General features: G+C 39.1%; 4 protein-coding genes across 25 annotated transcripts in view; all 4 read right to left on the reverse strand.

Moving 5' to 3' along the window:
• Positions 1-24,712: 24,712 nt before the first annotated feature.
• On the reverse strand, positions 24,713-30,498 carry LOC144044595 (zinc finger and BTB domain-containing protein 14-like). Its single transcript, XM_077559106.1, has 2 exons — positions 30,355-30,498; positions 24,713-29,256 (listed from the first exon to the last, which is right to left on the reverse strand). Exon 2 carries the CDS (start codon positions 29,235-29,237, stop codon positions 28,059-28,061), a length of 1,179 nt encoding a protein of 392 aa, XP_077415232.1. The 5' UTR covers positions 29,238-29,256; positions 30,355-30,498; the 3' UTR covers positions 24,713-28,058.
• Positions 30,499-31,517: 1,019 nt separating this feature from the next.
• Positions 31,518-84,453, reverse strand: LOC144042651 (band 4.1-like protein 3). Of its 16 annotated transcripts, none has more exons than XM_077555512.1 (26): positions 84,341-84,453; positions 65,915-66,069; positions 63,520-63,663; positions 59,959-60,063; positions 59,826-59,868; positions 59,623-59,698; positions 59,280-59,498; positions 57,775-57,862; positions 56,664-56,708; positions 56,194-56,346; positions 56,032-56,129; positions 54,801-54,976; positions 52,668-52,852; positions 51,784-52,374; positions 49,568-49,621; positions 47,719-47,784; positions 45,645-45,830; positions 45,218-45,274; positions 43,540-44,040; positions 41,920-41,961; positions 40,667-40,735; positions 40,417-40,500; positions 40,213-40,311; positions 38,612-38,692; positions 37,067-37,182; positions 31,518-32,263 (listed from the first exon to the last, which is right to left on the reverse strand). In XM_077555512.1, the coding sequence occupies exons 3-25, from the start codon at positions 63,571-63,573 to the stop codon at positions 37,072-37,074; spliced, it is 3,183 nt and encodes a 1,060-aa protein (XP_077411638.1). In that variant the 5' UTR covers positions 63,574-63,663; positions 65,915-66,069; positions 84,341-84,453; the 3' UTR covers positions 31,518-32,263; positions 37,067-37,071. The 16 variants fall into 16 exon arrangements, with proteins under 16 accessions (XP_077411638.1, XP_077411631.1, XP_077411633.1 ...); XM_077555505.1 differs by lacking the exon at positions 84,341-84,453 and adding an exon at positions 73,197-73,426 and having other exon boundaries at positions 65,915-66,096; XM_077555507.1 differs by lacking the exons at positions 47,719-47,784; positions 84,341-84,453 and adding exons at positions 48,011-48,046; positions 73,197-73,425 and having other exon boundaries at positions 65,915-66,096.
• A 1,312-nt stretch (positions 84,454-85,765) lies between these two features.
• tmem200cb (transmembrane protein 200C, genome duplicate b) lies at positions 85,766-98,460 on the reverse strand. The gene is made up of 2 exons (XM_077559525.1): positions 97,699-98,460; positions 85,766-89,141 (listed from the first exon to the last, which is right to left on the reverse strand). The coding sequence occupies exon 2, from the start codon at positions 89,106-89,108 to the stop codon at positions 87,750-87,752; it is 1,359 nt and encodes a 452-aa protein (XP_077415651.1). The 5' UTR covers positions 89,109-89,141; positions 97,699-98,460; the 3' UTR covers positions 85,766-87,749.
• A 20,590-nt stretch (positions 98,461-119,050) lies between these two features.
• Positions 119,051-144,179, reverse strand: part of LOC144042751 (receptor-type tyrosine-protein phosphatase mu) — a 245,438-nt gene continuing 220,309 nt past the window's right edge. For 6 of the 7 annotated variants that reach the window (XM_077555673.1, XM_077555680.1, XM_077555677.1 and 3 more), the window contains 11 exons: positions 140,114-140,211; positions 137,509-137,625; positions 135,524-135,678; positions 133,753-133,888; positions 129,750-129,899; positions 128,783-128,956; positions 128,127-128,258; positions 125,088-125,213; positions 122,045-122,208; positions 121,508-121,643; positions 119,051-119,694 (listed from right to left, as the gene is read on the reverse strand). In XM_077555673.1, coding sequence (XP_077411799.1) covers positions 119,641-119,694; positions 121,508-121,643; positions 122,045-122,208; positions 125,088-125,213; positions 128,127-128,258; positions 128,783-128,956; positions 129,750-129,899; positions 133,753-133,888; positions 135,524-135,678; positions 137,509-137,625; positions 140,114-140,211 — 1,442 coding nt within the window. In that variant the 3' untranslated portion in view covers positions 119,051-119,640. The remainder of the gene's footprint in view (positions 119,695-121,507; positions 121,644-122,044; positions 122,209-125,087; positions 125,214-128,126; positions 128,259-128,782; positions 128,957-129,749; positions 129,900-133,752; positions 133,889-135,523; positions 135,679-137,508; positions 137,626-140,113; positions 140,212-144,179) is intronic. The other variant, XM_077555675.1, reaches the window with a different exon arrangement.

A 144,179-nucleotide genomic window follows, 5' to 3' on the forward strand; every position in this document is an offset into this window, starting at 1 on the left:
AAAAAAACTCCCCTGAACCAAAACGCTTGCTCAACTTTGGAGCGTTCGCTGCAGCCAACATAGTTGACATGTTTTTCTAAACACTGGAGCCGATGTTGCGTGTGTTCCTGATGAAAGCCAAGTTGCACCAGCTGTCTGTTTTGTGTTTGCTTCTGCTGACGGCTCCCCGAGGACCTTTGTGTCATCGCGAAAGTCCGACCCAATGGGGAGGGAGGGAGCGGCCCGGCACGCTCAGCAAAAAAAAAAAAAAAAAAAAAAAATCCCACTCAGTCAGGAAGACTATTTAAATATGTTTGTTGCGAAAGGCCCACCAGGCCACAAATGCCAGCGTGGATCTTCAAAACAAATCGTTGAGCTCAACTGCCAGCGCATTTCCCCCAGAAAAAGCGATGGAAATAGAAATGATCCGTCCCTGCAGGGTTCAACTGTGGCCGTCCTAAAACCGACATCAAGTGAACTGCTCAGTTTAAATAGTTATAGTAAGTAGTGTAAGAAGAACCTAATTGCTGTAAAATATATATTTAAAAAAAAAAAACTTTGAGATTTTGAGCTTAACTTGGATAACCAAAGGCGAAAGTTTTTTTTTGATAAAAATAGATTTTATTCTTGTATTATTTTTTTCTTGAAAAGTGTGACTATATGTCTTAAAAATAATTATCTTTATCCTGTAAAATAAAACATTCCCATAAAAATAAACAGCGCATAAAATGACAACCTTTTGTTTAAAAAAAAAACCATGACTTTTTTTCCAACGATGTTAAACTTTCTTCTTGTAAAATTTTCTTTTGGAAGATGCTTGAAAAAAAAAAAAGATTTATTCGCTTAAAATGATGGCATTAAAAATGTCAATATTTTTCTTATTATTAAATTCTAACTTTTTCCCCTTCACATTTCCACCCTTTCTAAGAAATATGACCCTGTTTTAAAAATCAAAACATTTTATTTTTTAAAACAATGACTTATGCTTGTAAAATTTGTATATTTTTATTTAAACAAAATCAACAATCCTTGTAAAATTGCTATTTTATTCTTGTGAAATCACTTTTTTTCTTTGTATTTTTGGAAAATTTTGAATTTTTGGACTATTTTATACTCATAAAATTTGATTGTATTCTTTTATAATATCTTTTCCCTCATAAAATTTCATTTCAACCTGGTCCTTGCAAAATTACATTTATTTTTATTTTTATTCTAGCATATTGAATCAACCCCTTTGTTCCGTAAACACTGAAAAATCTACAAGTTCCTGCGAGTTTTTGTAAACATCAAAGACACTTCAGCGTCTTGAATTAAACTAACCTACGTGTTTTTGTAACATCAAAGACAAGTGGAGCCTTTATTGAACTTCGCATGTACATTTTGTAAACATCAAAACACATTTTAGCTTCTCTAATTAACCGATTTTTCTATTTCGAACCAACCGGACATGATTTTGTGAAGCTAACATGTTTTTTGTAAACAGTCATTGACCTTAACTCTATGACTGCCAAAAACGTTAAATAACGTTTAGTAAAATCCTATGGAGGAGTGCCAAAGACGTTAAAATACGTTTTTTTCAAAACAGAGGTGAAACTAACAATTTTCTATTGTTGATTACTGAAAAACGGAATAAGGTAGAAACAAACTTTTTGTTCTGATGAAAGATGAGAGTCCAATCTTTCATTTGGTAGTATGTGTGTTTCCATAGTCCAAACACATAATTTTCTATGGACCTTGAAAGATCAGTCAAAAATGCTTAAATCGGCTGGCACCCACGGCATCCCTTTTCTGAAAACGCCTGGCAGTCAAAGAGTTAATGTGCAATTTTTGTAAACATCAAAGACACTTTAATGCCCCCCCCCCTTCCCTCCCCACTGGTTTTAATGAAACTTAAATGCTTTTAAAAAACATTTTGAGTCTTCAGTGAACCAAATGTTCACACGTTTTCAAAAACATCAAACAATTTAGATGAACGTTACTGAACCGAATGCTTTTGCATGTTAAAACACACACACACGACTGATGATGGTGTTTTGGTACACCACTTGAACCCCATTTTGTCCAACACAACATCCACATTTGTTTCTTCTTCTTGCGAGGGAAAAGAAAGTCGGCAGCCAAAGCGTGCGAGTCAAACGGCGCGGCCATCTTTCCAAGTCCAACATGGCCGCCATCTGCCGGGGCTAAATCAGATCCAGATCGGGTGAGAGAAGACGGATGGCGTGGCTGCGGCCAAAACGTTTCATGGGGTAAACATGTGTCCCATGTCTAACGAGGGCTCCTCTCGTTCGCCCAATAAAAGCGCCAGCGCGTGGTCACGTGACCAATCGGCTCTGCCAAAAGCGCACAAGTGGGCGGGAATGATGGGACGGAAAAATGGAAGCTGGAAGGAGAGGAAGAAAATGCATGAAGATGACACTCAAGAAACTTTTTTTCCAAGGGTGGGGGCGAGGGGTTGTCATCTGTACTGGGGGGTGGGGGGGGGCAGTTTTTCCATGTTGCTGTTTTGTATTAATGACAATAACACGGATTGGCGGAACGTCGCCGCCTTGGGCAGATCATTTGCTTCAGTCGACCAAATAAAAGCAAATGTTTTGCTACACGTCAAAGATATTTTTCAGCCTTTTCAATTTCATAAGCGAGCACTTTCGAAACAAACAAAAACAAAGTACTGGACATAGATAGAAATCAAAGGTCAGACAAATAAACAAAACTAATTTGAAATACAATCAGCCAGTAACAAAGTTAGCTAATTCATAAAGTTAGCTAAAGGATAAATTCAAGATTATTAGAATTACGAAAGGTAACAAAATAACTACAACTAAAACGATTGAATATTTTGCATTTATAAAACTAAAAAACGAAATAAAAAGTAAGGGAAGGTAAATTTGAGTTGAATTTTACTTTTTTTTTGTAAACAATCCGATCATTTTTTAGTCTTCGAGTGTAAATTAAAGTCAATCATGTCTTTAATGACAAACTTTTGCGTTTTCATGCTGTACTTATTTGTAATCAAAGAAAAATTGGAGTTGTCAGTGAAGCTAACACTTTTTTCAAAAGCGATTAAGAATCTTCAATGAAGCTAACAAACGTTTGTAAACATCAAAGGCAATTTTGATTTCAATTAAGTCTTTATTGACACTTGCATCATTTTTTTCCCACAAACATCAAATACAGTTCAGACTTTTGATGTTTACAAAATATATGTTAGCGCCATCAAAGACAATTTAGATCCTTCCATAAAGCTAACATGGAATCATTTTGCGGTGAGCGTGCGTGAAATAAGCTGCAGACGACAATACGATCATAGTCAACAGTGGCCGCTTTTTTTCTTTTCTTTTCTTTTTTTTTTTTAAACGAGTTGCGAGCGGTCACGGACACGCATTAAAAGATGTCAAGTCCTTCGCATTCATAGAAATCCATGACGCAGCGCAACTCTTTGAGGCGTCTAAAAGCGGACTGCGGCGCCGCAGTCGGGATTCTTGTGGCTTTGGTGGCCTCGGCTCCTTCCGCGTGGAGCCGCTGCAGCTCGGCCAACACGCCAGCTGACGCTGCGCCGTCCTGCAGGCCGACTGCTCAACCTGCTCAGCAGATTGCAGCAGTGGCAAGCTTCCATCTTAGCGACCGTTTACGCTGTTTTCGTTTGACGCCGAACACGCGCGAGAACATGACAACTCAAAGACACGATTCAAAGTCTTCGGTGGTGTTACGTTAACATCAAACAAACCTGCCATATTCTTTTTTTTCTTCAGTGAAGCCAAAATACTTTCATAAACATCAAAGACAATGTAGATTATTCAATGTACCAAACATGGAGCAAACCTAGCATACGTTTTCATCTAAATCAAAGACAATTTGGTGACAATGTCCTTGACAATTTTCTTGTAAATATCAACGATAATTTAAAAGGTTTCACTGGAACTAACATACATTCTTAAATGCAAATGCATGAAAGGCAATTAACAATTATATTAACCTTTTCTTTTTATAAACATCAACGAGAATTTACAGTCTTCAATGAACCTCACATACTTTTTCAAGATCATCAATGAACCTAATGTGCGTTTTCATAGACCTCAAAGACAAGTCAATGAACTTAACATTATCAAAGACAAGCAACGGTCTTCAATGAACCGAACATACGTTTCATAAACATCAAAGACACTTAACATACTTGATCATAAACATCAGACAATTTAGCGTCTTCAGTGAAGCTGCCTTTTTTTAAAAAGACAACCTAGTCTTAAATGAACCCAACATACATTTTTCATAAACCTCAAAGATGATCAAGAGCCTGCAATAAACCTAAACATCAAAGACACTTTAATGTCTTCAATAACCAGATTGATACCAACACTTTATCACAAATATCAAAGACAATTTCATTTCCAGTTAAACACCCTTTTTAAACATCAAAGACAATTTTGTTTACATAAACAATGAAATCAATTTAGTGTTTACTGAAACTAATATGTTTGTAAACATCAAAGACAATTCAAGTCTCCAACGAGCCTACATTACTTTAAAAAAAAAAAAATATATATATATATATATATATATAAAAGACTTTATAAGACTTTTCAGGAATCATCAAATACAATTTAGTGCTCACTTTTTTGTTGACATCAAAGACAATTTAGAGAATTCAATAAACATAAACAATAATTTAGTTTTTGAGCCTAACATACTTTATCGTAAAAATACGGAGGGAAAAACACAATGTCTTCAATGAACGTATCATTTTATAAACATCAAAGACAATTTAGTCTTAGATGAGTCTAACACTTTCTGATAAACATCAAAGACAATTGTGTATTTCCATTACCATCAATTATTCAATGAACCCAATGCACTTTTTGTAAACATCAGTAACGAGCGCCATGACACCAGCTCTCTAGATTTTCTTTGACATTCGCTACAATCTGGTCTTCACTGAAGCTAACATACGTTAACTTCGTAAACATCAAAGACAATTTAGTCTTCACTAACCCGAACATAAACGTCACAGACAATTTAGAGTCCTCCATGAACCTATCATGCTAGTTTTTGGTAAACACTGAATTGCATGAAGTCTTCACTGGAACTAATATTTTGTAAACATCAAAGACAACTTTGACTCATCAGCCTGTTGCATCTTTTTTTTTCTTCCGGAAAGGAGGCGTGTGGAAAAAACAGCCCGTCCTGCAACTGTTTATTGTACCAGGAGGAGAAACGTTTTCTTGGCAGCTTTCGGAAGCGATGAAACATTTGGCCCCACATGGGCCCGCATAGCTTTCATCTGTCCCTAATATAACGAACGAACGGGCGTCCCGGCACAAAACAAAGAGCAGCGCTGCGCGGCAGGTACGCTCACGCGTCATCTCCTTCTCCTCTTTTCGCCTTTTTGTTTTGTTTTTGAAACTTGACAGTTTAATTGCTGGAGGTTCACATTTGAAAACATACCAGCACGCCCACGAAGACATTTTGATCTTGTGATGTTTGCGTGCGCGTCTTCCTCGTGATCCTCACATCTCATTCGTTACCTTCACTCAGGCTTTCGTTTTGCTCTCTGAATACAGTACAGTCACGTTACACACAGTAGATCTGCAAAGTATTTAAAAAATATATATAAATAAATCATAGTCCTCTCCAAAAGTATTGGAAGGGCAAAGCCAATTCCTTTGTTTTCATTGTATACTGAAGACATTTATGTTTCAAATAAAAATTTAGAGCATCATCAGTAACGAGCAAGAACTGAAAGAGGCTGCAGTAAAGGCCTGGAAAAGCAGTCAAGGGAAATCAATCAATATATAATTCTTGTTATTTCTGTATTTATTCACTTTTAATTTTGTCACAGTCAATTTCATTTCACTAATATCATTTGTGTAATTAAGTATTCCTTGTCTACACAAACACTTTTCATTGCCTTTTTTAAAATTTAGATTTTTGATCGATTTAATTATTTATACATTTTTACCATTATTTTTATTTATTTACATTTTTGATCATTTTAATTATTTTATAATTTTTTTACGGTTCCTTTTTGTATTTGTTTTTTAAATTTTTGATCATTTAAATTATTTATACATTTTTACGGTTACTTTTATTTTCATTTATTTATTTAAATTTTTGATCATTTCAATTATTTATACATTTTTTACGTTTACTTTTATTTTTATTTATTTAAATTCGTGATCATTTTAATTATTCATTTTTACGGTTACTTTTATTTTTATTTATTGATTAAAATTTTTGATCATTTTAATTATTTATACATTTTTACAGTTACTTTTATAGTTTTTAAATATTATTTTCATTTAAACACAAATGAATTAAATCATCATTTAAATGTATGTTATAAATGTTTGCTTGTCCAGAATTGTTTATTTTAAAACACACATTTGTAATGTTAACTTCATATTAACTGAATCGAATATATATTTTTTGGAACCATCAAAGACAATCTTAGTGTATTCTGTGAACCTAATGTACCGTTTCGAAAACATCAAAAGCGATTTAGAGTCTTCAAAGAACCATGAACATCAAAGAGGATTTAGAGGGTTAAATGATCCTTTATTGTAATTTTAAAGACATTTTAGTCTTCGCTGACATTCAAACAATCAAACATGTCTATCTACGCCAAGTCCAAACATGGGAGCCATCCTTTCTTCCACACTTTCCACCAATGCAGTGTGTGTGTGTGTGTGTGTGTGTGTGTATATGTGTGTGAGAGGCACCAGAATTTGTCCCAGATTTTTCCCTCCTCCTCTTGGACTTCTTCACGGTCGTCGTCGTCTTCTGCGGGCTCTCTGACAGCCCGCTTTGATGTGGCCTTCTCACTGTTGCGACCGCAGGCGCAAGAGGAACCAGATGGTCTTCAGGCTGCCTTGTGGAAAAGTAAAAAAAATAAAAAAATAAAATACCAACCACCAACACCCCCGACCCAACAAAAAAGAGAGAGAGAAAAGAGGGCAAGAAACGTGATTTAGAAGCAGGTAAACAATCAAGTCATCCGGGAACACGAACGGTTTAGGCGGAAGAAAATGCAAAACAGATGTGTCGTTGATGTCTCTTGATGTTCTTCTTACTATCAACACTTTGAAACGGAAAAAATGCGTTCAGTCATACAATTCCCACCATTCCGAATCTTTACGGCCATCGTGTACACACTGGAAACTTTTTCCGTTGAGGGTTACCCAAAGTTTCGCATGCCCCCAAAATCACACTAGGGGAACGACTTTGATGTCGAGTCGAAAAAACTGATTGAAAAATTCTCATTGATGTTTTATAAAAACTTGTACAGTATATTTGTCAGGTTCAAACTCTAAATTATTGTGTAGGTTTATAAAAAAGTATGTAAGGTTCATTAGATTCTAGGGTGTCTTTGATGTTAGCAAAAAGACATACATTAGCTTAATTTTAGACTCCAAAATGTCTGAGATTTGTGGAAACGTATTTTAGATTGAAATTCACTCACTGAATAGTATAATTGTCTTTGAAATTTGTTAAAATGAATGTATTAGATTCATTGCATTTGATGTTCATGAAACCACGTTTGTCTTTGATGTTTACAAAAAAGTGTATTATGTTCATTGAAGAATCAGAATTGGCCTCAATGTTTACAAAAAGTCGTTTTTTAAACTAAGATGTCTGATGTCTACGAAATTGGGTATGTCAGGTTTACAGAATATTAAATGATCTTTGTTGTTAACAAAAACTCATGTGTCAAAATTGTCTTTGATGTTTATGAAAACAAGTCATTACCGATTGTGAAACTGTCATTGAAGATTCAAAATAGTCCCCATGGTTTGCAGTAACTAATTTAGTAAATGCTAAGTACGTGTCTTTGATGTTTCCCCCAAAAATGCATACATTAGGTTCACATTAAATTGTTCTTGATTTTTTTTCAGAACATGTACAAAAGTTTCTCTTAAGACTGTCCTCAAAGTTGACAAAAAAGTGTGAACTGAACACGATATTGTCATTGATGTTTACGACCATATCAATGCTAATTTGCTAAGTTCTTTTAACAATCAAAATGGTCTTTGATGTTTACAAAAAGGCATATTTTGTTTTCACTGCACAAGTAATTGTCTTAAAAAAAAAGTACATTTGGATCATTGAAGACTACATTGTCTTTGATGTTTCTAAAACCACGTACATGCTAGTCATGCTAGCCATGCATTCATGTCAACTTGAACTACATTTCCCAGCAGGTTTTGCAATGGCAGCGCTCGTCCGGACTTCTTCCTTCTCGCTGTGGCTCCCCCCGCCCCCGCCCCCGCTTAGCCACTGCGGGCTGTTGAAATGGTTTATATATAAATGAAAGAAAAAAAGTTGAGTCTCATTTTGGTTGCGCTCGTAGTGACAGCATGTTTTATTGCCGCACGCTGCTAATTACACACATTTCACACAATGGCAGCAACAATGGAAAGGTCATTACAGTAAACAACAACTATTTAAAACTTCTTGCTTTCATGTCTTTTTTTTTTTTTTGCTGTTGTCTACATTTGGACGGATAAAAATAAAAAATGGCTACTTGAAAAGTTATTTTTTTCCCATCCTGGTTGACCACCGGTGCGCTAACGCTGCACATATTTGCCGACAAAGCAGGTTGGCACAACGCTGCTCTGTCTGACCACCAACATTCCCAACCTCGAATGTTGGGCATCGGGAATCGAGTGGACTTCATAACTCCGGTTCTCCAGAAATCGTTCCGATTTTAACATGTAAAAAATGATGTCTACTAGGATGAAAAAAAAAGAACCAGCAGTAAGTAAGTGCGAGTAATAACCTTTTTATTAGGAATCCTAATCAAATGTAGGAACCAGAAAATGACCCTTATGGGACACCATACATTTATCGGCAAGCCTTGATGCATGTCATCATTGAAGTCGTATACTTTCGACATCATTGAAAAATTACTATTACGTAAATGCTGTATCAATGGCAAAATACTGTGATTAAATCGTATTGGGATTTATGAATCATCGCTATATCGTGATACTATCGATATCACCGGGAAAATAATGGAATGACATTATCATGGTTTATTCACAAAACATCAATTAGCATGAAATTGCTTATTGATGCTATCAGTATCGTTGACAAAATATTGGATCAATTTTTTCTTCGTAATATATCAATTCTTGCTCTATCATGATACTGTCGGTATCTTTGGAATTGTAATTTCTTTCCGTGCCTTTCATTCAATACATTGGTTATTACTGTATCCTGGTACTACCAATATCACCAGAAAATTATTGTTATAATATTTATTTGTAGTTTTTTTCCAACAGGTCGATGAACACACAAAGCATGAGAGTAAGATAGTCTTTCTTTTTTTGTTTTGTTTTTCAATATATCAACTAGCACATAATTGCTGTATCTTGATACTATCGATGTTGTTAGAAATAATACAAATTTAAATACTCACTATTGTGACACTATCGGCATTGCAGGTCCAATATTGCAATAATATTGAATCATATTTTTCTTATACACGGTTATCTCTGTATCATGATATTATTGGCATCTCTGGAAATGTATCCTATTAAAATGCATCGCTTATTGCTGTATCGTGATATATTGTAAATGATGAAATAACAATCTTAAATATATATATATATATATATATATATATATATATATCGACGGTATCGTGATACTACTGATATCACTTGAAAAACATTGTGATAATATTGTATTGTGCTTATCTGCTAATATAAAAATTGGCATGCAATTGCTGTCTTATGATACCTTTGGTATTATTTGCAAAATAAAATCTGTGTATATGAAATCGATGATACTATCGGTATCAATATAAAATATCATAACATTGCAGTGTGTTTTTATTCTAAAACTCATTCACTGCCATTGACGGCTTTAGACGTCAAAAATTCATTTGAACTATTTCTGTTAGTTAATTTTTTTTTCCACTTTTAACAAGAGTAGGAAAACCTAGAAAAAGTTGTTATTGTACATCTACAACAGATATAAAATTTGTGATTAATCGTGAGTTAACTATTGAAGTAATGTGATTAATTACAATTTTAAAAAATTAATCACCTGATGACCTAATTTCTAATAATCTTTTTTTTTTTTTGAAATAATCTTTTTTCAAAAACCTAATTTTTAATAATATTTTCTTTTCGTTTTTAAAATAATCTTTTTTCAAAAAAAGAAAAGATTATTAAAATTTGGGCGTAATTTAAAAAAAAATTAATTAATGGCAGGACTTCAATAGTTTGCTCATGATTAATCACAAATTTTATATCTGGTCTAAATGTACAATATATTTTTTTCTTACTCTTGTTAACAAAAGTGGGAAAAAAAGGATAAACTAATAGAAATAGTTGAAATGAATTTTTGACGTCTATAGCCGTCAATGGCAGTGAATGAGTTAAGTAGCCTACTAATTGCTGTATGCTGGTTACAATTGTTATAAATAGGGAAAATGTAGTGATAAAATTGCATCATGGTCAAAATAATATGACTGAAGTGGGGAAGAAAAAAAGTCTTCCCTTGTGTTTTACTTAACATCCTCTACACGGACCACATACACACACATGCTTCGTCAAGCAGAACACACGCGCGCACACACACAGGAAGACGGTGTGCTTTGTGGAATTAAATCCCCCCCCCCACATGCACACAAACTAGTGGCGGTGAGGATGGTGGGTGGGTGGGCGGGTGCGGTGGGGGGGGGTTGAGGTGTTGTCGGAGGGTCCGCGGCTGCAGAGTGGTGTCATTGTTGATGACAAGGGTCCGTGAAGGACGAAGCTTCCTGTCTGCGATGGAGGTTGTCGTGGCGACGGCAGGCCTCAGTCAAACGGTTGGCTTTGATCACGAGGACGGAAAGGCAAAAGAGGAATCCTTCAATTGGCAGAGGCGGTCCACATCAAATGGACCGCTGGCACGACGCTGCGGCCCGCTCTGGAAAAGTCTTAAAGCAGCACTTTGGATCCACTTACTCCAGCACACTTTTTATTGGACGACATCAGAGCAATAAAAAAAAAGAAAAAGAAAAGGGAATGCTTCCTCCAGACCAGGTGGGGGGCCAGAAAACAAGACAATGATATCGCCATGTTTTCGTACCGAATAAATATCGGGACAGAATATTGATAAAGTAGCCTAATAGACAAAAAAATACAATATCACTGCGATTCTTTTCTAACAATATTGATTGATACAACACTTAACTTATTCACTCCCATCCATTTTCACTGAAGCAACCCCCTTCGCTCCCGGCTGTTTTACTGGATTTTGACGGATTTCGCAAGGCCCGCGGAATATTGTGTTCTATTGCTATAAAAACATGAAACCTACCAAAAGAAAGATTAGAGTCTCTTCTTTTATCATTTGTATCAGTTTCCGTTTTGCAGCAATTAGCGTTAGAATGTAGCTAAGTTTCGTCATTATTCACAAATCTGTTTAAAGCAGTGGGATCTCTTATACTCTGCTACCACCTGCTGGCTACCGTTGCTTCAAGCGACCTCTTCAGGTCAGAGGCTGCATCAAAGCCTTCTAAAAAAAAACACATAAAAAAAAACCCACGTATAAATACGATTTTGGGACCATGGCAATATTTAAAATAGAACGTTTTTATACGTTTTTGGGAGCAAATGAGTTAAGTGATAATCGACCTTGAAAACTACAATACTGTACATTATGAAAATATTTTTTCCTGTGACAGCCATTGTTGATACTATTAACTCATTCACTTAAATTCATTAAAAAAAGGCAAGAGGCGATTAAAATTTTAAATTGTAATTAATCACAAGACTTCACTAGTTAACTCACGATTAATCACACATTTTATATTGGTTCTAAATGTACAATAAAAAAAATTCTAGGTATAATACTCTTGTTAACAAAAGTGGGAAAAATGTTAAACTAATAGAAATAGTTCAAATGAAATTTTGACATTTATAGCTGTCAATGGCAGTGAATGTATAAAAAAAAAAAGATAAAAAATGTGTGGCGTCAGGCGATTAAAGTTTTTAATCGTAATTAATCGCATGACTTCACTAGTTAACTTGCGATTAATCACAAATCTCATATATTTTCTAAATGTACAAAAATTCTAGGTTTTCATACTCTTGCTACAAAAGTGGAAAAAAATGTTAAACTAATCGAAATTGTTAAAATAAAATTTTGACGTTAAAAGCCGTCAATGACAGTGAGTGAATTAACAGGGAAAGGGACTTGGAATTCTGATAAATATTCAATATGTGTAACCACCAGCAAAAAAACTAAACAAAAGTTAATATGTAAATTCAGTTGCCCAACATGATACAATATTATAGCACTTCCCATGATTCTGATAATATCACAATAATAATGAATATAGTGGAAGAAAACAATGACATGATATTGTGATTGTACCTATGATGCTGATCATGACTAAGCAATTGTGCAATAATTGATATATGGAAAGAAAGCCATATCATAAAATTGTTCCCACAAGTATTCAGTCCATTAACGCAAATTCTATACAATTATGAATACAGAAGACAAAGCAAACACATTTCCACATAATAATGAACCAACTGGGTTTAATTTTTTACATAATCAATAAAAAAAATAAAAGAAAAAATTAAAATCTCTCCCCATAGATTTTGGTCTATGAACGACAAAGTGACGTCCGAACCACAGTAGCAATTTTGCCGGCTAAAACAGCACATTTGAGTAAGAACCTTTTTGTTAAAGTGATGAGTAGGAACGACAACCATGTCAGTCTGTCAACATTAAAATGTGCAGTCATTTACGTTGATTAAACTCAACTGGCTTAAAAAGTAAACCGATGTCTCTCGTTGTTAGCCGCTAGCGCTGCCTATTAGCCGCAGCTAAACACTAGCAACAGACGCCGTACAATACAATGTGTTAGCAAAAGTCTCTTTTCAGCACCCTTAATTGGTGATTAAACATGATTTCAGGACGAAGTTGTGTTGTTGACGTCAGTCAGTCGTAATAGTTTGTGATGGCCATTGATCTGTATATATTTCTGGATATCCGACAGGCCAAGACTTTTGAAGCCGTGAGGCCGCCATATTACTCCTCCCAAGAAACGTTTCTCAACATACAATCCTATACATTTACAGCATCGAAATTGGAGAATATTTGAGACAGTACATAGTAGAAAATTGTTAAAGAGGACTTTACAACTTGCCTTAAATATATGTAAAAAATTATATGCTTAACTCTTTTACTGCCAAAGACGTTAAATGACGTTCTGCAAAAACCTACGGAGGAGCGCCAAAGACGTTAAAAGATGTCCACCCATTTTTTTTTTTTTTTTTAAATGGGTGGAGTAAAGCCTTGCCCAGCTGTGGTGAAAGTTTCAAGCAGGTCTAGTGAGCCTAATGACTATTTTTAGCCCCTAGAGGGCAGCGATGACTCTCTTTTGACAAGATTGGGTAGGCGTCAGTAGAAGACGTGAGGCGGAGCTAGAGGGGACAAGGGCTGGGGAAGGGAAGAGAACATGGGTTGCAAGCAGCTCACGCTCGAGCATTTTTTTTCAAAGACGAAAAGCATCGACCAACGCTAAAGAGCACATTGATGACGACGATGATCATCATCGATGATGATGATGGTGACTCCGAGGTTGACGCCGAAGTTGGAAGCACTGACGCGGCGGCTATGACGACGTCATAAAGGTTCACGGGCTAGCGATGCTAACACCGGAAAACGCGGAGCACAACCGAAACCGCTCAGGCGGACGTTCAATCGGACGACGAAGAGTGCCCCGAGTCCAATGCATATTCATCGGAGGAGTGGGTACAGTCTGCTACTTGCTATTCCCTGGAAAAAAAGGCCGTCAAGAAAGTGTAACGTCTGCACGCGAAAGGAGCCATCGCAAGTGAAACTAATCTGTTGTGCAAATCCTGCTGCGTCTCCTTGCACGCAGGGGAGTGTTACAAAAAGAAAAACTGTATTTGAAACATCCACATAATTGTAAGTAGTACCACAGTTGCACACATTTGTAAATAGTTTGCGAAATTGTTTTGTCAAGTTGTTACACTGTTGAATGGAAATAAACGTATTTTGCAATCTAAAAACACTTTTTCATTGTTGGTGAAAGCGTTTTACAGAAGTAAAGCACTATTTAGGTGTTTGTGGCATCATTCATGGACAAAAAGAAGTTTACAATTCACTAGTGCATGAAATAACATCGTTTCACAAAAAGCTCTTTTTCTCCGCTTTTTGTTTCAAAACAGAGCATTTCGGTGAAACTAACCATTTTCTATTGTTGATTACTGAAGAACGGAATAAGGTAGAAAAACTTTTTTTCTGATGAAAGATGAGAGTCCAATCTTTCATTTGGTAGTATGTGTGTTTCCATAGTCCAAACACAACATTTTCTGTCGACCTTGAAAGATCACTCAAAATGCTTAAATCGGCTAACACTGGCGACATCCCGTTTCTGAAAACGTCTGGCAGTCAAAGAGTTAATTATGTTTACAGGAGGAAACGTGTATACTTTTTATTAAAGAATTATAACTAATTCAACAAAAGATGCCTCTGCCAAATCGAATACTGGGGTTTAAGAAACTGCGATAAAAGAAGAAGGGGGTCTTCAAAGCAACACATATCATCACACATCATTTGTTAATTTATTTATTTTTACTCGTTAAAAAATAGTGACCACCCCGGCACAAATTCCCCCACCCCTGCCTCCGGCCTTATACTAACTGCCTACGATCTGTGGAAGGAGTAAGATGGCCGCCCTGTGACTTCAACGGCTTGCTATCTGCTATCCAGTCATATATTCACATCAGTGATGATGCCAATACGAACGGCCGAAACAAGATGAGTCAAGCCAGCCGTTAACGCCACGACACGTTGTCGGGAACAACGGCAAAATAAAAGCCTTCCAAGGCATTGATCTCCACATATTATTTGGTAAGGTAAGTTTTATTTTGAAGTTCTCACTGCGCGTTGGAGGTGTGTTGCCAGATACTGTGTCAAATATCCCCCCACTGGGAACAACGGCAAAATAAAAGCCTTCCAAGGCATTGATCTTCACATATTATTTGGTAAGGTAAGTTTTATTTTGAAGTTCTCACTGCGTTGGCAGTGTGTTGCCAGATACTGTGTCAAATATCCCCCCACTGGGAACAACGGCAAAATAAAAGCATTCCAAGCCATTGATCTTCACATATTATTTGGTAAGATAAGTTTTATTTTGAAGTTCTCACTGCGTTGGCGGTGTGTTGCCAGATACTGTGTCAAATATCCCCACAATGTTTTCTTACTGTAAAATCTGGAGATTAGCCAGAGAAATGAGTGATCGGGACCACATGGAAGAGAGGGGAGAAATCTGGTTCATGTAAAAAAAAAAAAGAAGATAGAGTATTAATTGCGAATGAATAGCAGCCTAGTATGACTTCCTGCTTTTAGTCTCTTTGTTGTCTTCATATATCCTTCAGTTGCACATGTAAGAATGCGAATGATCTCTGCAGCAAATCCGCCTCTGGAAGCGATTCAAACAAGATGGCCACCACAAGAAGGAGAAAAAACATTAGTCGCAAGCTCATCGGATTGGTGGACGTTCACGTGTTAATGAGCTGCAGCCTTCGCTTGTGATGGGAGTGAGAAAAGATGTGCGACACACATGCCTGCAAAATGTTTGTGTGTGTGTGTGTGCGTGCCTGACAGGAAATGAAAGGAAAAAAAAATTTTTCAGACTTTTCTCAAATAGTTTCCCTCAAATGGACGCCATGACCCGATCGTGGTTTCATTCCAATATATCGATTACTCAAATTGGCGTGATTAGTGTGGGAAATTAACGAAAAAGAAGTTGCTACGGACGAGGCACGGGCGCCGTGAAGTCGAAATGATGTAGGTCGCATAAAATATAGATTATAGTACTGGATCGACGTTTTCGTCCAGAATATCGATTACTGCTGTATCATGATACTGTTGCTATCAGAGTAAAAATGTCATGATATAATTGAATTTACGCTTGTCTTCCAATGTCTCAATCATTGCATTATCATGATACTATTATATCATATGCTACATAGGTTGTCACTGTATCGTGATATTTTTGATATCATTGGCGAACATCGGGATAATATTACAGTATAAAAGCATTTTCTTCCAATATATCAATAATTGTATCATGATACTAATGTTAACAATATAATATTCAATCACGGCTTTCTTCCAATTGAAAATAATTGGCGTATCACGATACTATTGATCTTATTGGGAACAATATTGTGACATTGCATCAGGATTTGCTGACAATATATGGATTATCACTGTATCACATCTAATAATACTGTATCATTTTGTTCCTCTAATACATAATCTCTCATTTGTTTCCAGTATATCGATTATGACTGTATTGATAAATCTTTGGTATCATTTAAAAAACATTGCACTGATATGAAAATGTTATTTTTTCAATTGCTGTATCATGCTACTGTTGATATCTTTAAAAAGTTATCACACTAATCTTGTAATACGGCTTTCCAATATATCAAATGTGATACAATGCTCGAGGACTCCCTGTACTGTAGTAGTGATAAAATAATGATTATAGTACTGTATCGACATTTTTGTCTAGCAATATCGATTACTGCTGTATCATGATACTATTGCTATCAGAGTAAAAATGTCATAATACAATTGAATTTACGCTTGTCTTCCAATGTCTCAATCATTGCATTATCATGATACTATTATATCATATGCTACATAGGTTGTCACTGTATCGTGATATTTTTGATATCATTGGCGAACATCGGGATAATATTACAGTATAAAAGCATTTTCTTCCAATATGTCAATAATTGTATCATGATACCAATGTTAACAATATAATATTCAATCATGGCTTTCTTCCAATTAAAAATAATTGGCGTATCACGATACTATTGATCTTATTGGAAACAATATTGTGACATCGCATCATGATTTGCTGACAATATATGGATTATCACTGTATCGCATCTAATAATACTGTAGCATTTTGTTCTTCTAATACATAATCTCAATTTTTTTCCCTTATATCGATTATGACCTTATTGATAAATCTTTGGTATCATTTAAAAAAAACATTGCACTGATATGAAATAATGCTATTTTTCCAATTGCTGTATATTGCTACTGTTGATAATTTTAAAGAATTATCACACTAATCTTGTAATACGGTTTTCCAACATATCAAATGCGATACAATGGCTGTATCAGGATACTATTGGTTGTTGGAAAATATTGCAATAATATTGGATCATCGTTTTCTTCCAATATATTATTACTATATTATTATTATGTCAGTATCAGTGGGAAAGTATAGCTACTAATAAATATCAGTTGTTGCACAATCACTGTATCGTGATACTGTTGATACCGTTGGAGAACTATCTTGCTAATATGTGGGAAGTGATACTATTGGTATCTTGAGTTGAAAATGATTTCACTAATATTGTATTGTACTGATTTTTTCCCAATATAGGGATCAATGGGCAATGATTGTATCAAGATACTATCGATATCATTGGAAAAATCGAAATTATTAAAATTCATACATTGCAATGAACAGGCCAAAATTATCTACTTGGGTGCAAATATTACATAGCGATATTTCAATTTGCCGTCAGAAGAGTCAGTGAGGGGTCAAACGTGACTCGCGTTCGCCGACACTTCATCAGCTTTCCGAACATGTCGGCGATGGCCCCAAGCAACGCGGCCAAGTCGTCGTCAGACACTTGCCTCATCCTCTCACGAGCTCATTCGGAAAGACGCTAATGAACACTCCTGACCTCGCCCCTCATCTTTTTAATGTCGCTTAAAGTCACACACACACATGCGCACGCACGCACACACGCACGTTGCGGTCTTTTAGTCATTTGTCATCCTTTGTTTACTCGTGCGGCCGCCTTTCAACTCTCCGAGATGTGATTCGATGAGACACATGCAGAGAAGGTTCAAGCCTCCCTGGGTGTGTGTGTGTGTACTTTCTAAGGATATAATCGGAGCGACTAACACACACATATGAAGCACATTAATTTGTGGCCAGGAATGACGACAAGATACGAAACTTTCCCATAGGAAAAAAAAAAAGCAAAAGCAATTCATCTGTTCCACAGGCAAGCACTTTCTAAATCTCGTTTACAAGTGTAAAAAATAAGGTACTCAACGTGTAGACAATCAGGTGTGTACTCACCTGTAAGGAAATTGGAATGACTACTGTCTGCCTTACAGTTCCGGGTTTGAATCTGATTATGCTTTTCTGCTAAAAACAAAATACACAAATATTAGATACAATTAAAAAACTATTAAACAAAAATATTGCAAAAGACATTTGGAAATACAATTATGTTAAATGAAAAATAGACAAACAAGAGATTTTCAAAAATAGAAGAATATTGGTTAAAAAATAGGAAAGATTGCAAAATCTTAATATTTTTTTAAAAATTATAATACCAAAATATTTTTGAAAAAATATATACAGTCTTACTTCAAAGAAATATAACCATATTAAGGAATAAATAAATAATAAATAAATAAATATATGTATATATATATATATATGTATATATATATATATATATATATAATGTATTCTTATATTTTTGGTTTTCATTTTCCTATTTCATTTATTTTTCTCCCATATTTTTGTAGTTTATTCCTATTTATTAGATTTTTTTCTAATATATATATATATATATATATATATATATATATATATATATATTAGAAAAAATTTAAGAAGAAATAAAATAGGAAAATGAAAACCAAAAATATAAGAAAAACACCAACACAAACAAATGAAAAAATAAACAAATATAATGAAAACACTGTATGAACAAAAACAGGACAAAAATATCACAAACTATATTTTGAAAAATGACAAAAAATTCTAACATATACCCAGTAATATGAAAAAAAATACTAAAAAAAACAAACAAACAATAATATTTTGATAAATAAACATGGGTAATAAAACAAAATTATGATTATTTTTTAAATAAACAAACCATTAATAATAAAATATCAAAATAATGGAAAAAAATAAAAACATTAGTAATACACCACAAAAAATATTGGGGGGAAAGCAGGGGGAAAAAAACAATATTAGGAAAATATTTTGCCTGTATTTATTTAAATGTTTAAATACCAAAATATTAGAAATACAATATCAACACAATGAAAAATAAGCATTTTATAAAAAAACAACAACACTTTTTTTTAAAACCCACAACCAATTACACATTATATGTGCACGCACACAAACACACATTACCACTTTACTGTTTTATGAGGCTTCAGCTGAGTGAGCATCCCAAAAAGTTCAATGGAACAAATCCTACTTTTTAGCGATGATGATAACCATAGAACAGGAAATTGACCTGCCTGCAACACTTGGGCATTTCAAAGTGAGTCATTTGGTTACACCGGTTACCTTCTTTTTACACTTGCGTATACGTGTGCATGTTCGTCGGAGGACTTTTTAAAAATGGTACTCTCTCCTGGTTCAAGTTGGTAAAAAGATGTCAGAGTCAGGTTGTTCGTCTCTGTCGTGACTTTATTATTATTTTTCTTGCTCTAACCTCCACCCGCCTGAAAAAAGATGTGGACAAGATGTGGCCGCGTTCCCTTCTCATGACTCGCATGACGGATGGCCAACGCTTAAACGTGTTTGCGTTCAAGCGTCGTGCAACACCTACACACATGTTTAACTAACGTGTGTGCGTGTGTGCGGAAGGCGGCCAGGGGTCAGGGGTCAGGGACTTGGCCACTTTTCTTTGACGTGCGTCACAAAGTTTTCAACTGGTGAATTATTGGCCAAGTCTTGTTTACGCATCAGCATGCCTGTGAGACAAGAATCGGGGCATCAGGGCCAGATTGTTTACACAAAACCATGACAAATCATTTCGAGGGTTTTCCCACACTCAAAAATCAAATCCATACTGCTTCTATTCTGTGGGGTACACCCTCGACTGGTCGCCAGCCAATTGCAGGGCACGTATGGTCATTGTCGGACAGAAACCCTGAATGTCCAAATATGGGCAATTCATATTTTCCCCCGAATTAATACTATTGGTCTGTCTTCAACCTCACAACATTTGTTATTTTTATGCATTATTAACCAATTTCAAATGCTGACAATAGCTTGAGAACAAATCTATCAACACCGTTGGAAAATTGAAAAACAAGTAGACCTTTCTTATTTTGTGAAATCCAGATTTTTTTTTTTAATATAAAAATATTTATGATAAGAGTTAAAACTTTATTCTTAAACATTACTGTTCAAATTGCGCTTCCAATAAAGTATTGGCAAAACCATTTGTCTTTTTTTTGTTTAGCGGAGTCATTGGCTTCTGCTGAATTCATCTAATAAAGTAACTTGTAACAATCGAGTAACCAGTAAAGTAACTTAGTTACTTTTAAAATCCAGTAGTCAGTAAAGTAACCGTTACTTTTAAAATTAAGTAATCGGTAAAGTATCTAAGTTACTTCTGAAATCCAGTAATCAGTAAAGTAACTGAATTACTTTTAAAATCCATTAATCAGTAAAGAAACTAAGTTAGTTTTAAAATCCTGTAGTTAGTAAAGTAACTGTTACTTTTAAAATCAAGCAATCAGTAAATAAGTTACTTTTAAAATAAAGTAATCAGTAAAGTAAGTCAGTTAATTTTTAAATAAAGTAATCAGTAAGGTAACCAGGTTACTTTTGAAATTAAGTAATCGGTAAAGTATCTAAGTTATTTTTAAAATCCAGTAATCAGTAAAGTACCTGAGTTACTTTTAATATCAATTAATCAGTTAAGTGACTAAATTACTTTTCAAGGTAACCGTGGCAACACTGAATTGACACATTCCTTTATGACCAAAACGTCGCTAAATGCTCGTTCAAGTTGCACAAAAATACAACGCTAGCAAAAAAACAAACAAACAAACAAACAAAAAAAAAAGAAGCTCTGCTGTATTGTGCTTTCAGTTTGGTTATAATCCAGTCACGACCGAATTGTTTTGTCTCCAATGCTGCAAAATCACTTAAACAAACAAATTGATTGGCTAATTTGGTCACATGATTGAAACAAGCGCTACTGCAATACTGAATGTATACAATATATATATGTGAACTATTAAAAAAAATAAAAAAAATAAAAGATCAGCCTGGAATTGACATCGGGAGTTGTCGTTCTGTCCCGAATTCCCCAATTCCAAATCCGAATGTTGAAAGTGAAAAAGTGGAAGCAGGTGAGCCCATTCAACACGCATTTGAAGTGAGGCACAAAAAACACTCAACACTTTTCAATTTGTGTTGATCATCTCTGTGATGGCGCCTTTTCTCCTTTGGAAAAAGGAAGGTGAGGTCACGGCGGCATCGGCCTGGGGAATTTCATTTCATGAAAGGGCGGGCGGGCGAGTGGCACACCTCCCTCGTCGCACACCTCCCTCGTGGCACGCCTCCCTCGTGGCTGAGAGTGATAACAGCCGCCAGGGAGGACAACGCCGTGCACTGTCTGTAACCTCCCTGAAACTGATCTCGACCGGGTTGATAAATGTGAGTGCAAGCAAAGGGACATTCCATGCCTATACAAATACTTGACTTTACATTTGTAACAATGTTGTTCCCCTCTCGTTTGGCTGCAATAAGTTTCCATTGGATTTTGGTTTTCTGGGGAGTATTTTGCAATATTTGTACATGTTATTGTTTGTATAATTGTTTGTCTTATTTTATTTGTTCCCTTTATTTTTTTAGTTTGATATTCTGATCTTGTATTTCTAATGTAACATATTTGTAGTCTATGCTTTGTTAGATATTTTCTATGTTTTTTTCTAATATTTTCTAATGTTTAGATTTTTAAAATATGTGTCCGTTTTTATCTGTGTCTGAATTTAGATATAATATTTGTGTATTTTACCAAATATTTGTAATACTACAAATATTTTGTATTGCAGTATTGTCTACTATTTATTTTGACTACTTTTGTTGACTTTCGTGTACACGTATATTTTTATTTTGTAATTATTTAGTACAATTTTTCTAATTGTATTCTTCAATCAACATCTATCGATAGTATTTTTTTGTTATTAAATATTTTGTATAATTTTATATTTGGGTCTTGTATTTTGATGTATCATCTAATCATGATATTCATTTATGTGTTTGTTTTCTGGTATTTGTAAATTGTTAGCCAATATTTTTGATTGTATTTTTTTTATCTAATTCGTGTGGATTTTCACAAAATTTCCAAATCCAATGTAATTAAAAAATATATTTTGTATTGCATAATTTTCTCATATTTTTAGTCTATTTTACTTTATTATTTTTCTTTTTTTCTGTTATATATATTTTTCATCAAATACTGTACATTATATTTTCTTGTCTTTTAAAAAATATTTATTTTTGTTTAAATATTTATCATTTGCATTTTGGGATATTTTCCCTCTAAGTATCCCCCCCCCCATAATATTTATGCATTCTGATTCATTTTATGTCTAATTAAAAAAAATTGTGTCTTGATTGACTTTTTGTTGTCATATTTTTAAACATAATAATTTCCCCCAGGTAGTAGACGCTTTTAACACAGGGATCCCACAAAATTGGCACACTGGAGTCGAAAGGAAAATTTCCAAACCACCAAAATTGAAATAATCTTTTTTTTCAATCAATTTTTTCATTTTCAATTTTCTGTTGTCTTCTACAATAAAGCTACAAATGCACCTTGTGCTCCTCGGTCTGAACTACTTTTCCATCTTTGCTGCCTTCACTTTAGCCACAATTCAATTAAGTAGGCCTACAGTGATCACATAAATGCACACACACGCTCATGTTCGCTTCTTTGCGCCATTTTGAGCATTTGCTGCCTTTGTGAATCGCGAATATTTGAAAGGAGGCGGTGGATGATCACAGGAGACGACACTCCACTTAGTGGGGTGAAAAGTGCACTTTAGTGCACACGGAATTGTTTGTATACACTTGTTTATATATATATTTAGATGTACATGTATACATGTGTGTGTGTGTGTGTGTGTGATAGAGGGATGAATGCAATTAAAGTTGTGTGCGTGTTTTTTTTTTTTTAATTAGACGCTGCTTTTCTGGGAAGTCTGTGGCGGAGCTGGGTGGAGCCTCAGTGGAGACAGGAGGCTTGCGGTCGGGCCGAGGGAACCACGCCGGCCCCTGTAATGGAAACCGTGTGCGTGCGCATGCCTGACACACACACACACACACACACACTCACACGTCTGAATGCCACACTAAGATACAAAGACAAGAACAAACTCAGATCCACAGAAGCTAATGTAGAAAAGAATGTGTGTGCGCCAACCCCCAAAATGGCGCACTAAGGTAGAAAGATGAGCTCATGAGAATACACACAAGAGTGTGTAGGCTAAAGGCCTACAAGTTTAGTATACAAGGACGAGGGTGTACCAACCCACACAATGCATTTATATCATTTCATGATCATGCATTGTCACATCACATAAAAAAATATAAAAACAAAACCCAAGACACACTCAGAGAGCCACATAAAAACAAGAATGTTTGTATGTGTGTGTGTACCAATCACTGATCTGTATACAGTATATTACTGGATAGCCGATAGGCCAAGACTTTTGAAGTCGCGAGGCCGCCATATTACTCCTCCGAAGAAACGTTTCTTGGCATACGATCCTTTACATTTACAGTATTAAAATTGGAGAACATTTGAGATAGTACTTAGTAGAAACAGCATGATTTATGATGGTTTCAATTTGTTAAACATAAACAAGAGGACTTCAGACATTTTACAATAACCCCCCCCCCCCCCACCCCCTATACTAAGAGCTGTATATATGTCTAATCTGTACGTATACAGTAGTTATCTGCTTGCGAGATGGGATGGGTAAGATGGCCGCCCTGTGGCTTCAACGGAATGCACAGGCGTGTATGGGCTATCGGCTATCCAGTAATATATTCAGATTAGTGGTACCCAATCCAATGGGAATTTACAGTTGCTAATTGTTGTGAAGCGTCTGCCGCCATCTAGCGGTGGGGGTCTGAAGTGCACTACATTTTGACAGCATGTACCTAGTCGCACCTCCTTGTTGTCGACAAAACTGGTGGAACGATGCACGCGTGCATTTTGTCGTGAACTATTGTGCCACACACACTAAAACAGAAAGCCAAACGTCCAACTGTATGCCGACCCCCACCACCACACACATTGTCAATTCACATGCGCGTCCACACGCGGTGCCTGTCACTCTCACGGCACGTCTCATTAAAGCATGCGCACGCACCAGAGCGTGCTCGTAAACAGGTACGCAAGCACGCACGCCAGCTCGCTCTCATAACGCATGCCTGCGCACGTACACAAGCGTGCGCGCGCATATATCCAGGCACTCGGCTCACGCGACGGTAAGCCCTCGCTGGTCAAATCTCCGTTCAAGTCATCTTTGGGAGCACACACCCGTTCGTTACGCCACTTCCGCACACAAACTGACAGAAATTGATTTAGTAGGAAAGGTTAGCGTTGTTTAGCTCAAAACAAAGCCGGAAGTTTCCACCGTGTCGTCCTTCCCATGCCTCCCGTGAATCAAAATGGACAAAGTGCTCCACCTAGCGTCGCCGCCAGGAACCGACGCTTCCGTGTTTCACTTCCCAAGTGCGTGACCACCGGTTCCCACGCCACGGAGCACGAGCTCGTCCTCGTGATACGTCATGCTGCTTCCACGAAACGGCAGGCGGGCGGAAGTGCGACCAAAATAAAAGTCGTCATTCTGGGAAAAAGAAAAAAAGAAAAACAAGCTACAGCTTTTATTTTTCAATGACAAATATATCATATTCAGGAGACAGTGACAGTTGATCTTTTGTGTTTTACTTCCAAATAAAAACATGACAAGTAATATTTAGATGAGTGTCGCAGTATGTCATTAAATATACAAAAATATACTTGCATCCTGTGGGTTGAGTTTCACCTGTTGGTAATAAAAAATCATATTAGACTATAGTAAAAGCTTTGGTGAAGTGTGATTTTTTTTCACTCCCTGATTTTTTTTTTTTAACAGGAAAAAATGAACCAAATAAAAGTAGTATGAGCGCACTATTAAATGTGAAGGCGTCTAAGGGTCACACTGAAAATGACAAAAAAGTCAGAATGAAACAAGAATAAAATGTTAAACGATAAGAATTGGCGTTTTGAAAAACAGTCATAATAGAGTGGAGGCATAACTATATGAAGTTTTTTTTCTCCAAGAAAAAAGTCATGAGAATAAATATGTTTTACTTGTAAACTTATAAAAATAAAGTTGCATTTTTTAAAGAAAAAAAGTTTTACCACGAGAATAAAGTCGTATTCTTTTTGCAGTCAATTGCAATTTTTTTGTATTTCTGAAAATTAATATATAATATAACAATAAAGTTTGTTTATTTTTTCAACAAAATGTTCCAAATTACAAGAGTACCGGTAAATATTATTGGATGGAAAAAATAATCACATTACCATTACGACTTTATTCTCGTAAAAGTACAACTTGAGTCTCATGTCTTTTACTTTAATTTCGTGTGGCCTTCAACACTCCTCCACCATTTAAAGCTGCGCTCTGAACAACAAAAACAAACAAGTAAACACGTAAAAAAAATGGTGTTTTATTGTCAAAGCGTCTGAGTGGGACAACGTTATTTATATTTTTATATACGTATGTGCATCATTCCTCGTTGTGAACTCTAAATTGTGCCACAGGCTAATTATGGTAAGTAAGCTACAGTATATACAAACGTCCATCACTGACCGTTGACGTGTGTGTGTGTTACTGTATGACAGTAAATTCGTCAACGGCGACCCGACGCTTTGGTATTGTCGCCGAGTGACAAACGCAGGACAACGGTCGCATCGCCCTATTGTACAGTGCGACCAATCAGTACTAACTAAACACATCATCCACATGAATATATGCAACTAAAGTTAAAGGGGACATATTATGAAAATATTGAACTTTTCAAACAAAAATGTTAAAGCGACAATCACCAAAGACAACATGAGCAGCCCACGGGTCTTAAAATAGCTCACCAATGATGGGACACTGTGACTTACTAAGTAAAACAGAAGAATGTTAACATTTATTTTGTGAAACTTAACATGGTACATGTCTCTTCTGTACCAAATATTTTATATTTTGTCCAAAAATAAAATTGTGCTCAACGGGAAATAAAGGCTGTTTTATTCACTTATTTTAGAGCTCTAATTTTAATACGGCAATATTTTTGTTCACGGTCATCACAACCACGATGCAGGAAATCTGGCATGTCGGAATTTTTGTTTGTCTTGCTTCAAAGTGTGGCATGTCCTACGTCAGCCTACGATGACCTGTGCCGTCGGACCGCGATCTTGGCGGAATGATTCCGGTAAAGTGACATGGCGAAAAAAAGTCATGTAGTTGAGCTTGGCATGAGAGAATCTGGAGGAAAAAATAAAATAAAAAATGAGGAATAAATGTATTTTCCTGGCCTTCTTCTAACTTATTTACATTTGTGTTATTATATTATCTGATAATTAAGGATATAAATCTAGATTTGGTTTGGAATGAGAAATCAGCTTTTTTTTTTTATATATAATTTTTTTTTTGAATTTGCATCGTGTTTTTTTTAGACTCGTTTGACAATCTAGAAAAAAAAAGGTTCATTCTGCTGGTCTTATATTTTTCTTTTGATTTTTAAGAATGCAAAAAAACAACTTAATATTCATTCTTTTCTTTTGTTTCTTTACAAAAAACATCGAGCTACTACGGTATGAGAACTAAACAGGGAGTAGATTGCATTGCCCTGTTGGAAATCTAAAAAAAAAAAAAAAAAAAAAAAAACCTGTGGATTTATTCCGATTTTTCCTTTTCTTTTGAATTCATCCACTCATTTCCTTAACCGCTTATTCCTTGCAAGAGTGGCGGGTGTGCTGGAGCCTATCCCAGCTGTCTTTATGGAGTAGGCGGGGTACACCCTGAACCGGTTGCCAGTCAATCCAGGGCTACTTCTGAATTGTTATTATACATTTATTTTTGATAATTCAAAATGTAGATTTTTTTTCCCAAATAAGGATTAAAACTTAATTTACTGTACACATATTGCCAGTATAAAAAGTCTACACACCCTTGTTCAAATGCCATTTTTTGTGTGATATAAAAAAAAAGCATTTCAAAACTTTCCACCATTAACGTGACCTGCACAACTCAGTTACAAAAAAATAAAAAAAATGATGTGGTTGCATAAGTGTGTACACCGTCTTGAGAATTAACCAGTCACAGCCACACTTATGTTAAAGGATCTTTGTGCAGTTTGTCACTTTTTTTTACTCGCTACTGCCACCTCTGGCCCAAAGCGTAACCGCAGCATCTGTGTCAGGCTCGTTGATGGTGCGAGTGCGTGCACGATCTTAAAGTGACAGCCACAGTTGACAAACGAAGACATGGGGGTAAGAACACCCCCTCCTCCCCAAAGAAACTGGGGAGTGTGAGGGTCCGCACACTCTACTATAAAAGGGAAGATAAAAGCTGATAGGTGCAGTCAGAGTAAACCAGTCAGGGCTCTTCATACTCATCTGGGCATTGGTGGCGCATGCATGATGTAGAAAAAGCTTTAACATGACCTTTTTAAACGGCACAATGCACCTTTAAGGTACAGAACATAATTTGTTCAATGAAGTTGCACAAATTCAAGATGATGCAAAAGTTTTGAAAAGATTTTCCCTGCTCTCATTTTTTTATATATATATATATATCATGAAAGCCTGGCAATTGAACAGTGCTGTACAATTTATTATGATCCTTTTTTCACCCTTTTAAATCATAACAAGAAAAGAAAAAATGAAATTTGCATGGTATTATACTTTTTGATTGTTAAACGAACAGTGGGTCTGAGTTGGGGGGGGGGGCATAATATGTCTCCTTTAAGCTCCTCTTGGTCATCGTTCGGGACCATAAAAACAAACAAAAGTAATAATGAGACCATCAATCTAATGAAGCTTTGTGACAAAAACTAAACATTGATTTTACATGTAGAAACGGAAAAATGTTGTTGAAGAAGAAGAAATATAGAAGTAGTCTTTTGCGAATGCCAGTCGTGGGGCTTTTTTTTTTTGTTTGGGTGCGCCTCCGTCTCAGCAGTCCGAGTTGTGCGAGTGCGCGGCGGCGGCGGCCGCCGCCTCCAGCTTCCAGTCCCGCTGGTCGTCGGCAGTGTGCTGCGAGGCGGCGGGCGACAGCGACATCTGGCGGCGCGGGTTGCCGCTGTGCATGGTGTTCCAGTGGCGCTTGAGGTCCGACGCCTTGATGAAGGCCTTGTCGCACGAGCCGCAGTTGAACGGCCGCTCGCCGCGGTGCTGTCGCTCGTGGTCCTTCAGGTGCGACTTGTGCTTGAAGGCCTTCTCGCACAGTTGGCAGGCGAAGGGCCGCTCGTTGCTGTGCACGCGCTCGTGTCGCTTCAAATCGGGCCCGCGGATGAAGGCCTTGCCGCACACCAAGCAGCGGTGCGGCTTGAAACCCGAGTGGATCTTCAGGTGCTCCTTGAGGTGCGCCGCCGTGGTGAAGGCCTTGGGGCAGTGCTCGCAGCCGTACGGCCGGTTGGCGGTGAGCAGCCGCTCCTTCTTGGCGCTGTGCTCCAGCGGCTTGGGCCCGGCGCCGGGCAGCGAGCCGTGGTCGCGGTGGCCGTACAGGAGGTACTCCAGCTTCATGTCGCCGGACGACGACGAGCCCCAGCCGTGCGCGTGCGGGTCCTTGGCCAAGCCCGTGTTGTAGCCGTGCGGCTGGGCCACATGCGAGCCTCCCGCCCCGCCCATGCCGTCCATGGCAGTGTCGTAGAAGCTGTTCTTGCGCACCTCCTCCATGGCCAGTTCCTTGAGGATGGCGTCCTGCGCGCGCAGGCCGTGGTCGCCGGGCGGCGCCTGGTTCTCGCGCGTCTTCATATTCGTCAGCTCGCGCTTCTGCGAGCACAGGTTGTCCAGGAAGTTGATGCCCAGGATCTGGCCCGACGACATCATCATGTTGATATCCTTCTTGCGCACGGCCAGCCGCGCCGTGTACATGTAGTTGAGCACCTCCTCGAAGATGTCCGAGCGGATGAAGTCCAGCTCTACGATGGAGTTGTCCTCGTCTGTCTGCTTCTTGAACAGCTTCTTGAAGTAGTTGCTGCAGGCCGCCAAGACGCAGCGGTGAGCCCGGAACTCGATATTCTCCACCACCACCACCACGTCGCAGTGCTCACCTTCCATGCGCTGCTGGTTGAGCATCTTCAGGAAGGTCGCCTTGTGGTCGTAGTCGATGTAGCGCAACAATTCAGACATGGTGTCGAATGGGAGCAACCTGGAAAGGAGGAAGCGAGTGAACTCAAAAATCTCTTCCCACACTGCCACTAAAATGATTATATTTATTTTTTTACAGTATTGTTTACATACTTACAATTCACTTTTGAGCCATATATTGAACACCAGGAGAACAGTAAAATATACACACTCACAAATAAGCTGCTACCAACCACAGCACTCACCAAGACACCCACACAGGCCCCGCCCCTTACAGGTACATACATACACAGGATCTACTACACTTCCAGTTTGTTCAGTTTATTTAATCTAACGTAAAAAAGCAGCATACCTTTAACTTAATATGAGCTACTCAGATTAGTTGGGCCTCCAAATACGTTTTCAAGTGTGTTTAAAGTGTTTTAATAACCACTAGTCACAGCCACAAATCTTTTCATTTCACTGTTCCTCTTCTGCACGTCCAAACAATCTCAATAAATGTCTCCAGAGTTTTCATTTAGGCAACTTCCAAATTTGTCTCCGGGACCATCTCCAAACCATACTACCTTCTTATGAGACATTTTATTTCACTTTACATGTTGCTTTTCTATCACTTGCTCACCCCTGACACTTTTCCACACCGCACCCGGACTCTCTTTTTCGCCTTCCGTCCACCCTCTCGCATTTCTCCGAACAGTTGAACCCAACTACTTTAAAACTCCCGCATCTACTCCACCTGTACTTCTGATAAAAAAAAAAAAAGGTTAACTCCTTACATTCACACGCAAACAAAAACAAACTAGCTAAATATCCCCAACAGGGAAACGAAAAGCAAGATAAATTCAACAACGACAAGCGCGAGACGCGAACAAAACGCACTTGAATTTAAATGCGGTGGTGCGTTCACGGCTTCGACGGTGCGTTCAAGGCTCGCGTGACAAGCCTGAAGAGAGAGGGAATATTTCACATTTCACTGCGCCCAGCCATTTTGACCAAGCAAGCACAAGCTCCGCTGGCATGTTGTTCACAGAGGAAGGAGGGGGTGGGGGTGGTGGGGGAGCGCGAAACGAGCGCGGAAACACGGTGGAGGTCGTACTCGACACACAAACAAGCTTTCTGTTCCACAAGCACCCGAGGGAGAAACGAAAAAGGTTCCTACCCGTAGTCCGAATGCGATTGCCCGTGTTGTCACGCAAGGCGAGTCGACGACGAATCCACACTGGCTGCTGCTGTCGTTTTTCCTCTTCCTCCTCTTTCTTGTTGTGACTGCCGCGCCGCGCAGGAAAGACTGCGCTGCTCCACCGCCACCCGGCGCATCGGAGACGTTACTGCAGCCGAAGAGCATCACGTGTACGAGGTGCTGGATGGTTGGTTGGATCGATGGACAAACGAGAGCAAGACAGACTGGAGAGTGATAGATACAAACCCAATTCAAATGAAGTAGGGACATTGTGTTAAACATAAATAAAAACATTTGCAAATCATGTTCTATCTATATTTAATTAAATACACTACAAAGACAAGATATTTTTCAAACTGATCAATTTTATTGTTTTATTACCTTAGAATTTTATGTCTGTAAAACGTTCAAATAAACAATAAATGTTGAAGCTTTGTAGGCGGAATTCTTTCCCATTCTTGCTTGTACAGCTTCGGCTGTTCAACAGTCCGGCGTCTTCGTTGTCGTATTTTACGCTTCACAAAAGCTAGGTCTGGACTGCTTTGGGGGATCATGCTTAATACCATAAAATACATTTGTCTTTTCCAGGATACAGATGCTTGCAAAAGTTGCCAAAACATATTGCTTGTTGAAGACTCCAAAAGTTAATTTGTTGGACAGTAGCAGTTTCAATTACTGTCCTCCCCCCTTAAAACAAAACAGAAAAAAAAACCTCTTGAAATGTTAGGTGTCAAAGTACTGGTAGTTTTTTGGTATCAAATAGTTCAACTTAATAAATCGCAATGAAGTTGTTAGTACCTGATTTTTTCCCCCCTTAAGGTTGGATGCAAATTGGCTGAAGAACATCGCTGCTGTTCTAGAGATAAACAGTAACAATGGGATCAGGAAGGTCATCGACAATGCGACTTGATTTAAATCATAAAAAAAATCACTGAAGTGTTAGCATCTTGTGAATTGGAAAAAAACAGTTCTAGATTTTCCAAATAGGTCAATTGACCGTAATATAAGAGTAGAGTTAAATAACAGATCACTTTGAAGTTTTACATTTTTAAAAAATAAGTGGCGGACCAAATTAAAAACTCTTACATAATACAGCCCACATGCCATAGTTTGCCCACCCCAAGAAATAATCCATAACAGTCTTTTGTTGTGATGTATCAACGTTTTATTAACCGGAGAAGGAAACTGCAATTCAAAACAGACACACATCGGCCACTTTTCCCACCCATTGGGAATAAAATGTACTTGGCTATGGAGACAGGTGGCGCTACGAGGGCTGGCGTACAGCGGACACATTCAAAGCCTGCACAGGCACATTCAAATGATTTCCGATGACAAGCCTCGTCATAGCTTCGATGCTAACACACAGAAAAAACAACAACACTGATATGATTGTTAAAAAAAAAATGCAGTTCAAGTACAAATGACAAATAAAAAAATCAACAAAGAGAGATCAAAGAACATGGCCTGGTGTTTATATTTAGTGGCATACCTGACGGGAAATCCATCTACAGGAAGGTTAAATACGCTTAACGTATATGCAGCCTCTTTCTGGAGTGATGGCTTTTAATTCATAAATAAAAAAGCTGGCTACAACAATTAATCTCATAAAAACACTTTAAATTCATAAGGCAGTGAAAGCAACTTGCTTTAATTATTATTACTTCTTTTTAAATCGTACAGCTTTTTCCGGCTTAATCTCGCATGGGTGTGTGTGATGGTAATAATAATAATAATGCCGTATGGCGTCTTTCGCCGCATGCGTTCCTGTTTTTTTTCCACTTCTGCAGGTTGGATGGTTGCGACTAGCGGGCAAGCTGGAGGAAGGGAGGGGAAGAGTTTCAGGTCCCGCCGTCAAATGTGGAATTCGGAGAGGTCGCGGTTACTCCTGGAAGAGCGCAAGAAACCAGAGGTCAGTGCATGAAAGGTAAGCAGACCCCCACTGAGGCCCCCATTTGGTTCCCAGATGGGGCCAATACTGGTGAAAATATGCCCCTTTTACACAAGGTGTGCGTAAAATGGCCGCATCAGGGGCGAAGGTGACATGACATTGGGCAACAAGATCGGGAGATGACGCCAGAGGCACCATCTGTTGTGACGTGTAAATGTTGCTTTCAACACAACCAGGTGGGAGAAGTCACGAAGACGTGAGAGGTGTTATACCTCAAACCCTCGTCCCGGCTTTTCCTAACAAACAGATGCCGTCCCACTTTCTATCCGCCGTTGATACTACCTCCACCTCAACAATGCAATACTTGTTGGTATTTCTCATACTGTACAGTGATATGGGAAAAAGACTGACGTGAAAGAATTCTCACCATACCGTATGGTTAGTTACCACAAGGGTATGTAAACTTATAAGCATACTGTATGATGAGAATTTTTTTTTAATGCCCATAAAATCTAAAATACTGTGGCATTTGTTGGATATTTTCAGAGGTTGAAGTTGACGAGATGTTCATGTGAATTTTCATGACAATCCGTAGCATTTTGTGCCATTTTTCACTGAAGCAATCTCCTTCGCTCTTGGCTGTTTTAGTGTATTTTGACTGATTTTGCAAGGCCCACAGAATATTGTGTTCTATTGCTATAAAAACACAAAACCTACCAAAAGAAAGATTAGTCTCTTTTTTTCATCAGGAAAAAAAGTACACTTCTGTTTCTGTTTCCGTTTTGCAGAAATTAGCATTAGAATATAGCTTAAATTTAATCATTATTCACAAACCTGTTGAAAACACTGGGGAAAAGAGAGTTTTTCAACATGGCCCTGGTTGATCTTATACTCTGCTGCCACCTGCTGGTCGTTTTTTGTAATAACTACCATTGCTTTAAGCAATCTCTTCAAGTTAGAGGCTGCATCAAAGCTTTCTGTATGCCCTAGCATAAAAAAAAAACATTAAAAAAAAACTATAAATATGTTTTGGGGACCATGGCAAAATTTAAAATGGAACGTTTTTTATACGTTTTGGGAGCAAATGAGTAAAGCGTCGCTTAGCTTTTGTACATTTACAGTTGTGCTCATAAGTTTACATACCTTAAGGGTATGTAAACTTTCAAGCACAACACTAACGGAATGTGTGGTATTCCACAGGGTTCAATTGTGGGGTCTCTGCTCTTTATCATTGTATCTGCTCACACTTGGGTTCCATCTTAAGAATACATCTCTGGAGTTAAGTCGAACCAGCAATTTTTCACCTTCTGAGATAGTATCAGAGAGGATATGTGTAAGGGTATCCAACAATGCCGGGACAGGGGGGTGAAAGTCTAACGTGGTTTCACTTCTCCACCTGTGATGCGTTGAAAGCGAAGTCTCGTCACACCAAGGACCAAAATTTCCCTACAGCTCTTGATGCGGAAATTTTGCACATAAGTGGCTACTGAGATCCCGTAGAACAAAAACGCCACATTGTCAAATTAGTATTGGAGATGCAGTTTGGCAGTTAAACTCACACCAGTTTGGAACACAAAATGGGACAAAACACAGCGGAACCTCCAAGATCAAACGCCACTGAAGTTGTACCGTTTGAAACTTGATATTTTACAGTAGAATGTGTTGTTTAGTTTTGACAGGTTAACTTGTTTTTATATTTGTTTGTGCAAGACGTGTTCCGAAGTTAAAAAATGAGATACATAAGGCACATTTAAATGTTTGTTCCCATGATCAACACTGAACCACCATTCCAATATTCCCCACCGGTGAATTTGCTTCAGTGTCCTTGATCGACCTTAAGAGGTTCCACTGTATGAGGTTATAGCAGAGTTAGCTTCACAGGTCTTTGAAGTATGGAATTAAAAAAAACAACAACAGATCTATTCAGCATAGATAGCACAGGTGTCTGAGGCGCTGCCGGCAATAGTGGCATCAAACCAATTTGGCATTTAAGCCAGTGCAAGCCAAGACAAGTTAGCTCGCGTTTGTTCAAAAACGAGATGAGAAAATCCCTCAAACGCGAGGACTGAATTTCAAGCCGACAACCCCCACGCCACTGGGTGTGCATCTATGCTCGGCAAAGGAAACATTCATGATCAGGTTAGTAGCTCTACATACAAGTAAATATACACTAATGCACCAAGCGTAAGGCACATGAGACGAAAGGCAAACATTCCCATGTGTTGAGTCACACAAGCACACGCACTCACGCTGGCGCAACCCAAACCAGCAACACATTGTTGCTGGAATCGCGGTGGGGGAAAGTTGCACTCAAAATTGGGTCAAATAAGGACTGACCCAACTTTGTGTTATTGAACCCCAAAAAGTTGGGTCAGTTTATGCAGACAGATGATACATTCAATAAAACATGAAGAGAGCGGGACTGATTAGTGTCATCGAGGGGAGAAACTCTGAAGCTTATGGAAGGTAAAGTAGCACTCATTTCCACCTGCAGTAGTCACCTAATCAGATCCAAAAGGTTCCTGAACCATTTGAAGCGGGATCTGACCTAAAGTCAAGTGGGATATACTTAATTCTACCGTTTTCTTCCTTTCCGATTTACAGCAAAGGTTTGATTATCAGGTGTCTGAAGATTTTCCTAACCGATTAACCTGTTGTGTGGTGTATGTTATGGAGATAAGAAAGGAAAAAGTTGACTTGTCCAAATGCACATAGTGGACAGGAAGTTATTGAGCTCATTGTAGCCAAGAGGTTTACTAATGAACTATTGCTGAAGCATCATGTAAGTGACTTTTAAGACACTATATGTGACATTCCGAATAATTGTTCTTGTCAAAATATTAGGGTATTTTTCCCCCCATTTTAAATTATGCAAGTAATTACCTGATTAGAAGAAGAGGATCAAAAAATGTTGAAGACGTCCTCATAACATAAATGTCACATAACAGGTGCTCTTCAAATTTGGCAGGCAAAAAATGTTGATACATTTTTTTTGTAAATTACGCGATTAATCTAAATGAAATTAATCTAAAAATAGTCTAAATTCTAAATGTGATAAATCGGATTTAAAAATGTAATCGTTTGACATAGTCATAATTAGTGGTTATATCTAATCAATTAAACTCATGTAGATATGCTGGTAATCGCTAGCGCGCTAATGGTAATCACGATTGCTAAAGTTTTTGCATTTTGCATTATTTTTTCCCTCCATAATTTGTTTTTTAAATCTTTTTTTTTTGTTGTTTTTGTTGACTTTTCTGCCTTTTTGTCAAATTTCTGAAAAATTTTGGCAGTCTTATGGGTATATGTTAGTTCTCTGCCTCTCCCTTTTTTTGGACATTTTTATGGCTATTTTTTAAAAACTTTTTTTTCTGCCTTTTTTTGCTATCAAATTTCTGACATTTTTCGCAATTTTGATGACATTTTGTGGTCATTTTCGGGATTTCTTCTTTTGATTTTGGACATTTTATGGTTACTTTTGTACATTTTTCCTTGCTTTTTGTTAAATACATTTTCAGATTTTTTTTGGGGTGTGTGCGTGTGGTAATTTTGTGTACGTTCTATAGTAATTTTCGGGATTTCTTCTTTTGATTTTGGACATTTTATATATACTAAGTTACTTTGTAAATTTTTTCTTTTCTGCCTTATTAAATTATTATTTTTTTTCTGACTTCAAGTTTTAAACTTATTCATTAACTTTTCGTCTCTTTTTCTGACAACTTAAAATTTTGGACTGACATTTTTTGGATATTCATTATTTTTTTAAAATCTAAATTATTAATTAATTTCATGAATAGTTTATCTAAAAATAAATGTGTAAAAAACACAACATTCATTTCTACTCATATATTTTTGTTTAGATCTAGAAGGAGCCACAGAAGATGTACTAAAGAGCCACATGTGGCTCCAGAGCCGCAGGTTGCAGACCCCTGGCTTATATTGTTTAACAATCAGGGCAAGCCAAAATATACTACATATTAGGTCGGCGACTACACAGACCACAGGTAGGAACAGAATAGCCAAACATCTTGCTGAGCAGCATTGTCAAAGTCAAAAGAGCGACTAAATATTTACCTTTAAATAGTAGTGTAACGACTGAGAATATTTTGTGCACAACAAACTTGTGCCGAACTGTTTGGATTTAATATGGCAAATAATCAATAGTGTTTATAGATGAGGAAAGTGGGAATCTGATTTCCATAAAAGCAAAACTTAAATGCTACACCATTTTGGCTATACCGTCTTTAACGTTGCACATGAGTCTCCGAGGCAGCTTTTTGCCAACTGAGGCACGCCCTTGTACGCTTCAGATCAGATTCCGCTGGATGTCGGCATGTTTGCAGGAGCCGGTCGAGCAGGTATTTTATCTCTCCGGGACTGCTGGTGCCTCTGTGGTGAGGCCAAACAATCTATGTAACTAAATCCGTGTTGAGTGAACGCCGAAAATGTTTTTATGCACAAAGAAAGTCATTTGGACCCATTGCCTAAATTGTTACCAAGTGGTCCACGGGCTGCGGCGTTTTATTCATGTCCAGCAGGGGGAGTGTTTCCACCGCATGAGATTGCATGAGAATGACAGCAGCATTAGTGGAAAGAGATTGTAGGGCTTGTCGTAACAAGTTGAGACCATAATATCCCTTGGGTGCGTGCGGCCCGGCTGACCCTTTCCTACCCCTGCACAACAACAAAATGCATTCGCATAGAAGCACTACAAAAAAAAGAAGAGGGCGACTGTTGGATGATGGGGAAAAAAAGCAGGCATGCCAGAAGCGGGGAGCAGGACTGGACTGGCTGACTTACCTGGGTCAGTCCTCCCCCTCCTCTGGCGTGATCTCTGTCTCTTTATGTACCACTACTTTGGTCACTGACATGTCAGGATGCTGCTCTTTAGCCTCCTTTATGGCCTGAGCCAAAGCCTACATATGCACAGGCGCAGTGCCAGAAGGGGCGCACCAGGAGTGGGACAGAGAAAGGGGGGGAGAACGGCAGGGATAGGAAGTCACCGTTATTAAGATATAAAAATCAAAAGTTAACAATTTCATTAGTTTTGAAAGAAGAGTCTGGTTGCAGCCCCCCCCCCCCCCCTATCAGAGGAGACCTCAATTCTCCACCACCATCAGCCTGGAAATGTCATTTATTGCACACTTGGACTTCAAAATAAATAAGAGACGCTCATTTGAACACATGCAAGAAAACGCTAAGTGACTAGTCACTATTCTTGTACTATTTTAAAATGTTAATATACTTTCACGTCAGCCTTTATTGAACAAGCTGAATGTGATTTAATTTTGTGCAAGATAGTTTGTACGTGTCTTAAAGATCAGACTTGCGTCACTTGGCAACCGCGAAAGCTAACTTGAAGCTGATGAAGCTATTTTTACGCATCTATGTTTTATCATTATATACTTTATATACTTAACAGAACAGAACAGAATCGTTTGACTGGGAAGTGGGGCTTTTTTTGTACTGAATTCATTGGTAGCATGTCCATTTGGCAAAAATGCTCTCTAATAAGAGCTGTTTGCTTCTGTAGTAAATCAGCTAAGAGATACGTGGTGAAGTTGTCTGAACATTGTCATAACTTAAAATAAAAATAAAAATTTCACCATGGGAGAAGACACTGCTGGAAGCAGAAATTTGTCAACTTAACGAGGATGAGGACATCTTGGAGTGCTTTTTCTTACACAATAGGGAAGACATGTTGAACTTTTGTAAAAATAAAAATGTACTATATTAAAATGTAAACTGGCACATGCATTTATTTTCCAATTGTGTGTTATTAATATTTTTTAAGGCAAAAAAAAGTCCCCTAATTCATAATTTTAGGTTGCAAAATGTCAGAAATATATTAAGAAAATAATGTCTGTATACTGTTCAATGATGCGCCAGAGAGAAGACAATTTTTTTTAAACTATATCTGATTTCCAAAATGCTAAATAACTTGAATGGAAAAGAGAGAAATAAATATTTACTTATAGTATTTAAAAAAATTAAAACTATATTTATATTTTTATTAATTAAGATTATATTTGTGATGTGTGTTTTATTTATTTCTAATCTCCGGAAAGCAATTTTATATTTTGAAACCCAAAATGGAAAGCAATTTTATTTTTGAAAGTGTTCGTTCCGTCCTGATGGTGGTGGTGAATTGAGATCTGCAGGGACGTGAGGAGGAGGGGCCTGAGAATGGGGAGCTGCAGCCAGACTCTCTTAAATTGTGAGGCTGCATGCTTTGCCCTGTGATTGCAAGTGACTCAGTTGGGCTCCTGAGAAGGATTGAAGATGTTTTAATTTGGGAAATTGTTGCTTAAATCAAACAAAAGCGAGCGTTTTAAATGAAAATACCTCATCATGGTCGATCTCGGAGTCTCCCGTGATGACAATTCTTTTCTCGATTCTTGTCTCTGAAATGCCTCCTTTCACAGTCTGACAGATAAAAATAAATAAATAAATAAAATCAGAAACCGCGGTCCTCGAGCACCCCTATCTAGCCTGTTTTCCATGACCGTTTCTTAATATCAAAAAGACAGAACGTTCTTGTGACGCAACGAGTCGGGTCTTGGTAAGCGCAGTCTCAAGAACGTACTTCCCCAAGCACGCATAAATCGCTGGCGTATTTACGTAATTCATCGCAGTTTTATCATGTGACTAGCTTTCAACTAGTTCAATGTTTCAAAATGTGTTTTTACAACATACATGGGTTAAAAACCTTACTTACGTCCTTGTGATTTTGTGAGACGTCATAAATAGCGGCTCAAGTACTGTTCCAATCAGAAGTATGCATAAGCCAAGACCACACGGTGGATGTCTTCCTTCTTTGCTAGTTGAAACCAAGGATGCATCGGTTGTTGCTTGGTTGAAAAAATATCCCAAGATGCATTTCGTACTTCAAGGTATGAATGGCAGCGGAGGAGCATCACATTTGTTCTTCTTCTTTCATTTCATTTCATGTGCATTGCTGCCCACCACCAGCATCACGTTTGGAAGTACTGTATTCCTCCCCTTTTATAAGCGTAAATAATAAGAAATATTTAATGTGTAATTTACAACTTTACAAAATCGAGTCCTTTTTTTTTAACACAACTTAATTAAACAGCTGCAGTTTACAATATTCTATATAATTATATTAATATGTATTAAATATGATTTACTATATATTCAAAGATAATTTTTATAGATGAATGCACCACAATTTCAGGAAAAACAGATCCGAATCAGAATCAAAACCTGCAACTCACATCGGTGCCTTTTCCAGAACATTTTTTCCCCCAATATAACCCTAAATTGGCTAAATCCTATGTATAATTTCAAATAAATGATACTTCTTCAATATATTACTCATAATTATATAACATCTAGTCACGTGGCACACAGTTACGGCAATGCAATTGAAACAGTACTTGGGCCGCGACTAATGACGTTCAAAAGGACGTAAGCACGTACAAGAATGCAGATTGAGAAACGGCCCATGTCTCCCACAAGCAACACAGGTGTTTCAAACGATCAGCTAATCAGCAAGGTCTGCATGAAGCCTGATAACGATCCTCAGCTGTGTTGGCTGGGGAGACATGGAAAATAGGCTGGATAGGGGGACTCGACGACCGGGGCTGAGAAACAGTGATATAGAGCACCAATCACAGAATAATTTAAAGTCAGCATAAAAACAATTTAAAAAACAAAAACGCTTCATACTGTCCAAAATATTGTATAATTCGTACTGAATAAAAATAAGCACCAAGCATTAACAGGACAAAAACAATTACACCCCCCCCCCAAAAAAAAAAAAACTAACAAAAACAAACTACCAGGTAATTTAGCGTGAAAGGGGCCTTATGTAATGGCATGACAAAAAAAAAAAAAAAAACTTGTACAAGTAAACTTGCACTGGTAAAGCAAATCTTGGAGGAGAGTTTGCTCAATGTCGAGAGTTAACGATGAACTCTGACCTTTGTGATGTGTGTAGTGGTGGTGGTGCTGTTGGTTTCCGAGGTGATGGTCTGGGCGCTCAGCAACACGCCGGGGTCTGCGTCGCCGTTCATATCGCTCTGTTGACAAAGTATTACACAAATTTACGGCTAAGTTTGAAGGCTAAACAGCTGAAACTATGAGCCAGGAGCATTTGATCATAGAAGATAGCTATTTGCACGTACCACTGCAGACTCATATGTGATGGTCTTGGTCTCTGTATGAACCACAGGCGTCTCTTTGGTGCAGACCACTTCCCCTTCTGTATGCTGCCGGTCAATAAAGAAACATTACCGCCATCAGAGCTTGGTGGCGATGCAGCAGCAGCAGATTATTATTATTGCATATCAGTCTGGATTTGCACTGCAAGTCATCTATTCATGATTTAGCTACATTGCTAATTCATGTCTTGCTGTCTTTGGTGTGGATACTCACTGGACAGGCTTCTGGCGCTGCGTCTATCTCCATGGCAACAAGCTTTTTCTGTTCCAGGTCAGCTGATGCCTGCAAATGAAAATGATGATTGCGTGATTGGAATGTTTGCATTGTAAAAGTAATTGGTATGATGCATCAGGAGCACACTGAAAAATATTACTCCAATATGTTAAAAATGTTTTATTTCAATCTAAAGGAAAGTTGTATTTTATGGGAAAACTTTTTTTTATGAGAAAAAAAAGTATCATGAGAAAAAGTAGTACTTGCACGAGAATAAAGATAAAGCTGCATATTTTTTTATAAAGGAAAAGTAAAAAACTATTACCATCCATTAACCTGTATGAGAATAAATATTACAAAAAAGTAGTAATTTTATCAGAAAAATAAGAAATTTTACAGGCAAGTTATAGTTGAACAAGTACAATTTTCACGACTACTCATTTACAACAAAAAGTAGAGATTTGACAGTCTAAATTGTTTACAATGAAGTCTTATTTTTAGTAATTACTATATCTTACTTTCACAAGTTTGCAGTTTTCAAGTTAATGCATTAGAGTAAAATATAATTTGCCCCCCCCCCCCAAAAAAAAATTGGGTTAATAATTTTCTCATTTTACCATGTTCTTCAAGTAAAAACAAAAAATGATTTTACACTCTAAAAACTGCACAGTGAAAAATATCAATTTAAGTTTTGTGCAAAACAGCTCAATTTTTTGGGGTTGTTTTGTACAAAATGACCCCGAAAGTTGGGTCAAATTGACCCAAATCGTGGATCAGTATCTTCAAATTATTATTTTTTCACCCTAACTGTTTTTAGAGCGTACAAGAAAAAAAATCCACAACAAAAGTTAAAAATTATAATAATAATTTAACACAAAAAAATACAAAAGGAAAAAGTTCTAATTTTATAAGTAAAAAAAGGTTATTTCACAAAAATAAAGTTTTTTAGTTTTTTGTTTTACAAGAAAAAAGTCGTAATTGATAGAGACTAGATTCATACTATTTTGGTTGTACAGCCTCTTTTACTGGGCTCTTTACCTCGATAAAAAGATAACCTCCTTCTCATAATGATCATTTTCTTCTTCAGTGTGCCCTAATATGCTTTCATAGAAAACAAACACAATAACCAACATAGCCCTGCTCATTTCCACGTATCACCTGTGAGGGAGACGAGTTGCATTTTGACTACTACATCTTGGGCAAATCAAACATCAACAAAGTCAGCTTGTGAGCGACCAGCAAAGTGTGGTCACCTTTTCGGAAGTCACAGAAGAAGAAACCCATCCGAGAGTCGACTGGCAAGGACAAGACGAAGGATACGAAGAAAGAAGGACGAGACAGACAGGACAGTGAGACGGGATATCAGAGTACCGGTAATAGGAGAGAAAGAGAGAGAAATAAAGGTGGGGAAATTTCTGATGGATTGTATGGAATACCGGAAATAAGCTCTGGTTGCTTTGTGTCTCTTTGCAGGTAGAGCCATACAATGTTTTCAGGGAGAGGAGGGCGGGGGAGTGGGATGATGTGGGAGAAAAGCCGCAGCGGTGGCGGCGGGCCAGGTGGCGCCATTGAGTAATTCAGAGTGCTGCTTAAGAAAAAAAAAATGTTGCAGCACAGCAAAAGTGTCTCCCACCCAACTGCCCAACCATTTGTTTCCTTATCAGCTGTGGGAGGAGCTGCTAAGTAATGCAAATCCAAGCGTGTTCAGCAGAAAAATAAAAACAAAAATGATCATAATATGGCGGATTATGGACAGGATGAAAAAAAACAAAAAAAAAAACAGGACTAAAATCCTGATTTATGAGGAAAAAGTTGTAATCATTTTAAAGCTACAATTTTATGACTATAAAAGATTAATTTTCAAGAAGAAAAATAGTACTAAGTTATGAGTAGTCATAATTGTATAATATATATATATATTTAATTTAACCACCTGGTTACATAAATATAGAGGTGAAAAAATCTTGTAATTTTATGAGACTGAAGTTGTAATTTTCGAGAAAAGAGCTAGAATATTACGATAAACGTAGTTAATTTTACATTTTCAATATACTGTAATTTAATGTATATATACTTCTTAAAAGAGCAACTGATTCTTTTTTTTAATGATACAAAAGTAACAATTTGGAGAGAAAGTTGCAATTTTATGACTGCGGCGTCCCAATTTATTTATTTATTTTTACAATGAAAATACTTGACTATTGTAACAACCAAAGTTGTATTTAACGATTAAAAATGGTGCAGCAGCGAAAAAAAGTATACATTTTATGAGAATAAAGTAAGACATTTTAAGTTAATTTAATTTAAGATAATAAAGCTATACTGTAATTCTTATGAGGGAAAAGTAGTAAATTTACAATTTAAAAAGAAGAAAACTTGTAAAATACATAACAAAAAAGTCACATAAATTTGCAATTTTATGTGAACAAGATTTTAATTTTACAATAATAAATATTACAATTGTAAAGTTACTATTTTACAAGAAAAAGGCTGTAGCTTAACAAGCAAAATAAAAACAAAATAGTTTACAAAAATGAAAACATATTTTATACACTAAAAATAATTTTGTAAGACATTTTATGAATATTTTTCTTTCAAATAAAATTATGATGCAATAAAGTTGTACTTTAATTAAATAAAGAAATGCAGCATGGCAGCATTGTTTTCCTTATCAGTGTTGTCAACAGCTGCTAAGTAAGGAAGCAAAAGAAAGTGGCGGCGTGAAGGTAAATAGTGGCTGTTAAGGGACGAGATAGCGAGTTAGCCATGCACAGCACTATATGAAACTCTTATTATTGTTATTATTAGAAGGCTGCATTGGCTGCTGCCAGGGGTGGGGGAGGTAATGAGGGGAATGCTTTTCATACAGTTACCACTGCTAAGGGCGCGGTCTCCGAGAGCGTAATCTGAGCCACGTCGGGCTTTGACTGCTCAAAGGTCTTTGTCATCTCCTCCGGCAGCACTCTGCAGGCCTCGGACTCCTCCGCCCTCGCCACCTCCGAAACCCACGAGGCCATGGCCTTCTTGGGCGAACCTTTGACCTGAGAGGCGTCCTCCAGTAGCGCCTCCATCTTGGTCATGAGAAGCTTTTCCACCTCTTCCTTCCCTTCCGTTTCCACCTCGGCCTCCTTCAAGATGATGAGCGTGCCTCGTTTGTCGGTGATAGCCTGGGACACTTCCTCCCGGACTGAACCCGGGCTCAGCTTAGCCACGGACTTCTCAGACAAATCGTCCTGGGACTCGAGGGTTTTCTCCTCCGCTGCGAAAACGTCGTCGTCCATTGTGGCCGACGGGCTAATCCCTTGCGGCCCTGTTGGGGGCGCTCCATCCGCTAGGGGACTATCTGCAGCGCAATTCAGCAAATATTCCGCCGCCTGGGGAGACACTTGCCTTATTGGAAATGGTATTCTTAAGGAAAACAGGGCATCTCTGCATCTTAAATGAAAGTCAAACTGAAGACTTTTAAAGACCTCCTTGGACCAAATTTAAAAGGGAATATTTTTCCTACAATTTAAATGTGTAATAATCATTATGCTTGCGTCACGGATCAAGAATCACAGTACAATTATCACGGAACATATATGTGACAATAATACTATAGGAAAAAAGCAATCACCCATCTACAGTGTCAATGCTTGGATTATATTTTCACTCTCATGGGCAGCACTTCAACGAGTCGCCAAATTATTACACTTAATTTTGCGGGTCCGTGTATGTGGCCCGTCTAACAGGTGCATTGCCAAACACAAATAATTCTCCCCTCCTACACCGACAAAAACAATAGCCAATGCTCATCAATGTAACCAAGAAAACCTAACGCAGCTCTGCTTAGTTTTTAGTGATGTTTACGATGGGTTTAAGGATTTATGTACAACTTATTCTGAGGATTAAGGATGCTATTTGGGAATGTTCGTATTTTTGATTTAGAAACGACGTTTTAGGATTTAAGAATCATGATTAAAAGCCTTCAAAACATCCTTTTAAAGAGCGGATTGATAGATTTTCATGTCATTTTTAAGAACAACAAAAGCCTTCATATTGGAAGCATTTTTGAATGAAGTGAAGTGGTAAAGTTAAAAATTATGGCATCCTTTTTAAAGAAAACCCAGGCTTCATTTTGGAAAAACTCCATTTTGTTAATTCCTTTAGCATGATTAAGGCATTTGTTTTGTAAAAAAATGCATTTAAAACAACCTTTTTTTGATAGCATAATTAATAAATTTTTTGGAAAGTATAATTAAGGCCGGGTTAGGGTTAGACAGACAGACATTTTTAATTTCTTCAAGTCACGATTAACCGGTAGATTTTCAACAAAATCTCTGCCTTTTTAAAGATCGCTGGACAGCCATTCCATGACATAACTGTGAAGCGGTCCAGGTCCTTTTGCCCCCAACATATCGGACCAATAATGTCAAAATAGACAATGAAGAGTAGGAAAGAGACATTTAGAGCCAAAGAGAAGAAGACAGTACCAGCTTTGCAGAAACACAAAGCAAAAAGACACACACATGCAAACAAAGCCATGAAGAAATAAAATGGGGAAAATGTCACCTCAGTGGCTTTAAGTTCCAGCTTTGTCTCATCTCTGGCAGGTTCCTCATCTTCTTCCTGCAGAAAAAAAAAGAAAAAAGGTTAAGATGCAAATAAACACTTATAGAGCCGGGAAACTCAAAGTGTCATTTTTGAGCCGTCGAGTCGGGTGTCAGTGTTCAGGAAGTAGTCCAGAAATAGTGTCGCAGTGACCACAAGAAGAAATCAATGAAAAAGTTGACAACCATGGAGAAATAATGTGGTCAAGCTGCCAGTGGCAAAAACTCATTGGATTTAATGTGCAGTACACTCTTTAACGCTTTTCCATCATCCAAGTGCCTCAGTATTTTCTTTTAATGTGCACAGACATAAAACATATTGCCCCAGACATATTGATACAAACTCCTCGCTTTAAACACACACATTTAATTATTCAACCCGTGCTTACATCCTGGAGGTCCAGAGGTTCTATCATGGGCGGCTCGTCCGTTCGGGGCGAGCGCGCCGGGGACGAGGAGAGCCTGCGCTCCCACTCGGTGAGGCCTGGGACGCCGCCATCCGTCTCCAGGAAGGAGCGCTTCAGCTCGCTGATGTTGGTCTGGTGCTTGACCATCTCGGTGGGGGGATCGGTGTCCTATAGTGTGGGGCCAGGTGACCATGATAAGAGGGGTGTGGGCCAGGAAGCATTTCCATGCTTCAAGTATGTAATGTCATCTTGCAAATATAAAAAATGGTAAAAATAGGGATGGGGAAAAAAACAAAAATAAATAAAAAGGGAGTGAGTCAAAAAGGAAAATGGATAGATGCTTTGTTAGCTACTCATGATATACAGTGAAACCTCAAAGGATAAGCACAATCAGCAACTGTCATGCAAGTAAAGTCAACCAACTAAATGTTTAACTCATTAAAGGTCAAAAAAACACTTCAAAAGTCCATCAGAAACAAAACATTTAGTGCCAAAGTTGCGTTTGTTTTTCCATTGGGAGGGGTTGATATAGGTCTGATGCTCTTCCCCTTTAAATTGCAAGCGATTGAGAAGTGGTAATGAGGTAAACCACCAGCAGAGGGTAGCAGTGCACTATTTTAGATCGAAAAGCCCCTCTGTTTGCCAACTGTTTACATGGGGGGGGGGGTATGGTCGGCCATCTTACGACAGTTGCTCTGGTTCCGTGGTTCGTAGTCGGTAGTACGTTGGATGATTTACTCAAATACTCCTAACTTGCTGAATTCTGACGGATTTGAAAACGGATTGGTTTATTACAAGCTTTATTAACGAGGCTATGATTCAGACTGAATTGTTCGTGTCATAATTAACAAAAATTAAAATTGGTTGAGAATTTGTGAGAGATAAGCAATCTACAGTTATTTTAAAGTCTGTGCTCTGTTATGAGTGATCGAGCAGCCCTGTCCCAAGATGGCCGTCCTGTGCTCACATTTCTTCCCATTGGCTTACAGCACAGAAAAGACATCTAGTGTTTATATCTATGGTGGCCGCCATGGAGACAGTCAACGCAACATACTTTTAGTCCGACTATCTGAAGAGTACAGTTTAATGGGGAACAAATCTATTAATGTATATGTGTTACGATAGCAGAAGAATGTTTGTGTCATAAGTGAAAAACATTGATCCTTTCAAATTTGACAAGGTCGTTACGTGAACATCCACTCACGACTGACAGACCAGACGCCCTGCTAAACTGGCGTCACTCCAGTGCTTGTATTTCACAAAATAGACTATTATTTTGCAATCAAAAGCCATTTCCAACTGCTTTGTAGAAACAAACCACTGTTTAGATGGTAAGGTGTCACCAAAGAAAAAAATATTAGCACAAAGTCAGATTTGTTGATATCTTTCGTTTACACAAAAAGCTATTTTCTCTGGATTTTGGGCAAAGCGGCTGAATTTCTTAAAACATACAAATCTTCTACTGCTGATTATTAGAGCACGGAAAAATCTACAATTAGACTCAAACTTTTCTCTGGTGAAAGAAGAGAGCGTTTTATAATTTAGCTTGATTTTAAAGAAACTTAATGTAATTTTACAAGACCTTAGCCATAATTTTATGTGAGCAATGTTCGTAAACTTTAAATAATTGTATATATTACGAGTAACAAACTGAAATCTGATCTTTTGTTCGGTTTTCTCCACGATCAACCGAATTTCAGGCATTTATACCTCTGAACTTTTCTGCATCTTCAAGAGTATTTCCCCCAAAACATCTAATTTCTGAATTGTACGACTTCAGCATAGAAGAGTGGAAGTTCAACGGAAAGCAGCCATAACCATAATGCATTCAAACTAGGACCCAATGCTAATAAAACACATGCAGTGAGTCACAAAGCAAAGGCACAACACTCCCAAATTCTGTTAGCATTATAAAGACAGATTAAGTTGCTGTGGTTTCATCTCTGAATGCTCCACAGGAGCAACTCGAGATGCTCGTATCCACACAGGAAACCCGAGACACTGCACATGACAATGCTAAATCAGTAGTTAGAATTACTTTGATTGTCTTACCAACCTCCAGCATTAGATTACTGTGCTTGACAAAAACGTTTTCCCCTTTTACCCGCCTTACGACACTACACTGCAGGGGAGAAACAAACAGGAGTGGTTTCAGACTCTGAAAGCTTCTGCATAGCTACAAATCAAACATGGAGCCTGGCTTCCATTTACCAAACAAGACAAGTCAACTGGGCTAACCGGTATGGAAGAAGCCGAAGTAGAGGAAAAAATGAATTCAGGCAGTGAAGTGTGTGGCAAATTGGCAGCAGGCAGCGAAGCGAGCGATGGCGTGACCCGGCGCGGCGTACCTGAGTGGGCATCTCAGAGTCGTCATCCGCATCCGACTGACAGCGAGTGAAGAAATAGTGACACGGACAAAAGGAAGGTGAAGTGGTGGTGGTAAATGTGGTGACAAGAAGGGATAAATGAAGGCCAAAATTGGGAAGTGGAAATATGTGGCAAAATGGGTAGTAGAAGTCAGTGTCTGTGACGCTTTAGGTAGAAACAGTGTAAAGATGCCTTGCGTAGTGGAGAAGCAATTGGGCCACACTGAAGAAAAAGTTCAAAGACAGTAATGAAATTTAAGTCAAAAATGTTATATGAGAATTAATTGTATTTTTACCCAAGAAAAAAGAATTACACTTAAAAGAGCGCGAGTTACCGAGTCTGGTGGAGGTATATGTGCATAATTGTAATATTACAAATTAAAGTAACAAAATTCTTGGAATATTTTTTTTTCATTTTACAAAAAAAATTCTTTACAATATAGTGCATGTGCTCCAATTAATTTTAACACAGCCTTCCGATTAATATTGCATTTGTGAAATATAAATTAAGCAGCAAAATCCACCCATTTTTATCCATCTCAAGGGACGGCCATTTTGCCACTTGCTGTTGATTGAAACAGCAACAGATCACCACAGTGCCCCAGGAAACAACCAATCACAGCTCAGCTTCAGAAAACTGGTGAGCCGTGATTGGTCGTTACCTGAACCTGAGCAACTGCGATGTCATTTTCAGTCGACTGCAAGTTGCAAAATGGCTGCCCCCGCAGACAGATAAATACAGGTGGATTTTGCTGCTTTTAATTTCCACATACTGAAATATTAATTAGAATATCGTGTTTAGACTAATGGGGCTGCATAGAACATTATTGTAAATAATTTTTTGGGGGTTGACGTCCCTTTTATAAGATCACTTTATTCTTGTAACATGACAAATGTTTTCTGATATTATGATGGCTGTTTCCTCAAGTAAGACTGCCATAATGATATTTTTCTTTGAAAAAAATCGGACTCACTAATTATGTCCTAAGTCCCATAACAAGACTCTTCGTAACATCATGAAGGATCCGCTAAAAATGACAACATGATTTTTTTCCCCGTACGATCACAACTTTTCTGACAATTTTATTACCAAGTGTTCTTTCTAACGATTCGTACAATTATCCAACTTGTTGCTATGCTAATAACATGTGTGTTATCTCGCAATATTACACGCATTTGAGCGAAACATACTGTTTTTCACCCAAAAATTGTTACTTTACTTAAAGTAATTATTTTTTTCTTGCAAATTTCTAACTTCATCATCATAAGACTAGCACTTTTTTTGTGTAATGCACTTTTCTTTTCTCTCATTAAATTAGGCATAAGATGTATTTCTTTTTATCATTTAAAGCTTTCTTTTTCTTTTCAGTGTGGCCGTTTCCACTTATTGTGTGTGTTGACTCATACTCAGTATAACAAATGTCTCACATGCACAAAATTCCATATTTGTAAAGTAAAATGCGACATTGCACCAACAACTCAGTACATGACTTGTTCATGCTTTAAAAGTGTGCAGTGTCCCCTCCTCGACATACAAACCTCCGTGGCAGTTATATCTCCGTCGAAGGCAAAGTCAGTTTGTTCGCTGTCAGTCTGCTTTGTCAAAGCCACAGAAAGCGTTCCGAGCGGCAAGAAGAAGGAATACAAACAGAACAACACCCCAACATTGTAAAAGGCTTTGAAACAATACACGACTTCAGCCTTTATAACGACAGATGGAAACAAAATGGAAATGCACAGGTTGTTTTTTTCGAGTCAGACGAACGCTCCAGACAAGGTTGGCAAAACAACAGGAATAAAATGAACAGAACAGCAAATCAAAACAAAACAGAAGCAAGCATAACAGACTGTGAGGAAGCTGAAACCTTCAGTCAGTCAATGTTTGTGGCTGCATTTATAAGCTGACTTCCAAGGCTCTCCCCCCCTCCATGCACATTTGACACATCTCTGCATTACATCACGCAGATCATGTGAGATCCAAGAGCTTGCTCATGTCTTGGCACTGCTTACAGTCGAAGGGATTATCGTTTCAAAGCGGAGCAATGCAGAGAGTCAAGAATAATGAAAGCGTTTTCATGCGGTCTGTACTAGAAGGAGTCGTGGATAAGAACAATGACAGAGACGGGTTAGGCACAAAGCTGTGTGTTTAAATGGGCTTTAGCCAGGGATTAGTAACTAAACATAGGATACTCAAAGGGGACATATCATGGAAAAGTGACTTTTTATTTGTATACAAATAGTTGGGACTCTGGAGTGCCTGCCCATCCATCAAGTATGAAATTACACAACTAAGTAATCTTTTTACGCTGCCTATCTCCAAAAGCACGCCCGGAAGCGAGCTGTGCAGAATTTTTTTCCAATTTACACTATGCGAGTTTCTCCACCTAAGACTTGGCAGCTAAGCTGTGCAATCTAAAAACAGTTGGGTCAAAAAAAAAAAAATTGGGTCAAGAATGGACCGACCCAACTTTTTGACTTACTTAACCCAAAATGATGGGTAAAATGAATAACCGACAAAACAAGCCAAAAATTGTTGATTAGAAATGGGTTATTAAATTTTGTAAAAAGTTGGGTCATATTAATCAACCCAGTTTGTTGGGGGTTGCTTTATTGGCAGTGGTGGCAAGCAAGCTCTGCAGGAGCCTGATAATGATCCTGATCAATTAATCAGGTGTGTTGGAGTAGAGAAACCTCAAAAACATGTAGGACTCGGGCCCCCGAGGACCAGATCTTGACACATGTGCTTTATGAGTTAATTTTTGGGTTGATTAAATAACCCAATTGAATTGGGTAAAAAAAAAAAAAAAAGAGCCGACCACTTTTTGAGTTATCATAAAGCCAAAAAGGTTGGTCAAATTAAGTTAATAACCCACTAAAGGACCCAGTTGTTTTTTTTAGGTTCTTTGTAGGTTATTCATTTCACAAAACTTTTTTTAAAATTTGAATAAAACAATTGAATTGTGTCAAAAATGATTAGAACCAACTTTTGAGCTATTTAACCCAAATGGTTGGGTCAACCAAAAAGGCAACCCATTTTCAAGGGTTGTTAATTATTTATTTGACCCAACTTTTTGGATGGATTGAATAACCCCAAAAAGTTGGATCGGACCCAATTGTTTTTAGAGTGATGCAACATTTTCAAGCAGAAAATCTGAAGTCTGAAACACTAGGTCAAAGACAAAAAGCAAGCAGATTGAAGTTTTGGCATAATTAGCATGTTAGCATATTATAACAGGCACAAACTCCGTCGTAAATGGAGGAGTCAGTTTTGCTTGTTATTTTTCAACTTCCATTTTTTTCCCAAATAGTGGCCGTTTGCCTGGTGGCAATGCTTTAGCGTCACACTAGTCGTCATGGTAACAAATGTCATACTCTGCCTTAGCAAGCAAGACTCGTTTTATCAATACAAATTTTTTTTTTTAATTGTGTACGATAAGTCTTGGGTATTTTGACAAAAGCATTCCGAAGGCATTAATTATACACTAAAAAAAAACGTTTTAAATCGTGAAAAAGTATAATATGTCTCCTTCAAAGTAAAAAAAAAAAAAAAAAGTGGCCATGAGTGTCTAACCCTCTCATCAAGCTAGTCAAACATGAAATGATGACTTCTCTGGATGATGATGATGATGAGAGATGAAGAGTGTGAGGTTCTGAAAGTAGGACAGACACTGGGACAACACAAGTCTCCAGGTCGGCTCTGGACTGACGAAACAGCAGAGCGCCAAGCGGGACAGGCGTTAAAAGCTCTTACACACCTCCTCTTCCTCTGAACTGTCATAGTCATGGTAGCCCTGGGCTATGCAGGCGGTCAGCGAGGCTGCCTTGGGCTCCAGGTAGCACAGGCACAATGCCAGGGGGAAGGAGAGGGTGAGGGCGTAGGGCACGGAGAAGGAGGTGGAGAGCAGAAAGAAGAAAATGAAGAGGAAGCAGGGGATGAGCGACGGCGACTTGATAGGCACAAAGTTCTGAGCGCACTCGGGCAGGAAGCGCATCTCTGACAGGTCGGGGAAGCTGAGGTAGCCATCCTCATCCAGGAAGGCCGACAGGTCGGGCAGGTGCAGGGAGAAGGAGAAGAGCGTGCCACCACGCGCCCTGCCGCTCTGCTCCAGCCGCTGCTTGCGGGCCGACAGCAGCAGCGCCCGCTCCGCCAGCAGGGCCGCTTGGCGCTCTGAGCGGGCCTGCTGGCGGCGGCGGCCGGCGCTGTCCTTGGCCGGGCTTACCGAGGAGGCCCGTTTGCGCGTGTTTTCCCTGCGCCGCCGCCGCACTTTTGTCGATGACACGGGGGATGAGGGGAGTGAGAGCTCAGAGCCGAGGGGGGTGGTGGTGGTGAAGTCACGGGGGGAGCGCTGATGGCGGGATAGGATGCATGCGTGTGTGTGTGTGTGTGTGTATGAGTGGCGATGGGGAAAGGAGGCCAATATGCATGAGCACACATGAGTCAAAGTGTGGGGTTAAAAGGAAGAACAGGAGGAAAAAGCAAATTAGTAAAGCACACAGAAGATGAAAAGCAAAGTCTAAAATAGAAGCAAGTGGGATATATCATCAGCCGCGAGGACATTTGAAAGCTAAAACGGGTTTTAAAGAATATAAATTCTAAAAGCTAATTGAAAGCTTCTTTTGTCTCATGGCACCGCTTTACCTTTGCTTCTTGTCTGAGCGGTGTCGTGGTGCCGGCGGCGGCTTCCGTCGTCTCCGCACGGGCGTCCTCCCGCTCCGCCTTCTCTTCCTCCGCCTTTTTCTCGGTGGTCACCGTGGTGATGATGTCACCCCTGGCGGCACTGTCGCTGTCTTTCATCAGAGTCTCGTGGTTCTCTGTGATGGGCGCTGGAACACGCGAGGACAAAGACGGATGAGATCTGGATGGGAGCCGGCGTCCATTCGTGATTTTATTATCAGTATAGAAACAGTAATGTGGTGAAATGGCCGAGAGCTCAGCAGCTCACATGATACCAGTTCCCCTTGGCAAATTACAATTTTGCAGCCAGGACTGTTGAGTAGATGCATAAAAAAAAGATAAAAAAAAAACAAAGGGTGAAAAAACAAGCCATTTTAGCTGGATTCTGGCCATTTCCAGGGTCTGTTAAAGGAGAAGTCAAACCAAAAACATTTTCTTCCCACTAGTCTAAATACAGTATTCTGGTTTAATACAGGGAGTCATCAAGTTACGGCGGAGTTCCGTTCCTACGCTGGCGATAAAACCCGAATTTCGACTTAAGTCAGATTTAACCGTTAAATTCGATATTTACATCAAAATCCACACGGACATTCATTGGTGACAGACAGCAGAGCGGAGCTAATTCAATCTTAAACACCGAAATGTGACGCGCCTGATGGTAAGCCGACCTGCTGCTGGACGTCCGTTGCTGGAGGTAACAACACAATTTTAAATAACTTTAAAATGGCGTGATTACTGTGGGATATTAATGAAAAAGAAGGTAATACGGACGAGGCACGAAGTCGAGACGACGGAGGTTGCGTACGACTCCCTGTATTGCATTATGGAATATGAGTTTTGCAGCAAATCCAGCTGTTTTTATCAATATCAGAAGGCGGCCATTTTGCCACTTGCTGTCAAGTAAAAATGACATCACAGTTGCTCAGGTCTCAGGTAAAAAACAATCAGAGCTCAGCTTCAGAAAAAAAGGTGAGCTGTGATTGGTTGCTGCCTGAGCCCTGAGCAACTGTGATGTCATGTTCAGTCGACAGCAAGTGGCAAAATGGACGCCCCTGAGATAGATAAATACAAATAGATTTTGCTGCATAACTTATATTCTACAAATGTAATATTAATCAGAATGTCACGTTTAGACTAGTGAGGTCACATATAACATATTATTGTCAAGAAATGTTTAAGGTTGACTTCCACTTTAAAAGCAAAGGAGAGACTTTGTTTCTTCATTATTAAATGAATGGCAGCAAAGTTTGATGACCAACAGAATCTGCCATGTTGGTTGGAAGCGGACATTTTAGGGTCATTTCTGCCATTTCAGGGGTCCTTCACAGATTATGTTGTCTGACAGCTATTGTCTGATAGTGACGACATTTTAACCAAATTAATTAGGTAGATGAGTGATGTAAAACAGCACACGTGTTTTCAGCTTTGCAAGTTGGCAGTTAAGTTCAAAGTTAAGCTCAAAAACTCGCCAAATACAAAGCTAATTTTAGATCAGGGTATGTAAAAGGTCTGTTTTTACTTACCGCAAAGAAATTTTGAACATGTTCGACGACAAGAAAAAATGTGACAAGTAAAAAAGTCTGGGAACATTTTTGCAACCTTTTTACGAACCCTGACAAAAAAAATAATAATTTGCTACCTTCGCAAACATTCCCTGATCAGTGAGATACCAGAGGTAACAACAGGAAATTTGGTAAGCATGTCTAACATGAGTAGACCCGCCCAAAAAAAAGGCTTAAAAAGAGAGAGCGAGTTAGACATTGTCAAGTTTTAAAGTTAATTTCCAGGCATCCTTAAAAAACAACTTTGCCCAGAGATTTTGTTCGATTACGACCAAGTTTGAACCAGGCATACGAGATGGATGATGCTTGAATATGGAGTTCTTGTCATTATTACCTGTGGGTGAGGTGTGATAACTTGACATAAAGCACAAATTTACTTGACAACATGACATTTGGTAGGCATGTTTATCATTGCTGATTTGTAGCAGCCATTTTAGTGTAATTTTGGCTATTTCTTGCCATCCTTGGGAGGGGATAAAGCAAAGTGACAAAATGTGATGACTCGCCACACGTCTCACGTGGTGGCTGACCTTACCTCCATCCAAGCTGCGTGACATGTTGTAACGTTTGCTGGCGGAGCGCTCGAAGAAGGGGGCAGGTCGGATGATCTGCGAGCTGGCCCTGCGAGTCTGAGCCTGCGTTCTGCCGCTATAGCGGAACTTGGAGCCGAGGGTGATGAACTTCTTTGGGGGCACCTCGGGGCACACGAGCCTGTCAAAAGTTACACATGCACATGTAATCAAAGCAGGTGTAGCGTTGAAAGTATTTGTTAGTCAACACATTGACTGGAATCACTTTTGTTACGAATTGTTCGTATATGGTTAATTATTATTGGACAAAATCACTTGACAACCAAAAATAGATATAAATCAACATATTTTTCCCTTAAAATACATTTTCCCGGTTTAAACTTTTGACCTGTCATCTATGTTCTACAGGGATGTGATTTGACCAAAGTGAAATTATCTGAAAATTTAGCCGGGGGTCTGGGGGCCGCTGGCACCCAGCTAGGTCCAGGGCAGTGCCCTGGTGGGGGGACAAGGCCCGGAGCTCATGGGTTTTCCGTGTTTTTAAGTACTTTCAATGCACTCACATGACAAAGAAATAGACAAAACAACAGCATAAATTTTCAATGTATGTTGAACTATCTCATATAAAATGGCAGTTTTAGTCAACTCAAAATCAGTCACATTCAAAAACATTGGACTGCCTTTGCTTTTAAAAACTATCACTGAGAATATCATCATATCTAACTAATGTGATTACTAAGTTAACACATAAATAATGTTGAAGAGTTCAAATTTCATGAACAAATAATTGTATCATGACCAAATGAAAAGTAACTCATATTAGAGCATACCACAAATGTCTTTGTTATAGCAGAAGATGTTATCTGTCGGAGTCATGTGCATACACAATGAAATACAAAAAAAAAATAAAAAATAAAAAAAAATATCGGATTTTTTTTTTTTGGGGGGGGAGATAAAAAAAGCGGAATTCCGCGAATTAGCGGAAAAATCACATCCCTGGTTCTATTCTAAACAAAATATTTAAATTTGGCACTTCCACATAATTGCATTCAGTTTTTATTCACAATTTTTATTTTGTGTTTTTTGGAATTGGGTTTGTAAATCTGATGCATTATTATTATTATTATTGTCAAAAAGATTTTTGGGGGGGCTGACTTCCCCTTTAAAGATTGTCTTAGAGTGTATCTGATGGCAAAGAACCAAACAAGGGCTTGCCTCATTGCTTGCAAGTCTTACCTGAAGAAGGTGTGGTGCTCAACGCAGACCTTCCACAGCCGTTTGGCAGCACGGTGGTTGGGAAGCTTGAAGCCGATGGTGCTTTCAAACTGCTCAAACTTGAGAACCAAAACTATGATCAAACCAGACAAAACAAGCGCAAAGCTGAGAAAAGTCATTTACCTCGCCGGGTCGGATTTTGATGTAAAAGTTGGTCCTCTTGTAGGAGATCTTGAGGATTTTGGGCCAGGCGAACCGGTTGATGCGCAACCTGTCCCTGTAGATGAGGAGGCCACTGGCACACACTCCTAACATGATCTCCACACCCTCCGAGTCCTGAGAACAAACAGACCAGAGGATGATAAACTGCACACAGTACCGCACTATGTATAGGACAGCACTGACTGTTATCAGGATGATGCAGGCAGGTGGCGAGTAAAATCAAGCAATTGGTTCTGCTACCTCAAATTAGGACTGGAGGGGTGCCTAAGCAAGAATGGCGGATTGCATTACGCTCTCAGGTTGAAGCCATTTGCTAAGGGGAGAGCCGATCCAAAGCGGGAAGTTTTACAGGGATGTTGAAAAGTGTGTTCAACCACATGCACATGTGGAAAGTGCACACACGTACCGTACGCACAATAAGAGCCGCTTACCTCTCCCTCGGCACGAGCCAAACCTTGGTAGAGACGCCCTACCAACTTTGCATTCAGTGAGAGAGGAGACAAAAGAGGGAGGCCGGTCTGATATACTGTATAAGTCTTATCATTTATCAACAGGATATAGTTGTACTGGACATTGAGCATCGATGCTCATTCTGACTCATCAAGGCTACTTTATCTACTACCATCTGATATAAGTCCGTGAATGCAATAATCTCTTGCTCGTTTGTATTTGACTAGAGATAACATATTCATGTACGATTAACGGCGTTGTCTCAAAGATGCCAAGGCAGCCCCTCGCAAGCCAGAGAAGTGGTGAAATGATGAGTCAGCAGTGCAGCAGCGGTGGTGGTGGTGGTGGTGCAAGTGAGGCATCGCAGTGGCAGCCATGACTACTGATAGCTGGCTTTTAATTAATCATCCATTTAAGAGATACACCTCCCTCACATCAACAACTCCCTTTTCCCCCCCATCAGAAAAAAACAGGAACAAACGCATGTAATTACAGTAAGTGTGGGACTAAGCCTTGTCATTAGTGAAAATCCACAATTTATTCCCCCCAAACAAAGGTTTATAATTGCCTATAGATTAGAGACTGATACATCCTTTTTTCAGGGCTACTACCAATACAGATTATTAGAAGTCAAGGAGGCCGACAACCAAAATTCCAACAAAAAATTTCTGTTTATCTAAAACGTTAATGTGTCACTTAGCTTTGTGTCGAAAAGAAAAAACGTAGGGAGTTTCTTGGCTCAGCAGCATCTCTTAGACGGTTAACCGAAAATAAAAAATATACAAAAATAAATTCCCTGAGCCTTACCCAAGTTCAAGTTGATCTTTAATAGGCCGGCAGATTTTTCAAAAAAGGTGATGTGTCAAAATGTCAAATATCACGCAGATCACCATACCAGCCGAAAACCGGTCTAGCTCTGCTATAAATGCCACAAAATGGCATCAAAGCACCACTTTCATTACACAGGGCTTGTCTAATAGAAGCTCCTCTGCTCACTTCAACATAGTTCCTTGGCACCAAGTTGAGCCCCCTCCAGTTGTGCGCAGTGACAAAGCAAGCATAAGAATATGATAATTGAAGTGTTGTGGCTACCTTGGCGTGGTGGAGATCCACACCGTACATGGACAGTTTCTTTGCATTTTCCAGGAAATGCATTTCGGCTTCAGCCGGAGTCATCCCCCTGATTGAATGACAACACCACACGAGGAACATTGAAGAAAGGACTGTGAAAAGCAGATAACACTAGAGAATTCAATCAATTTCAACAGGAAGCAGACCTAATTCAGTTGCATTGCATTAAAATCCAAAGTGAATCAATTTCCTTTTGTGTTCATGGATGTTTTCAGCTGCATCTCCCCCAAGCAGCTGCAAGTGCATCCATTTTTAGCAACGACGGCCTTTAGTCAGAGCCTCACACAGATGCTACTGTGCTGCATTGCTGCGCCCTGGACTGCATCAAATTACTCACAAATCGTTGCGATGCAGAGAGAATATGATGATCAGAAGCACAACAGATGGCTTTTCCCCCCCCCCATTTGTGAAAAGACACAAATCCAATTTTCGGGAACATGTGTTGCCTTCCAGAGCAGTATCACAGAAGATGCTAACAAAAACAACAACGCAATTTAAAATGTTCCAGTTCCTATGAAATTGCATTGCACTCTTTTATTAATTCCAGTATTTCCTCATACAGTGACGGGAGCTGTTTATTTACTCAACTAAGTGCCGGTATTTCGTGGAGATTAGCCGTATATCTGAGGGATGCTTTATTAATACAAATGCAACCTAATATTACATATATTTTTCCCTGACTAAAGGAGGCATGCACTTCAGGTGCTGCATTTATCTATTCATTTTAAGAGGAAATATGATATTTACAGACCTTCTCTACTAGTCTAAGTACAGGGAATTGCAGATAATATTACGAGAGTAGTTGTATCATTCAGAGAGGGGAAACAAAGTCATTGTTAAGTAGGGCTGCTCGATTGTGAAGAAAATATTAATCAAGATTATTTTGGTAATAATTGAAATCACGATTAGGACGATCATTAATTTTTTTGAACAAAACAAGAAAATGTTTAAATGTAAAAAATAGTAAGACAAATACAATTATTTGAAACACTATCAGTATGCAAGTTCCTTTTGGATAAAACACAATTTACAAAATTAGTTATTTAAAAGTTTTAAAAAGGTGCAAATGTATACATTTAAACAACTCAAAAATTAGTATTAATAATCTTTTTTTACGATTATGCTGAATTTGTAATTGTGGGGTGTACTAATTGAAATTGAAAATTGAATTTCGAATAACTACACAGCCCTATTATTAAGGTTACAAAATGTCAGCAAATAAAAACAAGAGTCACTACAAGCTTTCTGTCTAACTTAAACTTTGCCTTCTTATCAGTGGACCTCAGATTGTTATGGTCAGTGAAATGTTTTGTTTGTTTTGTTTTGCAGATGCCACCTCTGCTATGAAGGCAGGGTGAGATGAGCTAATGACATCTATTTGAAGAGCGGTGATTATTCATTTAAGTGGGCACTATCTGAGGAAATACTTGCTGACTGCCTCCTGTCCCTTAGCTCAAAACACTTACTTGTAGGTCTTGTGAAGCTCCATGACTTTCTCCTCCAGCTCTTTGGTCTGGTTGGGTGCGAAACGTAGTTCGCTGATGTAGTCGCTGCCCAGCTCCTCTGGATCATAGTCGCCCAGCTCTGACTGCACAGTGTACGAGCCCAGAACAGTGTGGGTGGCGAAAGAACAAGGGAGGCGACCCGAAACTACGTCGTCTCGGAGTTGCAGGCACAGGTAGTACCTACGAGGGTGGGGGAGAAAGGGGTTAGAATGGCTTGGGCTGTCAAAACAGAAATGGGATTTTTTTATCATGCTGTGCCGGTGATGATCAAAGAAAACGCCAAGAAAGAAACAAGCCGACGCACCTTGTGATATCCTCAGTCAGCTGGGCAGGGTCCGGAGGGTAAAACTTGACGTTAAAAGCAAAGTTCCAGGGACCAGCTGAGAAGCACAAGGAAGTTAGGGTAGATTTTGGAGACTAGCATTTACTGTTTGTGGAATAAAGTCATTCATAAAAAGCATTGTATGTTCGAAAAACATTAAGACATGTTTATTAAAAGCCACATACTTCTGATTTGCTTTTTCAGGTCCTTGTTAGGATCCAGCCAATTCTGCCCAAAAAACGGACAACATCAAGTCATCTTTTTTTAATTGAACCAATACACGGTCTTGAAATTAATTGGGATTTGCGGTCACAATACCTTCTGTTTCTCCACATCTCTGTATGTAATGCCAAAGTAGTCCTTCTCCAACAGATTGAGGTGATCGCAGACTTTGTCGAAGAGAACATGGCCTTTGACCCGCTTCTGTGAGGGGACAACAAAAAGTCTGCTGAGTATACTTACATTTTCCAACACTGTCACCCAGGACCTTCGATGCGAGTTAAGCAGGGTCCTATATACTGACAATATGGCCTCATTTGAGGATTCCCCCCCTCTTTGTGATCGAAGGCTACGTTCACACTGCAAGTCTTAATGCTCAATTCCAATTTTTGGGTGAAATCCGATTTTTTTGAGTAAGCGTTCACAAGACATTACCTATTAATCACAACCTCAGTCTGGTCTTCTGTGTGGACATAATGCATCCCCAAAGTGACTCACATGCGCAGAAGAAGATACAATATCACTCCCAACGCTGTGTTTGCGGAAATAAATGCGTATGGTCCAGCGTGTCAGGGCCACGGACTTATAAAAGTCCGTTGTCCGGGCTCATATTTTTACCATCTCATAACTACAGTAGAGTGATGCGGGAGGTGGTAGAAATAATATTTTGTGAAAATTAAGCGAGCCTGTTCGATCGCCTCATTTCACGGAGAACTCACCTTTTTTCCCCTCCCCTAAAGATGACGTCACGTCATTGCCGCGCGCAATAAATGAGCCGTCTGCGTGGCTAAATTACTAATATCACCACTACAAATGTCATCTTTATGCTTCATGTTTCAAGTGGGATTAAAATAAAGTCAAATATAAAGTCGCAACTGTTACTCGAAACGACTTTGCCGATTCACGTACGTCGCGGATGCGTCAAGCATAAATCAAGTTTAAAGGATAACTCAACAGGAAGTCAGACTCTTGCTCCACCCCTCACTAAGATTTGAAATTGGCGCTCAAAGGGGGTGTTGCCTGGAGGACCATTGAGTTGCGAATGGGGAGAGGGTTGGCCGTGGTCTGGCTGTGATTGACAACAGCAACTCGCTAAAAAGCTGTTTAAGAGAATGAGCCAATGGGAGGCGGGGGCGACTACGTCATGCGGAACAAGTGACGTAATATGTATTGTCTCGTGTAATGAGAGGACACACAGCCAAATTGAGTTTATTCCAGTTCGTTTCCTGAAGATGGTGCCAAACACACGGTTTTTGCCCCAAATTCAAGCTTTCAACAAACATGCACTAAAATGTCAAAATAATGACCAGGAGATATAGACAGCATTTGTAGATACCAGTTTATCACCCAAAAAAGAGTAGAGTAGAGTTATCCTTTAATGCCCCTCCCCCGATACGTATCCGATCTAGGACCACGTATGAAAGTGACCCGAGTCAAATATGAAAAAAATTGGAATTGAGACGTTCAGACTGAAAGTCAGATGCTGGTCGCATTTGGGCCCAAAAATCTGATCTGGGTCGCATTTTGTTCACATTGCAGTGTCAGTGAAGGCCGAGTGGTGTGTTATGAGGGATTTTTAATTTTTTACGCCGATCTGCTGCGTCAGGACTGAATTGTAAAAGTTAAGCCAGTTGAAAGTTCCAATATTTACAATGGTAAATCCCTGCATCATGAAAACTGAATTTGTCTTAGCCAGCAATTGCCAAGTGTGACGCCAAGTGTGACATCAAGTCCACCACATAGTACGCTATATACTATACGATAAGATTCCTTGTCACGTGTTGGTTCGCCCCCATTTTGGTATGTATGTGCACGACTCATGCTCATTACCATATTTTAGTGCGTAGCTTTCCTGAGAACTGTGCAGCGTTCCTATGCGATTGTGTAAGAGCCACGAGGACAATTGGCAGGAGAATTAATCCTGCCAGGATGTCTCTGAGGATATTAGCAGAAGTCTTGTCAGGCTAATGCGGTTTGCTGCTGTGGCAGCGGCGCTCAACACTTTTAACCCAGACTGCACTGGCATGGCCTACACTCCCACACAAGGAACTTTTTCAAACACTACCTTTTGTTGAATATTTTCCTCACACAGTGGCAAAATTTTGCATAATTCTGGAATAATCTCATCGCAATGTTAAAGAGGTCACATTAGGGAAAATTGACTTGCATACAAACATTTGGGCGCCTGGCGTACTTGCTCATCCAAATGTGAAATTAAACAACCAAGTTTCTTTTTATGAAAATGCATCCATGAGCATGCCCTTACTTCAACCCGCTGTTACATAACGGTGAGGGAGAGTGGGGTAATTTTACTTTATAATCATCCAACACCAAATTTCTCTGCCCATGATATAGTCATAGGCTGGGCAAAGATCCACAGCCACAGTCAAAGGATGGCTATAGTCCAGCATAGCATAGCATACGGATGCCACTGACACACTATTATGCAGAAACACAACACCTCTTTAGATTGCCAAATTGCTTGACATTTGTATATTTCTTAGCAAAACGTCATCAGGTCAAGAAAAGATGAGAATGTGCTTCCCTTTTAAACAAAGAGGGGGAACGTAAAATGAATTTGACTCCATTTTTCTAACCAGTCATAAAAGCTTATGGGTACAAGAGTTGATCAGGACTCAGGAGTAACCATAGCTAAAGTTGCCTCAAGGCACCTTTCCTAAGCATTTTTAGAATTTAAACAGTGAACACTCTTTCTTCTAATATCCACCGCGGTTGTAAAGGCCCCTGCTACTAGGTCAAAGCCAAATTAAGCAGCGCTGTACTAAATTTTGTTGAACGCATTAATAAGTATTAATGAACAGCATTAGATCCTGATAATTGTTGTCTGCAACAAGGACATAGGGGGTGCATACACACAAAATATTGTATGGCATGCTGTCTCCATGAGTAAAATGTTTTTATTTGGTTTATAAGCATTCGCTTCCCCAGTAGGCTACAGTGCAGTGGTGGGCAAACTCGATCCTCGAGGGTCCTGCTTCCAACAAACAGGACCGTTCCGTTAACAGGCTTATGCAGAGCTTGCTGATGAGCTGATCATATATCAGCTGTGTTGGAGAAGGGAAACATCCAAACCCTGCAGGACTCCAGCCCTCGTCGAGGTCCAATGCTCAAGCTTTACCGTCGTGGTCTCAAAAGATAGACCCTCGGCAATAGTGTGTAAAGTGGCCTATAATGCTTGATCTTGAAGGGGTTTGACGAAATTACCATACGTCACAAACATTAAAAATTGTCTCCAGAAAAAAAAGAAAAGAAAAGAAAAAAAATTGTGATAAAGCATATTATGCCTCCTTTATGAGAATAAAGTAATAACAATGACACAAGATGACAACGAATCGCCATGAATATGTCGTAATAACGGTAAGCAAGTTTGACCAGCATTTTAATTAACGCATTTACGGTCCACATCTGCTCGTCCTGGTACATTAAGATGAGTACCGGTAATGTAATTATTAAGGTCACAAGATGGCACCAAATTACACAGAATGTGACCTGATGATGGTAAACAAGTTTGGACAGCATTTACAAAAGTTTAAAGAAGGGAAATGCTTCTTCAGAACACTCACATTCATTTTATATTGGAGACTAGCCAACAGTATTTATTTGTGCCCCTATACTCCAACCACAGGGTCTCACTCTCACCTCCACATTCAGGGTGTAGTCAGAGCCGTCCAGTAGCGTCACCTTGCACTGCATGATCTTCACGCTCTTCACTCCTTTTAAAGGAGACCTAGACAGACGACTGCTGGATGACTGGCGAGACTCTTGGTCCTCTTCTTGCGTCTCCTGATGGGTGAAGAGCATACAAACTGGAATTTCTTAAAATCAACACATTTTGGGGAAATAAACGAAACATCCAAACCAAGGGTGAGTATTATACATAGTTTTAAGGTAAAAACGAAAATCTGCCTCATTGTGTAGGCCAGAGGTCTCCAAAGTGCTGCCCACGGACACCAGGTAGACCCCAAGGACCACATGACCAGTAAATGTGAACGCATAAACAAAACACACACAAATAAACACAGAAATAAAGAATAGAAATAGAAATAAAGTGTTACATGTTGATATTTATCGGATCTATATTATTGTGAAAAATCATTAACAACGGGTGTCTCACATCAAGTTTGTTATTTCAAAAGTAGGTATCAATAGCTCTCAGAAATGTTGTTGACCTCTGGTTAGGAAAAAAAAAGTGTATTTTTACTCCAGTATGTTCAATGTTTCTAACAAATTACTATGTGGATAACACGTACATTTTTGAACGTGCATACCAGCAAATCAGGGGGCCGTAAAATACATGAGTGCAGAGGGGAAAAAAAACTTTATTTGAAGCGCGATTATGGGGCTGTATAATATTTTATGGCGTGTTATCCGGAGAAATTACGGTATAGGTTTTTCTGGATGAATGCTTTTTCACTGCGATTAATAGTATTTAGAGACTAGAAAGATCAGACATCACATCCAACTTCCACTTCCCTAACGCTTCATGTAGACATCTTAAACAAAACCACCAGTTCTGTCACATGTCTGCTCGCTAAAAATAGAGCCCGCTTCACCAAATGAGTTCCTGTCTCTTCTTGATAATCAAACACTATTCACAGACAGTTTTGATTACTGGCCCAGGTCAAAATGTCTGGATATATTGCAGAAAAACAAAAGCCCAGTCAGTAATAATAAAAAATAATAAAAAAGTTTGTGTGAAACTGAGCTTTAAGTGTTATGAGCCTGTGATGAGTCATATTCAAGCCATGAAAACAACCCTTCCGTAATTCTGTCTTGACAATAAAAAACGCAAAAAAGTTTGGGTCAGTGGGTTTGAACGCTCCAACACATGGTGGTTGCACTTTTTCTGCATCCAGCACTTAAAATTGGAAGACTGACCAAAAGAAGTCATGCTGTCATCATTCTTGCATTTCTGCTCGATCGTCGGCCAAAAAATACGACATAAACTAAGGACAGCTGCATCCTCATACCAAAGGCTGTTACCAGGAGTGTGCATTTCATTTTGGCAGCAGACTTGCTTTGGTATGGATAATAACATAAAAAGCTTTAAATCAGCTGCAATGGGTGAACAAAAAGGCACAAATATATTCACACATTTGCAGCTAGCCTTACATTAGCTAATGGCGGAACAAATATAGTCAGATGATATTCTGTTGGAAGAAAGCATGCAAAACATTTTGCACAAAGTTTCCATAGGGAGTTAAATTTGGGTAAATATTAAGTGGGACACTTTCCTTGGAAATTACCAGTAATGATTATTAACAAAATTATGTCTAAATATAATCCAAAATGTGAGCCAACAACAATATAGATTTTTTTTTGTGGTTAAAAATGTGCTTTATTTTTTTTATTTTTTTGTATTTTGAACTTTTGCTATTTACAATATCAGCATGCCCTTATTAGGATGAAACATTTGACTTTCCTTTGTAGAAAAACATGAACATTTGGGAATTAAACTGCTTTTTTTCCTTTCACATTTTTAGTTTACAACAATGATCATTTTGTTGTCCAACACCAAGCTCGGTGGAACCTAATAAAAAAATGGTATACTTCCTACTATATTTGTTGAAAAAAAAATGTTTAAATAAAAATTTGAATGCTATGACATTTTGTTCCCTTTATATTATTCTCGTTATTTTATTGAAAGTGAAAACATTCACCCTGCATTTGTCTTGAGAGCGGTTAAAAAAAAATAATTCTATTTGTTCTCAATTCTAACAGTGTTGCTAGGTAGAATTGACATATTGGTATGGGGGTTGGGGGTGGGTGGGTTTGTTGGGCATCCTAACAACCATAGTATGCACTCAGGTGATTTCACGATTGTTCTTTTGCAGGCGCCACCAGAGAATTAAAAACTCTGTTAATAAGTGAAAGTCATTATTAACCAGTGAAAAGCGAACACATCAACACTTTGTCATGTGTTCCTCTACATCTGCTGCAGGCGCAGAATGACCACTTTTCCACACAAAGGCACAATTGACTCAGGCTGAGCTGCGTTTCATGGACTAGTTATGATATAAGTGTATGATCTGACCTGTTCTTTCCTGGCCGGCGTGCTGTGTCCCACGGCGGCGGGAAGCTGCTCGAGTTGGCTCTGAGACGAGGCGGGTTCAGCGGCTTTCGGGTTCTCCTTGGGAGCCTCTGTGCTCTCCTCTCGCTGCTGCTGCTGCTTGGCCTCAGAGTCTGAGCCTGATTCGGTTGTCATGGTAAATTACGCTGGAGCGGAAGAAGACGAGGATGAGTCAGCTGACCACTTACAGAGTACGGCACACATTTGTTTCAGCTCTGTTAATCTAACAGACAAACTAGTTTGACACAGGCAGAGATTTCAAAATAAGGCTAAGGAATGAACATACTACAGTTGATATGTATTACTTGATTTAGATGTTTAGTACTAATATATATTTTTTTATGTTTCTACTTCCTTTATTTGTATTGTCTAACAATTTGTAAACAAAACAACTTCAATTAGGATATTATGACTGGTGTCGAACATTTTGAGTCCATCTATGGTTTTATTTTGGTCGATTTTTGCTTCCTATTTTGATTCCATTATTGTTGGCTTGATAACATCCTCAGAGCTGGTACTGACCAATTTTTGGGTCAAAAATAGGACTTTGATTTGGATATTCTGTCATTCGTGTCGTCTCTGAGACAATGGTTTTATTTTGGCAGGTTTTTACTTCCTATTTTGGTTTCCTTTACTGTTGACTTGAAATGACACTCACTTTTTGTTAGTTTGATTTTGGCATTTCTGATCATACAGTAGGCCTATTCATGATAAAAATGAGATATGTGAAGATGAGAACATTTTGTTGGATGCCACAAAGCAATCTTCGGGATCGTAGCGCAGCACAGTAAAAGAAAACCCCAAGGACACGCTACGTCCCACAGGTCCTAATCTGGGCTAATAGAGGACACATACGACCGCATGTTTTGCCAAACAACGATGACAGATAGTATTTGGTGCTCTGGGGCCCCACTGGTCTTAACTACCCGCAGGCTGTGCTTGAGAGATCAGAGGGCATGTGTGCAGAATTTGTGGGTGTCTGGTGCTGCGGGGTTGCTAGTGGTGGACGTTTACTATTCTGCAGTCGCCCATCTCCTCCTCCCTTCGGCTCTATTTATAGGGCTCTGTTTATTCCGTGGTAGAGAGGATGTCGGTCGGGGACACCGGATCAACAAAGGCAGCACTGTGGTCTGAGGTGTTCCCCCGAAAAATGCTTTGCACCAAAGACAAAACTCAAAGGATAATGATACTACTACAAAGCATAGCCTTCAAAGAAGCAGAACTAAAAGTGGCCCGCACTGCTGCTTTTTACACTAACGGCACTACCATATGTTTTAATGTTTTGGGACTTTCACTTTTCAGGCTTCCTGCACAGGTCCAGGGGTCTTACAGAATCTGTACCAAAGTGCAAGGAGCATCGCTGCATGTATAGACAACATGATTACAATAACACTGTGATAAAGCAATAATCATGGATGATACATGTTGATATCTGTATACAAAAAGATCTTTGTTCAAAACTGAAACAATTTAACAACCCCAAATACTACTGCTATTGAGTAATGCACATGGGCTGGTACTGAATGGGTGGTTTACTCAAGTTTCCATTCCTGGACTTGTATTATTATTTATTGCAAATGTATGTAAATTAATTAAAATGTGAAACCGAAACGTAGTTGTGCTTGAAAGTTTTTGTAAACTTATGAGCACAATCTAAGGTGAGAAAAAGGCTTTAATGCCCCAAAAATCCATAATTGTTTTGATATTTTCAGGTGCATGTGAATCTTGGCGACAATTCATAGAATTTTTGTGTCATTAAGCGACGTTTAGCTTTTGTACATTTAAGGTTGTGCTCACAATCTTTCAAGCATAACTGTAAATATACAGAATTTATTTAGTGTAAGAAGAATAACAAAAAAATACCTTAGGATGTGAGAAGAATTATGATAGTCACACACATTGAGAATGTGCAATAAATGTTGGCAGACTGCATAGTTAATACAGTATTTTATATTGATAGTGATATTAATCGCGCTGGTATCAATCAGTATTTCGGTTTTACGTCTAATCTACAACTGAAATCAACAAAATCACTTTTCATACAAAAATAAAGCGATCAAACCGATGCCAACATGAGCAGCCTAACACTTTAGCGACACTGGCCAGACTGACTCTTGAAATTCCAAAATGTAAACGTACAGTATTTTACACGTGTATATCAATGTCAACACAAGCAAAGCAAATGAACTTGCAGTGCTGAAATGAATGACTGCTGCTTTAAAAGTGGCTCTAAATCCCGCCTCGGCAACAAAACAAACCACTTAAGAGTCTCAGACGTTGATAGCAATTCTGAAATGACTTTCCCTGAGTGGAGCTAACTTTGGTCGCTGCAAACATGCTGATTGGGTTACTTTCAAATACCCAGACAATGTAACTTGGCAAGGCTGCAAAAAGTTGATGACCAAATATAATTTACAAGCTTTAGCAGCAGAAAGTGATCAAGTCACATGCTCCAAATGGCAGTGCCGCTAAGCTTTGCCTTCCAGGAACTGTGAGGATCGGGATCTCAGCACAATATAATTGGAAGGAAGAATACGTTCAGTCACTGGTGACAGTCTCGACTTACTGGGCCAACACAACAAAGCACACAAGTCGTCTTGTGCATGGACCACTACAGGCATTATGCGTAAAAGAAAGATGCATTCAGCACCCATTTTATGATGGTATAAAGAGGAAGGCGATCCAATTCACTAACACCAAAAGTCAGCCGAGTCAAAGCTTTGACAAGGCACTTTTAGAAATTGCTTAATTCAACAGCCAGAATTGTGTGGAAATCAGGGCTCAGCCTTTATTGCAGTTACAATTTCAGCATGTCCAGATAATCATAAATGTTATCCAGCTTTTGCTGCATTTGCTGTTTATTTGTGCTGCTGTATTCAATTCAATTCTTGTGACCAAGGATGTCAATATCATATGGTTTGTACGTATCTTTTTTAACACTAGATGATTCATTTTCTTTGATTGCCCACCCCAATCAAAAACTATTATATTGAGGCCAGTTAGGTACGCAAAATCAAATCACAAAGCACTCACGTGTCTCCCCGACAAAAACAAAGCATCCTTGGGGAACCACTACGGTAGCCAAAATAATCCCAGAGATGGTTATCAAAGGCATGAAGAAGATATTCATGCATGTTTATGTACAGTGTATGACTACATCACACCAGTGTCACTGAGCGCCTTCAGTGCTGGCGGATGGATCGCACTCTCATTTTGAAAGGTCCATTTGAGATCATCGCACATATATGCAGGGGATGCGGGGTGGCCATCTGCGCCGCGCGCCATTAGCCGGAGTACAACACAGCTGGGCCACCGCACCCCCCCCCCCCCCCCCCCCACTCTCACGAACACCCCGGAGGCGCGCTGAAGTTACATCGCCGCGTTTTTCTGACACGTCACTCCGGCCGTATGCTAAGGCGGCCCCTCCCGACGTGGGCCACCGGGGGCTGACAGCTGCTGTGCACAATCCCAGTCACTGTAACAGGAAACCATGTTGCTGGGTCTGGACGTTTGGATTAAGAGCTTCCAGATCCCTAAAGTGCTTTTAAGTGGCCTGAATTGCAAACAGAAGGAGGACTGCGCGATTGATTTGTTTGGCCCTAAACAACCTGAGATTATCACACAATCTTCGTTTGCACACATTCATTCCTTTTTTACACTGAATTTGAGGTGTTTTGATATTCTTGATCTTGAATTGTGACGCTGGTTTACCTCAGATTATTTTGTTGGGGTGTTATGATCAGGGTTTTATGATGCTGATTCCAATAACAATCATCCATGAGTGAGATCGGCTGATACCGTTGCCCATACAGATCACATGGATTTCGCTACACATTTTTCAGCTCGCCTTGCGCACGTCATGTGACCAAACCCAGAACACAGGTAAACCGTCACATTCGCAAGATGAGCTTGTGCTCGTGGGTACTGTGACGTCAATTTCAATGGACAACGGGTGGCAATACAGCAGGAAATGGTGCGACTTGCGCTTCAAGCAAACACAAAAAGTGTGATATACACCCAACTAAATCTTTGACTATCAACAGTACACTTCTGCTCGGTACAGCATGGCCTCAGATACACAACCGTACCAACTAGGATTGAAAAGTGGGGATGGTTAAAAAACAAAAAACAAACACTGCCTCAACTTTGATACGATACGATACGATACGATACGATACGATACGATACGATACGATATACTTTTATTTTCCCCGTGGGGAACTTTTTCCTGGACTCCGTCCAGCTGCAGTTTACAGTAAAGAGAAAACAACAGAATAGAAAGAGATAAAATTAAATAAATAAGAAGTGCAGCAATAAGTAGAAGACTTACCAGAAGTCTTCACAGAAGTGTACATGTGTAGAGAAGTACATACACGAGGACTGCACACACCCATATAAGACACACACACTCCTATATATACTGTATATATACACATGAGTATGTATGATGATCAGTGACAAATTAAATCATCTCAACTCACTTCTCTATTAGAATGAGCATTGCAAAAAAGCCTAAATAAAAGCAAGTTGGCGGTTAATGTCTGCACAAATGAGGTCTCTCGAGGTACACTAATGTCTTGTGCATGTATATTGGCAGTCAAATTCAAAAGTTGGGTCGACTTTGGAGGCTTTTTTTAAATTTATTGTACAACCTTGGGCGTTCAACTGATTGCGCTTCTACTTCTTTTCCAAGCGGACATGTGGAAAACATTCCTGGGCTACGCTTTTACGTGTGTTGTACCGGCCTTAATAATTCCAGATATCCAAACAAGCCGAGATCTGTTTTCATCTTCAGCGTGTTCTGCCAGGACACTCAATCTGCTCTCAATCCAAGCAAGACTTGCATTTCACCAACGGAAAGTACAAGGTCATCCAACAGGCTGTAAACCGTCTCTACCTTTTTGCATGCGCACTAAGCGACAAAATACCATAAAAATATCAGCAAATCAGCAAAAGGGCTCTCGCGGCTCCCTCCTAACCTTCCGGTGGTCTTATCTTTGTGACATGCCAACTATAAAATGGAAACTGCAAGGTGACACGCTTTGAATATACACACAATGCTAGCTTGCTGCAGTCACAGCATCACACCACGTCGCCACCTGCTGATCTGGATTGTGTTTCCACTGTGGCGGGTTCGATAGGTCAGCTTTGTGACATTACTACCATTCCATGCTTACAATTCCATCGTAACACAGCAGTGACAATTCCTTTTAATCAGTCCACAGTAGATCTACCATTAACAAACTTACCACAACATTTTAATGAAAGCGTATTGAAAAAGTTTACCCAGCTATTTGATGAGCCTTTACAGTGCTGACCCCAACTGCTTGGTGGAAATTGGAAAAGCAGTTTACTATACCCACAATGAAGCAGTTTCTTAAAAATGAAACAACAAGTGTTTCTTGGGGGTGGAGACGAATGAATGCTAATTAATCATTTCATCCATTCATTCATCCATTAACTGCCGATTATCCGAGGTTGGGTTACGGGAGCAGCAGCTTCAGCAAGGAAGCCCAGATTTCCGTCCCCCCATTCACATCATTCAACTCTCCCGAAGGGATCCCAAGGCACTCCCAGGCCAGCCGAGAGACATAGTTTCGCCAGCGTGTCCTGGGTTGTTCATGAGGCGTCCTCCCGGTGGGACATGCCTGGAACACCTCACCAGGGAGACATCCAGGACACATCCTAACCAGATGCCCGAGCAAATTCATTTCAATGTGGGAAAATGTGTTGCTGTGAGAGTAAATCGACCTACGAGCTTGGTCACAGAAACAATTAAACTCGTAAGTCAAGGAACCAATTCAACTTGTAAGTCAAGGTACCACTTGGTTCTCAGGCCAGCTAAAAAGGCCTTGCTAGCCAATCACTGGAAATATGGTGCCTTGACTTACAAGTTGTTGTTTTTTCTGTGACCATGCTCATAACTCAAACTCTCCTATTTCAAAAGACCTTTCCCCACTGGATGGAAATTCCATGAATGCATCAAGTCCCACCAATATTTTTTTATTTTTATGTAAGACAAATAGACTTAGACGTCTATAGTGTTTTGCATTGTGACGTTAGCATTAAGCTATCTGACTTTTGCAATTTGTGTAATCCTCATTGTTTTGTTTAAACTTAAGATGGGAATGGCAATAAAAAAGCTTGCAGCAATAGATCGGACCTCTTTTTTGAAGAACTGACACTATTAAGTAAAAAAAAACAAAAAAAACTTGAAAGTAGGCATGTTGCAGTCAACTGCCAATTCCAATACAATCATCCAAGAGTGAGCTCGGCCAACACCGATTCCGATCACATGGATTAGACGCGCACTCTCAAATGACATAAAAGCTACACACGGTAGCATGTTTGTTTGGATTTCTGCAGCGTTTGGGAAAGGGTAGAGGACAAACTACAAAGCATAACAGGCTGGTCACTAGTTGGTTGCAGGCTGCGAAAAACAGGCTGCAGATGATAATTTTTTTGTGATCGGCAATGGCCGGAATTGATCCGCATACACTGATCCATCCATGGAAATCTGCCGATCACTCGGAGCACCACTGTGCATAGAGTAAATCAGATGAGACTTGACCAGCAATAACTGAGCACATCATTGCTATTGGCTGAAAGTGCCCACAACATGAGAACAGCAAGTCTGCTACACAAACATACACTCATCAAGCAAATGAATGGACAACAAGGCCCACAATGTTAAACAACAACAACAGGCCAGTGTGCGTCTCAATAGGCAGTCGTCCAATGACTCGAGATCAGATAGTGGAGGGATGCGAGGATGCTAAAGCGACCACACCGAGTGAGTGTCACCCTGACCACGCCTACCCGCACTGCAGATCAAAAACAGCCCCAATGTGTGCCGTCTTGGCTGCCGATAACCTGACAAATTCCATCCCCCCTCGCTACTCAGCCACAACCGGAGGCGTCATTTTGTATCAAAGTTTCGCTCCAGAGTTGTTTTCCTTTCACTTTTTTTCTTTCGTCTCAAGACGGATACATCAAACAAGCTAGCTTACCTTTTAAAGTCTCCTTGTAGCTTTAGCCACACGTCAACTTTAGCCTCTTATGCTAACATTTCGGTAGCACAACACGAAAAAAATGATTTAATTGAACGCCACTATCTCGCTATAAACATCACTGTGAGTCACCGACGTACGTTCACGACCCTGAAAGCGGCGTCTCTGACGTGACGACGAGCGTCCCCCTATTTACCGTGACGAGACATGAAAGAGGACAGAACTGTTTTGATTACCAGAACGAAAGACGTTCCTCGCTGGGCTGCTTACGCGGGTTGCATGCGCCGTGCTGGGGGCTCCTGTTCCCTGACAGCGCCGCCACTCTACCGTGGTTCCTTCTCCCTCCGCCCTCAGCTCTCCGCTCTCAACCCTCCGCCCTCCGCGCAGTCCGTGCCGCCAAGCAGAGAATTGTGGGAAATCAAGGTGCGCGTACGCACACACTGGCCTTGCATGCGCGCACTCGCACACTCGCTCTTTCGTTAGCGCGCGCACGGGCAATTAATGGGATAGTTCAGAAGGAGACACGTGACGTAAACATGTCGCCTTTTAAACGGTAAATTGAGTAGGTGGCACCATAACAGAAATATGCAGTATTGATGTAGTCGTTTTAATACTTTATTTTTTTCACCAAAGGTTGAATATGTATCATGTAAATTACTTCATTAAAATGTATGTATTCGTTTTAACATATGTTTTTTTCATTTATTTAATTAAATAATTGGTCAATCAAATAAAGTAAAATATACCTAATTTTAGCAAATAATTGGCAAATTAATGATAAACAAATTAATTGTAAATACAATTTGCACTGGTATAATATGGGCTGCTCACTTCTTGTGTAGATTTTTCATGTACTCCCAGTGCTTGCGTGGTTTTACTCCAGGTACTACACTCATATTCACACCTGTGGAAAAGATTAGTGCCTTAAATGAGTAAAGCAGGCATGTTATTGAAATGTGGGAAGAAGCAAGACTACCCGGAAAAAACCCACGCAAGCGCAAGAATAACATGTAAACGCTACCAAGGAAGGCCAGCAGAGATCCAAACCTCAGAACTGTGAGGCCAGCATGCTAACCGCAGTTCAGCGTGCCAACCACATAAGATCCAGTACAATGAGACAAACTACACAAAATTTTGACTGACGTCCAGATACCACATCTCACAAACTGCTTCACGTTCCATTACATGCGTCAGGTGTCTTCAAATGGTAAGTATATTTTTATTTTATTTTTATTCCATTTTATGATAGTGTTTAAATTATTTGTTAATTGTCTTTACAATTGACAACTGTTTATGTACCATACACATGCCATATGTTATATAGTATTATAAAGCCTTTGGATTTCCGGTACCAAAATAACAACCGCTATATACAAACTAAAGTAATTTGTAGATCATTCAATGTCGATTAAAATATACAAATCACTTTCTGGAGCTGTTGAGTCAACACTGGCAAATGTAAACCGCAGGCACACAGCTCTGCCAAACTAAAAGCAGCCATCAATCACTGCTACGTCCCTGGAGGTGTCAAGCAGTGAGGTTTACCACCGCACAGTTCTTGACTTGAGTGCCTCCATTACGCCCACGCATTTTGCCTTTGCCATTCAGCATGAATTTAGACTGGGTGATAAGAGTAAGCAGTGATCAGGGTTATTGTGATATTACTAGAAGAAATATAGATCAGGGGTTTGCAAGGAGGTCACTGATGGCGTGGTGGTACGTTCGCCTGACTTATGTGCATGCAGCGTGAGTTCAGTTCCAATTCAGTCACGACATGAATGGGTGAGTAGTTGTCTGTCTCTATATGTGCTCTGTGACTGACTGGAGCCCGCTCCATCGTGATTGCCAAACTCAGCTGCGATAAGCTCCAGTTCCCTGCTACGCTGAAAAAGATCAGCGCTGAAGAAAAAGGATGGAGGAACGAGTGACATAAGTTGAACGCTTAGGTGTAGTTGCTCATTCAAACAAAAGCTTAAGCAATAATGCTCAAATATTAGAAAAAATACTATTGGGGAAAAAATTAAAATATAAAGAAAAAATACAAAGTGAGGAAACTATAAAAGGTATTAGAAATGGTAAATGGGCTTCACTTGTTTAGGCTCTCTTCTACTTTTCCGGCACTCAAACACTGTTGCCTCATTTTACCTACTGATGATGCAGCATCAGGAGCAATTGCAGGTTCAGTATCTTGCTCAAGGACACTTTGACATGGTCACAATGGCCGGGGATTGAACCCACAACCGCTGGGAGATGACTACTCGACCACTGAGCCATGCCGCCCCACCACAAAAGATAAAAAATAAAGGTAACAAATAAATAAATACAAATTTAGACAAAATACTACAAACATGTTTGCCAAAATACAAAAATACTATACATAAAATAAAATATATATAAATAAAAAAAACACAAAAACATTAGGTGATAAATACCAAAATATAAGAAAAATACAAAATATTAAAAACAGTTACATGAGTAATACACAAACATTAGACGAGGGTACTAATTGCTTGAGAAAAATATTATTTGAAAACTTCCCAAATCTAAGAAAAAAGAATAAGTTGAAAAATATCATGGCAATTTTTTTTATGTATGTATGCATGTAAGTGAAGTGAAAAAAAATGTATGTATGTATGTATGTGACAATATTAAATAAATAAAAAAAAGTATTAAATGAAAAGCAAATTTAAAAAAATATAAGCATCTTGGATTTTTTTTTTATTCACTTGCAGGTCTCTAACAATAATTGCACATTGTTCCTTTCTCATTACAGCCTTGCATATACTATAAACAATTGATTAATGTATGTTTAATCAGTAACAGATTGTGTGCAACTGTTGAAGCAAAATTGGCTCCACCCAGCAGACGTCTTGTAGTTTGCTTCCTAAATGTCAACGGGTTCTTTATTCTTATGAAGAACACGTGCAAGCTAAACAACATTGCACAACGCTTATCTAAATACTTTGCATAAATATTGCAAACCACTCAGCGTTTCTGATGAGCTTCAAAGACACGCTCGTCAAGGACACACCCACTCAGGAAATCAAAGCAGTGTGACAGTTTACCAATGCAGAGTACACAAACGCACCGCCATCATTGTGCACTTGCTGGTCGTCACACAAATACACTAAGCAAGTTTTTAATGAGTTTTTTTTCCCCCTGGATGTTTTTGTGCCTTTTTGCCTTCTGCCTCCCAGAGGGAACCTGACCTAACTAGGTCAAAGTTTGACTTTTATTTCATTTAATTGCTGACATGCTGCGTGCCAGCACATACTCATGTTGGGCACATTACTGCTCCAGTTTAGCGCGCAAATTCCGTGAACAGCGACAAAGTTGCGGCCGGCGTGCTCTAAATAGGTGATTCTTAAGTAGCCGGCAAGCTAATTGTAGCACGCATCATAAAGCAAGCGCGTTAAAATCCGGAGGGAGTGAGGTCTGGCCCGCCTGCAGCCTGACAATAGAGGTAACAAAATATTCCTTTACTCCCACTAAGCAATAACAAAGTATCATTTTTCTCGCTGACATTGTGCACAAGTACTACAATGTCACTATGTCATCACTATGATGCAATGCCTCCATTTAACCATAAACAACTCTTAACTGGCTTTGGCTGGCAGAATCATGCGTTGGCTGACTGGTTCAAGGAAGAAGTAGACATGTCCAGTTGTTGTATATAGGGCTGTACACGAATCGGTGGTGACTTGAACTGAGTTGGCTGTTAAAAATGAAAAAAAAAAAAAATAATAATCCAGATTTGACTCGCACTGTCTGCATTTGTTGATGTCCATACACACACATCCCATGTCTAGAGTCGCGCCTGCGTCGTGTGGAAACCACGCTACATTCGAGCACAACACAGAAGCGTTCACGTGTATATGGAGTATTTAGCCAGCTATCGAGCATTATTAAACTTGTTGAGCAGTCAATGAAGACCAGCTAGACAGTTTATCAACGCTTTTGTCTTTGTTACAGCGGCATATGAGCAGAGTTTGACCGCTTGTTTCACCACAACCTGCCTGAACGTATCACACTTGGAGAGTTCAAAGCTATTGTAAAGGAACGTGAAACAAATGCTATTGGGCAAATGTGACTCAATTGTGTGTCTTTGTTGCCCCTTTGTTGGCCAGGTCACTCATAGAAAAGCACTTTTTAATCCCAATGAGTTTTTTTTACCTGGTTAAATTAAGGAATGAATGAAAACTTTACAGTCTGGAGCGAACACAAGTGGGTTAGCTTAGCGCTAGCTAGCAGCAACTCCCCAAGCGGGTGGATTTACATTTTCCCGAAAGGATAAGCGGTTCAGAAAATGGATGAATGGATGGATAGAGGAACACGCTGGCTTCAGTCTTTCTACTGTACGGCGAGGGATCCTGGAGGTTAAAATAAGTTCTCTTAAACTAAAGGTTGATTCTGCCTGACGGTTAGCGAGTCAGTATACTTCGATATTATGCTTGGAAAAGCGCTTTGGACAGTAGGCTATATGGTGTGGATAAAGCACTATAAGAGTGCACTTCATTTACCAAATTTAAATTGGATTATTCTTTTTGGGGGGGATGACTAAAAATGACTATGACGTATTTTTCTGCAAAACTACAATTAGTAACCCATTCAAATGGATCGGTGGTTAAATGCTAAACAAATATGCAAACACTGATTTGGGCTACATGTCCAAGCATTAGTTGTTTATGACCACAATGTATTCCACCATCAGCTATCATCCAGTTGGGACCTTTGCAACATACAAGATATTTGGGTAAGCTCTGACCTTGTGGTTACGTTTTTGTTCTTTAAAACACACTGAGGTGCAAACGTTTGTGACGCTAGCAAATGTTGACTTCACGTTAGGATTCGTTTGCAACGTTTTCTAAACGTTCACTAAACCATTGTAATGGTTCTCCAAAAAGCATTATAAAACTCTAGGCGAAGGTCCAGCGAACGTTTGCAAACCTTGAACGATCCCTGATGGGAGCGCGCATTCGCTGCCTTCGCTAACACTCACAAACATGCATACCTCAGTGGGATATGGGCTGAAGGTGGTGTATCACTGAGTGAATGTTGATTTATCATCAGGGTGGCCTTAAAGGTTCGCAAATAGCTTTTATAGTTGCAAACAGTTTTTGTTGAAAAATAAATTTTGAAGATGACGAAAAACAACATTCGCTACGTTCGCAAACACCACCCGTGAGATTCCACCTTTATGGTGATGCACTGAGGCATGCTCTGTCCACTTACAATTATGAAAATCTTCACAATTTAGTCGCCCATCTGTCTAGTATCTGAATTGGACAAAATCTTTAGGACTGAAGAACCATTGGAAATGGCAAAAATGCAATTAAAATGGTCACTTCAAGTGAAAATGGCAGACTTCCTGTGTCTTTTCATCTCGCTAAGAGAAACTGTCTTCAGGGTGTGTATTTTATGGCGCGTCAACGAACTTTGCTGATGACGAATTACAAAAAGTCAAAATCTTCATAATTGCGTTTGGCCATTTCTCTACAATGGTTCAGATTTAGGAGCAATCACAAAAATCTCAGGGTTGAGTCTCTCCTCAAAGACTAAAATGCTACTAAAATATCACTAAATGAAGCTGGATTTATGGGGTGATTAATGGAGAGTCATCAAACTTCTGTCCACACATTTAGGAAAAAGACAAGATCATCTTTGAAAGACTCTTCTAAATTGCCAAATGCCATCGAAATCGTAATTTCAAACCAAAAACGCGAGTCATCAAACTTCACCCACACGCAATGACGAAATTCTTGAAAATGCAAATGATAAGAGCACACTTGCAATAAAATACATGTGTCAGCTGTGTTTATGTGCTCTGGACTTCTTAGAAGGGGAAGTGTGTACGTGTGCAGATCAATGCCTCGTCACACGCTGGCTCAGCACGACGACACAGGACATGTGATGTGTGGACTCTGCTTAGTTTATGTGGCTGCTTAAGTCTTCACTTTTTTTATGCTGCATACACACACTTCCCCGCTCCTGTTCCTGCGCTGTTGTTCAGCAGCCAACCTTGACCTACTTTAACCCCGAGGACCAGTCTTTTACGGCAACATTTTTGTGCCGGACAACCGATCGCACCTCTATATGTACATCGCACTGAATAACCGGTTACATATCACTGTAAAAAAAAATCACAGATGACTTACAATCAAATGCATCCTCTATGATAAAAAAATTGCACGATTGAAATCATCCATATCAAACATCCACTGGAAAAAAATCAACTTTGTGCCAAACGTCAGATCACATCCCCCGTCCACAACTACAGTATTTATATATTTATTTGTAACATCCAAGGTCATCTTCCTCCTTGCTTTGTTCCACACTGTAGCATGTAGCATGTCATTGAGCTTGGAGGCTGCAGCTTGAACTCCAAACAAAGTTGGCTGGCAGCCTGCTTGTTTGTATTCCGCCTCCAATTAGTCAAGGCTACCGCCCCCTGCTGTCCGGCTCCATTCAGTAGCTCGGCCCGCGAGCACACAAATGGTAACATTAAAAGCTGATTTGGATGCGACTAACTGGGCCAAAGGTCCTGCAGCATCACCATGTTTTGGGGAACAACGTTGTGAACACACAGTGAGCACGAGGAAAGCGTGTCTTATCACAAGCAGTATATAGTTTGCAACCTTTGGAAAGTGACCCTGTAATGATTGTCAATGTCAAGGAAGCACTTTTTGTAGGAAAGGGTGGTGCTGAAAAACCGTTGCAGTCCTTGGAATGACTTGACCATCATCCAAGGTTACAGTTGTGTGGGAGACAAGCCACCAAGAAGCACACATAAATATGAATGATATTGGAGGAAAAAGTTATCACATCAAAACCTCTAATGGCACCCTCTTGACCAATGACAGCTTTGCACCAATTGCTCCAATCAATCGTATCCCTATTGAAATCGCCACCACAAAACCAATCACACTCCCAACATCGCGAACTTCGCTCCAGAGTCCAGACAACCGATCACATCCCGACATGGACAACTTTGTACCAAATAACTAATTGTACCCCATTCGGCAACCTTCTTTGAACAATCCGTCGCACCTCATAACTCTTTTTAAAGAAACATCTTTAATTATTATTTTTTTTTTATTAGCATCAAAGACAATTCAAACTTCAATTAAACTAAATTTCTCATAAATATCAAAGACAATTTAGAGCACTGTTTTTGTAAACATAAAAGATGGGTTTGAATCTTTAAAAAGCACAACATGTGTTTGTGATCATCAAAGACACATTTTGAGTATTACATGATGGACCTAGCATACTTTGTCAACATCAAAAACAACATTGTCTTCAAGCATAGTTTATGCAGACAATTATGAACCTTCGAAGACCTTAACCTTCAGCAACATGTAACTTAACATACTTTTTTTGGTGGTAAAAATAAAAAAAATAATAGAGAACCTAGCATAGTTTTTCATAAACATCCAAAATAATTACAGGTTTCACAACGACGAAAGACATTTTTTGTAAACATTAAAGATATTTTAGTCTTCAGTGAACCTAACTAGTTTTTCATAAACATTCAGAGACACTAGTCGTCATTGAAAAGGCCCCACATTTTTGACATACATCAAAGAAAAGTTTGAGTCTTCAAAAAACACGTGTTTTCGTGAGATAACCCAATCCAAGGCTAATCCTCATTTCCGCTATAAATACACTACTCGCACTGTCAAGGTCCGTAAGTGGCCAACCCTTAAATATCGGCGCAAAGTGATCAGACCTACGCAGGTGGTGAGATAACACCTCTCACAAACGGCTTATCTCACTACTAGGCAGGATTGAGTCATAAGCGTTATCTCCCACGGGCCCCGAAGGCATCGCGCACACTTGATTGACTTTGGTCTGCTTCCTATTCTCATTTCCAAAACGGCAAGCCAGTGTGATAAGGTCACGATGACAAACTGTCGATCACGTCATTAAAGCTGTTTCTAATATTTTGACTTAATGACTTACTATTTCGCCAGCTCATTTACCCTATACATTTATTTTTAGTGATATTGCTTAGGGCAACAGGAAATAGTTCTAAACACTTTTTTCAACAACTTTAACTTTGGTTAACTTTTTTATTTTATCTCTTTTTCCATAGATTTCCATCATTTTTATGTATCTATCTAAAAATGTATTTTCACATATGTAGGGATTTGCGGCTTCATTTGTTTTGAAGTATCCATTCAATATCCTCCATTTTGTGTGGTGCATTGCTCCTCCTCCTTTTCCTTCTTCTCCAGCACAATAGCAGACGTATTGATTGTGATCTGACGTGACAGCAGTATTGATCGGCATTCCTCGCGGTGAGAGATAAGCAGATCGTCTTCAATACTAACAACATCGTGGCTAAGTAAAAGTTTGTAAACACCCGGCGGTAGAAACGCTACAAAATGCCGCAGTGCAGGCCTAAAAGGGAACCTGGGAATTCCCTGCTCTCAATCCCCATAATTACAAGCTTCCTTGTGTCCCAGTGGGCTCCTTGGGAGGGGGACAACAACTTAAATCCACTTTCTTTGTTTTATTTCTTACTTGTTCAAACATGAACTGTGCTAAATGTATTTTTACACCTGTATGAGAGTTTGAAAACTTAACCCTGATGTGAAATCCTAACCTAGGCTTGAAACCCTCATTTAAAAACCCAACTTGAACCCCTAACTCTCACTTGAAACCCTAGCCCAAGGCTTGAAACCCTTATTTAAAAAAATGTGAACCCCTAATCCTGATTTGAAATCCTAACCTCGTTTTAAAACCCTAATCTGAAATCCTTAAATGAAACCCTAATACTGATTTGGAACCTCAATTTCAACCTCGAACCCTGATTTGAAACCCCACAGGAGGGATGGGCAACTGGCAGCCTGTGCCCACACTCAGAGTGATCTTCGATTTCTTTTTGAAAATAAAAATGTTTACCCTAGTGGAGCAGTTTTAAGTTGTAATAACAGTGTTCACTAGTAGATGGCAACCCTGATTCAAAACCACTTTGATACCCTAACCCTAGATTCAGACACTGGTCCTTGATTGAAACCCCAGTTGAAACTCTAATATTGCTTGAAACCCTCATTTAAAATGCTAACCCACTTGAAACCCTACTTTTTGAAACCTAAGCCTTGTTTGAATGTCTAATCCTGACTTGAAACCTTATTTTGAAACCCTATTCCTTGTTTAAGACCATAACTGTGGCTTAAAACTCTTAATTTGAAATCCTAAAAGACTAGAAACCCGACTTTTTGAAACCCTAAACATGTTTTGAAACCATTGACCACTGACTTGAAACACTAATGTGAAATCCAAGTCATTCCTTGAAACCCTACTTTGAAATCCTAAAACTTGTTTGAAACTCTAACTCTGGCTTGAAATCTTAATTTGAAACCTTAACCCTGTCTTGAAAACCTCATTTGAAACCCCAACCATCAATTTAAACTCTAACAAGAAACCCTAAACCTTCTTTGAAGCTGGAACCCAGGCTTACAATCTTAATTTGAAACCTTAATCCTGGCTTGAAACCCTGATTTGAAATTCTTAACCTAAATTCTAACCCCATCCTTTGTTTGGAACCCTAATTTAAATCACTAACCCTGACTTGAAACCCTTCTTTGAAACCGTAACCCTGGCTTTAAATCATAATTTGAAACCTTAATCATCTTGAAACCCTAATTTGAAACCCCAACCCTCAATTCAAACCATTACCATTGCTTGAAATCTTAATTCTAAACGCTAACACTGACTTGACACTATTTTAAACCCTAAACTCTGTTTGAAACCACAAACCTGGCTTGAAACCCTAATTTGAAACCCTAACCCCGATTTGAAAGTTGAAACCCCAACTCTGAATTCTTAGACTCCTCCCAAATGATATTTTGCAAGCCAATCACTGTGAGATAAATCAAATGATCCATTATGGAACCCTTGCAAGAGGAACAAGCTTGACAAAGCACAACTACTCCGGGCGCCACTTTATTAACTCTCACGGACTTTGCCCCACTTTTATCTCTCTGGCCCTGTACATTCACCTTCATCATTCACATCCACTCATAAAGCAGCAGAAGGTCCACGTGTCCGCGGACACATGAGCCAGCAATAAAAAGAATATGTTGTCAGTCAGTAAGGTTCGCACTTGATTCAGTCACTGTTTTTATGGAAGTGAGCTAAAATGCACACGCTGAGCAAACATCCCATTTCCGCAGGAAACATCTGATCAAGTGTGTGTGCGTGTGTGTGTGTCCCCGCTCACACTCACTACAGTCACTGTAGTATTAAAAAATTAAAATAAAAAAACATTAGACACTGCAAAGGCCAATGAAGCCATTGGTAGTTTCTGCAACAAATGCTCATGATAAATATGACCTGTTGCATGTTTCATTGTCATTTCTTAACAAAGATTATAGAAAGTTTTATATTCTAGCTCTCTATTTTATATTTAGTTTGTAAAAAACAAACAAAAAAACAACAACTTGATTTAAAAACTTTTGAAATGGGTCAATGACCCCCTATATGTTTTATCCTCAAAATCGTTTTGTTCCTTTAATTTTTTTAATTAGTTAAAAACAAAAGTTTAAAAAATAGTGAAAAGGAGAAGACGTATCCATTTTTTTTTTTTTTTTACATTTGAAATAAATAAAAATCCCTGCCTTTTATCTTATTTTTCAGGCCGATCAATGGAACACTATGCATATTTCTTCGGCAAAAATTTGTGTTTTGTATATTTAAAAAGAAAATGTTAATGATTTTTTTTTTTACATTCAAAAGTTGATTCATTTTGAATAATTAAAAATTATTGATGCACATTTCTAAATAAAAAAAACTTATATAAGTAATGGTAAAAAGTTTTGTGTTTTAAAAAAATATATTTATAAACATGAATTTATATACATATACACTGCATATGTGTGTGTGTGTTTTTTTAATTTGAAAGTAATTTAATTACACCTCCTGTAATGTTATATGCATTTTTACAATTGTGGCCTTATCAAATTGTATATGGTTTACAGGCCGCATGTTACCACCTCCTTGTGCTGGAACCCAACGCTAGACATTTCTGACATTTTCAGTTTCTTTATATATATTTATATCCACTTGTTGACAGTCGGCGTGACATGTGCCTATACACTTGAGTCTATTTTGCTCCTGTGAATGAATGAGGACTCACCATTTCACATTCCAGGAGGGCAGGAAGGGTGGGCCAGCGAGAGGGGGGAGTGTGTGTCGTCGGTCACATTATGCAGGAAAAAGCCCAGCAACAGAAGCACATTAAAAATAAAATCAGAATCACATTGGGTATTCATGCTCCAAGTAGGGAAGGTATAAAAACAGCCTAATATAACACCCCTGCTATTTATGTGCACAATCCCTTAATAAACAGACAATTCCAAGATATATTTTGTACCTGACTCTTCCCAAAACGCTCCCAGGCTGTGTTGGAGACTCCTGGCAGAAGAAAGGAGCAGGCACCTGTAAAGTCAGCTGCATTCACTTTACAGCCAGAAGGAACCAAGCCGGCCTTAACCCCGCCCCCTTCCTAATCCCCCCCCCCCCCCCCCCCCGCACGGCTCCAAAACAGGCACTGCGCCCCCACCTACCAAACCTCTCACAATGCTACTGCCATCTAGAGGCGACTTGAAGAAGGAGGCAAAAAAAAGAAAAGAAAAAGTAAGCAGCTGTAACTTTTGGCCACTAGAGCGCGGTCGGGCTTCAAATAACATAGAAATGGGAAATAAACCTACGGCAGGATTGCGACACACCCCTTTCTGGTTCTATGTTATATCACAATTTATATCCAATTCACCTCGTATCTATCTATCTATCTATCTATCTATCTATCTATCTATCTATCTATCTATCTATCTATCTATCTATCTGTCTATCTGTCTATCTGTCTGTCTGTCTGTCTGTCTGTCTGTCTGTAACTACTTAAATAGTGACTAAATTAAAATGCATTGTACATAGGAGGGGCAGCACGGTGGCTGACTGGTTAGCACGTCCGCCTCCCAGTGCAGAGGACGTGAGATCGAGTCCGGGCTTCGGCCTTCCTGGGTGGAGTTTGCATGTTCTCCCCGTGCTTGCGTGGGTTTTCTCCGGGTGCTCCGGTTTCCTCCCACATTCCAAAGACATGCATGGCAGGTTAATTGAACACTCCAAATTGTCCATAGGTGTGATTGTGAGAATGGTTGTTCGTCTCTGTGTGCCCTGCGATTGGCTGGCAACCAGTTCAGGGTGTACCCCGCCTACTGCCCGAAGCCAGCTGGAATAGGCTCCAGCACCCCCGCGACCCTTGTGAGGAAAAGCGGTCAAGAAAATGGATGGATGGATGGATGTACATAGGAGTTAAAAAAAAAAATTGTACCTAAATAATTGTTGAAAAACAAACGTATCTTAAAAACCGCAAACCTCCAGCTGGGCTCGTCAGTCATGATTAAATGACACCTTCCCATTTGCCTAACATGCTAACCACTAAGTTGCAACCAGACTAATGAAGACATTTAATATTTTCAATTTGATGTTTTACTGTAGACATCTTCACTAACAACTGCACAGTCACATTGCGTTCTTTGTGTAACTTGTGAAGTACCCCCAAAATGACAAAGTAGCGTGGAGCCACTTGATAAGAAGCAGACTAATCATCCCACTTGTCCTGTGAAACAGTAAAACAAAATTTTAGGGAAAGTGTGTGTGTGTGTGTGTGGCGGGGGGTCAATGTTGACTCTGACATTTGGCTAACTAGCATGTTTCGCTAACAGCTAACTCATGCCACTGTTTGTGGCCACCTATTTGTGTAACTGGTAAATAAAAACAAAAATTGATACTCTCAAACTTGTTTTGTTATCATTTAATGATTTTCCATGATGCAAGTGAAACTATTTGGCGCAAACAATCTACTTTGCATTCGCTTGTGCACAAAAGGACGCCTAAAGTGTTTGATGGGAAGCGGGGCCAAAAGTGGGGGTGGGGGTTTTCGGGGTTGTAGTTGTAGTTTCAAAGTTAGTCCACCGTGTAGTGAAGTGTGCAGGGAAGGCGTCGCCCCCTCATGGAGGTCCACGCCGGCTCCCAAATCAAACGTCTACCTGAGTTTCATCTTGACAAGTGTAGACTTTAAAAGTTTGATGCTACAGGTGCTTCAGTTTTCCAGTCACGTCTGCGCTTCTTACAGCTACAGTTTTTCTCCACCTCAACTTTTATGCCAAAAGAAAAGCTAGAATCCAAGTCTGCTTTTTGTTTACAAGTCCGTTCAACAATCTTTAGTATTGCTCTTGCTACATTGAAAAAATAGAAAACTCACATCTGAACGGTTGAGTTGTGGTGTGTGCGGAAAAGGAGGCTCCTTGCCTTTTGTGTCTTCAGGATGAGATCGAGTAAAGACATAGCCCCTTTCACACTGGCTATCTATGCAGGCATTTTCTCGCTGTCCGGCGTGAAGGTACAGATGTGGGGGATGTCAAGGTGCGAATTTGCTAGCTTCAGACAAGATCTCAGGGATTATTGGAAAACTGGGGCCACCCTTTGTGTCAAAAGCCCCTTGTACACTGCCCATTTTAGCTGTTTTCCCAGCTCACTGTCCTTTGTGAATGTTAGCGAGAAAATCAGCGGCGTGAGGTAGAGCCACAAATTTGACGGCTTTTGATGTATTATCAGAGGTGGAATGTTGGGTACCGATACGAAATGTAGGTTTGTTAATGTCAAACTGCAAATTAGTTGGATTCTAAGCTAGTATCAGGGGCCTAATGTCGCCCTAAGGGTCCTCAAAGCAATTTTTGTGTTAAAGGGATGTCAAACTTAAACATTTCTTCACAATAATATGTTATATGTGACCTCACTAGTCTAAACATGACATTCTGATTAATATTACGTTTGTGTTATGCAGCAAAATCCAGCCGTTTTTATCCAGCTCAGGGGGCGGCCATTTTGCCACTTGCTGCCGACTGAAGATGACATCATAGTTGCTCAGGGTTTTAGGCAACGACCAATCACAGCTCATCTGATTTCTGAAGCTGAGCTGTGATTGGTTGTTACCAGAGACCTGATCGACTGAGATGCCATTTTCACTTGACAGTAAGAGGCAAAATGGCTGCTATCTGATACTGCTAGATGTTGCTGCTTAACTCATATTCAACTAACACAATAATAATCAGAATACCGGATTTAGACTATTGTGGGCCTGCATAAAAAATATTATTGTCAAGAATTTTTTTTTTGTGTTGACCTCTCCAACTTTATTACAAATTCACTATTGTACTGTACTTTTGCATTCTTTGCCCTTTCTGCCACGTCTGTCGCTGCTACTTCCTGCCCCCTTAAAGAAGCGTCTGGCGTGTCAAAGTCGACCAGTCACTGAGTTTGGCGTAGCCCTGGCTGTGTGAAAGGGGCTTCTCAAGGGTTTCTAAGGGCTTAAGATTTAAGAAGGTGGAATGACAGCTGTGCAAAAAGGAATAACAGAAAACTGAAACTGCTCCTTTGCATTTCAAGCCCCTTTCATGCAGGCGATCTAAGCCTTTTCCCGACTTAATGTACTGATGTAGGTGGGTTGAGGTCAACCTGTGAATTTGTCGGATCTACAGTTGGACAGTTTGAAAGAGGCTTATGACAGTTTTTAAGGGCTTAGAATTTTTTTGTATCAGAGATGAAAGGTCACGTGTGTAAGGATCAATACCCGAGACCCACTGGATTTGCTCCTTTTGTGTCGAATGCATTTCTGAATGTGTGAGCTGTGGGTACGGCAATATCCCGCTGTCTGAAAGCCAAATGCTGTTTTATTGGTTGACAGTGTGAAAGGGGCTTCCAAAAGTTCCTCAGGATTTCCTTTAGGATTCCGCAGAAGTGCTGGGTGTCACCTGTCCCTCGTCTCCCTGAGCGTTCTCCTGCACGGCCGGCGCCGTATCCGTCGCTGCTACTTCCTGCTCGCCCCCCCCTAAAGAAGTGTCCGGGGTGTCGAAGGACTCGCCCCCGAGGTCGCTGAGTTTAATGTAGCCCTTACTGTTGGAGCGCTCCAGGCGGGGGCAGCTGAAGCGCCGGCCCCGTTCGCCCTGGTGGCACACGGTCACCGACAGGCTGCAGCGGCGCGCTGATCTCGGCGGGTCCGTGAGCGCGTTGAGGGACCGGCGCGAGCCCATCGCCCTGGCGACCGGGGATGGCGGGAACAACTTGGGCGGCTCAGCGGTGGGGACGTCCTCGGGCGGGGTACTCGTCTTTTCTTCCTGCGCTTCCTCGAGGTCGTTCTCCGCCTCGATGACCACGTCTTCCTCCGCCTCGCAGTTGTTGAGCTTGATGACCGGGAGTGTGAAGGCGTTTACCGAGGACGTGACAATGGAGGTGGGGTCCCACTGGCGGGGCTGGGGGGCCTTCTCGCCACCGTTGTTGTAGTCCTTGTAGATGCTGTACACTGTGTCCGTGAAGGTCTGGACGTCTTTGGACCAGCTACGCGACGGACGGCGAAACACCTCATCACTACCCAACGCGGCAGACGAGGGCCAGGAACTGCGGCCCGCCGGGTGACTCCCCGATGGACCCTCTGCGCTCTTGGACTGGGTGTAGTTTACCAAACCGTTGAGAGGTGAGTACTCCTTGGAGCGGACGCTGTGCAAGTCTATAACCGTGGAGTAGATATCCCTCAGGTTGATGATTTTGGTTTTCTTGTCGCGGTTCTCGTGAAGGACGGCGTTGGCGCAGATGAAGAGGAAAATCCCGATGCCCATCACCAGAGGTCCGAAGACTTTGAGATTGTCGGAGTACAGGTAGTTGTCCAGGAAGTCGCACAGGAAGCCGCAGTTGGCCGGGGTTGGAGTCAGATCGCTGCCGTTGGAGTGGCTCTGGTTCAGGAGGTTGAAGGGATCTCGGCCCCCGTTGGCGGACGCATTGGGGCTTTGGGAGTAACTCATCGCCCCGTGGTGTACCCCCGTCCGGCGGCGCTCCTGGTATTGCTGCTGATTGTGGCTGGGCCAGTACCCGAGCACCGCCATGGAGATGCCCACCATGAGGACCACCAGCCCAACGCCCGCTACCATGCCGGCGGGCGAGCACAGGTTGAGCTTGCCCTTCACCACTACCACGTCATTCTTCTTCTTCTTCTTGGATTTCCGCTTCTTCTTGTTCTCGGCGCGGTTCTTGGAGCGCAGGGAGTCCTGGCGCCGGTTCATGCGCAGCAGGCCGCCCGTGGCGATCATGGCGGTGCTCGGGGAGCGGGCTTGTCACTCAACCTGGAGGGACGGAGCAAGAGGCAGAAGATGAGGGTCCGCGCCGAGCAGATGGCAGACGCTTGCTGTAAACCAGAGATTATACGCGTAATCCTGATTTATCACAGCGGATGGATGGATTAGCAACTGGGGTTCCACCACCAGATGTTCAGAGGGAACCACTGCTATTGTGACAAAGAGATTTATAATTTGTATTTTATATTTAAGACAGAGGGCTGCTTCTTTTGTAAAATGTATTTTTTTTTAATATATATTAAATTGCAATCCGTTCCCACCAGTGGAGATGCACTGCATTGAAATGTCATTTAAAAAAATATATTAATTTTGGACTGTAGGATACCTTTATCTCCAAACTTGTGTTTGCTAGGTGACCTAACAACAACTGATTTACCACATAAACAATTTCAATCTACACTTGTAGCCCTTACTATCGCAAAAAAAACAATTCTTGTTAACTGGAAAAATAAACAAACTCTGAATATCGACCAATGGTCTAACCTCCTCATAAATCACATTTTAATGGAAAAAATATCTGCCTCAAATAAAAACCAAATATCAAAATTTATAGAAACATGGTCTACGTATATAGAATTTTTTAACCTAATTCTGGTTACTTAATTCTGCCTGTTAGCGAGAGCCACCACATCGTGATAACTTACATTCATGTGTCTGCATTTGGCAATTTATTATTATATTATATTATTAGTATGGGATTTTTTTTAATAGGTTTTAGGTGAACTAATGAATACACACACACTCACACGCACATACACATACTCACCCACATACAAAAAATAAAAAATAAAAATAAATAAATATATATATATATATATATAAAATAAAAATAAATAAAAAAAGGAGAGCAATGATGACATGTCAAATCGAATGAACAATACTGAGCTCTCCAGAGAAAAAAGAAAAAAAAATAATAATAAAAAATAAATAAATAAAAAAAATATATATATATAATTTTTATTTTTATTTTTTATATATTGTTAGTGTTTTTTGATTAAATAATACAGAGTAGTGCATAAATTGTGATAATGGTTTGCCTATTCAGCCCCTGGTTTGACATTTAAACAACTGACTGGTCATCATTTGCATAATTATGCAAATTCGTCATCGGCTGACAAAGCATTTACTATGAAGCGCCATTTGTAAATTGATTACATATGAACCAATCTTGATTCTTACAGCTGTTCTTTTTTTCTTTCTTTTTTTACCTTCCAATGTGTCAGTGATGACTCAATCCACTAGAAAGTAATTTATTTAATTAGTTTTCATTGCAGTTCTGGGAATTGATGTGAGTAGTCTAGTATTGACGTATTGATTCCGTATCGATCTCCATGACACTATTGAGAAATGCACATCCGACAGTACATTGTAGTAATGTCACCTTTAGCAAAAAGTAGTATATCTGATGTATACTTCATAAAGTATACTCGAGTGTAACTATAAGTACATAAAGTATACTCTAAACTATACTCTGAACTACTTGTGCTGTAGCAGAAATATACCAATTTAATACTTGTTGTTCATACTAAATTGGAACAAATTAAGTTTTTAAAAGTATACTATAAGTATACTTATTCAATATACTTCTGGCATTCCAGTTGTATACTTATAGTCCACATCTTAGTTTACAGGTTCATACTTAAAGTGTATAAAGTTAAAAGTACCACCAATTGTCACACATGCCTAAGTGGGATGAAATTTGTTCTCTGCATTTAAGCAATCCACCTGAGGGTGCGGTGAGCAGCAGCAATGCCACGTTTGGAAATCCCATATATATATAAAAAAAAAAAAAAGGTCTTTGGTATGACCTGGCCAGGATTCGAACCCATGACCTCCTAGTCTCAGGGCGGGCACTCTACCAATAGTCACTGAGCTGGTCAAGTACTATACTTCTAGTCAACACTTTAGTATACAAGTTTATACTTGAGACACGGAAATATAATTCATGCTTTCACATAATTTTAAGTCTTAGTTATTAATATACTTAGTGTTAGATTTTTCTGTATACAGAAGTAACCATTAAGGACTTTTCTGTATACTTTTCAGTACAAGGCAAGGCAAGTATATTTAAGTATAAGTACATATACTTGTCAACTGCCTCTGTTGTTGGAAAAAATGCCTTTATTGTTCACTATGAATTTTCCCTGGCAACAAGGGACTTAATAAAATAATAATAATCTCATCGACTAGTGGTTTTTAAAGGGGAAGTCAACCCAAAAACATTTATTTACAAAACTATATTTTATGAAACCCACTAGTATAAACAGCCATTTTGCCACCTGTTATTGACTGAAAATGACATCACAGTTGCTCATAGCTCAGGTAAACACAAAGCACGTCTCACCTGTTTTCTGAAGCCGAGCTGTGATTGGCCATTACCTGACAACAAAAGCGTTCACCAAAAAAACTAAACCGAGGTTTTAAATTTAAAAAAAGATATTCAATAATATTTTAAGCCACAGTAACATTATGAACAGTTTAAGTAACACTGCGCTTAACTCTTTCACTGCCACTGACGTTTAAAGACGTCAAGTAAAAACCTACGGATCACTGCCAATGACGTCAAAAGACGTCATCCAATGATTTTTTTTTTTTTTTTGAAACGGGTAGAGGAAACCCTTCCGCATGTCTGGTGAAAGTTTCCAGTCTGTCTGTTGTGCCTAATGACTATTTTTGGCCCCTAGAGGGCAGCGATGACTCTCTTTTGACAAGATCGGGTGGGCGTCAGTAGAGGCGGAGCTAGAGCGTCGAGCAGGAGATGAGAATGGAAGACAAAGGAAAAATGGCGGCCGGTCGCGAGGAGCTCACGCCCGAGACGTTTTTTTCAAAGACCAAAAGCATCGCTGAAAGAGCACATTGTTGACGACGATGATCATCATCGATGATGAAGATGAGGGTGGTGACTACGTGGTTGAGAAGCATTGACGCGGCAGTAGAAGACGTTAGATGGAGCTAGATGGAGGAGGGAACGGGCAATGGCGAGCGTTTGCAAGCAGCTCTACACTTACAAGACGAAAGGCATCGACCAACGCTAAAAGAGTACATTGACGACGACGATGATCATCATCGATGATGATGAAGGTGAATCCGAGCTTGACGGCGAAATTGGAACCGCTGACGCGGCGGCTATGACGGTGTCGTAACGCGGAGCGCAACCGAGCACGCACAGGCGGACGTTCGATCGGACGACGGAGAGTGCCCCGAGTCCAATGCATATTCATCGGAGGAAGTGTGTACAGTCTGCTACTTGCTTTTTATTCCCCGGAAAAAAAGGCCATCAAGAAAGTGTAACGTTTGCACGCAAAACGGACCAATGTGAAAGTGAAAGTAAACTGTTGTGCGAGTCCTGGCGTCTCCTTGCACGCAGGAGAGCGTTACAAAAAGAAAAACTGTATTTGAAACATCCACATAATTGTAAATAGTACCACAGTTGCACACATTTGTAAATAGTTTGCGAAATTGTTTTGTCAAACTGTTACACTGTTGAATGGAAATAAACATATTTTGCAATCAAAAAACACCTTTTCATTGTTGGTGGTGGCGTTTTACAGAAGTAAAGCACTATTTAGGTGTTTGTGGCATCATTCATGGACAAAAAGAAGTGTACAATTCACTAGAGTGCAATGAAATAACATCGTTTCACAAAAAGCTCTTTTTCTCCGTTTTTTTGTTTCAAAACAGAGAATTTCGGTGAAAGTAACCATTTTCTATTGTTGATTACTGAAGAACGGAATAAGGTAGCTTTCTGATGAAAGCTGAGAGTCCAATCTTTCATTTGGTAGTATGTGTGTTTCCATAGTCCAAACACAACATTTTCTGTGGACCTTGAAAGATCACTCAAAATGCTTAAATCGGCTGGCAGTGGGGACAACCCGTTTCTGAAAACGTCTGGCAGTGAAAGAGTTTTAAATATAGAAAATTACAAAAAGACAAAACAAAAACAAAAAAACCCGACTGAAAAAAATAATTCAATATTGCACATTAACGTTGAATTAAAAAAATAAATCTAAGCAAAGGTTTAAAACCAGAGTTCATAAAGATTAAATGCAAATGCATTGAACTTAAATTAATTAATACAAATGAAATATACTCGGGAAGCAATTATTTTCAGTACCACTAGAGGGAGCTGGCGTAATATACGGCTCTGACCTGTGGTAAGGCTATTTATCATCTGTGAGATTGAGTACATAAAATAAATTGGAGCATAGCAATAGGAGACACCAGAATTGTCTGTACCGATACCGTAAAACAGAGGGTGGTATTGCGATACCGATACGATATTGATACTTCAAAACATGTAAGTTGAAGATTGCACAGCGCTCCCATTCCACATGGTTATCTTTGTCATTATTAGGGGTGTTAGAAAAAATCGATTCGACAATATATCGGAATATTACAGCGCGTAATTCTCGAATCGATTCAATATGCGGCCGAATCGATTTTTAAACATCAATTTTTTTTATGAATATACTCAACAAAACGTCTTACTTAGGATTAGGATTCACACATTAAACATGGAAGAATGTTATATTGATGGAACATTAAGCCTTAATATTTTATTTCAGTACTGTACTGTTCAAACATGAACATGAACATGTTTGTTAAAAGCAGTGGCTCAGTTATAAGCCTGAATTTTCAGATAAATAAATAAATTTTCATACAAATCTTACAGTGTATATGTACAAGTTCACTGATTAGTGTTTTCTAAATTTGAGTAAAAAAATAAATAAATCGCAATAACCAATTTATAGATTTGCACCGTGATTAATCGGTATCGAATCGAATCGCGACCTATGAATCGTGATACGAATCGAATCGCCAGGTACTAGGCAATTCACACCCCTAGTCATTAAATAGTCCGATATTTGCAATCCTGGTATCCTGGTATATTGATTCAGTATTGCTTCGACTAACACTACTGGAAGAAGGACAGACATTTGGCTCTTTTTCCCACAACCATTGACACAAAGTCAACAAGTATGTGCGCAGGGAGGATTTTAAAAGCGTACATCTTGCAAAAATAGAACCGCAACCGATTATTTTTAGCTTCAGTGGGCGAGTCGCTCCAGTCCGGTTTGACCTACAGGCGGAAAACGCACCACTTCAGCTATATTAGTCATAAAAAAGCCAATCTGATGCTACTGGATCTCCACGGCGCAAAGAGGGAACGAGGAGTGCTGGCTGCCTGGTTGCTGCTCCTCGTCTATCTGTATGTTTATCTACGACATCGCCGAGCTGAGCCTCTGCGGCGGCGAGAGGATGTGATGTGTCCAGACAGGAGGCCAGCGGGAGTTTTGAGCCCACCTACGCCCTCCCACCCACAGTCCTTCCTGCTCTCTGAGCGAATCAATCTCAGCACCAACGTGCTTTGACATGACAGCCATACACATGCGAGTGGACACTTCATTAGGTACAGTGCGCTCACAAGAGGTTTCGCAACATCCTGACATCCTAAGTAGGCACAACTGTACATGCTCAGAAATAAAATGTTGAGCCACTCTATTGTTAAATCGTTCACTGCCATTGACGGCTTTTGACGTCATAAGATCCATTTTTACTGGGAGAATGAGTTAAATAGCAACGATAAATTAGATGATTTCCATAGTAGGAAGTCTTAACAGCGGTTTAATTTTGTCCCATATTGGATTAAATGGTGAAAAAAAAAATCCTCCATATACTGTAAATACTTAAAGAATATGTACATATAATTTCTTAGTTGTTTTTTTTTTTTTTTAAATAAATTACATTTATTACAGATAAATAAATAATTTATTATTTATTATTATTATATCATTGTGTGTGGAATTTTCAGGGGAAAAAAAGCGTGAATACTTTCCACATGCGCTGACTATGAATTAAGCCATAATGATGCCTTTTATTGTCAACTGTAAAAGCCTATTAGTGCATCACATGAACATCCATCTTCTTAACCGCTTATTCCTCACAAGGGTGACAGGGGTGCTGGAGCCTATCCCAGCTCTCTTCGGGCAGTAGGCGGGGCACACCCTAAACTGGTTGCCAAGCCAATCCAGGGCACACAGAGACGAATAGCCATTCACACCTAGGGCCAAATTAGAGTGTCCAATTAACCTGCCTTGCATGTTTTTGGAATTTGGGAGAAAACCGCAGTACCCGGAGAAAACCCACGCAGGCACGGGGAGAACATGCAAACTCCACCCAGGAAGGCCGAAGCCCGGACTTGACGTCCTCAGCACTGGGAGGCAAACGTGTGAAATATCTGTCAAAATGCTGAAATATGGATAAGCATAATAATAATAATAATAGTGAATAAGCGCTCATTTTCATTCCAGATGCAAATATGTCGCAATGTGTGGCATAAATCTGCGTAGAGGCGTGTTAGACCATGTATTGATACTCTGATCAAATTCATGAAGGGGTATATTCTCCCAAGCGCTTAAAGGGATGCTAAACTCATTTACCCATTTTCAGCAGTAAAAAGTTCATATTTTGTCTAGAATTTATTTGATAACTTTATTATATTTCATGTACAATTCAACCTTTAAAAATGAATTTTGCCACGTCCTGTCAACTTACGATGACATCGCGTGTGCTCAGGAAACAGGTAGCGACCAATCATAGCTCTCCTCTTTTTTGGGTTTAGTCATGTGACATTAGCAAACTGAACTACGATTAATGCAACAGGAAGTGGCAAAATGTGTTTTTAAAGTTATTAATTGCACATGAAAAATAATGACGTTTTCACATCAATTCGACAAACTATTATCTTCTTACTGCTGGAAACGGCAAAAATAAGTCAAGAATCCCTTTAAGTCAAAAAATGGCACGCTGCTTCACACTTTTTTCGCTGCACAGATTCTGCCGTCGACATAATTGTGTCAATCCCAGGCTAGACTACCTGTGCCACTATTTAGACATGGTCCGAGCAGCTGTAACCTTTATACTGACTTTTTGACACCAAAATTCCATTCTGCAAGTATTCAAGGTCTCGCTACGCCAGAAAGCTCAGCACGGCTCAGTCTTGCAAAAATCAGGAAATGCAATTTTTGGACCTCATCACAGTGTAGAAAGCGCTCTTATTAAAGTAGTAAATGATATAAGATCAAGGCTGTACTGGCACAAAAAAAAATCAGCCTTGGTGTTTTGACCAGCTGATGTTTACTGATGATGTTTCAGTTTGCTATCTATATTTGAAATGGATAATGGAGGGGTCCTTCTAAATCATTGAATCAGGTTTGTTGGAGTAGAGAAACCTGGAAAACATGCAGGACTCAGGCACCAGCCTCTGACACATGTGTTCTAAATTGTGGGTCAGTCTCTTGTGGTAAAATGTTGGAAAATAATATTTAAAAAGCACTGCATCGGCCTCAAGAGGCCGGCCCGCCAGGCATCTGCCCTGAATGCCACATGACCAGTCCAGCCCTGTCTAAGATTAACACTGATGCAAGAAAGGTGTCGGTGTTGGTTTTATTGGATCTCAGTGCAGCATTTGATAGCGTTAATCACAATCTACTGTTAAACAGGTTGGAAAGTTGGTTAGGATTAAATGCAACAGTCCTAAAATGGTGCAAGTCCAACTCAGGAGAAAGGAGTTATTTTGTGACGATTGTAAGTTTCGGTCTGATCAAATAACCATGTGGGGTCCCTCAAGGGTCAACCCTTGGACCCTCGTTGTTCAGTCTGTATATGTTACCCTCGGATAATTGAATGCTTCAGAACGTTTGCTAATTAAACTGCTCCATTTCCATGACGTGTCAATCAAAATCGAATTTGTAAAGGCAATTTATTCACATTCGAGGCAGGCGTACCTAATGAAGTGTCTCATCCTCACGTGTCGGGCTGTAATTATGAGATATCATTTTTATTCGTTAATTACACCAAAGTAATTAATCTGGGGACGGACAAGCTCTTTCTAGGTTCCACAAATATAGATTCATGCACTCTATTCATTTTTTTGCACATAGGCAAAAAGCATGTGTTTAGGGGGGATGGGGGGGGTTAATAGAAGGGGCATCATGAGTGGGTGTGGACCATTTTGTGTGTCTGCAAATCTGTTCGGTTTGGTTCGGGTCTATATGTTGGAAGATGATGAAGACGAGGAGGAGGAAGGGGAGGTCGGGGGCGGGGGGGGGGGGGGGCTTGGGGGGGTGCTTTATTTTAGCGCGATGTTGCACGAGTATGTAATGTTCTGTTGACATGACAGCACATCTGTTTCCCCTCTGTATGTGTGCGTGCGTGTTGTATATCCGTGTGAGTGCGCACGCGCGTGTGTGTGGCTGAAAATGTCCAGAACCGACACACGAGGCTCCAAACACGGCCGAATTTGGGCTCACGGGACGCGGCCCAAAAAAAAAAAAAAAAGAAAAGAAAAATATGCACGCGCACACGCGAAACAATAAATGCACGCAAGAGACATTAAAACCAAAAAGTTCGGCTGCATCGCTCGGAACCGCGGTGCGTTTAACGGTCTTCCATAAATACCGCACAGACACTTCAATCCAACAGGGTGTTCTTTTGAAATAAGATTTTTTTTTTTTTTATAGAGATGCATACGAATCAGGCTTACCTGCTTAGAAAAAGGGGGCATCCTCAAAAGGAGGCATCGTCGTCGATGTGCACCACTTTGGTGGCAGAGCTGCAAGGGAGGGAGAGAAAGAGAAGGGGGAAGGAGGGAGGGAGAGAGAGAGAGAGAGAGAGAGAGAGAGAGAGACAGAGGGAGAGAGAGAGAGAGAGAGAGAGAGGGAGAGCGAGCTCCGCGCTCGCCACAATGGATGCGCCTCAAGCTCAAAGGCAAAAGGAAGCAAAGCAAGGCACGGCAGGCGAAGAAGGCAACAGGGGCGGGCGAGAGGAGAGGAGAGGAAGAGGAGCTGCTCAACATGATGCCCATTTGTCATCTTTGACTTTTGGCAATAATCCACTTGGATCTCCTCAGTACGCAGAACTGCATCAATGTGTTGTAGTTTGCTGTCTTACACGACTGCAGTGTATCTTACTGAAAGCTACAGCCAATGATTTATGTATTGAAATAATTGACGGTCCCCTTCAAAAGTGTTGGAACATTTGGGTTTTAGATCAATGCTTATGTTGTATATTGTCGTGTAGGACAGTGTGGAGCTTGCCAGATCTTTGCAGCATCCGTATACGGAATAAACAATTTAAGTGACTTACCAATGATGAGTGTGAATGCTGAATATTGTCATCATGGGAGTTGTGGCGGCTGGATGAGTGAGTGCATTAAAATCATATAAATGACACTAACGGTCAGCTGTATTCAACACTAGGAAGGAATTATGGGGAATTGACTGGCAGTCTCTGGCACCTAATGGTCAATTAAGTGGGGGGAGAAATCCATTCTCAGCATACTGCAACCAAGCAGCCAATCAACAAGCAAATGTTCACATGCAGATGCACATAAATAATGTGGCTTAGCAACCAAGCTTCCGATCTTGCTGACTTAGTAGTACACTGATACATTCTGTCCTGAAACCTTCACAACACGTTATTTTGGTGACTCCGAGAGCCAAAAAGAAATCCGTAGTTTCTAGAGTTGCAGTAGTCTGGAATGACTAAAAGAGAAGAAGAAGTGTTTACATCTCGACTTACGACTTATTTTTATACTCTTGCAGTTACTTAAATCACAAATAGGCCTGTTTTATTGCCACTTCTCCTCTCCCTTGCCCCCTCCTCTCCTGAGCTACACTATAAAAAAAAACTAATGTAACAGAATTTTACTTTTTATTTTTAAAAATATGATTTAATTTACAAAAATAAACTCTGGTTTTGCATGTCAAATGTAAAATAAAATGAAATCACTGTAACTGTAAAAACACACAATATTTATGTTCTTTTACAAAAAAAACCTCCATTAGAAATAGCTACATATATTAATTGTTAAAATACGTTCACAAATGTATCGTAATTTCACAAATATCTGTCTGTTATTTAATGGAATAAAATGTAAAATTCTACTTAAAAAACCCATATATATATATATATATATAGTGTATATATATAATATATATATACACTGAGAAATTACCAGTAAACATTTTTAATTTTACCATAATTTCTTTGTGAATTGACAATTTTTTAAAAAGTGAAAATAACTACAATTTCTGTAATGTCCTATAGATGATAGCATTCATTGTATTAACATTTATTTTGAAAGGACATCTAATGAGATATATACTGTAAAAAAAAAAAATCGTAAAAAAACCCTGTAATTTTCCAGCAGAAAGGGTGCCAAAAAAATACTGTGAAATAACAGAAAATTACTTTCTCGTAACCCCTTCGATAATTAGTACTTTTATTATGTAAAAAAAACCCTGTGTTTCTACGAGAAGGTAATTTTCTGTTATCTCTATTTTTGGGCGCCCCAGCTGCCGGAACTTTACCGTTTTTTCTTTTCTTTTTTTTTACAGTGTAGGTGATGATGACTGATTGTGATGCTGTTGCAGGATGGATTCAGCACCGACTGACCAGGTCAAGATCTGAGGTGTGCCACTTCCTCGGAGGCGTTGCTATGGAGAATTCTGTATCGACCGCCGGGGCCAGCTCCTGACGAAGAACCACTTCCCTGAAGGCGGCATCCTGCGGCGCTTCATCTTATGAATTGGACACTCATTTTTGTCCTTGTTAACATTGTGAAGCACCATTGTGTTAAATGTTAACTTGTTTACCTAGTCAAAGTTTGGTCCGATCAAGGTCAAGGTTTTCTTGATGGGTTGCAGGGTTTAGATCAGATGTTGCTCATATTTGTCAATTTTGGGTTAATAAGCCCTTTGAGACTCTGTGATTGAGAGCTAGACAAATTAAGTTGACGTTTTGTGCCTTCAATAATCCATTACATTGCAATCACTTCCATTTCCTGTTCCATGGCTACCATCACACTTTTGCCACCTACATCCACCTAACACCACGTGTGGTTGGAATATATTCAAAGAAGTCACAACGGAGCTTTTCCACACCGTGACGACGAGGCACTCTAAAGCTGCCACACCAGCCTGAAGCCCCAGTCCACGCACTGGCTGTCCAGTCTGCCTTAAAAAAACTCCACCAGTCTCACTCTTCTGTCAATCTCAGTTTAACATGCGCACAAACAGGGTCAACAACGAGGCACTCTAAAGCATCCACGCCTGCCTGAAGCCCCTGTCCACACCATAGCTGTCAAGTCTGACTTAAAAAAAATTAAAAGTTACCCCCTTCTCAATCTTCTGCCAATCTCAGCATAACATGCGCACACTCAGGGTCAACAACGAGGCACTCTAAAGCAGCCTTGCCCGCAGAAGTCTCTATCGACATACTGGCTGTCAAGTCAACCTGTTAAAAATATGCCTTAAAAAAAGCTCTACCATTCTCACTCTTCTGTCAATCTCAGTTTAACATGCGCACAAACAGGGTAGACAACGAGGCACTCTAAAGCAGCCACGCCAGCCTGAAGCCCCTGTCCACACCATGGCTGTCAAGTCTGACTTTAAAAAATAAAAAGCTACCCCCTTCTCAATCGTCTGCCAATCTCAGCATAACATGCGCACACTCAGTGTCAAGAACGAGGCACTCTAAAGCAGCCTTGCCCGCAGAAGTCTCTATCGACATACTGGCTGTCAAGTCAACCTGTTAAAAATATGCCTTAAAAAAAGCTCTACCATTCTCACTCTTCTGTCAATCTCAGTTTAACATGCGCACAAACAGGGTCGACAACGAGGCACTCTAAAGCAGCCACGCCAGCCTGAAGCCCCTGTCCACACCATGGCTGTCAAGTCTGACTTTAAAAAATAAAAAGTTACCCCCTTCTCATTCTTCTTCCAATCTCAGCATAACATGCGCACACTCAGGGTCAACAACGAGGCACTCTAAAGCAGCCTTGCCCGCAGAAGTCTCTATCGACATACTGGCTGTCAAGTCAACCTGTTAAAAATATGCCTTAAAAAAAGCTCTACCATTCTCACTCTTCTGTCAATCTCAGTTTAACATGCGCACAAACAGGGTCAACAACGAGGCACTCTAAAGCAGCCACGCCAGCCTGAAGCCCCTGTCCACACCATGGCTGTCAAGTCTGACTTAAAAAAAAAAAAAAGTTACCCCCTTCTCAATCTTCTGCCAATCTCAGCATCACATGCGCACACTCAGGGTCAACAACGAGGCACTCTAAAGCAGTCTTGCCTGCAGAAGTCTCTATCGACATACTGACTGTCAAGTCAACCTGTTAAAAATATGTTTCAGCCCTCCTCACTTTTCCTTCATTCTTTGTGAGACATGCACACACTCACAGCCAACAACGCTATGTTCTTATCAAATCCAATATCATACACATACAGATAAGTGGCATTTCCATTAATTTCAAAGAGTAAAGAAGATTTGCAATACGCAATCCCTACCAATCATATCATGTATCATAACGGCAAGTGGGTACTTGCTGCTTTCCGCTCCTTTCTCCTTCTAACCCAATTACCGTCCCGCTCCATTTCCAGCCGTGCCCGCCTGCTGTCAGAGACGCATGGCTGCCCCAGATCGAACCCCCCAATCGTCCATCTGTCTCCATGGCCCGTATCGGTCCATCGGCCCCACCGCGCCGCGTGCATCTCATTAAGCCGGATGGAGCCCGCGCGGACTTCAGGTGTTTGATTTACGAGCAGGTTACACAGTGAGCACAGATTGTGTGCCGCGATGAAGGTCAAGCCTATTGAGGTGCTTTGGCGAAGCTACTTGCAGACATTTACGGTGGCCTCGCGGGATTTGTTGACACATCCAGGAATGTGGCACGCTGGGAAATAATGTTGACACATCCAGGAATGTGGCACGCTGGGAAATAATCACTGGGAGGCTGGCGTTGACTTATTGGACTGCTGCTGTGGCGGATGAAATAAATCCGCAGTGCGAGACGTATGTGACACAATTAAAGTTTTCCCCGGGTCGTACTTTCTCCGCCGGCTCAGGTCAGTGTAATTACACGGGGACGTCTCGCTAGTAAATTATTCAAAGTCATTACGACAAGTTGGAAAAGTCCGCAGAGGTAAGTAGTCGCGTTCTCTTTGTGACTGCCTCAAGGCTTTGAGACCAGAACCCTTCAGCTTTTTTGCCGCTTTTCCCGTTTTTTTTTTGTGGAGTGCTGACATATATTTTCCCAATTGGAAATGAATCGCCAAGGGTGGGCCAGTGGTGCTAACATACAAACCCAATTGAAATGAAGTTGGGACCTTGCGTTAATCAGAAATAAAAACACAATACTGTACAATGGTTTGCAAATCTTGTTCCAATCACAGCTCAGCTTCAGAAACAGGTGAGCTGCGATAGGTCATTGCCTGAGCAACATTGATGTCATCTTCAGTCAGTGGCAAAATGGCCGCCCCCTGAGATACATAGATAGCAGCGGTTGCATTTTGCTGCATAACCAATATTCCAAAAATGTAATATTAATCAGAATGTCATATTTAGACTAGTGAGGCCCCATATAACATTATTGTCAAGAAATGTTTACAGTCGACTTCCCCTTTAATGTTCAAACTGATCAAATTTGACGTTTTTAGCAAATAATCTTTTATGCCTACAATACATTCCAAAAAGCTGGGACAGGTGGCAAAAAAAAGAAAGAAAAAAAAAAAGAGTACTGCAGGGTCAATGTATTGTTCCCTCAAAATCTTTCAAAATACAGCCATTAATATACAGGTTAAACCCCTGGCAACAAAAGTGAGAACACCCCTAAGTGAAAATCTCCAAATTGAGTACAGTTAGTCACCTCCCCTTACAAGGTCTCAGGTGTGAATAGGAAGCAAGCATGTTAAATTTGGTATTACAGCCCTCGCACTCTCTCATACTGGTCACTGAAAGTTCAACATGGCACCTCATGGCAAATAACGCTCTCTTAATTGACCCAATTTACGCTACATTCTGAAGATTTGAAGAAAAGAAAAAAAAGAGGAGCATTTGTTCATGAGGTTAAAAAACGTATTAAGGGGAAGACTTGTATATTTTAGTATTAAAAAAAAAACTTGCAGAAAATATGGCTTACAACAACAAGAGAACATTAATTATAAAAACAAATAAAAAATAAAATAAATAATAATTAAATCCAAATAAATAAAACCAGAAAAAAATATAAAATACATTTTTAAATATTAAGAAGTACTTTTTGTTGCCTTGAAAAATTCTTTAATTTTTCCCGTGAAAAATAACATGTTTATTTTTTTTCAGGAAAGAAAGCTGTTTTCTTTACTTCACAAAAATATTACTTTTTGCAAATTTCCTTAATTATTACTGACCAAATATGTGACTTATCGTGAATGCCCTCCGCCTCCAGAGTTTTAGCTCAATTTTCCTTAACTTTCCAAATTGTTTTATGTTATGTTTCTTTAAAAAAAAAATCTGTCAATTCTTGAAGAAAATAATGATTTCAATGATCAAAAAGATGACTTTTCTTGAAAAACCAAACCTTTTGTGTGTGTCCATATTAGTGTATGTTTTGATGCTTTGCTGTTGTTTTTCTGAAATACACAGTTATTTTTTTATTTGTTGTTATTGTTCTTTCTGCTTGCAACAACATTTAATTCTGTATACTGTTAGATATTATTAACATTTTAATTCTTTATTTCATATATTAACCATGTTGAAATGTTTTATAAATGTGTAAAGTAGGTGAAATAGTGTTGAACTCAGTATAATTTGACCTTAACCTAAACTTTGATTAGTCTAAAATTCCTTCTCAGTGTGCGAAAACACATTCTGTTCGTGAGAACAGAATCTGCCTCGAACACACACCCACACACACTGACTGTTGGCATCATCGCTCACGGCCACTCTAAATCTAGTTCAACTTGTTTGTGAGATATTGTTTTGAGAAAAAGTACCCGGAGAGTATATTTTGTCTGGAGATCGGCACAGCTGCAAATCTGATGTATAACGTGTTTTAAAAGGCGTTTCACTTTCCAAGCTCGATACTATAAGAAGCCCTCTTCCGTAAGGGAGGGGGCACAATGGGCACTCTGAAAATTCCACCTCCTACGTGATGTTCAGGGTCGTCCCGATGTCCGGAGATCTCTGTTTTAATAAATCATCTTTGCAATGGTGTTTTTTCTTACAAGAAATCTGTCTTCATATTTTTGGAACACGCAAAAGAGGACAAATATATTTAACCTCTTCAATACTTAGCAAATTTGAATGATAATAAAGTAAGTCTAAATTGTAATGATAAAATCCAGACAAGCAACGTCATGGATTAAAGTTCCAAAAGTGTGTAAGTTTGTATTCGGGGATGGAAATTGTGCTGGAGAGCACATGCAACTTTTACGAGAATTTTCCATAAAAGCTGAGTTTGCTCGGACTAATTAGAAGCCTCATCAGCATCGCGTTTGCATTCTCTTGAGCTCTGTGGCCATGTTTTTGTTTTGTTTTCTTTGAGTACGGAAGGGCCGCATTTGTGCAATCGGGGGATTATTCTCGCCTCGCCGCCAAGATGGCAGCGAGAGAAAAAAAAATCAAGGTTCTTCTTTCATCTCTACATAATATAGGTCATCTCTTCAGGGACAAACAACAAACATCAAATAAAGCGGGGAAAAGGAATGTTCCACATGTGGGCAGCACGGCGATCGAGTGGATAGCGCATAATTCCGCCTCACACTTCTCAAATTTCTGGTTTGAATCTGGCCTACCTGTGGGGAGTTTGCATGTTAATCATCATCATAGTTTAATAAAGTAAACGTATATATAAACGTTTACATATACACTTTATATTTGTCGAAAATTTGTTTTATTAAATAGTTCAGCAGTGTGCAACTGGCGGTGTGTGGGCTGCATGTGGCCCCGATTGATTAAAAATAATATTGATAGCAATTTTTTTTAAAAATTTGGGGAGGGGGCGGCGTGCATAAAATTATCTACAGTGGACACCTGCATAAGTTTTTTTTCCAAATATTTTTGAAGATTTTTTTTGTATTAAATTTTTTTTTGTATTTGTTTTTTCCCAATTTTCTCATAGCATTTCAATGGTCATCAATTACAGATTTTCACTGATAAGTATTTTGTCTTTATCCAAAGTAAAATTTTTGTCAAACATTTGTCAGCGCCAGTAGCGCTGATGGAAATTTGTGGCCCGCTCTATCATTTTAGTTGCCCATCTTTGAAATAGTTGGTGAAATAATTAATGAATCACAAAGTTACATTTTAACATTAGAAATATATTTTAATTTTTTTTTAAATTTTATCTTAAAGAATTGAAGAAAAAAGTTTTCATTCATTATTTTTGGGCAAATAAAATAAATCATTTTATCAAGAATTATGAAGTTTTTATGAGAAAATAAAGTCCAATAAAAAAAAAAAATATATTCGTTTGGGGATTTTTTTTCAGGTAAGATTTTTGCTAAGTGAAAAAAAAAAATCACAGACTCTAAAAACATGCACGCTATATTCATTAAAGTCTCTGTTTGTAAATGTTCTCTGTGAATGACCGGTAACCAGTCCAGGGTATGCCCCGCCAGGGCTGGATTTGCACGAACAAAAAAAATAAAAATTTGTTCCTAAGCTTTTTGACTTAAGCTGACCCAGCCCGACTCCTGACCATACCTGTCTAACACATTGTTTTGCCACTGATATTGACTGATGTAATTGGTTCAGTTTGCTGTCTATAATCAAAATGGATTAATGGGCTAGTCCCTCTAAATTGTGGGCCAGACCCTTGAGGTAAAATGGAGGAAAATAATAACTTAAAAAACAATGCATGTCAGATCCACCACACCAGCATCTACTGAAATTCAAATAGAATTTGCTCCTCCCACTGGTCGCTGAATCAGTGGAAGCTGGTGTTTGTGGATCTCACTCTGCTTCATCTATCCTTCCTTCCTTTCTTCAGTCTTTCCTCTGGTCTCTTGATGTCTCCCTAATCTGTTGGAATTTAAAGGTTTCTTAGGTTGGTGAAAGATTCTGGTTTTGTAACTCTGTGGGTGGTAGGTGGTGTCTGGTTGGTGCTGGATTTCACTTTATTTCATCTTTCTTTCATTTGATCCTTCCTCTGGTCTCCTGACAACTTCACGACTCTGGCGGGACTGAAGTATCCAGTTAAGGTGAAGGGTATGGGATTTTTAATAGATTTCAGGTGAATTAAAGAGCACACACGCAAAGAGAGCAATGATAATGATGATAAAAAGCACTGCATCAACCTTAAAAGATGTCGGCCCACCAGGCATCTGCCCTGTATGCCAGATGGCCAGTCCAGCCCTGCGCCCCGCCCTCACCCTCGCCTCTTGCCTAAAGTCAACGGGATAATCACTCTAGAAAATGGATGGATAAGCGTTCCAAATGTTGCATGTTTTCCTTCCCTTTTTCGTTGCCTTGGGGAGAGGAGTTGGCCGCTGGGTTACCATGGCAACCGTTTCACAATGCTCTGTAAAATACCTTAGAATGCGTTCCCTTTTCAACTGGGCCACGGGACAAATGTGACAGCCGATGGGCCGGGATATTTATTTTCCTCCTCAACATGCACGCTGCAAAAAAAAACAACAACCCGGTAATAAGATTAGGCAGGAAAATTGATGACATAATGGGAATGTCGGTTTGACACAATCTGCTGCTGAATGTACATACGTGTGTGTTTGTGTGCCCATAGCGAGAGAGGCCCTATAAGGAGAGAGGAGAGGAAGATCAAACCCAAGCAAAGGGCGGCTGTGTGGAGGGGTTCGTTGCCATGGAAATGGCAACGTCAATGTCACCTGAGCAGTTTTACCTGCTGCAAGCTGTGACCTTTGGTAGCCCTGCACCTGTGTTGCTTTGAATGCTGTTGTATTGAACCACATTGTATCAAATTGAACTGTATCATACCAAATTGTATGAAATGTATCCTTTGATATCGGATCAACCTGTATGGCATCAAACTGTAATTGAATGTTATGCTATCAAATTTGATCAATTTGAACGGTAAAGTTCCAACCTGAACTATATCGTATTCAGCTCTGCGCTGTATCTAATTGAATGTTATGGTATCGAACTGTATCAGGTAGAATCACATTGAATTGAAATGTGTTGTAACAAATTGCCTGGTATACTGGCCATATTAAAGTACATGAGGCCCGGATTGTATGGCATAAGTACTGCCAAAATGAACTGTTGGGTATCAAATTGCAATGCATTGAGCTGTATGATAGTTGTCAGTTATTATGCAGTCGCTATGGCCCTTGTAATGATATTTGTAGTTGCTATGCGGTTTCTATGTCGATTATGATGATGGTGGTGCATCAGCCACTCTTATTTCTAGTCTTGTAATAAGGGATATCCCTTGTAATAAAGTTGTCAGTTGCTATGCATTTGCTACAGCCCTTGTGGTTATATTTGCAGTTGCTATGTCCCGTATGATGATGATAATGATACATTAGCCACTTTTATTTTGTCTAGTTACATATCCCTTGTGATGAAGTCAGTTGCTATGCATTTGCTACGGCCCTTGTGTTGATATTTGCAGTTGATATGTCCCTTATGATGATGATGATGATGATACATTAGCCACTTTTATTTTGTTTAGTTGCACATCCCTTATAATGAAGTTGTCAGTTGCTATGCATTTGCTACGGCCCTTGTGATGACATTTGCAGTTCCTATGTCCCTTATGATGATGATGGTGATACATTAGCCACTTTTATTTTGTCTAGTTACATATCCCTTCTCATGAAGTTGTCAGTTGCTATGCATTCGCTACGGCCCTTGTGATGATATTTGCAGTTCCTATGTCCCTTATGATGATGATGGTGATACATTAGCCACTTTTATTTTGTCTAGTTACATATATCTTATAATGAAGTTGTCGGTTGCTATGCTTTTGCTACAGCCCTTGTGATGATATTTGCAGTTACTATGTCCCTTATGTTGATGATACATTAGCCACTTTTAATTTGTCTAGTCACTCTTATTTTGTAACTACATATCTCTTGTGATGACGAAGTTGTCAGTTGCTATGCAGTTGCTATGGCCCTTAAGTTGTTTCCCAACTCCCATGCCTTGTCTGCGTTTGGGTCCTAATTCCACACCTCATCATTTTTATCAGCAACTGCTGGAGTTTGACAGATTTGTGATGAGTTTTGTGATGCTTTTCGGACGGTCGACCTGACACAGACACTTGACTGCTTTTGAGGCTGCTCGTCTTTTCACATGTTAATGACTCCATCCACATTAAAGCTCAGCGCCATTATTAACCTTCACGACTTGAAGGGCAGTGTGAAATTACGAGGAGATACTGTAGCGGGAGCTCGCCTTTGTCCGTGTTTGACGAGCAGCTCGCTGACTAATACTGTCCAGAGACTCCAACAGCAGCCGGCAGCGGTGATGTAACGCCGCACTTGAGAACATCCGCCACAATGGCAGCACATAATGCCTTTCGACTAGCTGTCATCTACGCACCTTGGAGGGTCACGGGAGGGTCGACACTTTTGCTGGCACACAACCACAACGCACAAGGACAGGAAACACACAAAAACACACACGTGTGACGCAGAAAAGACTGCAGGGAGCAGTCAAGTGAAATGTTAAGAAATTGTATGGGACTGAATCATGTTTACTTGGTATCACCTTGGATCATACTGAAGTGTATGATATCAACTGTATGATAACGACGACTCCTATTGAGCTATATATACAATTGATTTGAATGGTATTGAATTGTACCAACATTAAGTATAGTGTATCTTCTTATATTTGAATTGTATGTATCAAATGCAACTGTAAGGTATCGAATTGTATTGCATTTAAGTGTCTGGTATCAACGATACTGTATAGTGTCAAAATGAAATGAATGATATCTGCTTGTATTGTATAAAATTGTATTTAATTAGACTCTATGGTATAAAATTCCACTTCATGTATCAAATTGTATCGACTTGAACTTGAACTGCATCATACTGAAATGAACCGTATGGTATCGGGCTGAACCATGCGGTACCAAATTCAACTGTATGCTATCCCCCTGTATTTTGTATTGCACTGTATAATATCAATCAAATTGTGTCGTGTGAAGTATATGATATCAGCTGTATTTGATTGAATTGAAAGGCATGGTATCAACTGTATCAAACTAAACTCTAGCATATACATAAATGCATGATATTGACTACATAGTTTTGATATGCGCCACATTAACCTGTTTGGTATTGAAATTGCGTTTAAGTGTTTGCTAACAGCTAATTAGTCGCAAATGATCATGAATTGAACTATTTGTATTGTATTGTATAGTCGGAGAATTGCATCGGTTTGAACTTTATTGCACTTTTTTGAACTGTATGGTCTCAAACTTTATTGAACTTAACTGTCAAATAAGACTTTATAGTATTGCATTGCTTTAGGTTTAACTGTATACTTTTAGCGTGGCCAATGTGGAGTAAACATTTTTGACTAGTGAGTATGTTGGAATGTATTTGCAAGATGCGTTCCGAGAACGTATTGTTGAAGAAAGTGATCTTTTCCTCCGCGTGTTCGTTTTCTTTCGGGTAGTGAGAATGTTGGTTATCGGAATGCAGGCTGGAGATCGATCAACAGTCACTTCCAAGCTTTTATTTCTACAGAATATTCCGGGCACAAGTGAGTTCCCAGACAATGGCTGCAGCCTCTCACAAGTGCGAAGATTTCAGAGGACTTACAACACTGAATTATTATTATTTTTAAGCATTTGGCCCACATTACTAGTATATATTTTTTCCTATTGCGCTTCACAAGTAATACCCCGTGGCATGATGGGAAAATATGCTATGTTTGTAGCAATTAGCCTACAACTACGTTCGAACGTACTCGCGAGTATGTTCAAATGTTCAAACATATTCGTGACTGTCTGAACATATTTACGAGTATGATCGAACGACTCACGATTATGTTTGAACGTATTTGTGAGCATGTTCGCACGTAGCCAACAATGTTTCCTCCACATCAGCTGTTCCGTACTTCACATTGTCTTGTGCCGCATGATAACAAGCACGACGACGGACGCCACTTAATATTCGACACGGCGGCAGAAAGAAAACCAGTGCGGCGGTGAGGGTGGGCCAAAACAACATAAAGAAAGGAAGGTGAACGTTAGCTGGCTGAGGCCCAAATGCCGATTCATCACCTTTCCTCCGCTTAGCAAGCAGGCGGCGCACGGCTAGCGGGGGAATGAGCGATGGACTGCGTCGCCTCCAACGCGCCGCAGACAACAACATCGTTTGTCGGCACTTTATGAGAGCGATGCATCCTCGATGTTCACACGGCAATAAGCGGCCTCATAAACACTCTTTTGTTTGCGACATGACTTTCTTTGTCGTTCCGGCTCGTTTGCCAACAAAAGCATGCAGTCTTGTAAATGAGAAGTTAGCTCACAATGCGAGGCTTGGGCTACATTGTGCTCATCCGCAAGTTTATGGAACATTCGCCAGCCCTTAAAGAAACAAGATTTGCATCCAAAATGGGCCGCCATTAGAAAAATGTATGACAATGGCACTGAATGGGGAAATAAAAATCGCATAAAATAATTTTTATTGATTCTACTTTATTTATTTATTTACTAATCATTTATTTCATTCATTTGTAATAGAAAAAAGATATAAAGCAATATTCAATTTCAAAGTAAAGTAAAAGAAAGACAGAAAGAAGTAGAAGTTGTTTTGTCTGCTCCTGATCAACTCAACTAACAATAAAAAAATAAAATATTTTTGGCGTCTGAATAAGGATGCATGTGTGTATATATTAGGGCTGTCAAACGATTAATTTTGTAATCAGATTAGTCACATTTTAGAATTTTGATTAATCATGATTAATCTCTTAATTAAAAAAGCTTTTTTTTTTAATAAAAAAAAATAATTTTGCCCGCCTAATTTGAAGAGCACCTTTTATGTGTTAATTCTTATGACATTTAATATTATAAGAACGTCTTCAACATTTTTTTTGATCCACTGCACACGCTTATCCTCTTTTTTTAATCTATTAACCATTTGCATAATTTAAAATAGGAAAAAAAAAAATGACTCCAATATTTTTGACATGAATAAATATTCGGAATGTCATTCACAAACATTGATTAAATTCTTCATTTTAATGCATGCAGTTATATTTATTGCTCAAACACAACCTGTGCTACCTTTAATCTGCGCTCAAAATTAAGTGTCACTAATCTGCGTTAATTTATGATTAATGCGATAATGATATATATATATAAATATATTATTTACCTCTAATAAACCCCTTATGCCTAATAAACACAAGATTAAAATACATAAATGACCTACAAAAGCACACACAAAAGAATAATTAGATTAAACAGGTTTATCATCTGTAATACCTTACGGCTATCAAAGATATAAAGAGATAAAAAAATAATACATATATGTCTAAAAAGCTATACATGTTGTAAATTATATAAAATTGCAAAATACAGTCCTCACTTCTAATAAATACCTTAGTGTTAATATAAAGATGTACAAATACAGGCCTGACTTCTAATAAACACCTGACTAATAGACAGTATATTTAAGAAAATGTAATAAATGCGATCACATAAATATATAAAAAGAATATATGAAATGTCTTTTAAAGAAAAAAAGTATTTCAATCTATCCTAGATCTAAGAAATGAAAAATATGAATTCCAATAGCCCAATCAGAAAACTCTGTAGCCCAAGTTTAGCCCCTCCACCATTTTATTTGATATTCTAAAATGAATTCATATATTTTGCTCTCAGCTCAATTTGCATCGTTGAAGCCCACCTTTAGTAGACTAAAGGGGGGCTTAAAGGAGGGAAAAAATCCTGTTGCTGGACCAAAAATGAAAAGTTGCAATTCATTATTGCAACGATTAGCGCCCTGAGTTGAAATATGACTGAACGTGCTCTGAGACGCTCACGAATCCACTCAACATGCGTCATGCGGGTCGCTCGCATCCCGGCAGATTGCGCTTCCGCATCGCCACCTCGCCTCCATTTCTCTTCCTCCCCTTTGAACGTGCGGCGACTCGATACGAGGCCGCCGGCCACATAATGGAACCGACTCCTCCTCACTGCCCGTCGCGCCGAATCTATCGGTAAAAAAAACGCTCACACGTCGCCATGGCAACAGATGAAGACACGCGGTCCTCGGCGGATGAGGGGGGCACAGCCGGGTTCACTCGTCAGGAAAAACTCCGCCAGGTTGTCATGGCAACAGACTGATCACACGCAAGGGAGGGAGAGGAGGATGGCTACCATGGCAACGTGAAGGGCTGGGCAGGAAGTGACGTGGGCTTTGACTTGACCCCTGCTGGACTCCCGCCAGAGACAAAGTGATGCAAAGAGATGTGGAAATACCGTTCCTGCAAGTGGTGACATGACTTGTTGCTAGGCAGAATACACAACCCACTTGTTGCCGGGAAAACAAAAAATAATTCATTCAAGAGCGATAATGCTCACTATGCCGCCTCTCCCTGTCCTTTTTCTGCCAGGTTGGGTAATGGAGTTTTGTGATCCACATAGCAGGAAAGATTGTCATAAAATAATAAATAATTTTACATGAAAAAAATATTAACACATGTTAAAATAAAAAAGCTTTGTGCAAAAATATTCTCTCGAATAACCACCTTACCCCTAATAAACGCCTGAATGAAATATTATATAAATATTGAATATATTACTAAATTGACATAAGTACATAATGTTAAATATATGAAAAACAAAACATCTTAGCTTTAAAACATACTTGATTAAATAACGGAAAATATACAAATTATTTAAGACGAAAAATATATAGACAAATTATTATTAAAATAACATCAAACACTTTTCCTCTAAAAAAAAACACCCCAAAATAAATATGTAACCTTGAATAAATTACTAAAAATAAAATAAATAAAATACCTTATTTTTAATAAACACATTATTTCCAATAAACACCTGACCAAAATAAATCCAAATTATAAAATTCATTAATAAATGCTATAAAATGTATAAACAAAAAAAACACACACTAAAAATACCCTGTAACCTTGAATAATAACTTGATAAAAAAAAAGAATAGTATTATAAATATGACTGTACAAAGATCTTATATTTAAAAAAAACATGTTACTTATCCGCGTGGAGAGGATCCAGCTGAGGTGGCTCGGGCATCTGGTTCGGATGCCTCCTGGACGCCTCCCTGGAGAGGTTTTCCGGGCATGTCCCACCGGCGGGAGGCCCCGGGGAGGACCCAGGACACGCTCGGCCGGCTTGGGAACGCCTTGGGATCCCGCCAGAGTTACTGGTTGAGGTGGCTGGGGAGAGGGAAGTCTGGGCTTCCATCCTTAGAGCTGCTGCCCCCACCACCAGACACCGGATAAACGTTAGTAAATGGATGGATAGAACTTTTTGGCTACAACTTAACAGTGTATTAGACCGCGTGGAACCACACTGCCCCTCAGTGGCCAAACCGGGTACAACATGAACAGCGCTCCCAATAAAGGCACACACAAACAAAGGCAAGACAGTTAAAATAATTTAAATCAAATCGATTTTGGGACATTTAAAAATCGATTTTGAATCGTACTAAATGAAAAATTTTAATTCCTTTTACTCTCTAATGTGGCTACAATTTAACAGTGTATTAGACCACGTGGAACCACACTGCCACTCAGTGGCCAAACCGGGTACAACATGAACAGCGCTCCAAATAAAGGAGGACCCAGCTCGGCCGGCTTGGGAACGCCTTGGGATCCCGCCAGAGTTACTGGTTGAGGTGGCTGGGGAGAGGGAAGTCTGGGCAACGTTAGTAAATGGATGGATAGAATTTTTTTCTGATAACACCTGATTAAATGTAATACATATTTTGAAAAGTAAATACATTATCAAATGTTATAAAACATTAAAAAAATACATTAAATATAAAAATAAACACACTACCTCGAATAAACACCAGATTAAAAATATTATTAAATAATATGGCCTTTGTACAAACCATCCGTCAACTAAAATGCTTACCTCTAATACAAATTTGAGTGGAAAAATAAAGAAATAATATTTAACAATTAAATAAAATCACCTTTGTGCAAATACCCTCATGCCAAATAAACACCTGACCTCTAACAAACAGATATTGCTGTGTGAATCGGAGTAAATCAACAGCCCCCATTGAATCTTGCTTCCCATCCACATGGGCAAAAGAATTGATTTTTCAGAGATGTGAGCACTTGATGCGCTTATTGTACATCTGCAGCGCATGATTGATCCCGCGTCTGGCTGGCAATCGCTCCGTGGCGGGACTGCCGGCCAAAGCGAACGCCAAGGAATTATTGGAAAGCGGTGAAGAGCACCTGCGGTCGTCTTCCGCCAAGAAAAAAAAAAAGTATTTGGGGAATCAGGTGATGCAGGTTAGGCTGCAACACGTGACCATCCAAATGGGAGAATTGAATTGAAATAATCCAAAAGGCGCTGCGTCAGACAATACATACAATTTCTGGAATGTGATTATTCCTTGTGGCTCACTCATGCATGCAAGCTGTCAACATGCAAAATAGAAAACAAAATGACTAGAAATAAGCCATACAGTAAAAAAAAAAAAAAAAAAAGAAGAAAAAAGTCCATAGCATGTACATGTACAAATAGTGCGATGTGTCCTCACCAGCTAGTCACAATAACAGCTAACTTGAAAGACAGAAAAAACACAATTTGAAATAATCCATAAAGTAAAAAAAAAAGTCCACGGCTGGCAATGCATGTCATATAATTAACGCCGGTTAGTCATGCTGTCTTGCACAATTGAAATCAATTAAAAACACAGAAAAGAAAATCTACACAGCACACAATGTAGATGTTGTATCATGTCGTGGCTCCTCTTGCCAGTTTGTCATATCAGCACAATAAAAATAAACAACGGAAATAATGCATTAAAAAAAAATCAATGGCCGTATAATGAATGCAATGGTCCCCTTGCACAATAGAAATAAATATATCGAGAAATAATCCATGGAGTTAAAAAGAACTCCATGGCAGGCAATATATGTTGTATCAATAATGTGATGGATCCTTTAATCATTTTGTCATGATAGCAGCCAGCTTGCACAATAGAAATAAGCACAACCACTAGAAATAACCATAGTAAAACAAACAAACAAACAACTCCATGGCACACACACTAACTCATGAGTAATGTGATGGCTCCGCTCACTAGCTATTTATCACAACAGCCACCAGTTATTGTTATTAAACACAACATACTAGGGGTGGGAATCTTTGAATGTCTCACGATTCGATTTCGATTTTTGGGCCTCCGATTTGATTCAGAATCACTTTTCGATTTTAGAATGATTTTTTATTCAAAATGATTTGATTGACCGATTTTTGCATCGAATTTATAGATGTTCAAGGAATCGTAATGATCTACTCCAGTCTGACTCGCTAATGCTAATTAGCGCGCTACTCGCGGCACTTTTATCACTCAAAAGAACGGCTCCACGCTGCAAAAAAACAACAACTTTTATTGGAATAACTTGATCGTGACTTTTTGGCTACAACTTAACAGTGTATTAGACCGCGTGGAACCACACTGCCCCTCAGTGGCCAAACTGGGTACAACATGAACAGCGCTCCCAATAAAGGCACACACAAACAAAGGCAAGACAGTTAAAATAATTTAAATCAAATCGATTTTGGGACATTTAAAATCGATTTTGAATCATACTAAATGAAAAATTTAAATTCCTTTTACTCTCTAATGTGGCTACAACTTAACAGTGTATCAGACCGAGTGGAACCACACTGCCACTCAGTGGCCAAACCGGGTACAACATGAACAGCGCTCCAAATAAAGGCACACACAAACAAAGGCAAGACAGTAATGTGATGGCTTCGCTCACTAGCTATTTATCACAACAGCCACCAGCCAGAAATAATCCACAAAGTAAAAAAGTCAACATAGACACTATGTACATGGTCTCATTTGCCTGTCATTCATAATAACCACCACGCAAAACAACAGCAATAAACAAAGCTAAAATAGAAATAAACCTAACTAGAAATAATCCACAAAATACATTAAAAAAACTAATCCATGGTATGTACACACAAGCATAATTATTATGATGCTCCTCTTTTTTTATCTATGGTTATTCATCATAACTGCCACCTTGCACAATAGCCATAAGATAACAACTCAAAAATAATCCATACAGTTTAAAAAAAAAAAGGCCCAGTGGTTGCTGTATATGTAATGTGCTGGTTCCTATTGTCAGTTAAAATCGGCCAACTTGCACTTACACAACGTACACAAGAGTGTGTGTGTGTGTGTGTGTGTGCGCACACCTCAAAATGAAAAGCATCATGCGCCACTTCATCTTTCACCGCTCAATTATTCATGTGGATTCAAGCGGAGAGAAGAAAAAGCGCGTGTGGAAATATCCTGTTGTGCTCATTAAATATGCACAAACTCATCATAAATACCTCGCTTTCATTGTCAGCTCATTTGCATATTTGAGGGCATATGCAAACGAGGGCGTCGAGACCCCGTGTACCCGACGCTCTTGATTTGACTTGACACTGTAAGATCATGAAAAATTCAGCCGCTAAAGTTGCGCCAGCTATTTTGGGAGACGAGAAAGTAGATTGTTGCATTGGCAAGGGAAGGTGTCAGTCACCTTTGTGCGTTTTTCCTCTTCTATGGCTATCATCACAGAATTGAATATTCTATGCCATTAATTAATCAAGTCATCGGACAAAAAAAGAATTGGCATTGGTAAAAGTTAGCACGTGAGAAGCATGATCTCCATGATAGTATCAGTGACTTTGAGTGTGTATGGCTGGTCCGGTGAGTGACATGGGTGTCATCGATTGAAAGTACAGACAGCGGTTTGTTTAGCTCGGAATAGCTGGTAGGATTTTTTTTTCTTTTTAAAGCGCACCAGCCGCAGTCCGTCCTTGACGATTTGAAAATTTTCCAAAGAGAAGATAGCTCCCATTCCACGTCCTTCTCTATGGTTGCCATCACACTTCAAAGGAATTAGAGTCGCCTTTTTGATTCTCTGAAGTCTTGTAAGAATTGGTTTAAATTGCAAGTTTTGGTTACTTCTAACGTTTCCTTAGTAATTTGTTAGTCAACTACCTGTTCCAAGGCTATTAGCTTAGCTTCTAAGGCAATAAGCGCAACGGTCCTCCTGCATTAGCCCGGTGCTAGCATAGCATTAGCATTAACATCCATATGTTGCATCGGTGATTGTGGACTTGCAGGCTCAGGCAACATCTGGCGAGTTTCCATTTTTTGTCGTCTTCGCCTTCTATCAACGCTTTCCTCCCTCACTTCCTGCTCCTCGTCTTCCCTTGGGTTGAGTGCGCGCGTGTGTGTATGTATGTGTGTAATAATTCACAAGCAGGCCGGCAATGAAAAATGAAAGACCTCCGCGCCCGAAGCAGATGGAGGAGACAAATGCGAGAAGCTTCAAGTTAGTGCGACAAAGTCAAACTTAAGTCATAGTTAACATGGAAATAGAAAATGGCCGCTCATTAGCAGCGGGAGGAGCAGCAACCGCATCCGATTTGCACGACACACTCTCCACTTCATTAAGTGTTCTTACTAACAGACCTGCAGCAACGTTGCAGTGTAGCGTTGTACTGACCTCTTGTGGTGGAAAGTCTCACAACAGCTTCGTTAGGCCCAAAGCAAAGGCCACAACATTAGGGACACCTGCGATATCTCTATTGAGAGCCAATGACAAACAAATACAAACATCTCCCATTGCTATGTTGTGTGATTCACGTGCAGGTTTAAAAATAAATACAATAAAAATAAATAAATAAATAAATAAAAGAATGTGTGCAGTGTAAACCCAATTTCTTTTCCAAAAGTAAATTGAGGTAATAACCATGTATGCATAAATACAAAAATAAATAAATGTTACAGAAAAAAATCAAACAACCAAAAATTATAAAAGGATATTTAAAAAATAGAATAAATAATTCAAAGTAACCTAAGAATAATAAATAAAAAAATAAACAACTAAAGGGAATGCATAAAAAACCCTCAATATAAATCAAAATCAGTAGTTTAAAGGTCAGTTCCTGTAAATAGTGGAGGTGAGAAAAATTATAAATAAAATGCAATAATGAAATGAATGAATAAAACTCAGATATTTAAAAAGATGTCATTAATTTAACTCAAAATTATTAAAATGAATAAGAAAATAGATTAGATAGCTAAATTAGAGCAAATACAAATAAGAGTGATTCTAATTCTAGAATTGAAATAATATAATAAAATATGGCATCAATCCAGTAATTAGAATAAAAAAATAAAAGTAAAAAATAAAATTAAATAAAACTCAAATAAATAAATAAAAATAAGAAAATCAATTATCATGAAAATAATTACAAAAAAGTAAAAAAAATACAAATCAAATAATCAAAATAAAAAGCACATAAAATCCATAGTAAAATATGAAAATAATAATAATAATAAATATTTATAGAAAATTTAAGATAAAACAATGTAATCCAAAACAATTAAACTAAATGTAAAACAAGATAAGAAAAAATACATGAAAAATAAGTTTAAAAAAAGCTGACAAACGAAGCTGTATACAGTTCAAATGAAACACAAGAATAAAAAAAAGTATAATAAATATATTAAATATTTGTTACTCGAAATGATTGTTAATATTTCTTCAAGATAAGATAACATGCAGTTGAATTACATGAAATGAAAACAAAAGGGTAAGTTAATGTCCTCAATTTATTTTATATTACATTTGAATATTTTATTTGGGTTTCCGTGACTGAATATAAGCTATTAATCAATTCAAATTTTTACAATTTAAATATAAAAAATGTGATTTTTTTTTTTAAGTATATAAATTCCAAGTGATGTTTGGAAGGGAATTGCAGTGAATGAACATTTGTGTGTATGCAGTCCCACAATTGTCCAACAGATGGCCCCATCACGCCATCTACCACATGCACGCACACCCAAAAAGACTGTACACACGTGCCACGCTTGATATTGTATTCCATTTATAGAATTGTTTTTCTCTTTCCAAGGCGTCATACAGGAGGACCAAAGAAAAACACTCACGATACGGTCCAGAAACCCAAAACAATATAAACATATGATTGTCACTCACTTACTGCCAGTCACAAATAAAGTCGGGAAATAATAAATAATCGACATAAATCTGTACAATATGCACACGAAGAGAAGAGCGTCGTAGCTTTGGGTCCCCTGCACAAGGAAAAGAAGCGGACGGACACGAGTCGCGACGTCACAGCCACATTCAGCAACTTTTTACGTTTTCATGAATTCATCTCCAGCGCAACTTCAAAAAAGAAAAGAAAAAAAAACAAACAAAATAATAATAAGAAGGAGAAGAAAAGGAGGCCATTTCATTATGTACACGCGGAACTACACGTTCCCATTCCGTAAATGTTTGACGCTCGTTGTCCGGTCGGGATCAAGACAAACTAAATTGTGTGCGCGTGTATGTGTGTGTTCGTGTGTGTGTGTGTGTGTGTGTCAGCTCGCTGCCTAACAACACACTTGGCACGTCGGACACGTCGTCAAAGTCTTTGGAGTCTCGACTCTCCCAGTTAGCCGGAATTCAAGTATTCCAGAGCCACTTCGTAGCAGAACTTGTACTGCTCCTGCAATGGGAGGGCAAAGGGGGTACTTCAAAATCAATACAATTGCACTTTGTTAATTTAAAACAGCCCAACAACTGCCTAAAGAAACGCCCTGCTAGCTTAATGCTAATGCTAATTAGCATCTGTCCTGCAATGCCGTCACCCTTTAAGTGCACGCGAGCGGTTCGGCAACGTGGAAGCAGACAATAGAAAGAAAAAAAAAAAAAACTCACACACGTATACTCTTTATCCTCTGCGTAGAAGAACTGATATTAGTGGCTTACGTTATAAAATAACAACATTGTCTTATTTTCAGTGGAAAGGGAATGTGTAAGTAAGAGCACAAAATACCGTAATGCAAAACACTAATAATGCACTGTAAGCCTCAAAATAAAGGTTGTAAATTACGTACTTACACACATTGCATCTTTGAGCGCCATTGACGTGAAATGTCGTTAATGGGGAACCCTAACGAGGAGCACCAGCCACCATTGTTGTCAATGTCAACTATGTTTTTTTTTTTTTAATTGGGAATGGGTGGAGAAAATATTTAAGCAGCTCTGGTTTAATCAGTAACTCATTCACTCGCAGCCATCTTCACTGAAGCAACCTCCTTCGCTCCCGGCTGTTTTACTGGATTTTGATTGATTTTACAAGGCCCACAGAATATTGTCTTCTATTGCTATAAAAACATGGAACCTACCGAAAGAAAGAGTAAAGTCTCTTCTTTCATCAGGAAAAAAAAGTATATTTGTATCCATTTCCGTTTTGCAGCAATTAGCATTAGAATATTGAAAGTTTCATCATTATGTACAAACTAATAAAAAATTACTGGCAAAAAGAGCCTTTTTTCAACCTGGCTGATCTTTTTTGCTCTGTTGCCACCTGCTGGCCGTTTTTTGTAATAACTACCATTTCTTCAACCGTTCTCTGTGGTTCAGAGGCTGCATCAAAGTATGCTCTAGCATTAAAACAAAAACAAAAACGTATAAATACGTCATTGGGACATTTAAAACATTTATCATAGAACATATTTATACGTTTTTGGGAGCAAATGACTTAAGATGGGAAAAGTAAAAAAAAAAAAGCATCTTCAGACACTCAAGAAAATGGCGGATCATTGGAAATTGGACCATTACAAGCAGCTTAAGATTGATCAAAGTCTTTGTCACTTTAAATCTATTACAAAAGGGTCACAAAATACTACTACTACTAAATAGTCGGGGCGTCAGGCGATTAAAGTTTGAAAAGCATGACTTCAATAGTTAACTCACAATTAATCGCAAATGTTAAATCTGTTTGAACATAAAAGTAGGAAAAAATGTGAAAGTAATAGAAATATGGCTGCATATTGCAGAAATATATATGCAGGAAAGAAAGAAAAAGAAAAAAAAGAAGAAATATGGCTGCATCTTGTAGACATTGATACAGTAATTTCATAATTCATAAAATGTTGTTAAAATAAAAAAGATGCACTGTACTGTAAAAAACTAGCGCGATATTGGATTTGTGTTGAGGTCATTTTTCTGCCACTAGATGGCATAATTGCATTTGTAAGACATTGACGACAGCTCCGTGCATTTTTCAAATGGCAAAAAACAACATGACCGCAGTCTCCACAAATATATGTATTACTATTAAATTTATTACTGCTAAATTTTGACGTGGGCGTGTCTGCCGTGTCACGACTGGAATCCCCCCAAAACGGTCATTAATCGGGCATTCAAAAAAATGAGCGGTCTTAAAGGAACTTTAAGTTAACTCAAAATGAAGGCACTCATTTGGACAGAAATATTTTGCCAAGTTTGTCTTTCAAGTGTTGACTGCTGCTCACCAGCAGGTCCACCATGTTGGGCTTGTTGTTCCTCAGCGTCTTGACGGCGTGAAAGACGTCGACGGCGCGCTGGTGCTGCAGCATCTCGCACACGATGCTGATGGCGCAGAAGGTGCCGCTGCGGCCGCCGCCGTTCCTGAAACACAATTCAGCACTTCCTGGTTCAAACTGCACACGGGAATGTACGGTAAACATTAAAATCATCTATTTATTTTACAATTAATTTTTAAAAACTTTTAAATTTATTTAGCTTTTTTTTGTTGTTGCCATTATCATTATTACATTTGTTTTGTAATTTCCCTGTTTTATTTATAACCAGTATTCCATTTTATTTACTTTAACATAAAACTATATGCACATATATACATTCTAATTGTATTTTATTATAATAATTTCTCCTTTTACAATACTAAAACAACTATACATTTTTTTTATTATTATTACAGTTCCATTTCACTTTGTGTAGAGAAAGCACTGTTGCAGTAAATATGTGCGGCCACTAGATGGAAGTGTTGCCTCTGTAAGAGTTGAACTTACAAGCAGTGGACCACGGTGCGCCCCTCGCCGCCGTCGTATTCGTCCTGCCACTTGTCCACCTGGCGGATGAGCTTGAGGAAGGAGCGCTTGGACATGGGCGTGTCTCGGTACATGGGCCAGCCCAGGAACTGGAACTGCTGCACCATGCGGTAGCCGTCCTGAGGCTGACCAAAGCAAAACAGCAAACTCAAAAATGGATACATTATTATTGACTATTTGTTTAGCTTGCTTGAATATGTTTATGCGACATTTTGCTTGTGTACCACACGTCTACTGACACGCTGGGTTTCAGGATCCATGTACAATATACTGTATTATTTTCTATTGAACCATAAAAACATGGTGCGATTGTCAAGGAGGAAGCGGAAAGACAGGAAATGGCACTTGGCTTTATCAAATTTTATTTAACGCATTGACAAACTCATTTTAATGTATTGAGCATTCATGGAGGTTGCCTATAGTTTTCCTCGGCAGTCCTCCATGAGTACTCAATACATTAAAATTAGGCCTGTATCTGCCAGATACTGATACCTGCTATCGGTATCCGCACATCCCTAATAAATACAGTTAGTTATTGTTATTAAACGCAACATACTAGGGGTGGGAATCTTTGAATGTCTCACGATTCGATTCGATTTCGATTTTTTGGGCCTGCGATTCGATTCAGAATCGATTTTCAGTTAAGGGCGATTTTTTATTCAAAATGATTTGATTGACTGATTTTTGCTTCAATTTATAGATGCTCAAGGAATCGTAATGATCTACTCCAGTCTGACTCGCTAATGCTAATTAGCGCGTTGCTCGCGGAACTTTTATCACTCAAAAGAACGGCTTCACGCTTATTGGAATAACTTGATTGTGACTTTTTGGCTACAACTTAACAGTGTATTAGACCGCGTGGAACCACGCTGCCCCTCAGTGGCCAAACCGGGTACAACATGAACAGCGCTCCCAATCAAGGCACACACAAACAAAGGCAAGACAGTTAAAATCATTTAAATCAAATCGATTTTGGGACATTTAAAATCGATTTTGAATCGTACTAAATGAGAATCGCGATTCTTATGAGAATCAATTTTTTGTCACACCCCTACAATATACAGTATGTATAAAGTGGACCTCTGCTATTCGTGGGGGTCAGGGGTTGGGTCGTCTTGTGAATAGTGAAAATCCGTGTATAACTGACGACCACTGAAATTCACTGTCGGAGAGAAGACAAAAAACATTTTTTTTTAACCCCCCAGAAATGTAAATATATATATATATAAAAATAAGACATCCAGTGTGTTTTCCATGAGAAATGGAAGGGGAATGCGGAAACTGCCCCCACCAATAAAAAAAAAAATATATATATATATATTTTTTTGAATTAAAGTTAAAAAAAAAAATCTGTTGATTTGCTTAATCATGGCTGGCAAGTATACTATATAGTACGTCAGGCTGCTCAAAAGTGGTATCAGTGTATGGTATCGGAGCATTTTTAAGAAAACTGGGAGCTGTACAAATGCACAGTATAGGCATCATTACGATACTGGTATCGGTGCATTCGTAATATGGCTCAATAGCTATCATCTCTCGGGCCCCACTAGGCAATTGCTTAGGTATGTGCATGTGAGATGCAAAAATGAAGTGCGCGGTTCCTCCTGGGAGACGAACGTTGATGGATGAGCACGGTTACCGCGGGAGACGTGCAGTTAAGCAATCAGCAAAGATCCAGACGCTCTAAATCGCACCCAGACACGTTGATCAATATCTGCTGTCAGCGATCAGGCGTGATTAGATGGGCCTGGACGCGGGGACGCACGCCCAAAACATTTGCCGTCATTAAAACTTTCCAAAGAGCGCGCACGCCGTGTTTTAAGTCACATTTTAGCCGTTCTCGAGGTTTGAATGGGTTTTTAGATTTGTTTTTGTTTTGAAATTGGAAATTTAGCAATCAACTGGGATGGGGTTAAAACTTGGGAAATAAAATGTTGGACATTTTTTAAAGATAAAAAAAAAACAGGGCAAAATGCCGTATTGTAATCTTAAAAGTTAATTTTGCAAAAAAAATACAGTAAGTTTTTTTTTTCTCCTAATTTTTTTTAAAATATTTATTTTTATTTAAAAAAAAAAGGCATTCATAAAAGTCTGAAGTGGAAAAAGATGTTAGTAAATATTGTATTTGAGGAATTTGATTTTCTCATAAAAAAAAAAAAACTAATTTAATTTTCAATGAATTCATTATGCACACAATCAACTTGATTCAGGACCAAATGGCGATAAACAAGCAAAAAAAAAAAAGAAGAAAAGAAACGTTGATGAGGAAAAAGTAATAATGGTTCAAACAATTTTTTTTTTTTTACAGAAAACTTCCCCAAAACATTTATTTAAAAAATTAAATGTTATAATTATTTATTTTCAAGTTTAATATTTAAAAATATATTTTTTTATATTATTTTGTTTTTTATTTTAACACATTTAATTTGATCTGAATTAACGTTCATTTTAATTAACAAATTTTAATTTAATTGATTTTTAAATATTTTTTTCCTAGCAAAAATTGAGTTATTTTTCAAAAAATACAGGAAGAAAGAGGTATAAAACATTTATTTTGGTATTAAACATTTGTGGTGGTGAAAAAAAGAAGAAGAATATTTTGGGAGAAAAACATTCCCAAATTATTTTACTTTGTACAATTAATTTTATTTTCTGTGTGTTATTTTTTTTTTTTATCATTGTATGATTTATCTAATAATAAATTATTCTTTTTTTTCAGTTTTTCCACATTGGCTTTAAAAACCCAACATCCCGTGACAACGTTACTCGTGCTCCTTTAAAAACAAACAACAACAAAAAAAAGCAAGGGAGCGAGCGAGCGAGTGTGGCGGCGTCTTCGTTAAAGAACAGAAGGCCTCGGCCTCTGCACAGCTTGAACGGACAAATGGCGGCGACTGAGTGGGACGTGCGAGGTGTGCTGGCAGAATATAAATTGGCGCGAGAAGAAAACAAGTTCGGCTGAAAGTCAGCAAAAAAGGAGAGAAAAAGTTCCGGCTGCGCGTACCCGCGCTGCGTTGTAGATGCGGAATATTCTGCTGATGATGTCCTCCTCCAGGTCGGCCGACACAAATTCCACCTGGATGGGGCCCAGACGGTGGACGCCGTTTTCCGGCCAATACTGAGGGCACAACTGCAAACAAACATAAAACATGGCGAGTCAAGACATGCTCAACATGGCGGGTTGGCACAATCTCACGCGCAAACAAAAATAATACATGGAAGTACAATTCTGTGGAGGGAAGCCAAAGTGCCAACTGAGAAAAAGTACGGTTGCAACAAAAGTTGTGAAAAAATGAATTTTTCATGGAAAAAGTTTGTAAGAAAAAAAGTTATTAAAAAAAAGAATCAGACTTACATAACATGTACTTTTTCTACAAGTAGTATTTTTTTCATAGTCATAGTTTTGTAAAAAAAAAAAAAAAAGTTAATATATAATAATCATACTTTGTTGTGGAAAAAAGTCATACTTTTTGAGACTACCCGTCTATATATATTGTTTTGATTATTATGTACAGCACTTCATTTGAGCTGAGGTTATTTTTTTCAAGCGCTCTACAGATGAAAAAAGAAAAAATACTTTTTTGAGAAGAGATTTTTTTTTTTGAATTTGTCATCCATTTTCCCAAAACTTTTTTCATGAGAAATTGCAATTGTTCGCCAGAACTTTATATTAAATTTAAATTTTTTAAATTTATTAAATTATTAAATTTGGTCTTTTTTATTTTATTTTATTTTTATGAAAAAAGTTTCACCTTTCAGGAAAAAGTAACATTAATTGCAAATAAATGTCTCAAGAATATCACATATATATATATTTTTATATATATATATATATATATATATATATATAAAAACATTTATTTTCTAAAATAAATAAATAAATGCTGTTGACTGAAATTGACATACTGTTTTCTGGGTTTGATCATGTGACGTTTGTGAGCCCGTGGGCATTTTGACGTTAATTTTAATCAACAGCAGGACAAAATGGCCGCCCCATGAGATGAACAAAAATGGGTGGATTTTTCTTCGAAATGTGAAATGAACTGAGCTTACTCCACAAACGCAACATTAATCAGAATATCGTGTATCGGGTGCGCACAAACTATTGCAAAGAAAATGTTGGACTTGACTTCCACTTCAAAAAAAAAAAAAAGTCAAATGAAGGCATCAGCCATGTTTTGTATGTTTAAAACGTTCCTTCCATCGCTTCCTCTTTTTCCCGCCTCCCAGTAGAAGAATCAGTGTGTGTATTTTGCGCGTGTGTATCCCACTCGTGGATCCCTCATGTGCCACATTAAGAGATGCTCGGTCACACGACGGCGAACAAACAAGAGAAAACAAACAAACCCACTTGAGAAGAGTTGAGGATGCGCATACTCACAAGCACCAGTACAGTGTGCACGAAGTGTGCGTGTGCGAGTGTGTTTTTGTGTGTGCCGACGTGTGACAAGCACAAATACACTGATGGCGAACACGGTACGTTCCCTCGCCGCCATCGACAGCTGCACTTCCTGCCTTCCCACATCGGTGGGCTACAGTGAGAATATTGAATGAAAGACGCTAGCCCCCCCCCCCCCCCCCCCCCACCCACTTCACCCAAGGAGGGAGGAAGAGTGGGAGGCACAGTGGCTTTGATGGGCGGGTGTTATGACAGAGCCTCGGGCGGAGAAATGTGGAGAGCGACTGGAGTTGCTCGCTCAGCTCATTGACAACACGCGCACACGCACACTGCCGCTTTTTACCCACAGTGCATTGCTGCAACCAGCTTTCTGCTGGGACTTCACCATATTCAGAAACTTTTTTTCACCTTTCCAGATTTTTCAAATGTGTGTATATATATATATATATATATATATATATATATATATATATTCTCACACACACACACACACACACACACACACACACACGCACACACACACACACACACACACACACACACACACACACACACACACACACACACACACAGTGGTACCTCAGAGTTTGAACACAGTTCGTTCCTGTGAATTGTTCAAAATTGGAATTGTTCAACCTCCGAAACGTTTTATCCCATAGGAAATAATGTAAATGCAATTAATCTGTTCCCAAGCTCCAAAAACAGAAAATTCCTATTTTTACTTTTATTTATGTAAAGAAAATAAAAATAAAACATGTACTGTACACCCTGTACAGTATTTAAACAATAAAAAATACCTTACCGTTTTTGTTGTGTTGTGATGGCCTCAGTGGATGAAAAATGCTATGCTAATGAATGCATGCTTTAGTTCAGTGCTGAGTTAGTGTATTTTACATTGGGCATAATGTTAGACTTCCAAGGGGTCCTTGTGCGCTGTTTAGCATCAGGCACGTTGTTGAACAGCTAAGGGGGGGTCCTTGTGCAGTATTTAACCCTGGAGAACCCAAGAACCCTTTTCTTCTTTGGAAAATTATGAATTATACATAAATGACTGCTATAAATTCACTGAACACCAAAATATATGTGTGTTTTTTTAACTAGCTCAGAGTTGCTAATTTCTCAAAATATATATATAAAACATACTCCTAGGCATTCTGCAACATGATATGAAATGGATTAACAAAAAAAAACACAATTTTACCATCTGATGGTTTGCTGAGAAGATGGTTTTGTTTGGATTGATTTCCAGCTCAACAAAACAGCATGTTGCCAGCCATCTTGTCATTACCACTCTGGCTCATGTAAGTGCAATATTCATCCACTAGATGGCCCCATGCAGGGGTCAGAAGTGGCACTCTGGACTTTTGAAGTTAAATTTGTAAAAAAAAGAAAAAAGAAAAAAGAAAAAAAAAAGTTCTTTGTTATTCGAGTAGCAGAATTTATAGGGGCCAAATTTGACCCTGTGGGTTCTCCAGAAAGTAGTAGTAGTAGTCGCTGTCGGTGCAAGAATCTCCTTCCTAAATCCACTATGGTTCGTAGCATTGTACGCTTTTCTTTTCTGCCACTGGCACTGCTGTCTTTCTTTGGGCCCATAGCGAAGAAAATTGTCGTGGGAAAATCCAAATGCACATGTTTTTTGCGTACCTGTGCGGGGTCGACGTCGTTGAGCATGACGATGGAGGTGCAGTGGTAGTCCAGCACCAGCCTCCAGAAGTCCTTGACCGTGTTGGGCAGAGGATGCTGCGTCACGATGAATGCCGACGGTTGCTTGTAGCTCTGCCGGGACGGATGGCAACAGATATGTTGGGACGTTTGCAATATTTTGAACCAAGTCGGGAGTTTACAATCGTTAGCATACAAACTCCATAATGCGGTATTCATTCTGAGGAGACGTGATGTTTCTCCAAAGGCTGACACGACCGCCATCTGGCAGTCAAAGCTGACACGCCAGATGGTCCGTTTGACCGACGGGACGCGAACAAGACAGAAAGCTCTTTTGAGGCTGTGACTGTTTACAAACTCTTCTTTGCTATCGTTTGCTAATCCACGCTAATCAGTTTGGGGCCACTATTGTTTACAAACTTTTCTGATTAAAACCAATGCTAATCAATTTGTTAGCCTTCTGATAAGACTGCTGATAGCACACAAGCTAGCTAACCTTTACATGGAAGACAATTCAAACCAAAATGGCTGCTAGCTGCTAATATTCATGCTAATCCCTTTGTAGGCAGTCAGTCTTTTGCATAGAAGTCAGTTGCGATAAAACTTAAACAAAAAAAAACCAAACTGTCGTGTCTTACATCCATGAGGGCGGCGTTGATGTAGTTGGAGCTCTCGCCATCGATGGTGATGAGGAAGGGCAGGCAGCGGTCGGGCGGCAGCACATCCATGCAGCGGTTCTTCTCGTGGTTGCGGGGCAGTAGCGCGATGCTGCAGTCTTCCACCCTCAGCGTGGGCGTCACCATGTTTAGCGTCTGGACAAATTGATAAAAACAACTCTCGTTAGCTCCTGACATGCTAACGGTGTCGAAGTAAGTGAATCCATTTTAAGCCACACGGGGGTCCATTTTGTGCCATTCAGTTTTTCAGTTTTAGGCTTTGCTTTAACTGCAGACTGTGATTTATAGATGGTTGTTTATTTATTTATTTGTTAATTAATGAATTAATTCATGTATTTATTTTTGTTGAGTTTATACTACTATACTATAATACTTGCGGTACTGTGATTAATTATCATTCTGAATTTTTTTTCTTGCACACAAGAAATACACAATTTTTTCTTATTTAACCCCACCACCCAAAAAACAAAACAAAAAAAAAAACAACTAAACTGAAATGAAGCATTTTGGAAAAAACTAAAAAAACAAAAAACAAAAAAAAACTAAACTGAAATGAAGCATTTGGGGAAAAACTAAAAAAACAAACAAAACAAATCTGCTCTGCTTATTAAAACATATATATATATATATATAGACTGTATATATATATATATATATATATATATATATATATATATATATATTGTTTATTTTATTCAATTTAAAATTTACTTTAAATTAAAGGGTAATTCATTAATATTTGTTTTTAAAAACAAATTACAGTTGAAAAAATATTACTAAAAGATAATTAAAAAAAATACAAACAATCTTATAAAAAAAATATAAACAAATATTACCGAATTACAAGTTACTAAAAAAAAAAAAAAACTAACAAAACAATCTATAATTTTTTACTGCATTTCTTGTGAAGGTGACAATTTGGGCCTACCCGGAACTCCTCCTTGATGGGGCTGGAGTTGGTCTGCGGGTCGAGTCGATTCATGTCGTAGTAGACGGAGCGGAACTGTCCGGCGGGGATGGTGGTGTCGCCGCACAGGCACGCCTCCAAGATGGCGTCGTGGATGAAGACGTACTGCTCCTGCGAGACAGGGCATCCTCATTGCGAATCCGTCAGGGAATCAAGTACAAGACGAAAACCGCCAAGCTGGGTCATTACAAGAGCGCCGGAATGAAGTGGGGAAAATGGTGCAATTATGTCCCGTTGGAGGCCTTTCCATGAACCGTCCATGTTTGTCCCTGTGCGCCCCCCCAGGATGTTTACTCTGACTAATGTTTGTCTTTGGTTGCGCTTTTAAAGGTCACATGACATATTTTGCTGCGCTTGGTTATCACTGCAGGAATTACAGTACCTCTAATACTTTGACCTTTTAAGAACCCCCCTGACCTAAATTCACACTGACAACCCCGCGCGTTGCCAGTTTATATGTTGAGTGCCTTTATTATTGTTCTGATCAAAGCCATGCACACCATTTGATATCCGACAGTTAATAAATGAAATGAGGAAAATGCTCATTGATATTTTGTGCAAATCAGCAAATAAAGTGGTCGCATAAATTACTATTTAGAGAAATGCATTTAGTAGTAAAAAAAAAAAAAAAAGTAAAAAAAATAAGTGCCAGACCGTGCTAATTGTTCCCCATTCAAAGCATGCAGCCACATTTCAAGTTACGTTTATTTATATAGTGCCCTTAAGCACAAATGAGGGCTAATAATTAGATAACAAAATTATCCAGTCATGACAACTTGAGTATAGCCAGGAACTCTTGCTAAAAGCAGGAAAAAGGTGTGACGTTTTTCTGCATGCTTTGAATGGAGGGAACAGTCACACCATCTGGTGCACACACAAATACTAATTTGATAAATAAAATGAGTAAAATGCTAATTGATATTTTGTACAATTTTCCATTTAATACAGAGCAGCGATCAAAATCTCAAATTTGAGGTGAATAAAGTGGCATCAGAAATCACTATTTAGAGAAATGCATTTAATTGTAAAAAACTTTCATATGAAAGAATTTTATTTTGTAAAAAAAAATATTAAAAAATCACACTCTTTACTGCTTTCTGCACGGATGCCTTGCTACTGAGATGATTATATTATATACTCTAAACATAAAACAAAAAAGCATTGAATTTTACGGAAAAAGTTTTTGTTTTTCGCCACTATCCAGTTTCAATGCATTTCAATATAGCGATGTCGAGGCTGCATGCTTTGAATGGTGGGAAAAGTCACATGAATAATTTTTTTTTTGTCTGATCTCCCCCAATCTGCATCAAGCACAATAATAAACATTTGGTTCAATTAATGCCTCAAAACGAAGCTTTATCATCTTTTGGAAAGCTGATTTTTCATACAGCTTTAGTTTTTAGGTGTACCTAATAAAGTGACCAATGGCTATAGGACGTAAAATACGCAAAAGGTAGCAGGAAATCCTGCTTCTTCCTCCTCGTGCATCAATCAGTCAAGCCGCTGTCATGGTGACAGCGCTTGAGGCTTGATGGAAATCTGTTCTGAAGTGACATTTTCAGCCGACACCCGCTTGTCGTCTCCCGGTAAAATCCGCGCGCACGCAACGCAACATGGTCGGCGATGAGGGAGATTCGCAAGAAAACACGTGTCGTCATTTAGATAAGCCTCATTCGGAATTCGACCTCTCGACCGTAACATCGTTTTCGCTTGGGTGCTCGAGCAAGAATCCACCGAGCAGCGCGTAGCTACGAACTAGCGCCAGCCAACTGCGGTGGAGCGAGAAATACCTGCAAGGCTGAAAAAGCAAAACAAAGCAAAAACAAAATGTTCTTTTGGTAAACTTGGAGGTCACTGAACTTGAGGAGAAGCGAGTCAAGATGAGCAGCGCTCGGGCAGCAGCAACACGGAAAACGTTGACACATTTGCATATATTTATTTTTTTATATTTATTTTTCCTTCTACATTGTTTAATGCTTTTTGTTTTGAGATTTTCTATATTACAAAATTAAAGGAATACAGGAGAAAAACAAGAAGAAAATATACATAAATAAATTAACAGAGAATAAATAAAACAAGCATAAAAATGTTGATTTTTATGCTTGTTAGAGATTTTTTAAAATTATTTAATACTTTTTATTTTATAACATTTAAAAAAAAAAGAAAACAGAAATGTTATTTTCTAATTATTTTCTATATTATTACTTTATCACTTTATTATTGGCTTACTTTTATACTTTTTACGCTATTCTCTCATTTTTTACATCCCAAAAATATACAAACCCAATTCCCCAAAAGTTGTGACACTATACAAATTGTGAATAAAAACTGAATGCATTTGGGGGGTGCCAATTTTTTATATTTGATTCAGAATAGAACATAGAGAACAGGTCAAAAGTTTAAACTGAGAAAATGTATCATTTTAAGGGAAAACTATGTTGATTGTAAATTCCATGGTGTCAACAAATCTAAAAAAAAGTTGGGACAAGGCCATTTTCACCACTTTGAGGCATCCCCTCTTCTTTTTCCCTTAAAATGATAATTTTTCTCAGTTGAAACTTTTGACTTGTCATCTCGGTTCTATTCTGAACAAAATATTGAAATTTGGCACTTCCACATAATTGCATTCAGTTTTTATTCACAATTTGTATAGTGTCCAAACTTTTGGGGAATTGGGTTTGTATAACAAGAACCAGAAAACAACCAAGCAACCAAATAAATAATATATAAATAAACATAATTAAAGTATATAAATTAACATACAATTATTCAACAAGCAATTATTTTTGGTTTCATTTTAAATAATGTTACAAATTATATGCATTTATTTCAAACTTTTTATTTTGTGATTTTTTTCTATACCAATATCTGAAAAATACTATAGAACCAGAAACCAAAACAATAACAATAAGAAAATTTAAATTATATATTTTTTGAACATCAATTATTATTATTATTATTTTTTTAATTCATTATCTTAAATATCATGCTAACGTTATTGATTATATGGCATATTTGTTCAACCATTAACTCTGCATCATCAAAGAGAGCAAGCCATTTTTTCAACACTTTAGAGTGATCAATAATTCTTAAAGATGACTTTTGAAAAAAATATATACGAAAATTGTGATTTATGAGCTTTCGGCTCGACGCTAGCTATTTGTAAAAATTATTTAAATGAATGGATTCAAAATGTTTTACAAATCAAAAGTATAGTATCCAGAGCAGCCAATCACTGCGAAGGAGGTCGTCAAGCAAGAACACCAAAAAAAAAAACAAGGTTTGGGAACACTTTGAAGGTCACTGAACTTGAGGAAAAGGGCGAGCGGCGCTCGGGCAGCAGCGGCGCTGAAACGTTTCGCCATTAAGCCCAACGACGCTTGCTCCTTTAAAAGGGAATTACCAGCAAACGATGCGTTCAAGTGGCACCAGATGGCCCGCGTTCAGGAAAGTCCTTTGCCCGCTTATAAGCCTTTAAAGCTCTTTTACGACGGCAGGACATGCCAAGCGATGCCAAGCGAGCGTGCGCCGCAATAAACGCTTTTTGTGAGGTGCGCTCAGGTGCAAGTGGGAAGGAAGTGACACCCATGTTTGCAAAAGTCCTGATGATGTTATGAATTCATTGTGTACGATGCATTTGGTGCACAAGGGGTAGATGGTGGAAAAAGCTTTTATATTTTATATTTAATACAGAGTAGTGATTACTGGGTTCCTGACAAATCCTTTCTCTGCTGTGTGGTGCCCAAAGTTGTTAATGAAACCATGTTGTGTACATGGCTGAACAACAACAAAAAAAAAAAAGGCAAAACAAAAATAATGTAATGTGCTTCATGAATTCTGCCTAGCAACAAGTGACTGCTCAATCATGTATGCTATTATATTTGATATTGAATGCAAAATAGTGATTATTGATCTAAAGACCCAACTCCCAGTGTCATGCCCCTGGGTCCCGGAGGCGGCCTACCTCGGTCTGGACCATGTTGACCCGGCGCGATCGCAGCTCCCGTACGCAGTTGTAGATGTCCACCACACCCTCGCGCTCCGCCATGTCCAGCATGATGTCGATGACGATGAAGCAGCCCGTCCGACCGGCGCCAGCGCTGACGAGAAGTGAAGGAAAGAACACGGACGACTCATTTCATATCTTGGCCCAAAACATGAATTACAAACCGTAACAGCAACAATCCATCCATCCATGATCTATATATCTATCAACTCCCTCCATCCAACCATCCACTCATCCATCTATTCATTCCATCCATCAATCTATTCATCCATTAATCCACTCCATCCATCTATCCATCCATCCATCTACAATCTATCCATCCATCTATCCATTCATCTACATCCATCCATCCACTCTATCATCTATCCACCCATCCATCCATTCCACCCATCAGTTTATTCATCCATTAATCCACTCCATCCATTGATCCATCCACCCATCCAGCCATTCATTCCACCCATCATCCACTCTGTCCATCCATCCATCCACTCTGTCCATCCATCTAACTATTCATTCCACCCATCCATCCATCTATCCACTCCATCCATCCACTCATCCATCTATTCATTCCATCCATCACTCTATTCATCCATTAATCCACTCCATCCATCTATCCATCCATCCATCTACAATCTATCCATCCATCTATCCATTCATCTACATCCATCCATCCACTCTATCATCTATCCACCCATCCATCCATTCCACCCATCAGTTTATTCATCCATTAATCCACTCCATCCATTGATCCATCCAGCCATTCATTCCACCCATCATCCACTCTGTCCATCCATCCATCCACTCTGTCCATCCATCTAACTATTCATTCCACCCATCCATCCATCTATCCACTCCATCCATCCACTCATCCATCTATTCATTCCATCCATCACTCTATTCATCCATTAATCCACTCCATCCATCTATCCATCCATCCATATACAATCTATCCATCCATCTACCTATCCACTCCATCCATCTATCCATTCATCTACATCCATCCATCCACTCTATCATCCATCCATGATCTAACTATCTATCCACTCCCTCCATCCACTCCATCATCCATCTATTCATTCCACCCATCAATTTATTCATCCATTAATCCACTCCATCCATCCGTCCATCCATTCACTCATCCATCCATCTATCTATTCATTCCACCATCCATCCATCTATCCACTCCATCCATCCAACCATCCACTCATCCATCCATCAATCTATTCATCCATTAATCCACTCCATCCATCTATCATCCATCTATCCACTCTATCCATCCATCCATCTACAATCTATCCATCCATCTACCTATCATCTATCATCCATCCACCCATCCATGATCTAACTATCTATCCACTCCCTCTGTCCATCCACTCCCTCCATCCATCCATCTATTCATTCCACCCATCAATTTATCCATCCATTAATTCACTCCATCCATCTATACGTCCATCTATCCACTCTATCCATCTATTCATTCCACCCATCAATTTATCCATCCATTAATTCACTCCATCCATCTATACGTCCATCTATCCACTCTATCCATCTATTCATTCCACCCATCCATCCACTCTGGCCGTCCATCCATCATCCATCCACTCATCCATCCTTCTATCTATTCATTCCACCCATCCATCCACTCTCTCCATCCATCCACTCTCTCCATCCATCCACTCTGTCCATCCATCCATCCATCCACTCCTTCCTACTACAGTATTTACTGTACCTGCAGTGCACCACCATGGGCCCGGCGTTGCTCAAGGTCTTGGACTTGACGCGGCGGATGAAGCCCAGCAGCCCCGTGGAGTGGTAGGGTACGCCGTGATCAGGCCAGCCCGTGAAGTGGAACTGACGGATCTCCCGGATTTCGTGAGCGCCTCGCTGAGGGGTGGTGACGGACAGACGGTGGCCGTGGTAACATGCACACAAACATACGTAAAAAACACACACACACAAACAAAAAAACAATAGTTTAGCCTGTGTTTTTATTTGGCAATTTAATTATTTTGTTTTTTACACTGTGGATTGTTGTTCATTTCGAGTGTGCAAGGTGGTGGCTATCATCGCCCATTAGATGAGATGAGGCAAACGCTAAGGGTGCTGTGGATTCAGGATGCGGCAACAATTTCACCTTCGATATAATTAGATTCAAATTATTACTAATAACTGTTACTTTACAAGTGAGAATCATACGCCTTGTATATTTTTCTCAAATTATTTTGATTTGGCCAATAAAATTAGCTGTCTAACAAATCGCGCTACAGTATTTTTTTCTATTTTGTATTTTAAATTAACGATATCAAATGAATTTAAGGCAATGTTAAAAATGAAATCTCGCTTAGGTTGCCACATTGACCAGGCCGGGCTATCATGAATAACAGGTGAGAAGCACGATCGCATTCATCATATGTGCACATTCCAATGCTGCTTATGCAGCGCATATGTGATGGAGCATGACACAAACGTGTGCTTTTTACCCTATCGATGATTTCTAGTGATTCTGCTTATTTCTATTGTTCATGCTGGCAGTTGTCAAGAACCCTCCTGTTACGCTGTGGGTCAAAATCACCCACTTTCAAGTTAAAGAACAAATGTTAGCTTTTTGCTGGCAAACTTGGTTAATTTTGACATATTTTGCAATAAAAAAACACTTAAGATGCTTTGAAACATTAAGTATAAGTCAAAGTGACCCAACATTTTTTTTTGCTATGAAACGTCACATTAACTGACTAAGAAATTGTTAAGCTTGAATTAGGTGAAATAAAATGCTTAATAATAAGCTATAATTTTTTTTTTATTGGGTTGGTTTTGGAATGTTAAACATTCCGGGTCAAAATGACCCATTTTAAGAGGGGAAAAAGTATCAATATTATGATGAAACGTCTCATCGGTACGATATCAGTCAGGATGTGGAGACGTTGGCATGACTGTCTGATGACTGTATAACCGTCCTCTGTTTTTATTGTTTTATTGTGTGTATTTCTGTTTTATGTTTGTTTACTTTGGACCAAGAATCCGGAATAAAGTTGAATTGAATTGATTGAATCATCGACAGACAATAAAATGGTTCACTTTGACATATTTTCAATTTAATGTTAAATTTTCATCAGAATGCTTTTGGAATATTAAACATAGCCCGGGTCAAATTGACCCATTTTAAAGTTAAAGTTGTTTTTTTCCTATGAAATGTCTCATCAATTCAAATGTTTCAGTTTGACATATTTTCAATTAAAATGATTATCGGAATGCTTTTGGAACATAGCCCGGGTCAAATTGACCCATTTTAAAGTTAAAGTTGTTTTTTTTCCTATGAAATGTCTCATCAATTCAAATGTTTCAGTTTGACATATTTTCAATTAAAATGATTATCGGAATGCTTTTGGAACATAGCCCGGGTCAAAATGACCCATTATAAAGTTAAAGGACTACTAATAGTACCATTTGATGATGAAACCTGTTAAAAATGGCTCATTTCAAATATTTGCAATGAAAATGGTTAATAATGATTATTGGGATGCGTTTTTATCTTTCAAGAGTACACATGGGTCAAATTGACCCGGGAAATAATTGCTGTTCCTGATAACCCATCCTAACAGGAGAGGAAATAACTAATGAGAGAAGCGGCTATTGTTTTGTATGACAGATTCATTGCGTGATTTCCACTGTGCAAGGTGGCGGCTACCGCGAATAATTGTCGGTGCGTAACCGTACCTTCTCCACGGCGAAGGTACGAATGACGTACTCGGAGAGGAGTTCGGTCTCGATGAGCGTCACCTTGATGTCTCTGTAGATCTCGGTGTCATCGGGCCAGTATTTACAACACTTCACCTAAAAAAGACAAAGGTGCCATAAATCGCATCTGATGAGCGCCGTAAAGCCGCACGGTGCGCGACTTGTAAAAGGGATAATTGGCACGACACGCCGCCGCCGCCGCCGCCTGATGTCTCGGCGCTTCGGGCACGTCAGAATGAGCCGGGCGGCCCCTCGTAAAACCCCATCAGTGAAGGTGCGAGGGGGTGGGGGGTCTCCGTTCGCACGTTATTGCATCTCATCCCTCGGCCATGTGAAAATGAGTTAAATGGTACAGAACCTGAGCGGCCGGGGAGGGAGAACATGAAAAAATGCATGAGGGGAGGGAGGTGGAGGTCCAATAATGATGTGAAATAATAAACCCTGGGCTGTTAAGAACAGATTTCCCTACAGGAATCTAAAAGACTCCAGTGGAAATATTACTGGTATTAGGAATAATAAGAGTGCAGAATTACCCGCCCTCCTCCTCGTCCTCCTCCTCTTCTTCAATTAAACTGTTGCTAGTGAGGGAGATGGAGAGATGACGAAGGAACGCCTTCACGACTCCTCTGAGGGTCCCGTGAACTGGTTAGCGGCGAAATGAGAATTTCACAACGCGCGCGCGCGCGCATGCACTAAAGTCGGGGTTGACTAAACCCCCATGGCGATGGCCACTTTCAGCCATTCGGAGGAATTACAGACATTATCATATGTCGGAGTGACCCGCTCCACTCGGTCACAATTGGTCTCATTAAGGCTTCCTTCTTTTGCCATTATGTTTGTTTCTATTGTGCAAGGTGGCGATTAATAAAAATATTGGATAATCATGACATTTACACGTGTAACTGACATGATGTGGACTTATTTTATTTTAGTATCATCTGTGGATTATTTTCAGATGTTCAGTTTATTTCTAATGTGCACGTTAGCACTTATGATGAATAACTGATAAGGACCAATCACATCACAGTAATTGTGAGTATGGGTTAAAGTTCGCATTGTGAGTGCTCATGTGATTGGGTTGTTTCTAGATTGTTGCCACTTTTGATTTCTATTGTGCAAGTTGTCAGTTATGAAAAACAAGACAAGAGATTGCATAATTATGGCATTTACACGTGTAACTGGCATGATGTGGATTTATTTTTATATCCTCTGTCAATTCTTTCTAGATGTTCAGTTTATTTCTAATGTGCACGTTAGCCGTTATGATGAATAACTGATAAGGACCAATCACATCACAGTAATTGTGAGTATGGGTTAGAGTTCACATTGTGAGTGCTCATGTGACTGGGTTGTTTCTAGATTGTTGCGGCATTGATTTCCATTGTGCAAGATGTCAGTATTATTAGTATGCCTGTATTTATATTTTCACTCTGTGGATTAGTGTTAACATTGACATTATGAGTGCTTAATTGATAAGGTTATTTCTAGATTATTCACAGTTGCCAGGTTGATTTCTATTGTGCAGGTTGGCAGTTGATTGCATAAGTAAAATAGAGCAGAAAATAATGGTAATATATACTATAAACATAATATATATGTACTGTATACATTGTTTTTGTTCTGGATTAGTTAAAGGTGTGCAGTTTATTGCATTTCTAATGTACAAGGACAGATCCCGTCAGAGCAATTGAGTGTGTCTGATTTGACATTTCCAGGTGACTGAGCGTGAAATGGTAACTGTCTTCTTTTCAGTTATGTTTATTTCTATTGAGCAAGTAGCTCAAGTTGACAAGGAATGATCATGCTAACTCAGCAGATGTGCTTTACCGTTTCTGTTGCGAGTTTTAATATGACTATTTGTTTCTACTAGCTGAGTTGATTTCCATTGTGCAAGGTGGCAGCCAACAGATGATTTCCTACGGGGTAAAAACTGCGGGAATCAAAGTGAATTTACTCACTTCTTCCAAATGAAAATCGGAGTATCTCATACATCAAGGCCCCGCCTCCTCACAGCGTAGAGCGTGTGCTGCTGGATTTCCCAAAATTCATCAGCGAGCAGATGGCCCACTGCGCCACGCTTCGACGACTTTACGAGCGAGCTCGACTGTGCAGCGGCAGCCGGCATTGGCCAGGGATCATATAGCAGCCGCTCGTGGGACCCCCACGGGGGCGCAGAGGACGCCGCCCGCCGCCGCTAAGCAGGTGTGCAGAAGGTGAGGGGCGGGGCTCGGCGGGCACGAAAGCGGCCTAATGAGGTACCAGGAGAGCAGCGGGCGGGCGCCGTGAATCATTGAGCAGCTCCGCTAGGCTGCAAAATCAGCAGAATGTGAAAAGGTGCGCTTGTTTCTCAGCACCTTTCGGCCACCGGGGCGCTCAATTAACTGCTTGGTGCAGCTCTTGAACGCAGCTCAGCGAGCCAAGTGCAACACATTAAGGCCGCGGGAGATACTAACAGAGAAGAGAGTGCAATATTCAAAGAATATCAATTGTACTCTTCACTGGATGAGAAGCCTCCCCTCCCCCGCCCTCTCAGGAGCCCAGGAGGGGTCATGTGACCGTGAAGTGTAGCAAGCACGCAACTCACCCGTCCGACTTCCACCAAGTTGGTCACCATGACGATGGCCGCCGTGTTCTCCTGCCACACCATCCGCCAGAAGTCCAACACTGTCTCCTGCATGGGGCCTGAAGACACACAAGAAATTGAGGGGGATTTTTTTGGGTGGGTTGTTTGGGGGGGCATTGGCTGCAATTTACATATTTGACCCGCAGATGGCACTATCTGCCATTCAAAGCATGAAGCAGTTTTACACCTTTTATAATGATTGAAGAAGGATGTGCTAAAACTTCCTGGTAAAGATTAATCAACGACTAATTGATTAATTAATTGATATATACTAAATAAATCGTTTAGCGACCCGTTTAACTCAGTCAAACCCAAAAACATATGTTTTTTTTAATACTTTTTCCTTCACTCCCAAAAACATATTTATACGTTTTTTTTTTAAAATGCTAGAACATACAAAAGGTTTGATGCCGCTTTTGACCTGAAGAGGTTGCATTGAATAATGGTAGTTATTATAAAAAACGGCCACCAGGTGACAGCAGAGTATAAGAGATCAGCCAGGGCCATGTTGCAACAAGCTCTTTTTCGAAAGGTTTGTGAATAATGATGAAACTTAGCTACATTCCAATGCTAATTGCTACAAAGCTGAAACAGATACAAATATACTTTTTTTCCTGGTGATAGAAGAGGATATAATCTTTCTTTTGGTAGGTTCTATGTTTTTATAGCAATAAAACACAATATTCTGTAGACCTTGCAAAATCAGTCAAAATCCAGCAAAACAGCCGAGTTAATTTAAAATAGTCTAAATCCCTGGAATTTCAGCCTTGCAATAGTAAATATTCTCAGATTTCTGTAGTCCTCCATGAAAGCGTACTGATTATCTGTGTTTTTTTCAAAATAAGACATTTTTGCAATCTTCTATTGGAAAACAATGATCAGCATTTTTGCCAATTTTCTGACATGTTACAGACCAAACCAGGAACTGAATCATATTTCATTTATGTTAGGACATTTTATACACTGTTGATTTCAAATAATGTCCTGTTTTTGATAAAGTGTTGGAAATTCAATAATAAAAAAAAAAAATCACATTAATCAATTAATCAACAAAAGGATTAACATATCGTCAACCTCTTAAAATAATTGCCCAAATCATTTTTTTTTGCAAAAAATAGTATTTTTGTCTAAATCGGCCTCATAATGCAAATGGTTCAAAAAAATGTTTGTGTTTCCTGAAAAAAAAAAAAGACTTAGGCCATTTTTTAAGAAGGAGTCGACAATTTAAAAAAAATCGTCAGTTGCAGTCTTACCATGTAGTGTTTCATTCACAACAGGCAAGACAGTTTCACGTCAGTTCTCGATTAATGGGAAGTTGACTCTCTAGAATTATTCAGGTTAATTAACAAGGATGAATATTAGTTTAATCAAGCACGCGACTTTGAAATTATTGCAAATTAATTAGGATATGCAAATCAAGTTGGCACACAAGCCCCCAACCAACAGCAATTACGTGGAGAAATTAGTCAAATGATGTCGACGAGCAAACTCAAAGTTGATTATTAAAATGCACTCATTGTTTTTACTTGTCGACAGCGTGTTGGATAATTACATGTGATGAGAAGCAGGTCAAAAATAAACACGGGCAAAATGTGAGACGATCATCAATGGCGACACATGCTTGGCGAGGCAGAAACAAGTAACAGGTGTAAAATGTTGCTGCATGCTTTGAATGTGGAAAAAGTCGCACCCTTTTAGGTTTACAAATTTAAAATATTATAGGCCATTTTTCCTCTTTCATTTCGGTCAACAAATTAGTTTCCTTTATGTTATGATTTCAATTTGATGTGCTTGTTTTTTTGATGTGCCCCCATTTAAGGCATGCAGCAAAAATGTTACACATTGTTCTGCTTTTTCATGAATGTGAGATTGTTCTCGCGCCTGTCGACTTAGTTCTTCATCGCCTTTGATCTGCTTTACATCTCATTTCAACACCTTCTTGTTTATTTCTACTTGATTGTAACACTCCAATCTGTCGCTTGTGTGTGATTTTTTACTTTTTTTTCTCTTCTGCCAGCTTGTGCTTTGTAAAGCCAAATTGAACACTTTTATTCTAAAAAGACAAATATGAGGCGACCTTGTGTTGTAGTGTCTTTTTTTGTCAAAACTAAATCGACAAATGTAAAACCAATACCCTGTGTTTGTCTTCTTGCATTTTTTAAAAACAACAAAAGAAAAACTTCGGACAATCCGCAGCGTCGCACGCGACCACCTCCCACACTGCCCGTCTTCGCTTGAGGGAGGAGGAAAAGAAAAGTTTGGGCGAGGAAAAAGAGGGACAGCTGGTGTGTAGGTAGCTCACGAGCACTTGGCATTATTACGATTATGGAAAAAAATAAACAAAAAATCCTTCAGTGGGGTCTGGTGCCAAGTTAGATCCTGGAGGACTTTATTGTTCCATATGCGTGCGGGGACCGGTAGAGAAAGGCTTTTCAACACCAACAACTCAACCAAGAAATGATTTCGAGATTACAAGACAAATAAAGTTACTTTTACTCCTTAACGCCAAGTTGCCCTTTTGAACTCTGTTGCTAATCAAAACAGCAGAACTCAGAACGTAAACAGTCTGTCAGATGAAATGTGTGTTCTAAAAAGGCCACTTATATTACCTGCTACAAATCAGGTCTCATTTGAGGATTTCCTAGAAGGGTATATGTGAGAGTATATGTGAGAGTCCTAACTTTTCAGGGAGAGAAGTGGGGGATTTTTCACCAAAACGGCTGACCCTGTGCTGATTTTCGAACTCTAGGCCTTAACACTTGGTGGGTCCCATCGATAGAAGATGCCGCCAAATCTCTAGAATTTGAGAGCAGGGAATTGTGCGAAACCCTCGAGTACATCTACTCCAAGTTCCAGGAATGCGAAAGAGAGGTGAACTCATTCAAACTGCTTTTTGAAAAGTCAACACCCAAAGCCAGTTTCTCTTAGCAACGTGACGTTTAATAGCAATGTCTATCGTGAGTAGACTCACAAACAAGTATCAAGTACTCATGCACGAAAAGATACAGAAAGTCAGCCATTTTGGTTTGAAGCGGACATTTTATAGACATCTGGGTGAAAATTTACATTTGGTAGCAGCCTTTGGAAAATGTGAAAAATTTGCCCCCAAAGTCAGTTTACCTTAGCAACGTGAAATTTAATAGCAATGTCTATCGTGAGTAGACTCAGAAAAAAGTATCAAGAACCCATGCATGAAAAGAAACGAGGAATCTGCCATTTTAGTTTGAAGCTACCATTTTAGGGTGGTAGAAATTTATATTTGGTCACCGCCCCTGGAATATTTGGAAAATTTAACACCGGAAGCCAGTTTTCCTTAGCAACATGAAATTTAATAGCAATGTCTATCTTGAGTAGACTCATAAAAAGTATCAAGAACCCATGCATGAAAAGAAACGAGGAATCTGCCATTTTAGTTTGAAGCTACCATTTTAGGGTGGTAAAAATTTACATTTGGTCACCGCCCCTGGAATATTTGGAAAATTTAACACCGGAAGCCAGTTTTCCTTAGCAACGTGAAATTTAATAGCAATGTCTATCTTGAGTAGACGCACAAAAAAGTATCAAGAACCCATGCATGAAAAGAAACGAGGAATCTGCCATTTTAGTTTGAAGCTACCATTTTAGGGTGGTAGAAATTTATATTTGGTCACCGCCCCTGGAATATTTAGAAAATTTAAGTTTTCCTTAGCAACATGAAATTTAATAGCAATGTCCATGCAAGAAAAGATACAGGAAGTCTGCCATTTTGGTTTGAAGCGGACATTTTATAGACATCTGGGTGAAAATTTACATTTGTTAGCAGCCTGTGGAATATGTTGAAAATTCAACACCGAAATCCAGTTTTCCTTAGCAACATGAAATCTAATTGCAATGTCTATTGTGAGTAGTATCTTAAAAGATACAGGGTGTCCACCATTTTGATTTAAAGCTGCCATTTAGAGACATCTGGAAGAAAATTTTGAAACGGCCCATGGAATATACTTAAAATTCTGCGACCAAAGCCAGTTTCGTTTAGCAACATGAAATT

The sequence above is a fragment of the Vanacampus margaritifer genome, chromosome 2 (genome assembly GCF_051991255.1).
Source record: "Vanacampus margaritifer isolate UIUO_Vmar chromosome 2, RoL_Vmar_1.0, whole genome shotgun sequence".
In the NCBI taxonomy this organism is placed as follows: domain Eukaryota; kingdom Metazoa; phylum Chordata; class Actinopteri; order Syngnathiformes; family Syngnathidae; genus Vanacampus; species Vanacampus margaritifer.

What these genes read in the sequence shown, in the direction of transcription:
- LOC144044595 (XM_077559106.1), bottom strand. Translation starts at nt 29,237, where the DNA reads ATGTCTGAATTGTTGCGCTACATCGACTACGACCACAAGGCGACCTTC.
- LOC144042651 (XM_077555505.1), bottom strand. Translation starts at nt 66,085, where the DNA reads ATGACAACCGAATCAGGCTCAGACTCTGAGGCCAAGCAGCAGCAGCAG. An exon ending in CGCTCAGACAAGAAGCAAAG is followed by an intron (nt 52,375 to 52,667) that starts GTAAAGCGGTGC and finishes TCCCGCCATCAG; the next exon opens with CGCTCCCCCCGTGACTTCAC. An exon ending in CCACTACACACATCACAAAG is followed by an intron (nt 38,693 to 40,212) that starts GTCAGAGTTCAT and finishes TTTATCTGTCAG; the next exon opens with ACTGTGAAAGGAGGCATTTC.
- tmem200cb (XM_077559525.1), bottom strand. Translation starts at nt 89,108, where the DNA reads ATGATCGCCACGGGCGGCCTGCTGCGCATGAACCGGCGCCAGGACTCC.